Source organism: Megalobrama amblycephala, linkage group LG1 (assembly GCF_018812025.1).
Source record: "Megalobrama amblycephala isolate DHTTF-2021 linkage group LG1, ASM1881202v1, whole genome shotgun sequence".
Classification (NCBI taxonomy): Eukaryota; Metazoa; Chordata; class Actinopteri; order Cypriniformes; family Xenocyprididae; genus Megalobrama; species Megalobrama amblycephala.
Genome location: NC_063044.1, coordinates 388,714 through 532,892, shown reverse-complemented (window position 1 = coordinate 532,892; position 144,179 = coordinate 388,714). Strand labels below are relative to the sequence as shown.

Here is a 144,179-nt window from a genome sequence, read left to right as displayed (position 1 = left end):
TAAATATAGCTGCGAGCAGCGATGGCGGGCCCAAGCCCGGTGGCACCGCCACCCCGGTGGCTTCAGGGCAACTGTGCACAGCGGGCAATAGGCACTTAAAACGGTTAAACATCAAAGGACTATGTCAAATTCACTCCACATTTACTGCACTACAAGGTGCCACTATAGAGCCCCTCCTCCCTGCCCATTTTCAAAGGATTACATGTGCCAAGTTTTAACATTATTCTGATGAATTTTGAAGCAAATCAGGTAAAAATAAGAGGGTGATCTCAATGTATGCTGAAAGTGACCCTTTTTTCTGATTCCAGTTGGTGGCGCTATGACTTTGAATCACAATAGTCACATCCATGTGATCAGCCTTGTACAACGAAGACTAAGCCGAAGTTTCATCAAAATCAATTAATGTATGCAGAAGTTATAACACTTTGTTTCCCTTTTCTTGCCATAAATTCGTTGCCTCGCCACGGCCAAACCGTTTGAGATATCCAAAATCCGTTTGCAATTAAACAACTTCAATGTGTTAGCAACAAGTTAAAAAAAGCTTGGTGTAAATTGGATAAACCCTGTAGGAGTAGTAGTATAAAATTCATAGCCTGTTTTTTCAAAAAATTAACATTCAAACCAAAATAGCTGACTTCCTGTTGGTCGGAGCTAATGAATGTAAATTAGAAAATTGTCCGGCTTGATGAGAACAATATGTGTACCAAGTTTGGTGACTGTAGGAAAAACAAACCCCCCCACTTTTGTCAAAAGGTGGCGCTACTGAGCCCCTCCACCACGCCCATTTCTATGGCTTTGTCCATGTCTACTGGTTGACAATATTGATGTGTGTGTCGAGTTTCATGCAATTTGAAGCATGTTAAGAGCCTCAAAAACACTCAAGAATATTATTACAGTTTGACCTGTTGCCATGGCAACAATATTTCAAATATCAAAAATCCTGTCATAGGTCTACATCTGCTGTGTATTGACATTACACTGATGAAGTTTGAAGCAAATCAGGTAAAAATAAGAGGGTGATCTCAAAACATTTCAAAAAGTGATACACTTCCTGCTGCCAGTTGGTGGCGCTATAACTTTGACTCACAATAGTCACATACATGTGATCAGACTCCTATAACGAACACACTTGTGAAGTTTCATAAAGATCAATATATGTATGCAGACGTTATAACACATTTCCTGTTTCCTTTTTCTCGCCATAAATTCGTTGCCTCGCCACGGACAAACCGTTCGAGATATCAAAAATCCCCTGGCAATTTTTAATCATCAGTGTCTTGACTTCATGCTGACCGAGTTTGGTGGCGATCGGATTAATCGTCTAGGAGGAGTATATCAAATTCCAGAGCATGCGTTTTTCAAACAACCCTTAATAGCTGACTTCCTGTTGGCGTGACGTTTAACTTAGAGCACGAAAGTTGTTTGGCCCGATGAGGTCTATATGTGTACCGAGTTTCAGACTAATACGTGCAAGCGTGTTTAATATATGGACCAAATTTTCAGACCTTTTTCAAGGGGGCGCTGTTGAGCCCCCCTGCCACGCCCGGGTACCAGCTTCTGCCCGGCCCTGTTGGCCGCGGATTCCAATGTGTGTGCCAATTTTCAAGAGTTTTTGAGCATGTTAAGGCCCCCAAAAAGCCCCGGAAGACGGAAAAAAAAAAAAAAAAAAAAAAAATAATAAATATAGCTGCGAGCAGCGATGGCGGGCCCAAGCCCGGTGGCACCGCCACCCCGGTGGCTTCAGGGCAACTGTGCACAGCGGGCAATAGGCACTTAAAACGGTTAAACATCAAAGGACTATGTCAAATTCACTCCACATTTACTGCACTACAAGGTGCCACTATAGAGCCCCTCCTCCCTGCCCATTTTCAAAGGATTACATGTGCCAAGTTTTAACATTATTCTGATGAATTTTGAAGCAAATCAGGTAAAAATAAGAGGGTGATCTCAATGTATGCTGAAAGTGACACATTTTCTGCTTCCAGTTGGTGGCGCTATTACTTTGAATCACAATAGTCACATCCATGTGATCAGCCTTGTACAACGAAGACTAAGCCGAAGTTTCATCAAAATCAATTAATGTATGCAGAAGTTATAACACTTTGTTTCCCTTTTCTTGCCATAAATTCGTTGCCTCGCCACGGCCAAACCGTTTGAGATATCCAAAATCCGTTTGCAATTAAACAACTTCAATGTGTTAGCAACAAGTTAAAAAAAGTTTGGTGTAAATTGGATAAACCCTGTAGGAGCAGTAGTATAAAATTCATAGCCTGTTTTTTCAAAAAATTAACATTCAAACCAAAATAGCTGACTTCCTGTTGGTCGGAGCTAATGAATGTAAATTAGAAAATTGTCCGGCTTGATGAGAACAATATGTGTACCGAGTTTGGTGATTGTAGGAAAAACTAACCCCCCCACTTTTGTCAAAAGGTGGCGCTACTGAGCCCCTCCACCACGCCCATTTCTATGGCTTTGTCCATGTCTACTGGTTGACAATATTGATGTGTGTGTCGAGTTTCATGCAATTTGAAGCATGTTAAGAGCCTCAAAAACACTCAAGAATATTATTACAGTTTGACCTGTTGCCATGGCAACAATATTTCAAATATCAAAAATCCTGTCATAGGTCTACATCTGCTGTGTATTGACATTACACTGATGAAGTTTGAAGCAAATCAGGTAAAAATAAGAGGGTGATCTCAAAACATTTCAAAAAGTGATACACTTCCTGCTGCCAGTTGGTGGCGCTATAACTTTGACTCACAATAGTCACATCCATGTGATCAGACTCCTATAACGAACACACTCGTGAAGTTTCATAAAGATCAATATATGTATGCAGACGTTATAACACATTTCCTGTTTCCTTTTTCTCGCCATAAATTCGTTGCCTCGCCACGGCCAAACCGTTCGAGATATCAAAAATCCCCTGGCAATTTTTAATCATCAGTGTCTTGACTTCATGCTGACCGAGTTTGGTGGCGATCGGATTAATCGTCTAGGAGGAGTATATCAAATTCCAGAGCATGCGTTTTTCAAACAACCCTTAATAGCTGACTTCCTGTTGGCGTGGTGTTTAACTTAGAGCACGAAAGTTGTTCGGCCCGATGAGGTCTATATGTGTACTGAGTTTCATACTAATACGTGCAAGCGTGTTTAATATATGGACCAAATTTTCAGACTTTTTTCAAGGGGGCGCTGTCGAGCCCCCCTGCCACGCCCGGGTACCAGCCTCTCCGGCGTCCTAATGGCCGCGGATTCCAATGTGTGTGCCAATTTTCAAGAGTTTTTGAGCATGTTAAGGCCCCCAAAAAGCCCCGGAAGACGGAAAAAAAATAAAAAAAAAAAAAAAAAAAAAAAATAATAATAATCCTTAGAAGAACAAGAGGGCCCTGCGCGAATTTTCGCTTGGGCCCTAATAATCCTTAGAAGAACAAGAGGGCCCTGCGCGCTTAATTCGCTTGGGCCCTAATAAACGGAGCAATTCCAATAGGGTCCTCACACCATCGGTGCTCGGGCCCTAATAATAATAATAAACGGAGCAATTCCAAATAGGGTCCTCACACCATCGGTGCTCGGCCCTAATAATAATAATAATAATAATAATAAACGGAGCAATTCCAATAGGGTCCTCACACCATCGGTGCTCGGGCCCTAATAATCCTAAAGAAAACAATAGGGCCTTCAGCCCCTTGGGATTTGGCCCTAATAATAATAATAATAAACGGAGCAATTCCAATAGGGTCCTCACACCATCGGTGCTTGGGCCCTAATAATCCTAAAGAAAACAATAGGGCCTTTAGCCCCTTGGGCTTTGGCCCTAATACTAATAATAATAATAATCCTAAAGAAAACAATAGGGCCTTCAGCCCCTTGGGCTTTGGCCCTAATAATAATAATAATAATAATAATAATAATAATAAACGGAGCAATTCCAATAGGGTCCTCACACCATCGGTGCTCGGGCCCTAATAATAATAATAATAATAATAATAATAATAATAAACGGAGCAATTCCAATAGGGTCCTCACACCATCGGTGCTCGGGCCCTAATAATAATAATAATAATAAACGGAGCAATTCCAATAGGGTCCTCACACCATCGGTGCTCGGGCCCTAATAATAATAATAATAATAATAAACAGAGCAATTCCAATAGGGTCCTCACACCATCGGTGCTCGGGCCCTAATAATAATAATAAACGGAGCAATTCCAATAGGGTCCTCACACCATCGGTGCTCGGGCCCTAATTAAAGCTGCAAGCAGCGATGAAAGGGCCCTCGCAACCGGGTTCACCGCCACCTGTTGGCCTCAGGAAAACAGCGAACAGTGGGTGACATGCATGTGAGCGAGTAAATACAAGAGAATTATGGCAAAATCATGTAAAAGTGCCACACTTCCTGCTGCCAACAGGTGGCGCTATAGCTAACTGAATATTGTCATTTAGATGTCTTTAGGCCAGGACTTTTATCACTCATGTGAAGTTTGGAGCAGATCAGACATAGTATGCCTGAGTTACAACAGCTTCCTCTTTCATGGCGAAACATCAGACTTTGTCGGTCACCACGGACACACTCTTCAACGAAAACTCAAGATCTTTGATATTTAACATCTCAAAGGCCTTAAGATTAGACTGGCCATATATGATGTGCTTCTGGTTTAATCTCTATGAGGAGTAGGGCTGGGTATTGTTCAAAAATTTTCGATACCGAGACGATACCGATACCTTGACTTCGATACCGATACCTGAACGATACCTTTTTCGATACCAATTTTATAAAATCTGTTTTAACAATATTACATTACCTCAAAAAAATCTTTGGTTTTATATTTTAACTTTGTTGACTTTTTTTCAGACTCAAAGACTCATCTCCTGAGCCACTGCAGGGAATAAAAAAGCACAAATGAACAAAATTTACCCAACACAATAAATAAATAAAATCAGTGCAAATAAATCAGTGCAAATAGTTTTAATAAAGTTTAGTTTTCAATGCAAAAATTCAGTATGTGAGGCTCTTTTTAAATCACTCAGCAATTATTGTTCTTCTTCAAAAAAATAATTATTATTAACAAGATCAAAGCGGAAGAGTGACGCACGTTCGTTACGTCTTACCGTGAGATGAGAGTTCTGTGTCTTTATTAAAATCAACACATTAATGATTCATCTCTCATCCACCCGCAATTAATTGGAATGTTATTTTTTTATTACTTGGCCCGACCCGCGGATTATCCGCAGTATGGCAGTATCAGGAGGATGCTGATACCCCTTTTCCAGCAGAATTGTTCGCGTTCTGGAGCCAGAGCATGTGCTCGTGCAGGCGAACTAGAGCCTGTCACGAACCGATCGCGTGTTGTAGACTTGAGGGACGAACGCTGTAAAGCTGCTGTGTGTTGTACCTGTCCAGAACTAGTCTAAAAAACATTGCGCGTTCCGCTGTTTCTGCAGGCAGCGCGACACTTCTGTTTTCTGTTAACAGTATCTGTAGTGAACCGGCTGCTCGCATAAACAGCCATTTCTCACCCGTCCATTCGGAGATAAACTGAAAATGAAACCGTTGATTCACTCGCCCTCTCGCATAAGGTCTCTCTCGCGCGCATAGTTATATATTTAAATATAAATATAAATAACAATGTAGCGCAACGTTACTTGCTCATCAACGAGACAGCGAAAGCATTTCTCCGCCCCCTCTTCCCGGCTCCATTCTGAGGTACCGAAATTTGGTACTGAATGACAAGACACTTTTCGATACTCGGTAGTATCGAGGCAATTCGATCGGTACCTAAAAAGTATCGAGTTCGGTACCCAGCCCTAATGAGGAGTTAATCACAGTGTAAAACGTAATTTCCTGTTGCCCCCAGGTGGCGCTATGATTGTAACTGAATATTGTCATATAGATGTCTTCAGGCCAGGTCTCTAATAAAACATGTGAAGTTTGGGGCAGATCAGACATTGTATTCCCGAGTTAAAACAACTTCCTGTTTCATGGCGAAACATCGAACTTTGCCAGGCCGCCACGGACACGCCCTTCAACAAAAACTCTAGATCTTCGCAATTTAACGTCTCAAAGGCCTTTAGATTAGACTGACCAAATATGATGTTGATCTGATTAAAGCTCTAGGAGGAGTTCGTTAAAGTACAACATCTGGAAATGGCAAAAACTGCCAAAATTTTGTAGAGAAAATTCAAAATATCTCACTTCCTGTTGGGTTTACAAACTTTGCACCCAGGGGCTTTTTTGTAGGTATTGGGCTGTTACATCTGTCTACCGAATTTCATAACTGTATGTGAAACGTAGCACGAAGGGTGCTAAATTGAAATTTTGTAGGTGGCGCTATCGAGCCATTTTGCCACACCTAATTCTGAAACCCATATCAGATGTAAATTTTCACCACTTCTGACGCGTGTGCAAAGTTTCATGAGTTTTTGAGAACGTTTAGGCCCTCAAAAATGCGATTCATTTTGGAGAAGAAGAATAATTGGCTGAGCAATTCCAATAGGGTCCTCACACCATCGGTGCTCAGGCCCTAATAATCCTAAAGAAAACAATAGGGCCTTCAGACCCTTGGGCTTTGGCCCTAATAATCCTAAAGAAAACAATAGGGCCTTCAGCCCCTTGGGCTTTGGCCCTAATAATAATCCTAAAGAAAACAATAGGGCCTTCAGCCGTTGGCTTTGGCCCTAATAATCCTTAGAAGAACAAGAGGGCCCTTCGCCATTTCATTGGCTTGGGCCCTAATAAATCAAAGACACAAATGACAGAAACAGTGCTTTAAATTGTTCAAGTACAGTAGGGCCATTTAACAGTAGCATTCAAGTAAGAAACACTACAGTCATTGAATAATCAAATGTGAAATAAAATAATGCATAGTCTTCACTGAATTAATTAAATATACACTGATTCTTATTCAGTCAGTAACAGTAAGTGATTATTTATTTGTCTTTTGTTGTTTGATTCACATTAAGGACATAGACAGGAGTAAGATATCAAACTGTTTACGTTAACTGTGGAGTTGACCGACTGATGTGAATACTCGCCAAGAGGGGCATTTTGGCGGTATTATGTGTATCTGATTGTCTGGCTATCACCAGACCAAGCTCAATTTAAAATTGAACATTGGTCTGGGGAGTTTGCTATGTATTTCCTACTGCACAAGAGGCGTGATCAACGAGCATTATTCACGCAATTGTATAGTCCTTCAACCAATCAGATCAACGATCCGGGTGACGTACTTTGCAGAGCGACGCAAAAACTCCAGACAGGTTTAGTTTGTATTGGTTTGTAGCATTGATCAGCGGTTTGCAGAAGCAGCAATGGCATCCAGCGATTTTTGCAGGTTGTGCAAAAAAAACATGAAAGTGAGTGGTATTTACACCCACTCGAAGGATTTGTTTGCTAAACTAAAGAAGTCATTCAGCATCGTCGAGAGGTTAAAAGGAATTGGATTGACGGTTGTGCTTGCCGTTGCTTCTCTATCGTCATCGTGTTATACCCGCCAATAGCGAGCAAGGTGGATAAGCCTGTCTGTGATTGGTTCCCACAAAAGTGTAACAGAAGCAGTAGAAATTAATGTACGGGTTTCCAGACTGAGTTGCCGGACAAAATCAAATCGCCGACAGATCAGGCTGGGTTTACCCAGTCTATGTATCTGATTGTTCAAGCACAATAAGCCAAGAAAGGGATTGGATGTTGTCTGAGAGAGACAGCTTTCTGTATGCATGCTTCGGGTGTGTCAGTCAGGACGAGTTAGGACTTAATAATCAAGGACCAAAACTATCCATTTTATAAAGAGTTATTATTGTCTGAGCCACATTCAAAGCCATTGTAAAATACTCTTTAAATATACTCCTGTGACCTAATTACATCAGCATTACTGCTTCGGAGTATTGTTTGTTGCATGGCAACCTTGACATTGCTGCTTAACATTGCTGAACAACTACATTGCTTGGCAGAAGAATTTGTCAATAAATTATTTATCAATAAATTGCTGTATAACATTTTTGTCACTGTGCATTTATTTTATGAAATATTGCCAGGATATGTAGTAGTAACCATTTTGTATATGCAATAACCCCCATGAAGCCATGGTTTACAGTGATTTTAGAACAGCTAAAGGCCATTTTTACAATGCCCCTAATCTGTTCTAAAATCACTTTAAACCACAGCTTTTTTGGAACTTATTGCTTTATTTTAACATCAAGCAGTTTTTCTCATTTATGCATGTTTCTTTATCACTCTAATGCATCAATGCAATTAAGTAGTCCTGTGCTGTATGGATATTTAAATTATATTGTGATATACTGCACACAATATAGCAATATCTATTGCGTTACACCCTTTGTATTGTCAGCACAATATATATCATATCGCATAGCCCAACTCTTACATTTAAGGTTATAACACACTAAGCTGTAACAAAGTCCACACCGGTGTGATCAGTCTTGGCTGGCCCCAGGACCGGTGTGATTAGAACATTCAGTGCATCACGTTATCAGCTGCCAAATTCAATTGTCATTGCGTGCTTTGGCTGGCACTAAACCAGAGACGGATGCGCGCAGCACTTTTCATATATCACAAATATGCAGTGTTTTCAACCACACAATGTTTATTTTAGGTTATCATTATAAAGGTGTTTAAACAGCAAAACACATCCACTTGCTAATATTTTACAATCGGAATATCAGATATTTAATCTTATAGCTAACAAATTTGTGAATATTTTGAATAAAAAATGAACAATGAAATAAAAGCAGATTATCAGTCATACAGCGCTGTGGTGTGTGACGTGACAAGTGATGACGTGTCACCATGGAAACAATAAAGTGATACGTTCTAAATAACGGTCGCCTTGAAAAACTTACGCTGGGGGGTCAGCCAGAATATTTTAAACTTATGTGTGAAAGGTTAAGACAAGTCATTTCACTTAGCGGCCATCTTTGAAACGCCTCTCGGGCATGCAAGTACAGCTCCTATCTCTTTGAATGGGGAAACATCAAATTCTCCAAAGAGCCAAGCTTTTGATTAAATTTCATATTTGAAATTACCAATGAAATCTGACAACAACTGTCTCATAAATTTTGTTTCTAAATGCTCGAATCATGACAAAAAAAAATGTATTTTTTAGGCTGGATCAAGCTAATGCGCATGTGCAGCCCTAAGTGCGCGTCTCTATCCATGGGTTTCATGTGACGTCACTGTATTCTGTCGCCGCCATATTTGTGACCGGTCACAGCTGCGCGCTCTGTTTAAGTCTATGGTGACAGCAGCTACAACTAGCAGAGGAAGGCCAACGAAACTCTCTCAGAAGGTTCACAACAAATTTACAATATGTCTGGGATATGTGGTGCTGTTAGCCGTTTCAACAGTCGTCAGAACTACACATTTATTTGATCCCAAAGGAGTTAGATCGGCAGAATTATTGGCTTCATTCAGAAAGGACCATACCACTGGCAGCCAAACAGCAATGCACACCATTAATAACTGCTGGGACTGTCATTTACATAAGATTATAATTGTATACAATATTGTATTAAAATATTGTGAATTCTAGTTGCTGTGTTTCGGCGTGTTATTACAGGATGAACAAATTCACGACACGAGCTGACTACATTAGCCTACTTAGTTCAAGTAGCTACATGTGCATGATTTTGTGCAAATATAAGTTGTAATTTTATGTCTATCTTGTATAAATATATATGAATTACCCTATATAGGATGTGTTCCTTTGAGTTAATTAACTTAAAGCGCTTCATTTTACGGATGTTCATTCAGCGCGCGCAGCTCAAATAATACTATCAAAATGAGATGATTTGAGAAAAAAATCTGTTATTGTTAATGATCCTTATTAATCAAACCATGTGTTGCTGAATATAATACAAGAACAATATAAGAGCTAGTTATTAAAAATAATGCATTCATTTTTTAAAAAAAATATGAAAGTTTTAATATTACTGTAAACATTTTAATGACTTAATCATTGCTGTTTGGGCTGCGCACGCTGAAGCTGAAGAGAATAAAAACCCGTAAACAAAGTTAATTAACTCAACGGAACACATCCTATATAGGGTAATTCATATATATTTATACAAGATAGACATAAAATTACAACTTATATTTGCACAAAATCATGCACGCAAGTACTTGAACTAAGTAATGTAGTCAGCTTCGTTCATCCTGTAATGAGACGCCGAAACACAGCAACTAGAATTCACAATATTTTAATACAATATTGTATACAATTATAATCTTATGTAAATGACAGTCCCAGCAGTTATTAATGTTGTGCATTGATGTTTTGCTGCCAGTGGTATGGTCCTTTCTGAATGAAGCCAATAATTCTGCCGATCTACTCCTTTGGGATCAAATAAATGTGTAGTTCTGACGACTGTTGAAACGGCTAACAGCACCACATATCCCAGACATATTGTAAATTTGTTGTGAACCTTCTGAGAGAGTTTCGTTGGCCTTCCTCTGCTAGTTGTAGCTGCTGTCACCATAGACTTAAACAGAGCGCGCAGCTGTGACCGGTCACCAATATGGCGGCGGGCATAGCGGAAGTGACGTCTTTGAAACCCATGGATAGGAAGCACACGTCTGACTGTTTCTATAGGAACCGGAGCTTCTAACGGTCGCTGCAGTGACACGATGACTTTACCAATCGCGATTGGCTCTTATTTAGAAGGTGGGACTTATTCCGCCATATTGCGCGTTGCACTTTCTCCCATTCAAAACAATACGAGTGTGTTATTCTATTGGCTGTAAGTGCTGCCTTTGGCCAAATGTCAAGCTGTAGTTGAGCATCTGTCAGTCTTGTTTTTGTTCCACATCTTTGGCACTAGTAGGACCCCCATCGGCGACATGCTTGTTGAATCAGCAGTGGAGCCCGTCGGTGAGAGAGATTACTCTGATTGGCTGTTCAGCTTTGCAAAAACAGTGCATCAGAAGAAAAACAGAAGTAACAAAAAAGTCAAAATTGGCAAAATGGTAAAAAAGCACTGATTTGTTTATGGTTTTAAATCGGAAATCCTAGCTCTTCAGGTTTCCCTTTCTGAATGACAAATAGACTACTGCCACCTGCTGGTATCTAGAGTTATTTTTTCTCACCCAGGTGAGTCTCAGCCTCAGACATCATGCCCACTGACCGTTGGCTGAACGTCTGATCCATAAGACACACAAAATCGGAAGCACTTCAGGAGTTTCAAAGTTGTAATCTAACTGGTTGAATTCTACAGAATTTCCAGGAGACGTGTGCTTCACATTATTTAACAATCCACCTGGAAGCAAAGGCGATGCCAAACCCCCTCATGGAAGAAGAAAGCTCATGTTTACATGACAAAAGTATATGAAGTATTTGAAGTTCACAGCATAGACTTTTTTTAGTCTTACTTGCAGGTGTGTTATTGTAGGGACATTGACGATATATATGACGATATATTTGATGCCCCTAAACATGATGCTGACCAAAACTAACTGGTTGCTTGGTTGCTTGGTTGCTTTACATGTCAGTCAGATGTTCTCTTGGGCGATTCCTTGGCCAATGAAAGCAGCGATGGAGTCCAGACCTTCTGCTGTCAGTCTGAATGTCTGACTGCGTGAGACTAGCTGGCTGTTGGCTGTAGTTTTTGCAGTAGGGGCAGGTTCAAGGTGACGTGAGGCGACACAACAGTTGGCTTTGATGTTGGTTTGGTGACTTTTTTCTTTCTTTCTTTCTTTTTTTTACTAAATCAATATTTTTCAGTGTTATAAGTGAATTAGGGCATCACAACGTTTGGAATGCTCTCCTTTTTAAGATTCAGCTTCCTAATAGCTTATTTCAGTTGGTCTCTCTCTCTCTCTGTCGGATCTGACTCCACTTATTCAATTATCTCTATACAAACACAGCTAATTATCTGGCTGAAGACGTGCTGACTTTTTCCACACCACTGGCATTTAAATGGCACTTGCTTACACGTGAACATTCTAATTCAAACAGTCAGCAGTCATTGTCAGAGATAAGACTTTTAATAATTTTAAATCATAGAAAAATATTTTAGCATGACTGTAGACAGAAATATTGTTTGTTTCATTTGTTGACAATTGTTCAGATGAGGAAAGTGACGGGACATCTTCTACAAATTTAAAATAGACAAATATATATTGTATTTTATATGTTTCCTGAATGTGATTTACTCATCCTCTTATTTAATGTTGACTGCCTTTGTGTGGACAAAAAGATAAATAAATAAATAAACAAACAAACAAACAAACAAACAAACAAACAGAGACATGTAAAAAATATCTTCTTTTGTGTTACACAACATTTTGAGGGTGAGTAAATGAGGTCAGATTTTTCATTTTTGTGTGAACTATCCCTTCAAGAAATATTATCATTACTACAATTCAAGAATAAGCATCTCATTTTCATTACTATAATTATTGATCCGTCCTGTCAAGACAAAATGCTTTTTTTATTATTAAAATCTGCATAAAATTCAGTACAACAAATACTACAATGTACTGTATACTTATAATTGTACTTTTTACATTTATTATTATTATTTTACACACAGATAGCTTACTCAGGATAGAGTAGGAATTTCCTGTCCAAAATATGTAAATATTTGTTGCTTTTGATTTTGGGGTGAAATTTTGTCTGGGACATGTCTTAACATTTCATGAGATTCACCCATTAAGGTTTACATTACACCTCTGCCTCTTTATCACTCCTCCAGCGTACATCTTTATCAGTCTATCCCCTTTTCCTTTGCCGTACTGCACATTCCATTCTGGTTTTGATTGATGTTTGGAGCAAGGTTTGATAGAAAGCTGATGACCTGCACTTTAAACCCACAGCTTCTCCCTGAAATCAGCCCTGCTGAAGCTTGAGTGTATTTGTACATGTCACTGTAGGCCAGTGGTCCCCGGTAAAAGATATGGCGCTGCTACACAATAATGTTATCTAATGTTATTGGTGTACAGTTAGCTGCTGTTGATGGGTCTCTGCAGAGATCGAGAGCCTCGCGTCTCTGCAGCGAGGGGCCATTTGACATGCCTAAACCTTCCAATTACTTCCAGATGGCAGGAGACGTATGGCTCAGAAAAGCATTAGACAGGCAACTGAAGGCAGACGTACAGTCACAAGAATGCGTTTGTGAAAAATGTCTTTATTTCTGCATTGATTATTTATAAAATGTGGACTGATCTACTGATCTAAGTCACTTAGACACAATCTGACTTAACTAATAACACACAAACTGTAATAAAACAAAGGTTTTCTTGAAGACAATGAGTGATTATTAGCCAGGTAGACTGTATAAATTTGAGCGAAGGGATGGTCCAAAATTGGTCAAAAGTCATGTAAGCAGCTACAGTAAACATCTGGTGGACGTTTTGCGTCTAAAGGATCTACAAGTTACTACAGTTCAACATACTTTCTCCTCCCTGCACTGTGAATGATTACTTAATGTATTCAATAAAAATGTGAACAGTACAATTGTTTGTGTGTGATGGACTTGGTGGAGTTCCACTGCAAATATGTCTGAGATCCAAGTGATTTAACCTGGAATATTCCTTCAATATTAATGTCTGAATCTCTGTCGTTTTTCCCACAGTGAGGAGAGTTATACAGTTATAGACTACGCACTGAGGGATCAGATCTGGGTGGGGTTGTGTCAGGCTGAAGACCTGAATCTCTCTCCAGTACGTGGCACTGCAGGAATGCTGACGTCACGACAGAATGTGGCCAGCCACCTGTTCCATATCAGATTCCGCAGCAACCACTCTGGAGACAATGTGACCATGATCTTAGGGTTGGAGCTACTGTAAGTATTTGCATATTAATTCATATGCTTCACCCATGCACTTATTTGCTGTATTTCTGTCTACCAACTCTACAGGGATCCTACATTCAGAGAAAATCTGGAAAAAATTGTGATTTCCAGGTCTGGAAAAGGTTTTAATAACAATATTAATAAAACCTTGAAACGTTTTTGGAATTGAATATAATTTTGAAAGAAAAAAATATTTGTATACATTTTTCTAGATTTTTTTTAATCAGCTACAAAGCCAGTTACACTATGGTTTAAAAGTTTGGGGTCTGTAAGATTTTAATGTTTTTGAAAGGAGTCTCATATGCTCACCAAGGTTGCATTTATTTGATCAAAAATAAGTAAAAAAAAATAAATAAATAAATAAAAAATAAAAAGTAATGTGAAATATACTGGGTGCTTCTCAAAGGCTGTATCCTACGAAGGCTGCATATCTCGGCTGCCACATTATCAAACATCGTTGAAGGCCATCTCATTTGGAAGGATCCTTGAAAGGCACCTTCGTTCAGCTGAATTTGATAACATCAATAAACTGTCTGTATTGAGCTTGTCTGAATTTATTATCAAATGTAAGACAAAAATAATGTTTTCGGACATGAAAGCATAATGTTATCTTTTGTTTTGGTGTAAATTACTCACTTAACACTAAACTGCCAATAATGTAAGCCACTGGAAGACTGGAGATGGCTGTGATTCATTGTTTTGCATTATTAGAAAGCCAGATAATATAAAGATTTGTAATACAAAGTATTTTTCCAAAATTAAGTTTCATTAGTATTTTCGTGCCATGGCAGTGGGGGCGGGAACATGTGTGACGTAGCCATGCGCACTTACTAGATCATCTCATTCTAGCGTTTAATGCTGAGGAGGACTCGAGCCTACAAACCTCTGAAGGACTGAACTAGGAAGGACGCAGCCTTTCATTTGAGAAGCACCCTCTGTCTACTCTGCTTCTGTTTCCCTGTGTTCATTAGTTCCATTGGTTACTCATTCACTCTCCAGTTTGTTACTATAGTTATTCATTTCTTTGTTTGTTTCTTGTATTTATATCCCTGTGTTTCACTTCATAGTTGTCAGTAGTCGTTAACGTATATTTTTAAGTCTAGTTTGCGTTTTCTCCTGCGTATTCCTGTGTTCTGAGTTTTTTAATAAAACTATTTGAGTTTATCTGAGTTTATAGTTTTATAGTGAGTTTTGCACTCCTGCTGTACGATTTCTAAGTTGAGTTGATAGAGGACAATTTGTTCAGCAGAGTGTTGTAAGCTTCGTCATGATTGCATCATCCATGAATTATAGGAATAACATGATGCAATTCATATTCAATTCACCGTCAGATTGCATCATTCATTGTTTTGCCTAAAAAGCAAGTACTGTCCAAACCCAGTCATAGATTTATTTATAGATCCAGGCAAAGATGTATTTTAGTCATTTATAGTTTAAAGGTCCCGTTTTTCGTGGTTTTTTGAAGCTTTGATTGTGTTTATAGTGTGCAATATAACATGTGTTCATGTTTCGCGTGTACAAAAACACAGTATTTTTCACATAATTTACTTATCTGTATACCGCTGTTTCCACTGTCATAAAAACGGGCTGATGACTTCCTTGTTCTATGAAGTCCCTCCTTCAGAAATACGTAACGAGTTCTGATTGTGCCAGCGGTTCCTGTGTTGTGATTCGACAGCTCTGAGCGCACCGTGCCCGGAAAGGTCACGCCTCTTACCATAACGTGGAGATGCACGCGCTCAGTGTTATTGTAAACATGTCTTTAATTTTACCCTATCAATCTGAGCTGGAATCAGACCCGGTGATTGGACTGCGGGATGAAAATAACAGCGTTTCGACGACATGGCGACAAACACACTCTACAAACGCAACTCTTGTGTATTCCTGTGGGCGGAGGTTAGTCAAAAAACTGTTTTAGTGACGTCATTAAAGAAGGAAGTAGAGGGATGTAGTCCAAACTGGCCGTTCGATGTAGGCGACTTCTGTTAAATAAAATATCTCGCTTGGCATTGAACTTTGAGCTTTAAAATTTTACATATTTTATTTATACTCTAACAACAACATTACACACTAACTAAAGTTTGAAACATGGGATCACGAAGAACGGGACCTTTAAATTGAGATCCCTTTATTACTCACTTGTCCTCTGCCATTCCCAAGTGAAGGGTCATATATGATGTGACGGACAATTATGGTAACCCATTCTTGAAATTTGTCCACTGCATTTAACCCATCCAAGTTAAGCCGGATTTTGTCCACGATTTAAGCGTCTGAGACAAATTTTGGAAATCCTAAAAGATTCTTCTGATCTTGGCTAAAATCTGAAGTCATTAGTCATTAGTTTGACATGTTCACCCACAGTGTCAGAAGATTCGGCGCTCAGTCCTGCAGTGTGACTTCTATGACGACCGTCAAAGCGTCTTCATTTTTCAAGACAAGCCATGATCAAAATTAACGCTCGAGTTCCCTTTCGATACTTCACTCGTACTGCGTATGGGGGAAAAGTCTCCCTTTTTCCCCGCTACTGAAGCCTTTTCAATAACACAGTGTAACTGCATCGTCATTGGTTCACTCATAGACAAGTTGTTGAACCAATGACGGCGCGGCATAGCCGCGCGGCCTATGGCGACAAAGCCCGCGAATTTTCCCACCGAAAGGAGCGGGGTAATGGGCTATATAAGCGAGCATTTCGCCATAGGCCATCAGTCCTTTCTCCTTCAGCGACGACTCTACTTCTCTTCGCTGATCCTCGCTGAAGCCTGCTCGCCGCCGAGAAGAAGCTCTGCCGGCGTCGAAGAGGCCCCGCAGCAGACCCTGCTGACTCGCCGGATCCAGCCGCCGCCTCCCGCTTCCTGTTACCGGCTGCTTCTCAGCGCGTCTCCTGTCGCCATCCGGCGCGTCTTACAGAGCATCTCCCCGCGGTTTATACAAGCCGCCCTTGAGCACTTTTCCAGCGGTTTTCATCGCTTTTTGAGCCCGGCCCTCGCCGTTAAGAGCCTCCCAATCGCCGTTTTTTAAATGCCACACCACTTCTGTGGTACGTGCAGAAGAAGACGGGCACAACAAGTGCGTTGGATGTCTGGGCAAGCCCCATGCGGATGATGCACTTGCCGGCGGCTCATGCCCGCACTTCGAGTGCATGAGTCTGGTGTCTCTGCGCTCGTGGGCCGCCTTCTTCAAGGAGAACGACCCCGCCGTTCGCGCTCTCCCGTCTCCCTTCCCTCGCGAGCCGGTGAGGAAGAGACCGCGGGGCAGGACGGTCCAGCGCATGGAGTTGAGCGAGCCCACATCGGCCCAGCGCCCGCGTGCCTCGCCCTCTCCCAACAGAGAACAGTTCCCCGTCTTGTTCTCCCGCCCTGAGCAACGTCCCTCAGCAGATGTGAGCGATCTTGTCTCCTTTGGCAGATCCGATGTCCCCATCTGTGGGCCAAGCCGCTTCAGCGCTCCACTCCATGGCCATCTTTCAAGTGTTCCAGGCCAAACTTCTCCGCTCCCTGGATGAGTCCGGCATTGACGCACCTGCCTTCAAAGACCTCCGCAGCGCCACTGATTTAGCCCTGCGGGCCACGAAGGCCACGGCCCAGGCCATTGGCAGATCGATGGCCAGCCTGGTAGTATTTGAACGCCACCTGTGGCTCAACCTGACAAAGATCAAAGATCAGGACAAGACGGCTTTTCTGGATGCCCCCGTGTCCCCGTCAGGGCTCTTTGGACCAGCGGTAGAGGGATTCACGGAGTGATTCACGGCTGCACAGAAGTCTTCTCAAGCGATGAGACACTTTTTGCCGAAACACTCAAGTTCTGCGTCTGCTTCCAGCCGCCCCAGGCCTGCGCCGGCTCAGCAGACGAAGCCTGTCCCCTCTGCTTCTCACCCACAGAGCACCGCCAGCGCCGGTGCCCTTCCAAGCGTTCGTCCTTCCCCAGACGCCAGGGACCCCGGCCCAGGATTGCGCTGGACCCGGCGACTCCGAAGTCGTCCTGATCTGCAAAGACGGAAGAGGATTGGGGCATATCTCGCTGCGGCCGGACCACCCCAAAAAGCTCTCTCGTGCAAACTCCCCTCCGCCTCGTTTATCTCTGGCCGTGGGAGAAACACAGTCTGCTGTAACAGGGCCCACAAGTGTTGCGTAGGACCCCCTTTTAGCGGGCCGTCATCCGACATTATTCTTCCTCTTGCCACCCGGGCCTAGGCTTGGGCAGGCCATCCCCGGGGTGTCAAGCTGGATTTTAAAAACCATAAGCCAGGGCTACTCGCTCCAGTTTGCCAGAAGACCTCCGCGCTTTGGTGGGGTTATTCAGACTTCGGTACAAGCGGACGACGCTCATGTCCTCCGAGCCGAGGTTCTAACTCTGTTAAGGAAAGGGGCTATAGAAATAGTTCCCTTCCAGGAGAGCGAGTCAGGCTTCTACAGCCGCTACTTCTTGGTTCCAAAGAAAGATGGCGGTCTCAGGCCCATTCTGGACCTCAGGTTATTGAACCTTTCCCTCATGAAACGAAAGTTCAAAGTCCTGACGCTGAAGCAGATCCTCACACAAATATGTCACGAGGACTGGTTCTGCTCGCTGGATCTGAAGGATGCTTACTTTCACATCCAAATAGCCCCCCAGCACAGGCGATTCTTGAGATTCGCATTCGAGGGTGTGGCTTACCAATATACGGTCCTTCCCTTCGGGCTGTCCCTGGCTCCTCGCACCTTTACGAAGTGCATGAATGCGACACTTTCCCCTCTGAGACAGATGGGAATACGGGTTCTGAATTATAATCATCCTGGCCACCTCGCGTACATAACTGGAACACCACAGATCCGTGCTCCTCAGCCACTTAGAGTGCCTAGGTCTCAGGGTCAACCCAGCCAAGAGCTCACTGCTTCCCACTCAACGTATTTCGTTCCTGGGTGCAGTCTTCGACTCAGTCCGTATGACGGCAGTAGTCTCGCCAGAGCGTGCTCTGGCCATTCAGCAGCTCGCGGCCTCCGTCAAGAACAAAGCCTACCTCCCTCTGAAGCTGTTCCAGAGGTTGCTAGGGCTCATGGCTTCCGCCTCCCCAGTTCTCCAGCTCGGCCTGCTTCGCATGCGGCCTCTGCAGTACTGGTTGAAAGTTCGGGTCCCTCCTCACGGCTGGCGTCACGGCCGCCTGCGTCTCAAGGTCAATCAGGCCTGTTTAGCAGCCCTGAAACCCTGGATGAATCCCACTTGGTTCAGTCTTAGAGTACCCCTACAGGCGGTGTCACGAAGAATGGTGCTTTCGACAGACGCGTCCAACTCGGGTTGGGGCGCTCTGTGCGAGGGCAGTCCGGCCTTCGGCTCGTGGTCCCACGAGGAAAGCCATCTACACATCAACTGCCTCGAGATGTTGGCAGTGACACAAGCCCTCCATGCTTTCCAGGCTTACCTGACGGATCGCCACGTCTTAGTCCAATCGGACAGTATGACCGTGGTTTCCTACATAAACTGGCAAGGGGGTCTTTCGTCCAGCCGCTTGTGCGCTCTGGTGAAGTGCCTTCTGGAATGGGCATCCTCAAAGGTTCGGTCACTCAGAGCGACTCATATACCCGGGAAGAACAATCTGGGAGCAGATATGCTATCTCAGAGCAACGTCCCCTCAGACGGGTGGATGCTCCACCCCCAGACGGTTCTCACTATATGGGAGTTCTTCGGGAAAGCGGAGGTGGGCCTCTTCGCCTCAGAAGACAACTCTCATTGCCCAACCTATTATTCGAAGGAGGACGATGCATTGGCCCACACTTGGCCCAAAACCCTTCTTTACGCTTTTCCCCCGATCGCTCTGATCCCTCAGGTTAACAGGCGAATCAAGGAAGACAAACACAGAGTTCTGTTAGTGGCCCCACTCTGGAGGAGCCAGATTTGGACCTCGGAGTTGTTCAGGCTTTCCACGAAAGCCCCATGGCCGATTACCCTGAGACGAGACCTTCTCTCTCAGGCGAACAGAACAATCTGGCACCCACAGCTGGAGCTTTGGGCTCTACATCTGTGGCCCCTTGATGGGAGCCGTCTGACCTCCCAAGGAATGGGGCTAGATACCATTTCTCAGGCGAGAGCCCCGTCCACAAGACGCCTCTATGCCCAGAAGTGGTCGGTCTTTGTTAGCTGGTGTTCTACACGTAACATAGACCCAGAGGAGTGCGACGTATCTTCTATACTGTCCTTCCTCCAAGAGCGTTTGGATTCGGGGCGAGCCCCCTCCACGCTCAAGGTTTACGTAGCAGCCATTGCAGCGTTTCACTCACCCATCGCTGGTCAGTCAGTGGGATGGAATGATCTTGTTATAAAGTTTTTGAGGGGTTCCAGGCGATTGCATCCACCTCAGCCCCTCACTGTTCCCCCCTGGGACCTTTCCTTGGTCCTCAGAGCTCTTAAGGGTCCTCCTTTTGAGCCACTGCATCTAGCGGACCTCAGGCCCTTGACGCTTAAAACAGCTTTGCTACTTGCGTTGGCATCGGTTAAGCGTGTTGGCGACTTGCAAGCCCTCTCCGTGAGCCCTGCATGCCTTGAATTGGGGCCAGGCGACTCTATGGTCGTTCTGAAACCTAGACTTGGCTACGTTCCCGAGGTGCTCTCAACTCCGTTCAGGGCACAGGTCATTTCGCTCTCTGCGCTCCCCCCTTTGACAGACGAGCAAGAGCTGGAGTTATTATGCCCCGTCAGGGCATTACGCGTCTATGTCGAATGATCACAGCCTTTCCGGCAGTCTGATCAGCTCTTTGTCTGTTTTGGTGGCCGCACCAAAGGGTCTTCGGTCTCAAAGCAGCATCTCTCACGTTGGATTGTCGACGCTATAGCTCTCTGCTACTCCTCTTTGGGCATGACTTGCCCCATCGGAGTTAGAGCCCATTCCACTAGAGGCATGGCTTCGTCTTGGGCCTGGTCCAGTGGAGTCTCAATTAAAGACATCTGTGAGGCGGCCGGCTGGTCTTCACCGTCCACTTTTGTCAGGTTCTATCAGTTGGACGTTCTGACCTTACAAGCTCGGGTCCTTTCAATGTGAATTTGCGGGCTCCATGGAGTTCCGCTTTTTGCACAACCCAGGAGTTCTCTCCTCTCGTAGTGTAACAAGGGTAATGGCGGCTTCGGCCTTCTTACTTGTCCTATGGTCCCCCTTACGGCGTCCGGTCAAGTCCTGTCGTTCCCCAGCCGTGGCACGGCGCGGTTGAATTCGTTCCCCCATACGCAGTACAAGTGAAGTATCGAAAGGTGAACATTGGTTCAACAACTTGTCTATGAGTGAACCATTGACGATGCAGTTACACTGCGTTATTGAAAAGGCTTCAGTAGCGGGGGAAAAAGGGAGACTTTTTCCCCCATACGTAGTACTCGTTCCGTATCTCAGGGAACCGAGGTTACGTTAGTAACCGAGTACAATTTCTTTGCTACGGTGCACATCCACTGGAGCGGAGCAGAGCGAGTGTTTTTAAATTCATTCCTATGGACTCACTCGCGAGTGTGAATCTCAACTTTCAGAGGAATAAACTAAACCGCCCCCTTTGCTCCATGCCAGTGGAAACGCACCCACCATTTCAGTCCCGTGTGTGCATTTGATTCTGAGAGGAATAATGCAGCTCACCTTTGCTTAATGTGTCATGGATTGATAATGTAAAACTTGTGTTTATTGTCTCTTAACGTGCCTTGATTGTCGTACAGTCTGTTATTAATGACATCTGACACAAGGATCATGTTCGTATAGCCTGACAAGCAACAATCATAAAGCACTATTGTAAATCACACAGTGTGCACCCGGCTTTAGTGCACACACTTTAGGAGCAGTGAGTTGTGAACACACACACGCTGCAAACTGTGGACATTCACACCTGCTGTGGTGCCCCGGGAGTGATTGGAGGTTAGGTGCCTTGCTCAAGGGCACCTCACTGGTGTTAGGGAGCTGTTCATTCACTCCCTCACCTCCATTTTCCTGCCAGTATTGAGAATCGAACCCACAAACTTCAGGTAACAAGTCTGACTCTGTAACCATTAGGCCACAACCATATATACTGACCAGAATTAGTAAAGATTATCTACATTTATTTCATAAGCATTTTGTCTCTAGACCTGTTATCAGTGTTGAAAACAGCTGTTTAATATTTTTATGGAAAAAAACAGATTTTTCTGAATTCTTTAATCTAATAGAATAAGAAAAGCATTTATTTTAAATAGGTGATATTTTATAATATTGTAAATGTCTTTACTGTCACTTTTGATCTGTTTAATATATATATATATATATATATATATATATATATATATATATATATATATATATATATATATATATACTGACCCCAAAATGGTTGTGTAAATTCATTCATCAAAGATGTGGGAACCCTGACTATCATATAATTTCCTTTTCTCCCTTTGCTTCCTTTCATGGTGTATTTAGTTTGCTTCTGCTCACAACAACATGCTTACATATTAATGAACTTGTCATTTTATGACTTAAGTGAGTGATTCTATATCTCACTGAGGTTAGATAACATGCTGAAGTAGACATGTGTTGACAAACTTCCTGTGTGTTTTACCAACCCATCAGTCATCACACTGCAGGGCCACATGTACCAACATTTATCAGAAAATAATCTTATATCTATTATTCACCCATTGTACTAAATGAAAATAAGCTTAAATGTTGCAATATTGATTGGATTTCCGGATCTACCTCACCCTTTCTCTTGTATTAAGTGGTTGGTGAATCAGGGTTTTGTTTGAAACGGTAGCTGTAGGTGGTGTACTTAGTGCCAAGAGCTTCTCATTTAAAAAGCGAATCATGTCGAACAGATACATCAGCACATACAAACATGTTTGGTAAAGAGAAAGACTCCATCAGTGTTATTGCTCTTGTTTTGAGGACTAAGGTCAGGAAAGGGGAGGAGAAATGAACAGAGAATAGCTGCGCAGAAACAGCTGCACATTTGTATCATTCCTTTACTCTCCATCTCTCCAAAATAATCCTTCTCCTCCATTTTAAAGCCACTAAGCCAGAAAACTTGAATTGAATTTCAAGGGAACATATTCTACACTTTTGTAACATTGCATTATTTTATTTCAGCTAAATTCCACTTTAATTTTTAGTCAAATTTATTTGCATCAAAAACAGTGTTGCTATTCCATTGCTTGGTGGTCACTTACTTCCTCACATAAAAAGGACTCACCTCCCAAGTCTCTATGATATTGTGGTCACTAGAAATGACTCTAGTCTCTCTGCACACTAGGCCTTTTTGTTTGTTTGTTTGTAACAGAGCACTGAGATCTTATCAAGCAATTCCATGAAAATAACTCATATCACTCATTTAAATGGATGACAAAGGTCGTTATGTGTACAGTAAAGGTCAGTATCATTCCTCAAGCTATTAAAGGGATAGTTCACCCAAAAATGAAAATTTGATGTTTATCTGCTTACCCCCAGGGCATCCAAGATGTAGGTGACTTTGTTTCTTCAGTAGAACACAAATGATGACACGCATTATAAGGCTGATAGACTGCAACAGTTGGAGTTAAAAACCATCATTTGTGTTCTACTGAAGAAACAAAGTCACCTACATCTTGGATGCCCTGGGGGTAAGCAGATAAACATCAAAATTTCATTTTTGGGTGAACTATCCCTTTAAAGCAAATACAGATACTGTGGAACCAGTTATATTGAACTGAACAGGTTATTTACTTAGAGAAATCTTAAAGGTACAGTAGCTAAAACTAGTTTTACTTTAAGACTGTAAGAAGATCTGCTGTTTGCCCATCTCTCTCTCTCTTTCTCTCTCTCTACATTAAATACTTTTAAAGGATTTAATGTAGAGAGAGACCATTTTCAATTGAGCTTTTCAGGTAAAAGAGATAACATGTTATCAGTTATCTGAGAGTGTAATTATAGCTTAGCATGTTGCCATTCCACTTACATAACAAAGATGCTTATCACAGTTGCTCTTGGTGAAGAGTAAGCATGACTGTAGTTCTTCCGAGGAACCTTTGTCAACACAAGACAAGTTCTCCCACATTTCTTTCAGGCTCCACCCAACTGAGTGTCTAATAACACTGTTCGATACTGCTAAACCAGCTCTTCTCTCTGGTGTGAGTGGCACAATCCTTCCTCATGGTGGGTGTCCAAAAATGTCCTCATTATGGAAAGCCCCCAGTTTCCCATCTCTTAGAAAAGGATTTTGGAGTACAGACCCCTATTGTGACATCATTAGCCACATCTTTTTGTGCTGTGCTCACTTGACTGTCGAGATGGTCCTGTGGGTGCTTCTCAATACTCGTATTGATGCTTCCTTGTTTCCTCGCTCCTCCGTCCTCCAGCCTGTGACCCGGAGACTGATCAAAGTTTCCATGCGTCATAATTATTTTAACTTATGTTTTACCTTTGCAGTTTAAATAAATCATACATTTCACATATTTCAACAAGGCATCTTGCTTTATTGTTATTTATTATTAATTTATTAAATAACCACACTTCAACAACATAAGGGCAGATCCCTGAAGTGACACCTGAGTGATCAGGCGTCACTTCTAGACCGACGTTTTTAACCATTGCACTTGCGTCTCGCATCTTTTGCAGCGTCTCGCACATGACACGGCATTCTGAAAACATGGCGCTCAAGTTAAAATAAGTTTGACTTTTAAAAAAGGCGTTTCTAGACCTTTTTCGTTCCCCTGACCTGCATCTCGTGTTTTTAACAGCAAAAAACGTGTTCTGTGTGAACAAGCCCTAAGGGGGTGAGAAGCACACATTATTTCAGCTATTGCTATGTGGCTAAACACTTTCAGGAGCTTGAGTCATCTCGCTGCCTTCCCGCTTGCTGGCTCACCAAATAAATCTTTTAGTATTCAGGAGGACTAACCATCACTACTGTATTTGAAAGGTGCCCTAAAACTGCAAGTGGAAATGCTGTGCACTCTCTACCACTAAATGGATGGACAGTATAAATGATTAAGATAATGTATTGATTTTGTCTTAATATGAAAAAAAGCCAAATGTATACATATTTCTTGAAGGCGCCTCATTCATCTTCATGTTTTACTACTTTCTGTTTTCACTTCACCTCAGGGTCAAGTTCTTACTGGTGCTTGGGTGCCTTTTTAATTTTTCATCTCATGTAAAATAATCTTTAAAGGTGATAGGTCTGGAATTTTGGCCCTCAGCTGTAGGAAGCATGTTGGAGCGTGTTGAAGCAGTGCAGCAAGCAAGAGACCAGACAGTGGGAGATGTGAGGTCTTCCTGGTGCTGCTGGCCTCTCTGGTGTTTGAAAAATATAGCTTGGTAGATTAGACTTGTTGATGTCAGCATGTAATGAAAATTCACCCTTATTTTCTAAATGCATAGGTTTCTTTAAAAAAAAAAAAAATGTAACACTGTGCATGTGGTGTCTGGGTGTAAGGTAAGTCATTCATCTGGTGTAATTCGGAGGAGCGTGAAGGTGTTTTTGCTACCTGTTGTGATCATGTGTGCTCAGATTCCAGGGATGTGAATAGACAGCTGCCCTTCCCACACTAACTACACACCCTGTGTAAAAAAAAATGGCTGGGTTCAGTAAAACATATATGTCCTCATAGTTTGCATTACACATATTTAATGTTTGGACATGCTCAATGAGTGTGTAAAGGATGTCTTTGCTTGGTTGACGGTCATGTCCTCATTGCAACAATTCAGGCATTTTGACTATTATGTTTGTTTCCTTGGCATAAATAACACAACAATGTTGGGGTATTATGTCAGTAATATTGTGAAATATTTTTACAATGTAAATAATTGTTTTCTATTTTATAATATTTAAAAATGTAATTTATTCCTGTGATGGCAAAGCTAAATTTTCAGCAGCCATTATTCCAGTCGTCAGTGTCACATGTTCCAGAAATCGTTCCAATATGCTGATTTGGTGCACAAGAAATATTTTATATTATTATCAATGTTGAAAACAGTTTAATACATTTGAGGAAATAGTGAGACCTTTTTTTCTGGATTCTTTGATGAATAGAAAGTTTGAATCAGTTTGATCAATTTAATGTATCCTTGCTGAATAAATTTAGTAATTGTGCCCACATTTTTTAACTGTATTGTAATATTTAAATTATACTTCAATATTTTCCATGTTCTTTCCTCCCCTCTTTGTTAATGACTCTATTAAACACTAATTACTCTATAAACACTAATTAGTCAATAAATGAATCGCACCACAATCTCGCTCAGTAACATTCCCGGTAATGGAACTGGCGAGAGGCCTTTGTGACCCCTTCAGCTGTAAATGGGACCAGAATGAGCCAAGCATGACTCATGCAGCTGGTCAGCTCAGGCTGTCTGTGCAGTTTGTGAGATTGGATTGGTGTCTGTGTGTGCTGCAGTTGGGCTAAGCATCCCACCCTCTAGCTGACTCACTTTAAGAGCTCTAATGCAGGTCAGCTCTAAAAATGTTTCCCCTGATTTTCAGAATTTCCTCTCACAACTTAATAGCAAATCTCATCCTAACATCATCTCTCTCTCCTAACACAATAATGTCTATTGTGGGATAGTTGTGCTGAATTTGACTCGTGTTGTCACAGCTCAAATCATTCAAGCACTTAAAGGAGTAAAAAATAATGGCATCACCTTTCTTTCTTTTTCTTTCTTTCTTTCTTTCTTTCTTTCTTTCTTTCTTTCTTTCTATGAAAGTGGTGGCATGTTCTCACTGAAACTGAACAAACACAAAAGAGCTTAGAAGAATGAACAGAGGCTTCTTGTACTGACTGTAATGAAAGCTTTGGCACCAAGGTCAAGTTTCTCCTAGTAACCTTACCTGGAGGTGTGTGCCTCTGAATGGTCCAGAACAATAATGGAATGTGAAAAAGGAAGATCTTCTGTGGTTGGTTTTGACAGACAAAAAAACTGCTTCAGCGGTTATCAGTTAATCATGTACCTGTATGTGTGTGGGTTTTTGTTTTTTTTTTTTTGTTTGTTTTTTTTTTTGGGGGGGGGGGGGTTGTTTGTGTTTTATTTATTTACTTTATTTTTTTATTTTTTGGTGACAGTAATGAGAGAGCCCGATGGATCAGCGCTCTGGGACGGAACAACAGTGACAACAAGAATGACAGAAACAGTGAGTACAACAAGCCTCTGCAAAACACCACCACCCTCTGGGCATGGAGAGTATTACAGTGGCACTACTTGGCTACTGCTTAAGTCAACAATCTCTGTTACTATTAGTACACTGTATTTTTCCTGAACACACATAGACCTGAAAAATGCCTCAAATCTGCTGCTTTTTAAGGAGAAGTGTAATATCGCTCTTCTAAAAGCTTATATTTAAAGGTGCCCTAGATTCAAAATTTGAATTTAACTTGGCATACATGGAAAAGACATACATGGAGTTTCAAACTCCATTGCTTTCTCTTTCTTATGTAAATCTCATTTGTTTAAAAGACTTCTGGAAAACACGCAGATCTCAACATAACGTTACGTAACAGTCGGGGTGTACGCCCCAATATTTGCATATGCCAGCCCATGTTCCCAACATTATGAAAGGCATTAGACAAGGGCAGCCAGTAACGTCTGGATCTGCACAGGTGAATCAACAGACTAGGTAAGTAAGCAAGAACAACAGCGAAAATGGCAGATGGAGCAATAATAACTGACATGATCCATTATAGCATGTTATTTTTAGTGATATTTGTAAATTGTCTATCTAAATGTTTCGTTAGCATGTTGCTAATGTACTGTTAAATGAGGTTAAAGTTACCATCGTTTCTTACTGAATTCACGGAGACGAGCCGTCGCTATTTTCATTTTTAAACACTTGCAGTCTGTATAATTCATAAACACATCTTCATTCTTTATAAATCTCACCAACAGTGTAGCATTAGCCGTTAGCCACAGAGTATATAGCCTCAAACTCATAGAGAATCAAATATAAACATCAAAATAAATACTTTACTCACATAATTCGAAGCATGCATACAGCATGCATGACGAACATATTGTAAAGATCCATTTGAGGGTTATATTAGCTGTGTGAACTTTGTAAATGTGCTGTAATATAATCGAGAGCTCGTGTGGCAGGGAGCACGCGAATTAAAGGGGCGGCGCACTGAAAAAAACAGTGCATAGTTAATGATGCCCCAAAATATGCAGTTAAAAAAATGAATTAAAAAAAATCTATGGGGTATTTTGAGCTGAAACTTCAGACACATTCAGGGGACACCTAAGACTTATATTACATCTTGTGAAAAAGCATTCTAGGGCACCTTTAAGGGACCAGATTGTCATAGTGTAACATGTATTTTTGTAAAAAAAAAAAAAAGAAAAAGAAAGAAAGAAAAGATAAATGTCTGTATTTCTCTGTTAGATGCCATGCAGGTGGAGGTGACAAGAACGTACACAGCCAGGCAGCCGGATGAGCTCTCTCTACAGGTGGCTGACGTGGTGTTGCTGTCACAGATGGTGGACGGTGAGAACCCCCCTTATTCTTCACTTTAAAGGCCTGTTTGCACCAAAATGATAATTCATTCCAATTTGGGCATTTGATACTGTTCAGACCAGGGCGAAATAAAAAAAAAAAAGCAGCAGAAAAGTAGAAATACAGCAGTACACAAGCACACAACGTACAATGCTATTTGCTTTTCAAGATGCTGATGCATTATATGTATTGTTTTATTAATAATCTGATGTTTGATTTGCTATGACTGACATTTGTCATAATTGTCTGTGTTCATTGTTCAAAATGTTTTAATAAAAAACACACACACTTTCCAGAAGAAACAACATCAAACAGAATTTACGTTTTCAAACAACTGTTCAGTGTTCAGATTTTTTTTTTAGTTACTATGATGTTAGTATAAGTACAACAAATCCAAGAGTAAAGAGAAAGCAATCCAGGTCTGGATTCTTTCTTAAGTATTTGCTGTTACTTAGCAAAATCTTCTGCTCATGAATGCCACCAAATTATGGTTTTATGTAACAACAGCATAACTCACTTTGAAGGCATGTGGATGTTGGTGAGGATGCATGCATTAACTGCCAGTCATTCAAATTAAAATGTTTATTGCAGTGATACTAAACTAGGGGCCTCAGAAGACTTCCATAGAGGGCAATTAATCTTAAAATTAAACAGACCTCATGTTTTTTTTTTTTTTTTTTTTTTTTTTTTAAAACAAGTACTAGTAGATATCAGCTTTGATAAGAAGGCATTTAAATATAGTCTCAGACAAAGGGGGTCAAAAAGGTTGAGAACCACTGCTCTAAAGAGTCTTTCTTCAAGCTCAGCCTTATTGTTTTCTATTTTCTAAATTTGAAATTCTATATACAAATCTGATCTCTTGCTTGTTGTGTTAGTTATTCAGTTCTGACTGTGGTTATTGGATAATGATTATTGTCCCAGAACGAGTGGTCCTGTAACCACAGGGATGTCTTTTCATGTGAGGCTCAGCTGAAGGTCTCAGTTTTGATGGTGCTGGTCAGAGGGTCAAACAACAGTCTCGCTCTGGCTTGTGCTCATTGGCTGGCTTTCATGTTGAAAGGCCAGGGCTCATGGGATAGGGCTTCAAAGGCCCCTTGAATCTTTTAATGGCCATTAAATATACAAAAGACAGTTGAAAGCAGTCTGTTTTATTTTTTAAAATTTCATTCCTTTCCAAAGAGATCTTTTTAGAAGCTCTTAACAGTACTCAAAGGAGAGTAATTTGAAGTTGAAGTAGTGCTGAAATAAACACTTTTTTTTTTCTGTTATCACATTGATACCTGACTCTTCAAACTTCACAGCTGCACAGTTCTTAACCAGCTTCATGCAAAATTAATCTACACTCGTTTTTTTTTTCTTTATACAAAAACTGCCAAGAGAAAGCGAGCAATATGAAGGAAAGAACGGGGAATTTGTGTAAGAAATGGCACAAAGTCCCATTACTGACTGCTAAGCCATGGTTCCGACAGCAGATTTTGTTTATTTGTAGTCAAATATTTTTTTTCCCCTTTGTTCAGTGTCTGGTTTGTGTACATAAAATTGTCAATTGATGTCTGGCTGTGGTTTCAGGCTGGTATGAAGGAGAACGTCTGCGGGATGGAGAGAGGGGCTGGTTCTTGGCCGAGTGTGCCGAACTCATCACCTGCCAGGCGACCATCGAGAAAAACATGCAACGGATGGACCGTCTGCAAAGCCTAGAGACCAATGTTTGAGCCCATTACTGGAGCACTACCTCCTATTGAGGAACAGTACATGATAAAAACTGTGGATGAACTCTAACCACTACAGTGCAGTAACTGCTTGAGTTGCTTCAAAAGCTGATACAAAGGATAACTACACAGCATATGGAATTCTGCTTTATACAGCAGCTTTTATGTGGTTATAAACTGAGCTCAGGGCTCATTTTATTTAATTTTTTTTGTCTAGCAAAAATGTGCTTTTTCCAAAGTGACACTGGTTCACTGTTCGGTTCAGAGCACTCCTACATAAGAAGTAACATTTGTGGACTTGGAGTCCCTATTTAAAATGAAGGAAAGTTTTATAGCAGCACAGAGATGTTCACTCACTTATTCACTCTCGTAATTGACTCTCAGGGAAAATGTAAATCTGAATCATGCCATTAAAGGATTAGTCCACTTTTAAATACACTTTTCCTGATAAATTTACTCACCCCCATGTAATCCAAGATGTGCATGTCTTTCTTTTGTCAGTCGAAAAGAAATTAAGGTTTTTGAGGATAACATTCCAGGATTATTCTCCTTACAGTGGATTTCAATGGCTACCAACAGGTTGAAGGTCAAAATTACAGTTTCAGTGCAGCTTCAAGGACTTTAAACGATACCAGATGAGTAATAAGGGTCTTATCTAGCGAATCGATCGGTCATTTTCGAAAAAAATACAACCGTTTATGCTTTATAAACAAAATATTGCCTTGAACGTACTTTCCGCTTCCGCATTCTTCATAACGCTTACGCTGATTCCCTATTCAAGTTACGGAAAAAAACGAAACTGGCGCCGCGTTCGTTCCGTAAGTAGAATAGGGAAGGCGTAGAACATTCAGCGTAAGCGTTATGAAGAATGCGGAAGCGGAAAGTACGTTCAAGGTGATATTTTGTTTATAAAGCATAAACGGTTGTATTTTTTTCGAAAATGACCAATCGATTCGCTAGATAAGACCCTTATTACTCATCTGGTATCGTTTAAAGCCCTTGAAGCTGCACTGAAACTGTATTTTTGACCTTCAATCTGTTGGTAGCCATTGAAATCTACTGTAAGGAGAAAAATCCTGGAATGTTTTCCTCAAAAACCTTCATTTCTTTTCGACTGACGAAAGAAAGACATTAACATATTGGATGACATGGGGGTGAGTAAATTTATCAGGAAAAGTGTATTTAAAAGTGGACTAATCCTTTAATGTATGTATGTTTGTACGCTGTAATGTATGTATTAGATATCCACAATTTTTAAACTTATAAATACATCTCATATGAATCTATATACTGATTATTTCTGTGCATTTAAAAGAAGAAAAAAAAAGATATTTCATTCCTTAAACTTTCACTTTCATGTCCCTTGACCTATATGTATGTGTATATAGTAAAAATTAAGAATGGAAGATCTCCATAGACAAATGGATTATATTTTGGCAAATTTAATGAATTTCTTTAAAGAAAGCATACAACTCAAGCCAATGCTAAAATAAAAAAGAAGTGGAAAAAAATGTGGTTTCTTATTTCTGATGCTGTAGGTATTTACTCCAACACTTGCAAGTATTGATAAAAAAAGGATCAGAATTGGTTTACAGACATCTGTGACAGCAGATCACTGTTCTCTCTGTCACAGCTAAATGTCATTTAAATAAGTAAGCTGCTGGTGGTTGCGCTCACTGGCTACCTCTCCTGTGGTCTTGAGCAGGGGTTTCCTGTGTGGTGATGAGGTCGATTATGGCAGAGATGACAGCACAATCTTTAGACTGCCGGTCATTCCAGTCCACAGGGCGTGGACTTTTTATCTTCTCCTCCAGTAGCATGTCCAGCTCCTTCCTCAGCTCCTAAATTTAAAAAATAAATTTGAAGTATAATTGCAATCCATCACTGAGTGCCCAGTCAAGTCATATGTACGGTGGCCCAGTAGTGCACAACACAACGAAATTAAAAAAGCAAACATAAGTTCACAACACAACGAAATCGAGCCACAACACAACGGAAATGCTCCCGACCACTAGGGGGCTCTCAGAGCTCGGTAAAGTTCGTTTTCCTTGCCACTGTTCTATAGAGTCGGCAGTAATATCAATACCACGATTAGTTTAAACAGTATGTAACCACTGCATATCGACATGAAATATTAATTCAATATCACCTACGTGCAAAATAGCTTCATATTTAGGCCTATACTTGTGAATGATTTGACGCGCTACCACGGCGCATGATGAAGGGAACGTCTGCCAATCCCACTAAGTGGTTAAAACGTATAATTTGTATTCATTAAAATTACTTTTAACATTTAAAAACAGACATGTTCAAATTCCAAAGCTTGTCAGTCTTACCAACAGGAACTAACAACCTTTGGAATTTGAACATGTCTGTTTTTAAATGTTAAAAGTAATTTTAATGAATACAAATTATACGTTTTAACCACTTGGTGGAATTGGTGGATGTTCCCTTTATCATGCGCCGTGGTATCGCGTCAAATCATTCACAAGTATAAATATGAAGCTATTGTGAATGTAGTTGATTTTTAATTAATATACCATGTCGATATACAATGCTTACATACTTAAAACTAATCATGGTATTGATATCTTTGTAAAACTGTCGACTTTATAGAACAGTGGCAAGGAATAGTAATATTACCTAGCTCTAGTTTAATTCCGTTGTGTTGTGGCTTATTCCGTTGTGTTGTGGCTTGTTTCCGTTGTGTTGTGAACTTATGTTTGCTTTTTTAATTTCGTTGTGTTGTGCACTACTGGGCCACCGTACATATGTGGCATGTGAAACTAAAACATGTAAAATTATTGCTCACTTTGACAAGGTGAGCAATGCGTGCTGGGGACTGAAATACAATCCACTCATCCACAGCAATGGTCTCTTGGTCCTGGTCCCTCTGGATGGAAATGTCCCCTCCAAAGAACAGCAATGAAAATGGAGACACCTCGGTACAGTCGTAGAGGAAGATCTATAGAAAAAGAGGGGGGAGGGTCTCAAATAAAAAAAATATCCAAAAGGCTGAAACTCTGCTGACCTCCCTGTAACATAAGTTTAGGTTGTCAAAAAATAGCAAAGCTAAAAAACCAAGATGACTAAAATATTCAAGGGTTTTATTTGGGGGGGGGGTTTACACTTTATTTTTAAGGTGTCCTTGTTACAGTTTAATTATACATTTACATAATATCAATTAACACATGTACTTACTATATGGTAGAGTTAGGAATATGGTTTGGTTTAGGGTTAGTTGCTTGTAATTATACATACTTTACTGTTATTACTACAGTAAGTACATGTAACTTAACAAGGACACTAAAATAAAGTTATACCCCTTAATAATTTAGAAATGCACTCAAAATTATTCAGGGTATAAAGAAATATTACTTGGTTACACTACTTGACTTTACAAATCATAAAAACAATATTTCTAGAAAAGTATATACATTTTCAAAAATTTAAATCAAGATGAATACATTTTCACATTACATTTCTAAGAACTTAATGTGTATTAAAAGAGATCTTTGTCACTGACCCACTTGCACTTGTTGATCAGGTATCAAGCATTACTCAAAATGATTTTTGTAGTTTTGCAAAATTAGCCCGATGCACAAGTAAAAAACAAACAAACAATGATGCAAGCAAAAGCACACATGAAAAATAATGTTGAGACTTTTTTAAGGCCATCTCTGTGCTTAAATGTAATGTATTTTATTAGTAACTGGAGAGCTAGAATGTGTTTGTGAGTGAAAATGTCATCCTGTCCTGTGGCAAGGTGACATTTATAGCCACACACAGAAACAGAATGGTGTAAATGTGTGTGAAAAGAGAGAGAGGAAAAAAAAAAAGCTTTCATTGGCTTTTCCTCCCTCTTAACTTGCTGAACACAGTACCACTGATCTATATAAATTATATATTATATAGATCAGCGCTCAGTACCGAGTCCTAATCAGGGGCTTCTGGGAGCACAGGTTTAACCAAGTGGGGAGGGTGTCACAGGTCAGCACTGAGGACTTTATGTTAGTTCTGACCATAAACAGTGTCTTTAGAGAATGAGAGTGAATGAGGAAAAGACCGACGTGAGACGAGGACAAGAGTACCAAATGCAGACATTAAAATTCAGTTCACCTCAATTCACACTTGTGAATTAATCTTTCTTCACACAAACCTTTTCTGCTTTCAATCTGACGGTTGCTGAGTCTCGTTCTGCCCCCTTTCTCAGTCTCTCCATACACTGGTTTATTCAGCCCTTATTCATGCCATTTCTGTTTTCACCACTTCAATCTCACTATCTGACAATTTTCATAGGTGTGATTGGCAAAGGACAAAAAAGCAGGAAACTATACGGTGCACTTACCGTGGGGGCGGGGCTTTGTTATGGGGAGGGTCTTATTGAGGGGCGTGGCTTGCTTTTGTACTGTTTTTTTATGATAAAGTTATGTAAAATAACTGCTCAGTGCTGCAAAACAGACAACTCTGCTAATGCTAACTTAATTCTATATAAACTATTATGGGTGTGACGAGACAGGTATCTCAAAAGACGAGACTCGAGATTGAGTTCACGAGACGAGACAAGATGGTGAAATGCACGACTAGAAAAAATATTCTGCAGGTGTATTCGAAATGTTTTAACTAATCATCTTGTAATTAATGTCATTTCAGTTCTACTTTCCGAGTATGAATTATCATATGCAGTAAAAGACAACAATACTCAAGCACTGTAAAAGGTTTTGCCACTAACTCAACTGACTGACTTCTCTCCTGTATGATTTCAGTCTCTTCAGACATTACTGTACATGATTTATGAGCTTCTACAACTTTTGACCTCCTAACTGAACTCCTTTCCACAAACTGATCATAGAAATAAAAACAGTATAAATAAAAATGGTAACACTTTACAATAAGGTCTCATTTATTAACATTAATGTATTAACCAACATCAACTAACAATGAGCAATATATGTGCTACAGTATTTATTAATCTAACATGTTAATGTTAGTTAATAAAAATGGTCATTCATTGTTAGTTCATAGTTTACAGTGCATTAACTAATGTTAACAAATGAAACATTATTGTTTGTGCTTAATAAGATTAAGAGAAAACTGTTATTCATTTTTATGATAACACTTTACAATAAATGCAACCATAACCGCACTCTCTCAATATTCAAAGTGCAAATAAGACCAAATTTTTCTTTGATACAGAGCTAAGAGATGGTTACAACTACACTGCCCAGCCTAAAATAGCTTTCATATTGAGAGATATCTGTATTCATCAGGGAGCCGCTTTCAAGATGCGGGTATTTAAATCTCGTTTGAATGCGCGCTCGTGTTTACTTTCACTTTCGTGATCGCTCGTACTCTGTAAATATGGAGCGGTGGCAACCGTTATCCAACTGAATTAAATGTTTTTTTTTTATTTAAATACAAAGCAAAACGACAGGAGAGGCATAATGTAAACGTATGTGGCATATTCTTTCCTAATCATCCTAACACTCTGTCATGGCAACATCACGAGACTACTTTTCCGCCTCGACGAGAAATCTCGTCACATTTTAGTCTCGCTCGTCACACCCCTGCCCTGTAACTCACTGACCTGCCTGCGTTCACAATTCACACGGTGCAGATGGGAAGGAGAACGGCTGACTACACAGTTCATGGGAATAAATTGTGTATTTCCCTCACAATTGTCACAAAATCTCACTAGTCTGTACACTGTCTGTCTGGTCTCTCTGCGCGTTGCTTTGCGAGATCATGCGGCGCGATTTTTTTTTCCTCACTGCTGCACGAGTCTGCGTGAGAATATGGGGGTGTGGCGTCAGAGCGTGAGAATTGGGTGAGTTTAGCTGAATGCGTGAGAGTTGGCAGCCTTGCCGTTACTTTGCTAAATTAGCACAGAATCGTTTAACATTAATGTTATGGAATCATGACAAAAATGATCAATAGATTGGTTAAATTTTACTAGACCTGCATATAAAAATGAAAGACAATATGGATTTGCTTATCTGAATCATCCGTGTTCACTGAAGCTGTTCACGTGAGTACCCAGCAAACACAGTACGTTGTGACGACGTCGTCAGTTAGTCGTCATTTGGTCAGCGTGACATTACTTTATGACAACGTTGTGAGGACGTCGTGGTAATGTTCCATTTTTTAGAATCTTGGCTAACGTTCCAGAAACGTCGCGGGCACGTCCTCAAAAGACGTCGCTGGTTAATCCCACGAAGAACGTTGTAGCGACGTGGTCCATTGGTCTCATGATAACTTTCCAGATGTTGCATTAAGCCAACATGTTTGTTAATATGGCATTTGGATATTATGAGTAAATTTAATTGATTCAAACTTTTTAAATGAAACGATGTAGTTTTATTTATATCCCAGATAGCACACGTACGTCTGCAAGACGTCTGTTAAAGATCACTTCATCTGGAAAGCATCTGCTGTTTACAAACATCTAATAGACGTCTTTAAGATGTCAGTTTTACATACATTCTAAATCATAAACATCTTAAAGACGTCTTCTAAACGTCTATTTGACATCTGACAGGATACGTCCTATAGACGTATTCCAGATGAGCAAACACCCTAAATAATACGTCTTCCAGACGTAAACACGCACATCAAATAGACGTCTCCGAGATGTACGTGTGCTATCAGGGATGTGAGTTATACCTAATATATTCATAAAATATTTGCCAGCAAAACTACCCAACATTTTACTTAATAAATTGTGATTATTCATATATTTGTGAACAAAAGAGGTTTACTGAATGACAACGTTGTGAGGACGTCGTGGTAAAGTTCCATTTTTTTTTTTTTTTTTTTAAGAATCTTGGCTAACGTTCCAGAAACGTCGCGGACACGTCCTCAAAAGACGTCGCTGGTTAATCCCACGGAGAACGTTGTAGCGACGTGGTCCATTGGTCTCCTGATAACTTGATATATAACTTTTTGTGTTCAAAATTTACAAAAAATTATACAATGGGAATGTACAACAGGAATACATTTTCCAAACCGTGTTTTTGTCTTACCCTGAATCATTATGGTACACCTAATAAGTGTTTATATTCGGACTATTTTAGACCAGTCTAGTAGGAACCGCTGCGGAGTAGCACAAATACCTGCGAGACTTGTCATAGACATAAACAGAGAGAAGTAGCTCCGGCTACAATATTCTTCCGCAAGATGCATGCCATTCTGTTTAACCGTTAGAGAGCAAAAAGTTACGGACTTGTTTATATATTATATGTTGTGGCACGTGCGAGACAAATTCGAAATTTTAAACAAGCGAGTCAAACGGACTTTCGGAGAATCTGAGTACTGCGCATGCGCATCATCTTGTTTTGTAACGGTCGACTTCCAGCACACGGACACGGAGTAAAAGGTAAGCCCTACAAATCTGCTTTTATTCATCGTTTTTGCCCATGTGACACTAAATATCACTTGTGATGAGTAATGTTAGTGCAGTGTTTTTGGTTTTCTAAATTTATTTCATAAATAAATTCCGTTTGGTTAATGTGCGCACGAGCGCTGTCCCCGTGAGGCGGTCTGAGGTAACGTTAACGTTAAAATCTGAGACACAGTTTTATATTTTTATTTTAGTCATTTAAATGTAACGTTAACTGTTTAATGCTATAAGCGGCAGAATAATCACTTATATTCGTTAAACGGCAACTGTAGTAAGTTAGATTGTTTGTTAATTTTAGACCCTGCCTGGCCGCCATGGCATGAAGCTCACATGAACCATATTGAATCTGTAAACGGTTAATCAGATACGGTTAATTACTTAACGATTTGTTTACTTAAATTCTTTGTAATGACAATGAACCAGCCAAATCAATGATTTAGAGTTGTTTATAACCAAATATTCTCGTTTGTCGCCACTTACTGGTTTAACTTTAACGTCATGTGTGAGTCTATTCATTCCTATAAATCTAACATACTTTTTATTTTCAGCAGCTGGAGGAGAGACAGCCTGTGTAGCAACAACAAGACAACAATGATTATAAGCAGGGGTGGGTATTAAATTCGTTTCTGACTTGTTCAGTACCAATAGGACTAATGGTGCTGCTATCGTTATGTATGTAACGTTCAGTCATTAATTGCCCTTTGTATACAACCACATGTCATTCAGATAATCTCCAGGTGGACTCCAAGGGTCCAGGATCAAGAGATCATTCATTATTCAGACCATGTTCCAGGAGAAGCAGCGTATCCTGGGTGAACAAATATGCCTCCTTTTTCCAATATCACTTAGGTAAGACTAAATGGATTTAAATTGATTTCAATCATGGGTCATGTGTTTCAGGTCTGCTTGATCATTTTGTTGTCCTGGATGTGAGAATATGGTCAAAAGGTGTGTCAATCAGCATCCAGCCATAAAAAAAGTTAAAGTTCTCGTTAAAAGGCTCAGGAGGACAAACAGGTAATTCACATGGTTGAATTTCACAATTCAATTACTCACAGAGACAAAGAGATGTTAATAATTCTGAATTTGAGAAGTCAGCAATTTTACTATTTGATACATTAACACTTTTTATTTAATTCAGAATGAAATCATTGTGATTGATGAATCTGAATATAGTTGATGTGTACATTTATTTAGAAATCGGATTTGATATTTGAAAATGCACTGTCTGTGCAAAATTACAGACTTTCCCGCTGTTGGTGCATATTAACCATCGTCCTGTCATTGCTTCTTTTCTGTTTCAAAAAGCAGATTTTATATTTATCATTCCAGATCCTGATTAGGACACGCAGAGAACATGAAGCTATGTGCCGTGCTGCTTATATTTATCAAGCAGTAAAAATGCTTAAAACTAAACAGAAGCATTTTGAAATTGTATGACAACAGTCATTTATTACACTGCATTCATTCAACAACAGTGGTTAGTTTTGTATGTCACTGCATCATTTCTACATCATTCCACATGCTTTACACTTTCAAATTTCAGTTTTTAATCTGATCAAGTGTTTACATATCCTATTGAACAGATTAGAAAAGGTTTAACCAACCCCTTACAATCAGAATGAAATTTTAAAATCTGATTTGGCAAATTTATTCTGAATGACATGGTTGTATGTGACTTAAAGGGATAGTTCACCCAAAAATGAAAATTCTGTCATCATTTACTCACCCTCAGCTTGTTCCAAAGCTGTATAAATTTCTTCTGTTAAAAACCACCATTGACTTCCATAGTTTTTTTTTTCTACTATGGAAGTCAATGTTGGCCCAAAGCAGCCTGGTAACAAACTTTCTTTAAAATATCTTATTTTATAGCTTTGGAACAAGCTGAGGGTGAGTAAATGATGATAGAATTTTCATTTTTTGGTGAACTATCCCTTTAATTTGACTGTGCAACTAGTCCGATTACAAATTAATTAGTAGGGTCCATGTAAATGCAGCTATTGTATAGTCCCAAATTATACACAATCACATCACATAGGCTGCTTGGCAACCCTATAACTTTTTTAAATCTGAAGCTATAGCAGCAACATTAGCTGTGTTTACATGGGCTCTAATAATCAGACTTTAATCAGGCTAGTAGCACAGATGGAATAAAAAGTCACATGTAATCACATTAGTTGAAATGAATTAGCCGGGTCCAATTGACATTTCATTCGGATTGAAAGGGCATGTTTAAAGCTTTTTTTTTTTTTTTTTTTTTTTTTTTTTTTTTAAATCTGTTCGATACTATCAAATACAATCCAAAATCTCCTTCCACTCATCATCTCATCCGCAAGCATCTTGTTTTGGGCATTGAAAGGGGCATTTTTACTGCTTGATAAATATAAACAGCATGGCACAAAGCTTAATGTGCTCATCCTCTCCTAATTATGACCCATAATAGATAAATGTTAAGTCTGTTTTTAAAACAAAGAAAAGCTGTGTAGTGCAGTCATGCAATGTACCAACTGCTTTGACATGATTCAGGGGTGTGATTCTTCCGGAAAAATCCGGAAATCCGGCTTTTCCGACCTGAAAATGATGCTCTCGTAAATCATGCAAAAAAAAAAAAAAATGGGGGGTGGGGGGTCAGGGTTGCGGCGGTTGCGATGGGTCGAGTATTGGTAAACATAATGACCGCTCACCGCTGTCAACATTTTTTGTGCCTCTGATTCATGTCGTCATGTCACTCCACAAGTAGTCTAATCATTTGTCACGATTGAAGTTCAAAGTGTAACGTTACGCGCACTGTTACGAATGCGCACACACACCCAACCGCGCCCAACCATCTACTTACGTGAACAGCTTCAGTGAACACGGATGATTCAGATAAGCAAATCCATATTGTCTTTCATTTTTATATGCAGGTCTAGTAAAATTTAACCAATCTATTGATCATTTCTGTCATGATTCCATAACATTAATGTTAAACGATTCTGGGCTAATTTAGGAAAGTAATGGCAAGGCTGCCAACTCTCACGCATTCAGCGTGAGACTCACGCAATTGACCCAATTCTCACGCTCTCACGCCACACCCCAATATTCTCACGCAGACTCGTGCAGCAGTGAGGGAAAAAAAAATCGCGCCGCATGATCTCGCAAAGCAACGCGCAGAGAGACCCGACAGACAGTGTACAGACTAGTGAGTTTTTGTGACACTTGTGAGGGAAATACACAATTTATTCCCATAAACTGTGTAGTCAGCCATTCTCCCTCCCATCTGCACCGTGTGAATTGTGAATGCAGGCAGGTCAGTGAGTTACAGGGCGCTCCGTGTCTCCGTCCAGTTTAGGTTAGTAACTAATAGGCCTAATATGCTGTTATATAGTTTATAGGGGTGTGACGAGCGAGACTAAATTGTGACGAGATTTCTCGTCGAGGTGAAAAGTAGTCTCGTGATGTTGCCATGACAGAGTGTTAGGATGATCAGGAAAGAATACATTTAATTCAGTTGGATAACGGTTGCCGCCGCTCCATATTTACAGAGTACGCGCGATCACGAAAGTGAAAGTAAACGCGAGCGCGCATTCAAACGAGATTTCAATACCCCGCATTTGAAAGCGGCTCCCTGATGAATACAGATATCTCTCAATATGAAAGCTATTTTAGGCTGGGCAGTGTAGTTGTAACCATGTCTTAGCTCTGTATCAAAGAAAAATGTGGTCTTATTTGCACTTTTAATATTGAGAGAGTGTGATTATGGTTGCCCTTATTGTAAAGTGTTACCATAAAAATTAATAACAGTTTTCTCTTAATCTTATTAAGCACAAACAATAAGGTTTAATTTGTTAACATTAGTTAATGCACTGTGAACTATCATGAACTAACAATGAATGACTATTTTTATTAACTAACATTAACATGTTAGATTAATTAATACTGTAGCAAAGATATTGCTCATTGTTAGTTGATGTTGGTTAATACATTAATGTTAATAAATGAGACCTTATTGTAAAGTGTTACCATTTTTATTTATACTGTTTTTATTTCTATGATCAGTTTGTGGAAAGGAGTTCAGTTAGGAGGTCAAAAGTTGTAGAAGCTCATAAATCATGTACAGTAAGATCTGAAGAGACTGAAATCATACAGAAGTCAGTCAGTTGAGTTAGTGGCAAAACCTTTTACATTACTTGAGTATTGTTGTCTTTTACTGCATATGATAATTCATACTCAGAAAGTAGAACTGAAATGACATTCATTACAAGATGATTAGTTAAAACATTTCAAATACACCTGCAGACTATTTTTTTCTAGTCGTGTATTTCACCATCTTGTCTCCTCTCGTGAACTCAATCTCGAGTCTCGTCTTTTGAGATACCGGTCTCGTCACACCCCTAATAGTCTATATAGAATTAAGTTAGCATTAGCAGAGTTGTCTGTTTTGCAGCACTGAGCAGTTATTTTACATAACTTTATCATAAAAAAACAGTACAAAAGCAAGCCATGCCCCTCCGTAAGCCCCTCCCCATAACAAAGCCCCGCCCCCATGGTAAGTGCACCGTATAGTTTCCTGCTTTTTTGTCCTTTGCCAATCACACCTATGATGATTATCGGGGTAACTAACTTGTATGCAAGGGCCCACAAACTACTGAGTGTCCAAACTTACACAGTGTATGCCTGCCTAAAGGGTTAGTTCACACAAAAATGAAAAAAAAATGACTCACCCTTATGTCATTCTGAACATGCAAGAATGTGTTGTTCATCTTCAAACCATAAGTGAAGATATTTAAATGAAATCTGAGAGTTTTCTGTCTCTCAATTTACAGACCATGCAACTAACACTTTGATACTTCAAAAAGTTCATAAAGAGATTGTAAAAGTGATCCATATGAATGGAGCAGTTTAGTCCAAATTTTCTGAAGAGACTTGTTCACTAAATGCAATATACAGTTTGAGTTTAGACTTATTCACATATAAACATTAATTAGCAAACATAAATGAAAGCTCAACTGTACTTGTTTGTATATGCATTTGTGTATTAAATTTGTTCATTATATAAAGTGATTGAATTTATTCAGAAAATTTGGACTAAACCTCTCAATTCATTAGATTAGATTTACGATCTGTATGAACTTTTGTTTTAAACATCAAAGTGGCAATTGTGTAGACTGTCAATGGAGCAATGGAGGGACAGAAAGCTCTCAGATTTCATTAAGTTATCTTTATTTGTGTTTTGAACATGAACGAAAATCTTGACAGGTTTGGAACGACATAAATTCATGTCATGATAAAAACAAATAATGTTGTAACTTACAATATATACATGATATTTTAATAATTTCAAAATACTATCAAATATGCCCTTACTGTATTTTTTCTTAAAATATTTTTTTCGTGCTTTCGTGTACAGAAAGATATATTTTTTGAGGAGGCTGCAACAATGACTAAAGCCAGGGACACACTAAACGACTGTAAGGCCGATTATAAATGTAATTTGATACTTTCAACTGATCTTGCCCAAACAGGTCGGGTCAGAGCCAGTTGCGTTCAGTCTGTTTAGTCGAAGGAAACAGTTTTTAAGTGTGTCGATTTCAGTCTTAGAATGTTTCAGCTTGTCGTTCAGTGTGTCCCCAGCTTGAAGGAGTCAGCAGTGAGGGAAGTAATCGTTAAAATGTAAGTTCTTTGAGAATTTGAGCATTGTTTATTATCTAAATGTAATAATGTACACTGCCAGTCAAAGATATTGAGATTTGGAAGATGTTGCAAAATTTAATTTATTCCTTTGACGGAAAATTTTCGACATTATTTTTCTAGTCTTCAGTGCCACTTGATCTTTGATCATTCTAATATGCTGAATTGATGAAATGTGTTGCTTCATATTGTTGTGTTCTTGAGCATCAAATCATCATATTAGAATGATTTCTGAAGGATCATGTGACACTGAAGACTGGAGTTAATGATGCTGAAAATTCAGCTTTCATCACAGGAATAACTTACTTTAAGATTAAACTTTAGATTAAAGTAGAATACAGTTAATAGGAAAACTATTTTAGAATATTAAAGTAAATCTACTTCACAATATTATTATTTTACTTTATTTTTTCATCAAATGCAGCCTTGGTAGAAGAGACTGCTTTCAAAAGTAAAAATGCAACTTCTAACAATGTAATCCTCTTTTTCAGCTGCCAGAGGAGGATGATGATGGCAGTGGTGACCGAGGTGACTGTGCAGGAGGAACATGTAAGTTGAAGATGCTTTCCTCATACCTTTCTAACAAACAATAAACCTGACTACAATAACTACTACAATAAATATTTTTTTATCTTCCAGTTTGCAAAAATCCAAAGTGATTATATAGAGACCATCCTCCTATCCTTGCCTCAGAAGAACCTGAGAAAGACACTCTTCCTCTTCTCTCACAGCTCTCCATCATCTACCTCTGCAACACTGTTGGAAAGAGTGTTCTGCACAGCTGAGGACACGGTAATGAGAGATCTCAAATTCTTCCTGAGAAAGTCCACATGTTCATTTTCTTGAACAAAAACTGTACATGTATTTTTAGGTGGGCCAAACTATTATTTGAAGAAATGCTAAAAAAAATCTTTATATTGTTCTTTATATATATCTTTTATTCTTTTTGAATGTCATCTTCTGGATTTTTTTTAGCTTTTGAGAAGCTCAAGGACTGTATATCTTTGGTAATTGTGATATTGTCTGGCAGTAAAGCAGTATTAAAGCACATTACCTCAGTATATTTGTAGCAGCTGCCTCATATAGAACACTTAGGAAATGGTTTAAAATATTTTTTTTTTTTACAAATAAAGTGATAAATATCTGCTGAATCTTTTTCATATTTTTGTCATTTTTGTGCCAAATTATGGATAGTAGTAATCATAAGAGTATCTATAAATATAATTGATAAAATCATTATTTAACTATACCCATCTAATGATAAAACACTTTGTCAATTAAAAGAATAAAACATATTAATCACTGGTTACATTTATTTATTGATTGTATTGTTTGATCTATGAATGTTCAATTTATGAATTCATGTGTTCAATTTTCTGTACTCATAACTTGATAACAATTTACATGGTTAAAACATGGTTACATGGTAATGTTCAAATGTACTGGCTTAGTAATTGTGCAAAGTAACAATGCTGATGATTTCATGGATGCAGTGTGTTTCTAGCCATTTTCTATCAGAATTTAACGAGGGTTTCTATTGGTTTCCACTACATATTTTGATCTGCAAATGTATTAACCAAAGCAATACAATTCCCTATAACAATTAGAATTTATAAGGTTTTATAGCAGAAAATGAAGTGTTTATCAGTTCTGCATGGATTTCAAGGTCATGGACGGAGCACATTTCCATTTCCCGGAGTAAAGGTATTTTGGTCTTTAGGACGTACCTGTTACGTTCCAGCAACGTACCACTAAAACGTCGCCACAACGAATATGGGAATCACAAAGTTACGTCGCTGGAACGTTATTCGGGACGTCGTTGCAACTAATATGAGCCGATCCAGTTACGTTTTTACAACGTGCCAGTTTGGTAGTTGAGACGTTACTGTCACGTTCCAGCGACGTACCACTATAACGTCGCCACAACGAATATGGGAATCAAAGTTACGTCCCTAGAACGTTATTTGGAACGTCGCTGCGACTAACATGAGCCGATCCGGTTACGTTTTTACAACGTGCCAGTTTGGTCGTTGAGACGTACTCCTCACGTTACAGAGACGTACCACTATAACATCGCCACGACGAATATGGGAATCACAAAGTTACGTCCCTAGAACGTTATTTGGTACGTCGCTGCGACTAATATGAGCCGATCTGGTTACGTTTTTACAACGTGCCAGTTTGGTCGTTGAGACGTACTCCTCACGTTACAGAGACGTACCACTATAACGTCGCCACGACGAATATGGGAATCACAAAGTTACGTCCCTAGAACGTTATTTGGTACGTCGCTACAACGAATATGGTCCGGTCCAGTTACGTCGTCACAACGTAACTGTGTTAGCTGGGTAGATGGTTGGGCGCGGTTGGGTGTGTGCGCATTCATAACAGTGCGCGTACACTTTGAACTTCAGTCGTGACAAATGATTGGACTACTTGCGGAGTGACATGACGACATGAATCAGAGGCACAAAAAACGTTGACAGCGGTGAGCGGTCATTATGTTTACCAATACTCGACCCATCGCAACCGCCGCAACCCTGACTCCCCACCCCCCCAATTTTTTTTTTTTTTTTTGCATGATTTACGAGAGCATCATTTTCAGGTCGGAAAAGCCGGATTTCCGGATTTTTCCGGAAGAATCACACCCCTGAATTTTCCCCAGGGGTCTCCTTTGTCACACTCTTAAAAATCTTTTTTTCTCCCTGTACTTTTGATTTTCTTAACTCTGTCCTGATGTTTCCCGCATCGCTATGAAGGAATGCCATAACTACTAAAGAAAGAAAGACTAGGCGAAAAAGAAATAAAGCCATCAACAATTATCTGTCAGCTGGTCATTAAATTGCAAAATAAAAAAACCTGGTCAGGGTTCATCAGGACCCTAATGTGAACCAAGCAAATAGACAGGCATTAATTATTGATTTCACATCAAACAAAGAAGAGCATGCCAGGTCTCACCCTGAGGACACTGTCACACAGGACAGGACAGATCAATCTGTATCACTGTGACAGAACAGCACCAAAAAGTTAAAATTGTTAGTTTTCTGGCAGCCGCAGGTGCAACTGTGCATGTGAGATTCACGAGCAAGGAGAGATATGCCAGAAATTGTACTCATTGACCTGTTTTGAGAGGATGTTGGATAGCTTTGAAAGTATTAGATCCCACCCTCCCTTCAGAGCACTCTCCAAAGCTACCCCTCCTTCAAAACAGATGACAAGGTCGCACACAGCCAGAGTAGATTCTGCCAAGCGTCACAAGAGACGGTGTTAAATTACCTCATGTTTCAAAGCACATAACATTACAACAATAATGAACGTAAACAATTTAGAGAGCTCTGACTTGTACCAAATGACTGCTGAAGATTCATTTAATGTTGCCAGAGAAACGCATAAAGCTGAGCCTGAGGACGTGAACAGCTCAGAGTAGAAGGTCACGGGTTGCCATCCCGTAATTATGGTTAAGACATGGCATGAATGCAGCATAAACTTGTTGTTTTGGTTCAGGAGGAAATGTAAAAGGTGGCTGCTGTTCATTTGAGGTGCTCTGTGGCAATCAGCACTGTGATTGACATGTATAATGAAGTCTTAAGAATCTGCTGCAGGGTGGAGTTTGCAATGAACTGGTTTGGGGTGTTATGAACCCAGTATGGGTCATATTTGTTGGTTTGTTTTTTTTCCTTGTTTTGTAGGATGGTGCTGGGGTGAGTGACGTAATCATTACTGAGGACTTACACCTGTGTGGAGCTGATGCCGGCAAATTTAAGCAGTTCCCTTCAGAGTGATGGCGCTGGCTCTCCCCTCCTCGTGTCGTGCTCGTTTTCTCTTCAGTTGTTTGTTTTGTTTTCATTTAGTCTTCCTCTTAATTTTATTCTTACTTTAATAAATGTTACTACTTTTTCCGACCCTCATCCAACGTGTTGTCTCCTTCTTTGTCGCGGCTTGCGAGCCGGCCGTGACAAATGGGGGCTCGTCCTTTAATTTTTGAAAAATTCCTGTTGTTTTTGACGTGATTCGAAAGCGCTTTGTTTTGTTTGCGTTCGGTTATTTTGTAAGGAAATTCGGCGTGTTGATTAACCGACTGTAAAACCGGAAGAATGATTGTTTGTATAACGCTATTGTTTGGGATGTTTAATGCATCGTTTTGAAGGAAATACGCGTTGGATTTGGCTGTTTTAAGGACGGAGTGCGATGGATTGCTGTATCCGTAATTTAGCTGTCTTTTGATGCGAAGTTTTAGAAGGTAAGTGATTTTGCAAATCCTATCGTGGGGGAATTTTGAATGGTGTTCCCTTGTTAGGTGTAGCTGCTCGTTCCCTTTTGGAACGAGTGGGGTAATGTAATGTTTTTTTATTTTTGTGTTTGTGACCGTGAGTAGAGCAGTTGTCTCGGGAGCATATCCGTGGTATGAGTGAGTCGCCAGCGTGCTGGTTGCTTTTCTTGTACCAGCGGGAATTCGTGCTTAAATACCCCTCACCAGTAACCACACGAAGATTAGGGGTGAGTTAGTTAGTTTTCTTTTGTAGATAGGGAAAGGGAACTTGTTGTTATTCCTCCTGCTGGGGTTTGTAGTCGAAGATTTTATTAGTTCTCCGTCTGAAGCTTTGCTCGATTCGTGTGCAAAAGATCAATTATTTAAAATTGCTGATCACTATGGAATTGAAATTGGAGATAAGAGGGTAAAGGATACTTCAATTAGAGAAACGCTTAAAACAAAACTGATAGAGCAGTCCATACTATTTGAAATGCCAGCTACTGCCGGTCAAGTTAAACCTCATGTTGGCTCTTTAACATTTGAGCAACAAGAACGCTTGTTGTTACAGCTTGAACAGGAAGTTGGAGGTAGAGCGTGAAAAAACTATAAATTTCCAGCAATTTCCACTGCTGGAAATTTACGTTTAGTTCCAAAATTTAATGAGCGAGACCCAGATACCTTCTTTATATTGTTTGAGCAGATAGCGGAGGCAAGAGGTTGGCCTAGTAAAGAACGTACACTGCTTTTACAATGCGTGCTCACTGGCAGGGTTCAAGAAGTCTATTCGGCTCTTTCACTCACTGACTGCCAAGATTACGATACCGTTAAAGCTGCAGGTTTAAAAGCGTACGAATTAGTACCAGAAGCGTACCGACAAAAGTTTAGAACATTGTCTAAGGGAGTTGAGGCTCATGTTGAGTTTGCTAGAGAGCTTACTACTGCATTTAATCGTTGGTGTATGGCGTCGGAGGTAACCACGTTTGAGGAGTTAAGTAACTTAATTGTGCTTGAACAGTTTAAGAACTCTGTTCCTGCTCGCATTGCGACATATATAAATGAGCAGAAAGCTGATACACCTGCTAAAGCTGCTGAGTTAGCTGACGATTATATTTTGACGCATAAGAGTAGGTTTGAGTTTCGGAAAAGGGATGAAATGTTTGAAGAGAAAGTACATTAAGCACAATAAAGCTAGTGCTTATCACGCCCAAAGCCAGGGGGCTTTGGAGCGTTTCCATCAGACGCTTAAGTCCTTATTGCGGGCATATTGTACGGAGATGGAAGGTGATTGGGAGGAGGGATTGCCGTGGTTGATGTTGTCAGCACGTGAGGTATGTCAGGAAAGTAATGGATTCAGTCCCAATGACTTGGTGTTTGGGCACACCGTTCGGGGACCACTGGCTGTGCTTCGTGATAACTGGACTGAGAGTACGCCACCTAAAAACTTGATAAGTTATGTGAATGACTTTAAGCGTAGGTTGTATGAAGCAGGTAAGATGGCAAAAGAACAATTGGATTCGTCACAGAAACGTATGAAGTCACTTTATGATAGGCGAACTGAGAAACGACAATTTATGTCAGGCGATCAGGTGTTGGCTCTATTACCTGTGGAAGGCTCACCGTTTCAAGCTCAGTATACTGGTCCTTTTGTAGTAGTAAAACAAGTAACTGATTTAAACTATCTGATTGCCACTCCAGATAGTAGGAAGTCAACACAGTTATGTCACATAAATCTGCTGAAGCCCTATTACTGCCGTTTTCACAAAGCGTTAGATGCCAAGACTGAGGGAAAACCTGTATTGGTCGTTGAGAGTACTGCATCTGCCCCTTTGGAAGAGGGAGTTGACGAAGGAGTTTCTTTTCCAGAGGATGCGGTACTGTTGGGTCGTCTTAAAAATTCAGAGACTTTTAAAAATTTGCATAAAATGTTGGCCCATTTACCAGAGAGTAAACGTGCTGACTTGATTGCTCTTATTAACCGCTATGTCTCTTTGTTTGGAGATGTACCTTCACGTACGCACTGGTTAGAGCACGATAGTGACGTTGGGGATGCTGAGTCCATTCACCAACATTTTTATTGGGTGTCTCCAAATAAACTCCTGCATCTTAGGGGTGAGGTTCAGTATATGCTTGATCACGACATTGCTCGGCCTTCATTTTCTAGTTGGGCATCTCCCTGCCTGCTTGTTAATAAGTCTGATGGAACTTATCGGTTTTGCACTGATTATAGGAAAATAAATAAAGTGACTAAACCAGACTCGTTTCCACTCCCTCATATTGAGGATTGTGTTGATCGAGTTGGGTCAGCGAAATTTGTTCGTAAATTCAATCTGCTTAAGGGATATTGGCAGGTTCCGCTGACCCAACGAGCTCAGGAAATCTCTGCCTTCATTACATCTGAAGGGTTATTCTCTTATAACATTATGAGTTTTGGCCTCAGAAATGCGCCTGCAACCTTTCAGCGACTTATGAATAGGGTTGTTTCTGGGTTGGAGGGAGTTGCGGTTTATCTAGACGATGTGGTAGTTTTTAGTGATTCATGGGAGCAGCACTTGAGTCCTATTGTGGACCTCCTTTCTCGTTTTAAAGAGGCTGGTCTTACAGTCAATCTGGCTAAATGCGAGTTCGCCCAAGCCACCGTGACTTGCTTGGGTAAGGTTGCGGGACAGGGCAGTGTGCGGCCAGTTCGGGCCAAGGTTGAGGCCATTGACCAGTCTCCGCCTCCTACCACCAAGAAGGAGTTGATGCGATTCTTGGGGTTAGTGGGTTATTACAGGGGTTTTTGTAGGAATTTTTCTACTGTGGTAGCCCCACTCACGGATTTGCTTAAGGCAAAAGTGGCTTTTGTCTGGTCTTCTGTTTGTCAGGAAGCCTTTGAGGCAGCTAAATTGTTACTCACTTCCGCTCCTGTGTTGGCAGCTCCCCGTTTCGATCGCCCTTTTAGGTTGTGTGTGGATGCTAGCAACGTGGGTGCGGGAGCTGTTTTGTTACAGGCCGATGATGCAGGTATTCACCGCCCAGTTAGTTATTTTTCAAAAAAGTTCTCCTCTTATCAATTAAACTATTCTGTAGTTGAGAAAGAGGCTTTAGCTCTGATATGGGCCCTGCAAAATTTTGAGGTGTATGTGGGTTCTGTGTCGGACCCATTGGTCGTGTACAACGACCACAACCCGCTCATTTATTTACATTCTCTGCGGTGTCCAAACCAACGATTGACCCGTTGGTGCTTGTTTCTACAATCCTATGCCCTTGATATTAGACACATTAAAGGCACTGACAATGTGGTGGCAGACGCATTGTCTAGAGCTCCTTATTCCTCTTAAGGCCAATTCACACCGCACCGACAAACGCCAACAAACGCTGACGAACAAGTTGGCCGTTGGATTTAGAATTCTATGAGAAAAAACTGTCATGTTCACACCGCCCCAACAAACACCAACAAACGAGTGACGTCTGACTGGGAAAATTCCACAACTACATACGTGTAACCATGACAATGTTGTCAGGCAAGTTTATTACATTAATAATATAGCATCATATATATTTTCATTGTATTAAAGTATTGAGGCAAAACAAAAATACTAACCTGAAATCCGAAGCGCTCTAGCCATCGATCTGATCGTAACCTATTGCGGTGCGGTTGGTATACACCGGTTTTTAAACTTTTTTTTTTAGCGCGACCCTTTTTATTAACGAGACCCATAAGCATATAAAACCATGTAGCTAAACAAGCCAAAACGAATTATTAAAAAACGAAACTGAAGGTAAACCTGCGTTGCTCTCATGGTGGTTATAACGTCGTTACCTCTATCTTTCGGTGAAGTGGAGCAGCTGCTCTTGCTGAATGGCACGGATTGCACTATGGACTATTGTACCTTTTGTATATTTTTATTTTTAACTGTATTTTATTTTTTATAACGAACAAGCTGCGATGTCACGTTTCCACTACTTTGTTGCGTGTGCGTGCACTGTTGCCAACTATTTTCAAAGGAAAGTAGCTAAAGCCTGCCCAAAAAGTCGCTAAATGTCGCTAGATGACGTCATGCATAAATTAGCATATTCGTGACATCATCAACTCGGTTGCATTCTGCCTGCCTAATGTGTTTCCTCTCCTAATCCGTGCTCACATACTGTATTTTAATACAATATAATATAGCCGAATGTCAAATAAAGCTGTTCTTATATATATATATATATATATATATATATATATATATATATATATATATATATATATATATATATATATATATTTTTTTTTTTTTTAAATTTAAATAAATTTTTTTTTTTTTTTTTTTTGTCCAGCAACAAAACGCGTGTGATATAATGAACGACATTTTTATACATTTGTAAATTAAATGAATTCAGAGAGTTCGGAAACTGGATGAACTAAAGCTCTGTGATAGTGAGTAATAAAAGTGATAATAAGCACACGAGAAAAATGGAAATCAAAACCACCAAACTAAATTCTTTAAATATAAAACAAAGGAGAATCAGAAATAGTGTTTGGTCCGTGGCAACACTGTGTGCTCGTGTGTACTCGCTCATTCATGTCTGTCAGATGCCGTGCACTCAACGGTGCTGCTGCTTCTCTCAGCCACTCAATGAACAGAGTAGACGCTAAGAGAGGTGTGACGGCAGCGGGAAAGCAAGACCTCGCGCTCACAGGACAGTGCTGGTGACATTTGAAAAGGTACTGAGGTTTGTCCAAAAAGTCGCTAGATTTGTCGCTAGGCGCTTTTTTGAAAAATTGTCGCCAAAGGGGTCTGAAAAGTCGCTAAATCTAGCGACAAAGTCGCTAAGTTGGCAACACTGTGTGCGTGAGGCGCGGGCGCGATCAAAAAGCTGTCTTTGCAGGGGACTTGCCTCATCGTCATGGCAACCGTTCGTAGCCAGGTCAGATTAAGTCAGAGTTTGTTGGAAAACTGTTCACACCGCGCAGACATTCCACGACCCGACAAACGCCGATTAAACATGTTCAGTCGGGTGAAAACCGACTTCGACCAACGCCAACAAACGCCAACAGACGCCAACAGGGTTATCACACCGATCCAACAAACTCCAACAGACGAGTTTGTTGGCGTTTGTTGGCTGTTGTCGGTGCGGTGTGAATTGGCCTTTAGCTGTTGACATGTTCCGTTTTGCTCTCTTTGTCTCTCTTAAAATTGCTCCTACAGGGCCCGTAGCTGCTGAGGACATTGGGAGTATGACTGCGGCGTGAGCTATCTGGTAAAGGGTTGGGTGCCATTTTAACATCATTAATTGGACACCCTTTTCTATGGGGGAGGGTGTTATGAACCCAGTATGGGTCATATTTGTTGGTTTGTTTTTTTCCTTGTTTTGTAGGATGGTGCTGGGGTGAGTGACGTACTCATTACTGAGGACTTACACCTGTGTGGAGCTGATGCCGGCAAATTTAAGCAGCTCCCTTCAGAGTGATGGCGCTGGCTCTCCCCTCCTCGTGTCGTGCTCGTTTTCTCTTCAGTTGTTTGTTTTGTTTTCATTTAGTCTTCCTCTTAATTTTATTCTTACTTTAATAAATGTTACTACTTTTTCCGACCCTCATCCAACGTGTTGTCTCCTTTGTCGCGGCTTGCGAGCCGGCCGTGACAGGGGGAAAAATGCACACATTTTCATAAAGGCTGGAATACACTACTTGGCTTTTGCTCTGATTTTTGCTCCAGTTTGCATCTTAGATCAATACTTGCATAATAGTCTGCACCAGTCTACAGATTTTGGCCAGTCAGAGTTGACAAATGTCACAGATAATTGTGTAGTGTATGATGGGCACAGAATTTTTTTGCTTTAGAATATGATTTCAATCCAGTCAGAGGATATCAAAACAAGTTTGATATGTTGAGCCAATTTTAGAACACATATCGTAACGTATGACGCATCGCTACTGAAACCAAAGCTGTCCTCTATCTACCAATGTAGCAATAAAATACAATACAATAACAATACAAAAGTAAATTAACAACACAAATTAACAAATTTGCTTCAATATTTGACTTATAAGAACAGATAAAGCAACATGCTTCAAAAAGGTACATACACTGGTGGTCTTCATCTTCAGGTGATAGATGAGCCATGTGTAGTGGAACTGAGTTTCCTCTGCATTGACAGATTTAGGATGGATACAAACTTTCCCATCAGCCTTAGTGTACACTTTCACTGGCCTGCAAAAAAAAAAAAAAAAAAAACACAATTTCAAGAATTTTTCAAATACTGAACTGCCACATATTATGTAAAGCAACAAACCATAATTCATTTGGGTCATGCATGCCTTTTGGGGGAAGGTTTATCAAAATAACAATCACTAATAAACCACCCAGGAGAAAAAAAAAATAAATAAATAAATAAAATCAAATGTCACAGCAGTTTTTTTCCTCCCCCCAAGTTGTAAGTGGAAATGCTGTTGACTTAATTAAATAATCTGGACTTATTTTAAGCAGGAAAAACAGTTTATTTATTAAACTGTTTATTATAGAAAACAGTTTATATTAAATTGTAATAATATTTCACAATACTACTGTATTTTTGATCAAATAAATAGCCTTGGTATTAAGCATATGAGACTTCTTTCAAAAACAAACTTTTAAATGGTATAAGGATATACTACAATATAAATAGTTGGCATATAGTCAGTAGTGCAGTGAGAGCAGTAACAAATTGAGCTAGGCTTAAAAAAAAGTTTAAATCACAGGCACAATAACATCTGAATAACAGAATAAGGCTGAATGGAAGCCGTGTGAATAGTGGACAGAATGAAGTGGTGTATATAGTGGCCTGTACGAGGTGTGCAGCAGTGGAGCTCTGAAAAAAGCGCTGATGCACTTTGTGCGTGTAAAAGCTGAATTCAAACGACACAACAGGACACCTCCGCAGAGTTATAAAAAAATTATACCTTCAAACCACCACTGTGACATGGTTAGTAAAAGAGTTAAAACGAGAGAGAAAAATGTAACAAATCAAGGTTTCTTTATGTTTATATTCTCCTGACGACATTACATACTGATCTTTCATGCTGTTTTTGTCATCTTAAGATTTGATTATGCTTTTCATCTTTTCTGCCCTTTATCTTTCACAACAGAACAAAGGTCTGTGAAGATGTCTCAAATTAGGATAATGCCATCAGTGACAGTCCATCAATCAGTGAGCTGAAGAGTAGAGGCTACATAATCCAAAATAAATACACAAAAACAAGTAACAAGGAGTAATCCATGCCACTTACATTGGTCTCTTCTTACTATGGCTAGGGCGAATCTTGGCCACTTTTGGGTACAGTCCCGCTACTATCACTGCCTTAATCAGCTTCTCATTCTCTGAGTAACAAATAACAAAGAATATTGGTTGTTACATAGGAAAAATGTGAATAGGAAAACAGACACAGATCAGAGAGAAAAACAGAGCTACAAACTAATTTTTACATCAAAAATTATATAATAGTATAAAATAGAACATTTTATAAAACAAAATTGTATAAAATAGAAATAAAAGTCAAATTTTTACCCTCATTTTAGGCCTCTGATATAAACATTCCATTTAAAGGGGCGTATCTCCTTTAAGACTTCAATGTAAAAACCCACTGCTAAAATTGGGTAACACTATTGCATAATAAATATTACATTGAAACTCTTTATAAAAAGAAATCTTAAAGGGAGCATTTTTCCCTCTCTTTCTGTATATAATCTTACCACAATTTAAATGACAGTAACACTAGTGTCCAATTCTCACTACTGACTAGTTGCTTATTAGCATGCATATTAGTGGCTGTTTATTAGTACTTATAAAGCACATATTCTACCATATTCTACATCCCTTAATCCTACCCAACATCTAAACTTAACAACTGCCTTACTAACTATTAATAAGCAGTAATTAGTTTTTTTGTTTTTTTTGTTTTTTGAGGCAAAAATCATAGTTAATCTAAAATGTGACCCAAATAACATGATTTCCATGAGAGTTAAAGGGTTAGTTTCGAATCAGTGATTCGGAGCGCCAAAGTCACGTGATTGATTTCAGAAGTGTGACATGCGATCTGAACCGTTGATTCAAAACAAAAGATTCGAAGCAGTGTTTTGAAATCGGCCATCACTAGCTATTGTTGAAAAGTCGTTATTTTGTTTTTTGGTGCACAAAAAAGTATTCTCATCATTTTATAATATTAAGGTTGAACCACTGAACTCACATGAACTGTTTTAAATATGTTTTTTAGTAACTTTCTGGGCACTGAAAGTGTAATGGCTATAGAGGCTTCACTGAGCCATCGGATATTTGATTTCATCAAATATCTTAATTTGTGTTCCGAAGATGAACGAAGGTCTTACGGGTGTAGAATGACATGAGGGAGTAATAATGACAAGAGTAATAAATTACATTATTTTAATTTTTGGGTGAACTAACCCTTTAACAGTGTAAATTTGACTATTTAGTCAATGGCTTGAGAAATGTACAGAGCAGATAATGCTCTATTGATACATTCTCATAGTTGAAAATTAACAACCACTTTCTATCATTAAGACCCTTTGGAGGATAATGTTTTTTACTGATCATGTTGTGTTATTTCTCCTGCCTGTCCATATTCACTAACGTACCAGTGGGCAGGTCAAAGAGGTAATGATGGTGTTGTAATCAATCAGCATTGATCTATGTCTGTGCAGGCAGTCTTTTGCCACTGTATTCAGCACTATTGAGATTTGAGTTAAAACATACTGTATGTTTTACAATGACCTCTTATGTCAAAAGTTTAATTTTACAGAATAAATCAGATTAGACCTTTACAGCATTTATTACTCTAGGTCAGGGGGGTCCTGGAGGGCCACTGTCCTGCAGAGTTTAGCTCCAACTTGCCTCAACACACCTGCCTGTAAATTTCGAGTATACCCAGTAAGACCTTGCTTGGCTGTTTCAGGTGTGTTTAATTGTTGGAGCCAATTAGTTGGAGCTAAACTCTGCTTTTGGTTAGAAAAATAATAGCTCATCTCTCCTCAAAGCTAGGCGGTCAAAAATCAGCACTCTTCAAGACTGCTCCAACCTCTAAAGGTACAAGTGCTAATGGCAGACAAAGAGACAAACAGTCTAGATAGAGTACCTGAGTTGATGTTAGAGCTGGGATCTTTAGGGTCTTTACTATTCACAAAGCCAGCTGCCAAAAGATGCTCTGCAAACTGACCCTTCATATTCTGAAGCATCTGGTGGGAAGGAGCAAAATGGGTTTCCTTTCATCAATTTTTGTTATGTTTAACTAATCTTTGATTGGTAGAAAGTGCAGACACACCTGCAGCGTGTTGGCAGACAGGAAGTTTTCCCAGCAGTATTCCCTCTCAAATCTGCCGCCCTGTCTCTTAGCATCCTCCCAGCCCTAAAAAACAAAACAAAAAAACAAAAAAACACCAAACAAATACCCCATTAATGCTAATTTGCTAAACATAATTCAGTAAATTGTTATCCACATCGGCACAAATTAGGTCAGACTGCATCAGTCAGACGTCACTGAAAATAACATTAAAGAGGTGTGTGATCTTGCAAGAACAATGTCAGACACTGGCCCCCTCCCGCTAACCATGGTGACAAGATACATACAATAGCAGACTGTTGTCACTCAGTGGCTGGATGTCTAAGTGGTGTCTACAAAATAATATAGGTTTTATAGATAACTGGACATGTTTTTAGGGCAGACCTGAACTGCTAAATAGAGATGGTCTTCATCCCTCCTGAAGTGGTGCTCTTCTTTCTAGTAATATGGCACGTAGTCTTAAAGTTGAACCTTGACTAACTGGGGCCAAGGTCAGGAAGCAGACAGACTGGCAAAACTGATGGTCTGCTAGCCGCCTCACATCACAGAAGTCAAATAAATCTCTTCATGTCATGTAGGGACTCTTTCACCCAGATATCATAATATAGAGACTGTGCCTGTTCCCTGAACTAGTAAATTAGAACTAGCAAACCCATTTAGGGGTATTAATTTAACTGGTTCAACAAATCAGCTTCATACGGTCTGTAGTCAGCCGGATCCAGTCCGTATCCAGACCAGATAGTGAACCAGGAATGACCACAACAGCCCTTTACAGGCAGCAAAGACCTTGACAAAACAAGCCCTCGAGACAGATCCTCAGTGACTAGATGAGCCCTCAGCACAGATCTCTATGGCCAGCTTTGAACATGTCATGCCAGGACCAGCTGGGACCTAACAATTAAAAGTGACTTCTTAATGAAAATAAACTCCATAGGACTTACCCAAAATGCATTGACAATAGTGAGATGATCACTTCTAGAGTTTTGGGAAAGTATTTTTCTCCTGTGGTCTGCGATCTTCTCCTTTCCCTGTGATAAATGCAGCCATCAAACAATCCCTTATTAGAGAACACCCTCTGGGGCTGCACATGTGTTCATGTGAAAGTGTGTTTGTATGTACCAGTGGTATGAAGAAAGGATCTTTAAAGCTAAGGCTGGCCGTGATGGTAAGTACAGGGTCCAAACAGCCCAGAAGAGCCCCAAAAAGAATCATTTTTCCAATGTGAGGCTCTACAGGCATACGGGCTAGATGAAATCCTAATGGAGTCAGCTCTTCATTCCGGTCCAGGGCGTTCTACAAGACACAGCAGAGAAATGGTTGGCTTTTCAAACAAATACATTTAAAATACTGTGCTACTGCTAAGTTCTTTGATTTTAGTCATTACACATTATACAACTTTCTGGAACACTTTCTCGATTCTCATTGATCAATCCCAGCTTTCCACTGCCAATTAATTTTGTATAATAATGGTATAATAGACTGTCACAGGCAACTTATTTTCCTATGCCACTGTGTTAGTTTCATACCACTTTCAACTCAAATTAATATTTCATGTCGATTTAATTAGAGAACTGGTAATAAGATGGTCCCTGGGCTTCATGTCGGGGTTTACTTGACAATAATGACTGTATGACTTTAGATTATGCCTTACTTAGTCAACATAATTTTTCATGTCCATTTACTGTATCTGGCAAGTAGCCATGTAGATGCTTTGCATTGGGTTCCTGATAACCCAGTTTATTGTGTGATAATAACAGACTGTAATTTATCCCCTACTTATTTACTAATCCAAACCTCCTTTTCATCTCTATCAATTATTCATCACTTTCATCTTTTTATCCTCTCACCAGATCCACCAGGTGTGTGATGGCCAGCTCTATTGCTTTGTCTGATGGGGGGTCCATAGTTTTCCGCAGGAAACATGCAATGGGGCCCAACTTCAGTATCTGAGAGAAAAAATAAAGAGTAAGTGAAATCACTTATTCTTTTTTTTCTTTTTTTTTTTATAAATTTTACAAAGTTTTCAATCCAAGCACATAAATTGATAATAGAAGATGAAGGCTTTTTGTATAAATGAGTGTGAATGTTCATCAGGGACTGCTGTACCACTGAGGAGCAGAAAGAACTGGGACTGGGCAGCCATGTGGAGATAAAAATGAGCAGTAATTGACACAGCTAAAAGGCCTCGTTACACAATTACACTGCCTCTCAGATACAATGACAGTGATTAATGTCCCTTTTAATCCATTAGTTTGTTTGTGTGCTCACTTATTATAGTCACAGGAGACTATTTGTGAAACCTCTGCCTTCAGGCCCCATTATAGCCACACAGATACAAGGGAAAGAGGTTGAGTAGGTGCGTGCGTGTGTGTGTGTGTGTGTGTGTGTGTGTGTGTGTGTGTGTGTGTGTGTGTGTGTGTGTGTGTGTGTGTGTGTGTGTGTGTGTATGTAATGAAGAGAGGGTGTGTGTTGGAGAGCATGAATGAGTCACCGGTGGAAATGTTCAGTCCAATTTCCTAAAACCACAGCAGTGAGAAGCTCTCTCTCTCTCTCTCTCTCTCTGTGGATTGCCAACAACCAAGATTCTTAGCATTTTTAAGAGCATACACACCTACTGCTGACAGCTGTGTAGTGTGACTCACAGATTAGCTAGACCGATGGATACTTTATTGATCTCTAAGGGGAAACTCAACCATGCATTTTAGAGAAATGTAGTATGCAGAGAAACACACAGACCGAGCGTTTGATTGGATACCTTTATTTGCAAACAAAGCTCTTCCAGTGGAGTGCGTTGGATCTCAGGTAACTGGTAGTTATCCAGGAGGCTGGCCCTCAGTCCATTATACAGGTGATAACATTTCCCTGGAGACACTCTGCCCAGACACAAACGTACACAAAATAAAAGAGACACAGAAAATACAATGTCACACTGCATCCATTAGGAAAGTCTCTTTGATGAATGCAAATTGCTACTGGCTAAATGTAATTGAGAGTTCAATCATGCGTACAGGTACTGTACAAAAACATTTAGGCCTATTTTTTTTATTAATTTAGCAGACACTTTCATCCAAACAAAGATATATTATACAATAAAATTATATTGCATTAGTTTAAAACCTGGGTATTTTGTTATATTTATTTAACATTTTGTTTGATCTAAATGGAATAAACTGAATTCTGAAATTTGTATTTCTCAGATAGGGGGAGGGAGAGAAAGATAAGTAACAAAGGTAGACAGATGATTTTATTTACATTTTCTGCATCTTGGCCAGTCTAAGCTACAATGTGGCTCAGACTTTATGCCGATAGTCAAAGGTTTGTCTACGCAAGACTAGTCGATGCTTGCTGATGTGAAAGTCAATTTGCTTTCCCATGAATAATGCAGTGCTATGGAGTTACTGTGGCAACGGGGTGGTGCGCGTGTGAATGTGTGGAAATACACAGGTACAATGAGAGGGGGTATACAATTGGGCGTTTGTGAACAAGTATGAAATTGAAATGGTGTGTCAGAGCCTGTGCTGAGCAGTAGGGAAGATTCATGCAGATGCAAAGATAGTGACTGACTTATTATCTCTCTTTCATACAAGCACACACACTCTCACTCACTGTCGAAAAAGCATGAGTCACTGTGCCAATTTAAACCCCAACACGTAGACACCAGACAAAACTGCACATTGTTCTTGCTCACACACATACTAAGTCAGTTTAGTTTGTCATTTCAATACAACATAATCAAAAACATACTTAACATATTCCCAATTACAGTAGATTTACAGTCCATAGACACAAAGGGACAGAACCTATCAGGATTTATATTTTTACAGCCTTCAACTTCAAGAAAAGCCAACAGAAAGATTTTTTTTTTCTTTTCACTTTCCTATCATATGACTGAGATAACAATGAAGCTATTCAAGGCAACATCTTTCCTCTCTGTGTGGACTTTCAAAAAAAAAAAAAAAAAGAGACAGTGAAACCTTGAGAGAAGCACAGTCTCGACTCAGAGAGGGAGGTCAGACAGACCTTTCATGAACACAAATACTAGTCATTAATGAAAAGACCTGAGGATGTGAAAAGATGAAAGGATAAATAAAAAAAAAAACATTTCTGTCATTATTTAATCAGCCTCACGTTAAAAACCTATTTGACATTCTTGCTGCAGTGGGAAAAAAAAAAATAGATATTTTGAAAAATCTTAAAGCAGGTCTTTTTTTACAGTGTTTTCAGAGTATCTTCCTTTATGGTCCACAAAATAAAAGAACGTTATACAGGTTTGAATGACATTGACATTTTTGGGTGAACTATCCCTTTAATATAAATCAAATAACAAAAGAAAAAGAGAAAAATCCCTCACTGCTCTTGACTAAATAACTTTTGTAGCTTTTAATACAATCAATGAACATTTAATTCATAGACTGAAAACTGTCTATTTATCTATCTTGATTTTTTTTTTACTTTTTTATTACATTTTATTTTACATTTTTACAAATTTATTTTACATTATTTTACAAGTTTTTTCAATTTAATCTAAAGTTTGACCAAATTTTGTTATTGTAACTACTTTATTTCAAGCAAAAATAACTATTGTGATATATTGTTATTGTGAAATTAAATTCTGAATTGTTTTATAAAATTCACTGTGAAATAAAAGCTAAAATCCAAAAATAGTGTGATCTGGAAAAAAAAAAAAAAAAAAAATATGAAAGAAACAATCAATTTTATCCAACAGCATTCCGGTGATACACAAGCATACACTGCATATCCTCCTGAGAGGTTTGACATTCTTCCAGGGGGTGCAATTCCTCCAACTGAAATTGGTTTTGATACTTGTGAATGGATTGAGGAAGAGCAGCTGTAAGGGAATAATACATAAAGAAGGATAAATGAGGAGAGGGAGGCAGAGGGAGAAAGATCTGTACCTGCCAGCACGGCCCTTCCTCTGTTTGGAGTTGGCTAAGCTCACCCACTCTGCTGTCATGGTCCTGATATTGTTCTGGGTGTCAAAATGAGTTTCTTTAATCTTCCCTCCATCAATCACATAAACAACATCATCTATCGTAATACTGAAAAAAACAGAGATTGAAAGAGAAATATCACAAGGAATTCATGACGACATGGAAGTAGAGGAAAAAAATGTCCTCTGCAGTCAAAATTGGCTATAGTGTTAATAAATGTCCATGTTCATGATTCATTAAGCCCAAAGTATAATTCCCATTTTATGCATACACGAGGGTCAGCATACAGTGTGCAACGCGAATTTCGTCATCAGAAGAGTATGCACGTACTGTACACGCACCGCCAGATTTTTGTAACCGTGCGTACTTGTACTTATTTAAATTTTTTTGCAATAATTAGTTTATCCACGAGGTGGCAACCGTGCCCTGTGGGCGTCGATTCACAAGGTAGTCAAAGAAAAACTGCATAAACAAAACAGACCAGAATGCATGTAAGCTACAGCGACAATGGAGGCCTACATAGACGAGCGATTGTACGAACTCTATCATTGAAGAACAAAAAGATTTTTACATGGGTTGCAACTCGTGGCGAGAGATTGCTCAAAACTGTGGATGCGTCGAATGCCTGTGTATGCGTATGAGACAAATTAAGTATACTTTCCAAGGCTGTGCATACAACTGACTGCATTCGCGTAAAAAAACAAAATATACCCAGGGCTTTTTATTCATGTGCCCTCGTAATCTTTAAATCATTAAACATTAACGTCACCTTACCCTCAGAACGACATTTCTTCTCTGATGACGATCAATTCTTGATGGACAAATTGATGGACAAATTAAAATCCCGCCCTAAACTTTTTCTCATTCAAAAAATTGGATATATGTTACAACAGGAAAGAAAAGACTAACACAACTTCTGTCTAAAGTTGACTTGCATGGAAGTTAAATTTTCATGTTAAAACATAACATCTCATGGTTTTACTTTTGAAACAGCGTTAACATTTATTCTGGTGCAGTTCCTTGCCCCAATCGGCTAAATTTCACAGGCAAAATCCAGTCATTTTAATAGGAATGCACGTGTTTGATAATTCTGTGTGACAAAAATTTTGGTCATGCATATTCGTTGTTGACCAATACAAAGCTGCTTGGTTTGAAAGTGACCTTGGTGTGAACAGAGTTTTGCACTACATTGTTGACAATGGTCGTGCCCTGAATGTGTATTTTTTTTAGGAACTAGTCTAAATTAATCGAGTATGCCACTGCTGAGTTGAACATGTATTGAATCATAAATATTCATCTAAATGCAATTTGACTTATTTATTTTGTCTTTAAGCAATAAATGGGTAACTTTTAAAACAAGGTCCCATTAACTAACATTAGCTAAAAATTAGCATTACATTTGTTACAGTATTTACTAATCTTTGATAATGTTAATTAATAAAAATACAATTGTTCATTATTAGTTCATGCTCAGGTCCATTAAATATTAACAGATACAACTTTTGATTTTAATGTATTAGTAAATGCTGAAATTAACATGAACAAAGATTAATAATTGCTTTTAAAGTACTTCTGACTGTTACTTTATGTTAACTAATGTTGTTAATTAAAATTACAACAAAGAGAACAAATAGAAACTTATTTTAAAATGTTACCAATATATGATATGATGAAATATGAGAAAGCTGAAATAACTAATGAATCGCTAATAACTGATAAAAGTTCAGCACTATCATAGACTCCGGATGTTTGTTACCAGAGACCAAACATTTCAGGGGGAGAACAGCCTGATAATACTGAACGCAATTAAAAAGAGATCCACTCATGAATTTATTTATGGAACCTCATCAAATTCTGGCTGCTTTCAACTTTGTTGAGTTTGTTTGTACAGACGACGCTAAAAATCTGTTTTAAAGCTGTATGTTAGTCTGTTGAGTTTTAATTAGCTGGCTCCATTGCCACTTGGCCACTGCATGGTTTCAAATTTTGCATACTGATGGCGCCAGAGAGAAAAACAGCAACAAGCGTGTTAATTATTCATTATCAAACAAAAATGACAAATGGCCATTTGAATCTTGACAGAGATTCATTTCATCATACACCACAACAGACAGAAAAGCACAAAACACACACACAGAAAAACATTCATATAATCATGAGCATATCCACACACACAAGCACACCTGGTTTCTGCGATGTTGGTTGCGATCACAATCTTTCGCACTTCAGGGGGCGGCTTTTTGAACACCTGAGGGGAGCGAAGTGTCATTCATGAACATAATAGCACTATTGAAAGTTTGAGGCACTGGACTTCACATACAGTAGAGTTTAGCGAATTCAATTCAGCAGTCAGATTGGAGGGAAAGATCACATTTGAGAGCTGTTGTGGGAGGCAGAGAGCTTGCCGCAGCTGTCTACACTCACCTGAGTCTGAGAGACCGTGGGCATCAAAGAGTGGAGGGGGATGATGATAAACCGTTCTGAAACAGAGCTGAGATTTTAGAAACTGTGTATTTGTCATTTCTTCTGTGTAAAGTCAAATGTAGATGTGCCTGAAAATGCACTTTTTAAAACTTCTGTCAATGAGTGTGTCAACTGAAATATTGCTGACCAAAAATTGTTTCATACTATCATGGAAACTGATTTATTTTGTTGCTCCTATAAAAACCAACCCTCTACACTGTGATGAAATCACACACTAGTCGACATCTAAATAATGTCATTAGCAATTGGCTAATAAATTGTGAGATTTCACTCACCAGTGAATGAATTTGAGGGTAAGAATAAGTTTAGCACAGCACAGATACAGTTTCACTGTGATATGTCCTATAACCGCTTTACACTTGAACAGTCTGACAGAATGTGTTTTAGAGCTGTTCTAAATTTGAATAAAGAAGGGATACAGTGAATTGGACCGCAGAAAATTGCACTTCCATCTTCATCTTTACAGCACACTATTCCCATTAATATAAATAGATACAAAGCATTCTCTGATGCACTGTAACTCTAGCTCTTACTCACCGTTGCTCAAAGCAATGTCTCTCTTTCTTTTACACATGCAAAGAGAGAGCGAGAAAGCGAGAGATCCTTTCATACCATGTAGAGCTGATACACTTACATGTAAATAGTATTCCTTATTGTCTTTTTCTGTCAAAATTAAGGAGTTTGATAGGAATTACTATCATGATTATCAATATATATATTTTAGCCTTTTCACTAGTGTTCATCTATCACCATTTATGATTTGATTTCAGTAAATCAGTTTGAGCAAACACAGACAGTGGGCCTCATTTATCAATCTAATGTAGATCCGAGCACAGAAATTATCTTACGACAGGAATCACATGCGATTCATGAAACATTCATATGCCACCAATCCCACTGTGGGAATGATTGTACGTTGACAAATGTGGCAGCTAAAAACAATTGTCATTTGACTATCATAATCCTAAAAATTCACGGTTTAGAAGCCTTGCCCCTAGAGTTTACAACATGAAGAAACTTAACCCAACCAATAAGAGGAAGTAATCTCATGAAAGAAAAATTTATCTTATGTAATTGCAAACAATTACATTAATTTATATGTATATTAAAAACCGGTAAATAAAACAAATAATTTACAAACATTATTAACACTATAGCCTAGGCTATTTTCCACTCAAATTATCTCATCCTTAAATTTAACGGTATTCAGAACAGAACAAGAATGAAGTTGCTAAAAATTATATATTTAAACCATAAAATAAAACACAAAATAAGCTATAGCAGCATTCATTATAAACATCATACAAACATCAATCCAAAAAAATGATTTAAATCTAAACTAAACAGCATTGGGCTCTGGTCTACTCTTATTTGGCAAGAATCGAAATGTTTCCATATTTGCCATGTAACTTTTGGTAGCTAAACTATTATTCATTTTGCAAACAAGGCTTTGTACTTCACTCGTGTTGCAATATCCAACTAAACAGCCTCCTTTACTTGTGCGAAAATGTGTTTGGTTGGGCAAATACAATACGTTACTGTCACAAAAATTAGCGTAGCTTATACTACTTGTCGCATTTTTTATTTTTATTTTATCTTGTTAATCTGTTCATTATGATTATATATTTGTTTATGCTGCTATTTTTGCATGTAAAGCTAAACCTGGGGGGTGGGGCATTTGTGGTATTTTTAATGGGTCACAGACACCCATCTATTCTAATTTAATTTTAATTTGACATTGTAAACTTGTCATTTAATGAGCTTCGGTTTTCGGACCCGGTCAGGAAAATAATATAAATGAACAAAATGCTTTCATTACAATTCTCCACCAGATTTACTATGCTGCACGCAAGTTCATGCTAACTTAAAAAAAATGGCCGTCCACCCAGTTTTCTGTCGTACGTTTGTTTCATAAATGAGACCCAATATGATTAATATTTATGAGCCCTGCAGTCTGTCAGACCTTATCATTTTGTATTATTAGTAGTAGTTTTAGCATTACAATTATTTCATCAGTACTATACTTTTTTACTGAAACAATGAATGACCAATAATGTCTCAATCTCATCACCAGCCCATAAGTAGGCATTCATCCATTTAAACATTTTATTTCTAATTACCTCAGTTCTATCATTAAAAAAAAAAAAAAAAAAAAAATGATTGATGTTTCTAATTTTATGAAGATACATTCATATATCTGATATGCTTTAAAAGCATAATAACTGGGTCATTTTGTGAAGGGAAACTTTAGAAAATATATGTTTATATATAATCTACCTGACTTAAACATCTGGTCAGCCACGAGCAAATCATTTAGGGTGCTGATGTTGTCCCATCCAGGCAGAAACACTAGAATTGCTCCATCCTGAAAGACAAAGCAGCCAGTGTATCAACAATTTCACAAACATATTTTTTTTAAATCAGTAATACTTTTATTCAGTATGTATGCTTTAAATAGATCAAAAGTGACAGTAAAATTATCTAAAATGTAACAAAAAAATTTCCAGAAAATCTTCCACAAAAACAGGAAGCATAACTAACATTGATTAGAAATGTTTCTTGATTATCTAATCAGCATATTAGAATGATTTCTGAAGGATCATGTAACACTGAAAAAGGAAGCAATTCAGCTGTAATCACAGCAATAAAATTACATATACATATATATATATATATATATATATATATATATATATATATATATATATATATATATATATATATATATATATATATATATATATATATATATATATATATATACACACACACATACATACATATATATATATATATACACACATACATATATATATATATATATATATATATATAGTATGAAATATGGTATAAAAAGTTTGGTGTGGACTCTTTTTCACTTGGGCATGTAAACCACATAACAACTCAGAATACCCTGGCAACCACACAGCATGGCACTACAAACCATGAACACCCCTAACAACTTGGCAGCCACCCACAACAGCCTAGCATCATGTGTCATATCAAATGTGACTGTTAACAGCTCAGTCACTTCAAACACACAAACTTACAAACTTACTTGCAAAAAAGACACTATCAATGAATTTAGATTGTCAAAATTCAGTGCTTTCAGGATTTTTGTCATTAGACAAGTTTAGAAAATATTTCAGACAGTTCCTAAATCACCACAAACACAAATTGCATTCCCACACTGCGATGTGAGGGGTAATTTTCATCCTAAAAATGGAGCCGCCTACCAAAGTCAGAGAGAATGAATCAAATCTATTATGTTAGCAAAAGCAATCTGATGGTTTACCCTCATAAAAATTCAGAGTGTGTCGACGGAGGGGAGGAGGGAGATAAAACATGAAGTGTTCCCAGGCGGCCCTGGTTCTATATTTAACACCCCAGCAACGTCATATCAAGGATACATGGCAAATTAAACAGAATCGACTTGCTCTTGCAGTGCATGCTTGCACATGAGCGTCACCGGTTGTGCATTCGAACAGGAATCGGTGCGTGCATGTTTGTGAATACATGTCAGAGCATTCTATGACCTATATTCCTCTGTATGGAGCAAAACAAACCTGACAATAAAAAGACCAGTGTTCCCAAATGTTATGGTTAATTACCAAGACTTAATCTTCCTGTTCTGCCGTGACATCCAGGACTGTGACAATGATGACGCACATGCTCCCAACTACAAAAACCTTGCTCTTCATCTTCCACCCAGATAAAGGCAACAAATACTTTGCGGCAGATGTGATGAGACTATTTCATTCTTCACAGTACAGAGCAGGTTATTTGCCTGCTATTTTAGAGGTTATGTTTTCAAGCCAGAGCTTATTTCATCTTAGACATGCACAATCTTGAATTTAAGGTAAGCGGAGAGCCAGTTAGAAGATAGTGAAGTCAACAAGGATGCTTAATCTACAGAGAACGTTAATTAAAACCGCTTTTGATCTGTAATTTTATGGTTTGGCTTCTTAATTAGCCAGTCGCAACACTTGCCTCCTGAAAGACAATCCACACTGCAGTATCTGACATTCTGGACACGCTGCACTTTTCTAGTAAGGGTCAGTGGACTTTCAACTGAACACGTATCTGAAAACTGTATCCAATGTAAAGGTCACATGTCACAGATCCTGCAATATCAAAACGAGTCGTTTTTGGAGCTTGATTAAATAAATGCTTTGTTTATAATGATGAAGACATTTTAAGCTTTGAAACTTGCAGGATGTTTTAATGGTACAAAGACCTTATATGTTGTAAGATCAAGACAAATTTTAATTCTCATGTCATGACCCCTTTAAAACATGAATTAAAATGTTTAAAATGTCAGTTTATTATTCAATTAAAAAAATATATATAAAGGGGACCTATTATGCCCCTTTTTACATAATGTAAGTATCAGGTGTCCCCAGAATGTGTCTGTGAGGTTTTAGCTCAAACTGGAAAAATGAGCTGCTGCTCCCCACCCCATTTTCCAGAAGAGGGCGGAGCCTGTACAACTTGTACATCAAATACTCTGCCAATAACTAACAAAACATCTGTTTGGTTTTGATATCATCTCTATTGTGGCCACGCTCATGTGACATTGCAGTTCATCATCATCATGAAAGTTAAACTGTCAAAAACACACAAAGTTCACAAACACTGTCGGTTATGTCTGTGAATGTAAACAGCAGGGAAAGAAATCGCATGTATATATTAGATCTGTGTATTAAAGTGATAGCAGCGTAATATACGGTACCTACTGCTGTATATGCTGTTAATATGAACCGAACAACAAAAGAAAAACAGAAAAACACTCACTGCTCTTGATTAAATAACTTTAGTAGCTTTAATAAGAATGAATTTCTTACTTGAATGCTGCTGTTAAATGCTCTGGTGAGGAGATAAACATGGCGGACTGTGTACAGCTCACTGAGGGTAGGAGCTAAGCTAATAGGGCAGATTCAGTCACCAGTCATGGGTGGGGCTTCCCACTACTCCGTAAGAGTAGGGGAAAATCTGCAACTGCTCATTTGGAGAGACCGTTTATGATATATGGGGAATATAATAAAAGGCGTGGGCAGATTTTTATCAATATAGGCTGGTTGTTTACACACACTGTGTAATTACACACACATTCCTATTCCTCCATAGATATGACATTACTCCTATTCACTGTTTAACCAAATATATTTGCTGAAGGAAGTTTTGTATAGGGATGCACGGATACCATTTTTTCAGATCCGATCCAATACCAAACATTCTGAGTAATGGCCGATACCAATAAAGCACAGGGTTTTTTTTTTTTAAATCAATGTAGAATTTCTATACCTTTGTGTGTTGAACTGATATTCACTCTTTTTTAATTTCTTTAAAAAAAAAAAACAACAACAAATGAAAAAAATATATAATCATCATAATCTATAATCAACAAAAATACTATTACAAACTAGGTTAGTGGATAATTCAGTAGCAAAAGTTACTCTAGAATATCATGAGTGCACAATAATTGTATAAAATCTAAACATGTAGGGAAAAAACATTATTTAGAGGGGAACAAATAAAAGTAAGTGTAGCACTAAATCTGGTGAAATGTTAGACATTGTTCTTTGTATTGTTGTAAACAAGTAAATATATTTATATATAAATATATACTCTAAAATTAAATGACATTTCTTTTAAATGTATAGCGCAGCTTTTTAATGAGGCAGCTACATATGATAGATAGTGCTCTCTACTGGGAGAAAGTAGCATGATTTAGAAACAGCAATAAACTCCAGCAAAATAGTAATTTTACACAAAACCTTAGACCTTTATCTACAGGTCTAACACTAGGAACATTGAATCATCGTGTTGACTATTGTAACCAAACGTGACATGCAGTTTGAATGCTGAATGACTGTACTGACAGCCTCAGAGGAAAGAAGAGTTTACGTGAAATTGAATTTAAAAAAAAATTAAATATTCATCTGTACCTCACATTAAACTATGGAATGGCTTCAGTACACTGCTTTATCACTTTATAATTTTTTTGTGCCTTTTTTGGAGCTTAACAATAACACATAATAGTATACACATAATATAGGATTTGAATAGGTCTTGTCTGACTGATACCCGATCCGGCAAAGAATGGCAGTATCGAAGCCAATATCGATACCGAGTATCGGATCGGCACATCCCTAGTTTTGCATTTATAAAAGTGTATTAAAACTTAACCTTATTTATCTTTCAATTAACAAAAAATAAAAAAATAAATTGAAAAGGCAAGAATATGCGCAATTTATCATTTATATATCCACATTCAGTTTTAAATGCAATGTACTATATGACTTAAGAAGCATTTCATTTTAATAAATGCAATCTCCAGGAGTGTACTTCAGATATTCAAGTGTACATTTAAAACACACACCATGACTCTTGACTATAATACTTATGCTGATCTATTCAAAAGAATTAGTCTATCCCAAATGTACATTTTCATAACCCATTCACCCTCAAGGACATGCTGACAAGACCAATGGGTCTGCACAGGCTTACGTCACCAAAGCGTGACTCAGAGGATAACCACAAGGGCTTAGGGTGTCATTTGAGAAGAAACCTTAAAGGCACAGCAGCTCATTTAAGTCTAAGGGTCAGAGATAGGAAAAAATGGAAAATGGAATATGAGCCCTTTAAGGAGTATACAAGTAGGTTAATAACATGAGCATCATATTTCTCATATTTGAGAATTCAGACTAATTGTATCCCTGTAGAGTAGGAACATGTAGTGATATGAACAGGATGTAAATGTGGTATTGGGAGAGGAGAGGAGAGGAGAGGAGAGGAGAGGAGAGGAGAGGAGAGGAGAGGAGAGGAGAGGAGAGGAGAGGAGAGGAGAGGAGAGGAGAGGAGAGGAGAGGAGAGGAGAGGAGAGGAGCATCTGCTAAGCAGTCCCATTAGCACACATTTAATGCAAACATGTTTCTGCTTTACTCGAGGCTCACCATCTGTCCCTGATTCAGCCAAGTCACATGGACACACACTTGAATACACACACACACACACACACACACACACACACACAAAAAACATCCAGGCATACAGGGAAGACACTCACATCCTCTTTCATCACAATGTGTCGGATCAATCCTACGATAAGCTCCAGATTGATCTTCTCATCATCATCCATCATCTCCAGCGTGTCAATGGTGCTGTCTGAGTACCTGCCAATCACAGAGCAGAGAGGTCATGCTACATTACATCTCAGTGACTCAACACAAGCACTGCTAAATATTTATGCTTCAAGAATTCACTTTAACAGCCACAAGACAAACGTCAAAGCTGCCTAACTCCAGCTCGCCAATAGCCGTATTATTAAACTGCATTAAATTACTTTGCCATTGTAATGCCTCACCATAAGACAATTCGTCAATTAGATCAATTACTTTAATCTGTTTGTGCATTTCAAAGCATGAAGTGGTGGTTGCTGTTGTTCAATATGGAAACAGATTAATTATAGCCTGCACAGAACTGTTTATCAAAAAAGACTGACCGATCTCTGAGCGTACGGGTGTAACAGGGCCAGCTCTCACGGTATTCAGCCTCTTTCTGCTCTTTCTCTGGCCGTGTGTTCTGGCCGTGCATAAACCCTCTTCTATAGCGAGGTCTTCGGTCCTGTTGCTGTGGCTGGAAACTACAAACCAAAGTTAGAAGACATTCCCAGCATTCAGTCAGTCAGCTTCTATCCTGCATATACTGTAAGCCATTGTGCTATTTCATGTGGGAAAATCTAAAATGGAGTTAAAACCATAACAAAATAAAAAGGAATAGTTCACCCAAAAATTTGCAATTGTGTCATCATTTAATCATTCTCATGGCAATTCAAAGCTGTGGTTAGTAATGTACGAACTGATGAAGTGTATGGAAAAGAGCGGCTTAAATGCTGATTTTTAATATTGGGGTGAATTAATCATTTAACTCATTCAACCAGGTTCCTGCCACGTTCCTTACCCAAGGTGGTCTAGCAGCTCTGAATGAATTGACCTCTACTAGGTCAACCTCACAGCTAATGACACCTACTATCTTAAGTAGCTGGATCCAGCAGTGCAATAAGTATTAAAATGCACACTATTATTCAGAAGTGTGTGGTCTGTAAGATTTTTAAATGTTTTTGAAAGAAGTCTCTTATGCTCACCAAGGCTACATTTATTTGATCAAACAAAAAATAAGACTTTAATAAAACAGTAATATTGTGAAACATTATTCATTTTTATAATAACAGTTTTATTTCAATGTTTAAAATGTAAATTATTTCAGCATCATTACTCCAGTCTTCAGTGTCACATGATCCTTCAGAAATCATTCCAAAATGATTTGCTGCTTACGAAACATTTCTAATTATTAATGTTAAAAACAATTGTGCTGCTTAATATTATTGTTTTGAATTCTTTGATGAATAGAAAGGTTTTTTAAATGCATTTATTGAAATATAAACTTTTTAATATTATACTTTTCTTTACTGTCACTTTTGATCACTTTAAGGCACCCTTTAAGGCACCCAACTTTTTTTTACTGACCCCAAACTTTAGAAATGGTACTGTATTTTGTAAATATTCATTTGTAAATGAGCTCACCTAAGCAATTCCACCACATCCTCTAGTAAAAACTCTTTTACTGGGTATGTGTATCCAGGAATATGGATCATGGGACAATTATCTGTAATAGAAAGAATATGCAATCTTCAGTGATTACCATAGCAAAGTCCCTTTCAAGGAAAGTCTGTTCACTCGACGGCCATATTTGCAATGCCTCCGGGCAGCTATTTCGGGCATCCAAGACCAAGTCCTATCTATTTGAATGGGGGAATCCTGAAATCTCAAAAACTGTTTGGCGAACTCCAAATTAAATAACATACAGTATTTCAAATTAGCAACAAAATCTGACATGAACTGTCCCATAAATGTTGTTTAATGCTAAAATAGCATTAAAAAGGCTTATTTTTCAAGCTAGACGAACCCATGTGCATGTGCAGTCCTAAGCGAGAGTCTCAGGTTTCTATGGGGATCAAAGCCTCTAACGGCAGCTGCAGTGACGCAATGAATTTATCAATCAGTGATTGGCTCTTTTACTTAGAAGGCGGGACATATTCCGCCATACTGCGCATTGCAGTTTCTCCCATTCATAACTAAGAGGAGTGAACCGTCTTTCTATATCTATAGTCTTTGGCCATAGTTACGTGCTTGATCCTTATTGCATGGTTAGATTCCCACTGTTCATGATCTGACTTTTTCCCCTTAAATGCTAAACCAATTATCCCAGTCTTTAGCGCTATGCTAGGTCTTGGCACACTGTGTTCCTTTGAGGAGTATAGAGAGCTGTATTAGGCTATTATATATCACTAGACAGATAGTTAAACAGTCCTAAATGCTGTTAAATGCATAGCTCCAACTACAAAAATTAAGAAAAAAAAAATGATTCATCCATCAGAATTATTTGAAGTTATATTAATTCTCTTACTGAAATACTTGCTGAATTTTTCAGCGTTAAGTGTTGCACTCATGAGGACCACTTTTAGGTCCTCTCGAGCAATTAACAGGTCCTTCACGATGGTGAGAAGAACATCAGACTGAAGACTCCTCTCATGAATTTCATCCAGGATCAGATGACTTACACTAGAGAGATATCTGAAGAAACAGAAACAGAAAAAAAAAAAAAAAAAAAACACACACATACACACTTAAGCAAGGGACAGACTTTTCATATTTGTGAATGGATGAGAAGAAATAACTAGAGCAGAAAAGAGGAAAGATTCCTGAAGCCTTGATGCTCTGAAGCTATCCACTAATAACTAACAAGACAACTACATTAACTTCTTGAAGGCCACATATGCTTAAAGACTTCACATCTTTGACAAGAGTCAAAAAAAAAAAAAAAATCATAAAAGTTATTCGGTGAAATTATTCAAGCCACTCCTGTAAGCTTCAACATGAACAGGGCAATTCAAGAATCACAGCTGTAAGCAAACACTGTTGTCAATCCCAAACACTGAATGTGTGAAAGTAGCCTGAATGACAGCATTCAGATCCCTAACAGGCTTTTATCAGGGACTTCTGTGTGTACGAATATGTCAGCAGAAAAACAGAAGAGAGGGAAAAGAAAAAAAAAAGTACATAATGTGTTTTCTATGTGGGTTGCGGTGAAAGCTGTCTGAGTGGATGAGTCAAGCTAAGAGGCATGGTGAACGGTAGGAATCTCCCCTCTGCAGCTGCTGAAGTAGAGTTGATGTGAGTCAGTGAGTGATATTGAATGTATGTGCAATTATATGTTTGACTGCTTTGAGTATGTATAAGTGCATGTGTGCGCCCTGTACAGCGGCTGTGTAGTGATTAAACACCGGCGCCTTTTACAGGGTAAAGAAAAGCCAAAGCAGACAGACAGAGGTTGAGGGGAGGGGAGTAATGAAACAGCAGAAGGGAGTAGAGAAAAAGAGGTTTAGAACACTTACGGATCTGAGCGGAGCCACTGAAGAATAATGCCCGTTGTACAATACAACACCGAGCCTTGTTTCCGTGGTAACCGACTGGAAAGCAGTGCCAGAGAGTGGGGGGTGGGGAGAAAAGGAGAAATAAAATAGGAAAAGTCTGTGTAAAAATACATTTAATTTCAATTAAAATATTAAAAGAAATTAAAATACTAAAATCAAAATGCTACACATATTAAAATCGACAAAGTACTAAAATATAACTGCAACAGTGCTGTTTCAGGATGCAAGAACATATCCTATATAAAGATAAATTAATGAATACACAAATGAAAGAATACACAAATAAACTACTGAATTAATAAATGAATAAACAACTGAATAAATGAATAAATAAATGAAAATATATGGTAACAAAAAGCTTCACAAGTGGTCTTAAAAGTGGTCTATACAACACAAGCTTCAATACTTTGAGATATATACTAGATATATACGAGAAGAAAGTCAAATGTTTGTAATTATGAAATGACATGAGGGTGAACAAAAGATTATTACATTTTTAATATGGTGAACTATCCTCTTGAAGAGAACACTTCTCAGGCACATTATTATTATTAGAACATAAGAGTGAACAAGACGATTAGTGGAAAAAAACAAGCCTAACAATGAGGTGTGTATCAGTAATTCAAATGAACTTTCTATTTTACATATTAACACTCTGCAATTCATAAGACTTCATAAGACTATGCTAAACCTCCTTACCTGCTCCCACACACTGTCAGACACGAACAGACTAGGGCAATAGGGAAAGGTATCTGGGAGCACCAGAGGCTTTAAATTGATGTAGAAGTGAGGAAAAGAGGAGAAAACAAGAAAAAGCAAGAGGCCCTGCACATATTAACCTCTTATGGCCTGAAGAGGCCACCTGCATCTGTACTTCTCTTCACCTCTCTCCTTCTCCATTTCTTTTCCTGCCCTCAGCCCTTCCACCTAATTCTCTCAGGTCCAGTCCTCCGCACTTCCTCAAGATTAACAACCCATTTTTCTTCTCCCCAGCAATCCCATTCACACTTTTTCACATTATCACTCCATCTCTCTCGGCACAGCTGAAACCAATTCCACATTGACACACCTCTCAGTACCCACCCTTCTCCACGCTTTTTCTCTCATTTCTTGAAGGATGTCAAATGTGTGACTTGTGTGAAGGGGGTATTAGACACTTGATGAGTTGAAGTCTTCGCTCACTTCACTAACTCCTGTTTTAGCACTAGCAGGGTCTGACTGCTTCCTTAATAGGTTTATAGTTTAAGTTGCATAATAAATGATTTTAAGGGCATGTGGATTTTGAAGTTGGTAACCAATCATTCAGTTAGAAGGAAATCAAAATCAACATTAACTTAACATAAAACTTCATGTACTTGCATATTATCATTCTTTGGCATCAAGCAAGCACAGTTGAGCTTCCATGTTTAGAATATTTGATATGCTATAAATAAATTTATCCTACAGGGCTGAATGCTTGAATCTGATTGCTTGATGAACGTTCTAAGGTGTGCAAAAGGTCCTTACAGCCTACAACAGCAAAAGAACCAAAACCCACAATGACACTGACCAAGCAAATAAATATAGTAAACAACAGGATAAAAATAACAAATTATTCCCATGTTTTTTGCGACAAAATTACGTTTTATTATGTACTGAAAGCACATGCTCTCTTTCTCCCGCTCTCTCGTTCACACGTACAGTACGGAAACACTCTCGCACAGTTGTCAGCGCTGCTCTGATGATTTTATCAGTAAAAAAGTTCAGCAACTTAAAAGCTACACAACATTTCTCATTAGCGAGGTACTGTTCATGAAGCAGATAAACTTACAATTTTGGTATTATTAGAGACACTGCTGCTGAACACTGTTGAGAGATGCACAATCTCTCTCTCTCTCTCTCTCATATAACTGCATTAGTCTGCACAAGCCACCACACTAGCGCTAAAATGACGTTTTGAAATTATCAACGGAGGCGTGGGATGAGCTGCATAAGAAATTAGTCCTACACACAACAGTGTTTTAAAAGATTAGTTCACTTTCAAATAAAAATTTACTCACCCCCATGTCATCCACGCTGTATGTCCTACACCTTCCCTATTCTACTTATGGAATGAACACAGCGCCAGTTCCATTTTTTTAGTAGAATAGGGAAGGCGTAGGACATACAGCATAAGCTTTTTGAAGAATACGAAAGTGAGGTTTTGGTGGAACCACTTGGAAGGCAATCATTTGTTTATAAAAAACATATACATTTAATTTTTTTTTCGAAAATGACCGATCGTTTTGCTAGATAAGACCCTTATTCCTTGTCTGGTATCGTTTAAAGCCCTTTGAAGCTGCACTGAAACTGTAATTTTGACCTTCAACCGTTTGGAGGCCATTGAAGTGAACTATAAGAAGAATAATCCTGGAGTGTCATCAAAAACCCTCATTTCTTTTCGACTGAAGAAAGAAGGACATGGACATCTTGGATGACATGGGGGTGAGTAAATTATCAGGGAAATTTTATTTGAAACTGAACTAATCCTTTAAGAACAAAAGCATTTAAGGTTGTGGCATTACCACCTCGGCCCGTCGCCAATTATTCTGTGACTGTGTGCATTAAGCAGTGCTTATATGTGAATAAAAGTCTATATTTAAAAAAATTAAAAAATGGCAAAAAGTAGAGGAATTTGGCACAAGTTTTGGTGGAATTTAATGAAGGGATAGAAAACTAAGCTCAAATTCAATATAAGCTAATTTCATTAAAAATATCTTCATTTGTGTTTCGAAGATAAAATTTTATGGGTTAGGAACAACATGAGGATGAGTAAGTGATGATTATAGCGATAGTAATGCTTGCCTTGGCACCACTAAAAATGAGACAAGAAGGAAGAAATGGGGATGGGGAAAAAAGGAACTGAGAGAAGAAGAGTTGTGAGATATTTGGTAGCAAGCTCTAATCAGTCCTCTATCTTCCCCCTCAGAAGAGAGGCAATTACCTACTCTTGGACACAACATGTTCCAGTGACCTCGCTGCCTAATCCACTTTTTTTCTCTCGCTTGAATGAAAACACACACATTCTCCTGCATCTCTCCTCAAAGAAAAAAAACAGCTTGTTAAAAAAAGAAAAGGTATTAATATCATGAAAAATCAACCTTGATATTTTGAAATAAAGATGATATTTTATGAAAACAAAGTATCTTTCAGATCAACTGAATCAACTCAAAACTTTCTTCCCAGTCCAAAATGACTATTGAAACTAACCTGCATGAACATAACACCACAAGGATGAATACACACACCACCTTACACATTTCCACATCAACAACTTCACCCAGTATTGGTGAACTACGAGAAAAGCACTTTCAAAGAGAAAAATAGGACAGATATTATTCCTAAACATCAAAATGCTTGGCCTGTACCATCTGTGTGAAATCTCTGAATAACCTTCTCAAAGAAAAAATGGTTTATTTTTAACAAGGTCCCTGAATATCATGTTAGTCTGATCTGGACAGTTCAAGCAATACATTATGGCACAGAACATTTTGCAGCCCTGTTGTTGGAAAAACTGCAGCCTGTGAGTAAATACTGTGACTCAGAGGGTCAGAGAAAGGAAGAAAAAATATAAATATTGACTAATATTATAACAGGGCTCAAGGAAATAGAATAAGACTGTTAAAAGTTATGCTTTGACCTCTTTGAGGAAGCACAAAGAAAAAAAGAAAAAAGGAAATCTCAATTCCATCAACTGATAAATTAAATATCTTCACCTCTACTAAAATAATCTGCTTTTTCTCTCATTATAAAACATACAGTGTCTTCAATAGGACTATTTTTAGAAGAAAATTTTAAGGCTTGTTCAGTTCATCATAATGCCTCAGTCTAGGCCAGAATGTTCAATCTCTGAGAGACTTAGACAGACAGAGTGTAAAATATTCAGTGCGGTTTGCAACTGTGAGTTTCTACTACTGTATTGTCATACAAATCACAATCCACAGCCCAAGTTTCATATCCAACAGTTAAACAACTGCTACTGTTTAATTCAATTAAACAGTCTAAATTTAATTAAATTAAATTGCTACAGTAAATTGGTCTCAATATTGTTAAACAAACCTGAAAACAGATTTATTGCTTTATAGAGCCCAAGGCAAACCTAGATAAGAATTTCTGCAAGTGTACAAAGCATAAATTAGTTAGGGTTTCTGGCTAGTTGAGAAAGAGAACTTCAATCTTTCTGACAGACAAAATTAAATGTAGAGAAAAAAAGAATATTTCCAACCATCTGCCAGAACTCTGCTATAGAAGAATAACCACCATAGAACCGGAATGGGTATTACAGGATTAAGAATGACAGATCTGATTCACTCACCTCTGCAGACGGATCTGATACCCACAGGACTTCCCTTCTCCCACCGGCTCTGCCCTTTCTGCAGCCACTCTCTCTGCAACCTAAGCACAAGCACTTACTCATACCTTTGTAAAAAATAGAAAAATACTTTAGTGGGACCAATACAGATGATGTAGGAAGAGTGGGATGAGCTATGCCACTTTTTAATTAAGTTGTCCTCAAATCAAGAAAAAGAACGAACAAAAACAAAGAGGCCTAACTATATTTAATTTCTGCTATGTATACTGAACTTGAAAGTATCTATATGGATTTTCACTGGTCCAGTGACACAACTTGCCCCATGTTAGAGATCATAGTGTTATTAAAAAAGAATTTTTATAAATTCATACCTTTTATTCAGCAACAATGCTTATTAAATTGATCAAATGTGACAGCAAAAAGACATATAATGTTACAAAAGAGTTTTATTTCAAATAAATGCTGCTCTTCTGGACTTTCTGTTAATCAATGAATCTAGAAAAAAAAATATCATGGTTTTCACAAAAAATATATAGCAGTAAAAATGTTTTCAACATTGATAGGAAATTTTGGTAAGACTTCAGTTTATGGTCCTATTCTCATTCTTAACCATTTAAGCCCTGTAGACATTTTCAGAGTTTAATTTCTGAGTGACATACAAAAAAGTAAAGACTCGTAACTCCAAAACTATAGCAAGGAGAGTCAAAATGTTGGTATTGTTTGAAAGATTAAAGATTACATTTGGATATTCTCATGCTGAGAAACTGATAATAAAAGGCTAAATAGGCATCTGATTCAAATTTTCTGGTGATAGCATAAAGTAATCAAAAGTTACAGCATTGGAACCAAGGTAGCCTTTTTGTTTAGCCCTTGGCACCCCCTAATGGGCATTTTTTTTAAATCGTTGCTTCTTGTGATCGACTTATTGGATTATATGACATTAGATGTTGCTGTAAATAATGATGTGCAAATTTCCACAATCGGAGCATGTTTCATGAAGTTACGAGCAAAAACGTGACATAAATAAAGCATCTGTATATTATTTACATATGGGTCTTTCGGGGTTTTACGTATAAAAACTTGCTCAAGTTCAGTCAAAGCCCAAAACAATTATGCTCATTGAATTCTACTACGTGAGACCTTTTTAAATGACATATGGCACATGATTATCTGAGCTGTATGATATTTTTGACATATTGCAGTACATAGTACAAAAAATATTTCATAAATTATGAAAATTTTTTTTTGCATTTTTCAGCAGTGCTTAGGAGTTAATCAAGACTCTAAGCTTTCAAATGACACCTATTTTGTGATGATCAAGGCAGGAGTTTTGAAAAATATGATTATTAATTTTTTTTGTACCTAGGTGGCGGCCTGAGTTTCTAAGCTTTAAAATGATACCTATTTTGTTATTCCTGTTAGTGGTTTCTCAGTAATTTATTTATTTATTTATTTATTTATTTTTATTTTTGGGGGGGGGGGGGGGGTCTTAAAGCACATAAAATTTTTTTTTGTCTTAAAGCACATAACATTACAATAATAATGAACGTAAACAACTTAGAGTGCTTGTACCTGACTGCTGCAGATTCATTTCGGTGTTGATACTGTTGACATGGAAATGCTTATGGTTACTCTTATTTTATATTTAAGAATATGCTTGTTATGTTCAATTGTTCTTCACGTGTTCCAGTGCGACAGGTCACGCTGACACGTTTGTGGTTAGACATTGGACGCCTGCCAAGTACTGCAGAAGTGATGTTTTTCAGAATTAGTGTCTGCTGACATTTAATAGTGCAAGATTTGCAAAATTCCCTAAGGGTTAAAACAACTATTTTTGACACTGGACCAGTGGACAACGTAATGGGTGAAATTAACCTTTTTCATTTTAACAAAACACCAGTTTGCATTACAGGGTTAAAACAACTATTTTTGACACTGGACCAGTGGACAACGTAATGGGTGAAATTAACCTTTTTCATTTTAACAAAACACCAGTTTGAGTGGGTTGGGAATTTCCCTGTATGCTTATGGTATAATATGGACTGAGTTATTGATAATTTAGCTTTTTCTCTCCTTTGCTCTCCTGGGCTTCTGCTTCTTCTCTCTTATCTGCAAATGTCTTAATGTTTTAATTCTTTTTGATTTTCATCTATTAGATACAATACTCTGGATTTTACAATACTCTAAAGTTATTATTAACTATTGACTATTAACTATCCTTTATGATGGTTTTTTTACCTTTTGGTTTTATTAAGTATTTTCATTATCGATTAAAGTTTGCGTGTGAGGCTAAATTTAATTGTAATGAATAAATAATTTTTCATCAACTTTATCTACTGCCTGGATCTCATTTTCTCAAGAATTTGCACCACATTACAATATATCATCACACTCTTAATTATGCAAATTATTTTAAACCATTTAAGCATGCCAAAAGAGAAAAAGAGAACGCAAACGTCAGTGAATGTCCTGTCACACACGATGCACAGAAAGACGCACGCCAGCATCGAGCACATGGGCGGCCTGAATCGAGTTCTCTGTCACGCTTGAATGAAGAACAACACACAATAATGCCAAAAATGTCCGTTTTGTCGAGTATCCTCATAAGAGCAGCCTTAAATGAGTTAGTCTTAAATGAAAGTAAAGAGTTGTGAGAAAATGGGACGTGTGTGAGATCCGCGTCATGTGCAGCAGCAGCAGCTCTTAAAGTGACAGTAAAGAACTAAAGAACTTTTGTAGCTTTAATAATGATTAATCCATATTTAATTTAGGCTATAAATTATGCAGTGCAGACTGTTTGATAACTTTATTCAATTTCTGTATTTTTCCTATCTGTTAGTCAGGTAGGAAGGGCACAGGTAAATATAACATTTATTATGGGTTTATGTGAGGATTGTTCTAAATTCACCTAAATTTAAAGTTGTTATATTTTTGAAGCCTAATAAATGTAAAAAAAAAAATAAATAAAAAAAAAAAAAAATTAGTTAGCTTTCAATTACACTGTAATGTTGAATGGCTATAATTCATGTTTAAAATTGGGGGAAAAAAATCAATTTCATCGAAACATCAGTAGCAGTATTAGTAAAAGTGATACTGGCCTTCATTCATAAAAAGATGCCATTAAACGAGTATTTAAATTATACATATCTTATATATAACATATCGTCATGTTGTTTCTTTATGTTGTTTTAATTTGGAGATTAACTGTGAAATTATTACATTATAAAATATATTAAAAACATATAAAAACTTAAGTGTTTTAATTGCGATTAATCACAGAAAAAATGTCTGATTAATCAAGTTAATTTTTTTTTTTTATCAATTCACAGCACTAGTATAAAGCTCATGAAAGTGCATCTATTCAAAGCAAAACATACTCCACACGGCTCCGGGGAGTTAATAAAGGCCTTCTGAAGCAATGCGTTTGTGTAAGAAAAATATCCATATTTAACAAGTTATGAAGTAAAATATCTAGCTTCCGCCAGACTGCCTTCCGTATTCAACTTACGAAGAAAGTGTAATGGCTCTCGCAGTTCGAAACACTTACGCTACGTCCTATGCCTTCTGTAATCAACTTAGGAAAAAAACTTAACTGATGTGGCGGGATATTTATTAATATAACTCTGATTCTGGTTATCAGAAAGAAGAAGGTCAAATACACCTACGATGGCTTGAGGGTGAGCAAAATCTTGGGGTAATTTTAATTTCAAAGTGAACTAATCCTTTAATATAACTCTGATTGTGTTCATCTGAAAGAAGAAAATCATATACACCTAGGATGGTTTGAGGGTGAGTAAAGCTTAATTTTCATTTTAAAGTGAACTAATCCTTTAAAGGTATCATTGCATTTTTCCCCAGCATTACTTATTTGTATATTCAAAAATGTATTTAAAACATTAATCTCATAACATTATTTACTGCAGTTGTAAAATGTAAATTATTTAATTTGATTGGTAACAGCCCTATAGTGTCTTATTATCATGAAATTTATTAATCAAATTGTAAGAATATGACATGAAAGATGACACATTTGATGATGTTAAAAAAAACTGGCCTTTATAAAAGTAAATAACACAATGGGTTAAATATCAAAAATATGCAGATTATTACTTCAGAATAAATTATGTTTACACCACCAAAAATTGGACAAATAACTTTTTTTATTCGGACAAGTGAATGACTGGTTTACTTGTAAGGACACGCACATGACAAGGTTTAATATCGAGCCCTGGGCATTATCATTGTTAAACGCATTTGAAACACTTAACCCTACAACCACAAGTTTGAGGCAAATGCTGATGACAGTTTCTTGTACTTACAGATATGGCACTGATACGCCGTGGCTGTGTGCAAACCACCCTGCAGAGAGAGCCCATGCCCCTCTGGATGAAGTCATCAAGGATGAATTGAGTGACCTGGGTGGTCTTACCACAGCCTGTCTCTCCACTGATTACCAGTACCTGATTAGCACTGATCAGTTTAACCAGCTCCTACAGTAAGACAAAGACAGAAAGGGGCATGAGAGAACTAAAAATATTAACATTCACTGGGTGATCAGCTAACTAAAATGCTTCTTTATATTAAAAATAAAAACTAAAAGAGATGTAAACACATCATTCATACACTTTAAAAAAATAATTTAAAAAAAAGTCAAATTTTTACAGAAAAATACTGTAAAAATGTTACAGTAAAAACATGTAAGTTACCTTACCATATATGGTGAAAAACTGTAAATCACTTTAACATTACATGTAATTTTACTGTAAAATACTGTAAAATTTATGGTTTTAGCAAGTAAAAACCATGAATTACCATATAATAAAAAAAAACAGTAAAAGGACATTCCCAGAAGTCCCTGATTCACACATCACATATGATTACATTATAATAAATCCTTATGTCCTTTCTTATTTTTGTTATACATTATGTACATTAGTGTGTTTTGTGCTACATTTTATGTAATTAAGTTCATGCTTATTGCATTATTCTAGTGTCATGTGTGCTGCCCTGATGGTTTTTTGTCTTTGCGTGTGTGACCCTGTGCACCGTCTTGACCATGTTTTATGAACGGACCGCTTACAATGAACATTGATTCATCATATGGCTTTCTATTGTGCCACCTGTATTATTGTGGTAGTTATCGGTACATTTAAGGTAAAAAGGCAGATTTTGTTAAAGTGTTAACATTATATCTCTTAATGATATATATAGTTATAAGTTCTAAAAATATACAGATATCCTGTAAAACTGGAAACATTGAAAACAACTGAACACAGCTGCCAGTTTTTATTTTTGTTTGTTTGTTTTTACCGTATATATAACAGGATTTTTTTTTTTTTTTTACAGTGATATAACTGTATATGAATCGCAAAAGGTTACATTTACCTCTCTCATACCATAGGAAGGGAGCTTCTGTCTGAATTTCTGAAAAAGGAAATGCCACATTAAAACAAAGTTGTGGGCAAAAGAGCATTTCTTTTTTTGACACATGAAGTTTTAGTGAATATTTTTCTGTCTGTCTCACCAGCATATCAATGTATCTAGCGTTATCTTTTTTCTTCTCCTGATCTTTCTTGAGCTCCTCATCCAGGGAGGGCGTCCGCACAACATCCTGGAATAAGTATTCCAGGTCAGTATCATTAACGTCCTCTTTCACATTTGCTACCAGCTCATCTTCCCGTTTCTCCTCTTTAGGCTCAATTTTTGGCACTTTCACAATGTTCTGAGGTTCTGGAGGATCATCTCCGTCAAAGTAACTGGAATGTAGACACAATTTCGTTAAGCATAAATCTGGAAAACTAAGTGGACCCTTATGATTGTACAATATTGCATTTGCACCTGTGGCCGCTGGGCTCCTCCTTCACTCTCCAGCTCTGAGATGTGGAGGGATGTGAGGCTCTGCCCGGATCTCTCTGGACAGAATTCAGCAACTGAGTAATGTGCTGTTCTCGTGACTCATCCATCTGAACAACAGCCCTCTAAAATGAAACAACCATTCTCAGTCTTAAAATATGCATTATTATATAGATATTGATTTGTCAAATAAACATTTTCCAAGACTGTTTTGAATTTTATGCACAAAATGGTACCACTCATAAACTTTATATTGATACTCAACAAATGTTTTGGTACATTTGATTTTCTCAAGACTTCAAGGTGCCCTAGAATTAAATATTGAATTTATATTGGCATAGCTGAATAACAACAGTTCAGTACATGGAAAAGACATACACTGAGTTTCAAACTCCATTGTTTCCTCATATAAATCTAATTTGTTTAAAAGACCTCCGAAGAACAGGCGAATCTCAACATAACACCGACTGTTAACAGTCGGGGTGTACGCCCCCAATATTTGCACATGCCAGCCCATGATCAAGCCATTAGACAAGGGCAGAACGTCTGGATGTGCACAGCTGAATCATCAGACTAGGTAAGCAAGACTTCGGTAAAGTTGGTTTTATATTCGCACATTCGGCCATCCGTATTCAATAGCTTTGTTAATCACACTACATTGGACATTCAGTGGACATTAAATATGCCATTAAAACAATACTTGCCTATTTTGATCGACTGTGAAAAATGTTGTAAGTTGACAATCATTGGTTGTCAATATCATGTCGCTGCTTAAAATTCGCAAACATTAATTTATTGCAGATTTATTGGAAAGTCTAAATTTATCAGAAGTCCGAATGTGCGAATATAAAACCAACTTTACCGAAGTGTAAGCAAGCTAGGACAACAGTGAAAAATGGCAGATGGAGCAATAATAACTGACATGATCCATGATAACATGATATTTTTAGTGATATTTGTGAATTGTCTTTCTAAATGTTTCGTTAGCATGTTGCTAATGTACTGTTAAATGTGGTTAAAGTTACCATCGTTTCTTACTGTATTCACAGAGACAAGAGAGCCGTCGCTATTTTCATTATTAAACACTTGCAGTCTGTATAATGCATAAACACAACTTCATTCTTTATAAATCTCTCCAACAGTGTAGCATTAGCCGTTAGCCACGCAGCATAGCCTCAAACTCATTCAGAATCAAATGTAATACATCCAAATAAATACTATACTTACATGATCCGATGTATGCAAGCAGCATGCATGACGAACATCTTGTAAAGATCCATTTTGAGGGTTATATTAGCTGTGTAAACTGTGTTTATGCTGTTCAAGGCAAGCGCGAGCTCCGGGGGAGGGGGAGCACGAGAATTAAAGGGGCCGCAACCTATATATCGGTGCATAGTTAATGATGCCCCAAAATAGGCAGTTAAAAAATGAATTAAAAAAAAAATCTATGGGGTATTTTGAGCTGAAACTTCACAGACACATTCAGGGGACACCTTAGACGTATATTACATCTTTTAAAAAGAAGTTCTAGGGCACCTTTCAGCTTAAATGCTTGAAATTTGTTATGTAGACAAAGATAATTTTTTGCTCAAGGATGAATTTCCTATTACTTCATTACAACTTCTTTTACTTTTTAGAATGACTTTGACCAAGTGATGGTGGAAATCAGCCATAATCGCATAAGGTTAATAATAAAAAGGTGTTTATTTCAATTCTGAAATTTTGTGTACATTTTACTCTCCATTAATAAAACGTCCTAAATAAAACATCAATATTATGCCACAGATTTATACAGCTCAGAGAACACATTACTAAGTACTATAATTCAACTATATTTCATAAACAAACAATCTGACATCTTTGTAACCGTCCACTACTCACAGATTTCCTCTCTGCCTCAGATCTTTTAATGCCGCCCCATTTGGCATACCACAGTCCTATTTCTCGACCCTTCAAATGGGGTGGATGTTTGCCTCTTCCTCCTCCTCCTCCTCCTCCTCCTCCACCTCCACCTCCTTTTCGTCCCCTTCCATGTCCTTGCTCTTCCCTTGAGTCCCAGTCAGAGCTCCTCGGGTATCCTACACCCCCACTGGATCCAGCTCCTCCATCCCACCTGGACCCTCCATCTCCGAACCGCCGACCCCCTCCTCTTCGACCGCGTCTATTTCCATACCCATGACTCATGCCGCCGGACTAAAAGCACCGGTCAGTGATCATGTGAACCGGAGCAGCTGCTGCAAATCAGATGCCGGTTTAAAGATGATAAGTGTTAAAGATGCCTCTGATTGTCATTTATCACAACGTACTACAGTCCAACATAACGTTATTTTCTCAAATATCTCAAATGTCGTACACATATGACGAACCAGGCGACTAATATTGACGCTATGGTATGCGATTGGTGCTGGCTGCGCATGCGCTGTAAATCAAAGATCCAAGTTGTTTTCTTTTGTTTTGTTTTTCACTTTCCCAAATCGAAGCGAGACGCTTCTCCAAATCCTAACCAAATCGTGGATAGACTTAATATGAAATGACAGAAACATTTAATTAAGCAAAAAATTATGCGTGATCTTGTTTTATTTAGAATATCTATTCTTATTAAAATTATATTCTTAATTTTAATATTATTCACCTGGAACATAAAACAGCTTAATCCAGCCTAACATTGCTGGTTTTAGCTAGTTTGAATGAGTCTCCCAGTCTGACAAGCAGAAAAGCAACCCAAAACCAGCCCAAAAGCAACCCAAAACCAAATAAAATACATTTTATTTATATAGCGCCTTTCAAGAACTCAAGGTCACTTTACATAATATTGACAAATAACAACAACAACAAAGTGAACAAGCAGTCAAACAGTGATCATATAACATAGAAGACAATAACTGAAACAAGTATGGATCTGACAACGTTGTGTAGGCTATGTATGTATGACAAAATATTTATTTATTTATGTGAGTGAGTGAAGAGTGAGTGAGTTACATGCTCAACAAAGGGAATAAATTATTCCTTTTAAATTAAGTCCAGTGGCTGCACTCACTCATGTAAATGTCTTAGTGGCTGAATCCAGGAGGACCGCCCCTTACAGAAACATACTTGAAAAATCCTGTTTTATTCCGCTATCAACTGGAATAGAATCAAAACATAATGTAACCAAATAAAGGAAAAACGTATACCTCTAGAAACAAAACTTTTTCTGGAGGAAAAAAAAATGCTAATGAGTTTTCTCACACAGAAAAGGGCAGAGTGTCATGAATCATTTTAATGATCATCTCAAGACCCAGGAACACTAATTATGTTCACTTAGCATCTCCTTTGGTGGTGTAATAGATACATTTCCAAGTCTAAGATATTGTCTCTTGCTTTCCTGCAGTATTGCACAGAAAAAATGGTATCAACAAAAGGAGCTGTGTTTACTGCCTTCGAGCATCAAGACTTCAGGCAATTGTCGTAATGCTTATACTCTAATTGGCCTATGCTCATATTGTCTTTAGTGTCTTGTTTAAAGGCAGCAGAGCAGAGGCAGGGATTAACAGGGAGCTGAAACAGTGACTGTTTTAACAGAATGCAGGGAGATAATTAGAACCCCGTGGCGTTGTGATGGGAGAACTGCGTGGGGAAGGTGCGGAGGACTCCCAGACCCTGTTATGAAATATGTATTAGATCTTTACAATCACAGCAAGTCCTCATTTTTAAATGAACCTACACCCACCATTCTTTCTCTCCTTCTTTCTCTCTTATTCTGTCCGCACATTCTACCACAAACATACACTCACACCTTAAATTGTGTTTTCAAAAAAATGTGTAAACTTTAAAAATAGCATTATCTTTTTGAAACATAGTTCTAGAACTCCAAGGCCCCCCACATTGTCCACAACAATATAATAAACAATAAAAAATGTATACTCTTTATTTTAAAATGTTTTAATCACATAAAAAAATTAATTAGTGAATATAAACAGAAGCTCAGCTGTATTTGTCTTGACATATGAGAACAAACCTCACTGGTTCTTGCAGAAACTCGTGCTCCATGACACATGAGAATGTACCTCATTGGTTCTTGCACGCCAAGCAAGCATGATTGAGCTTCGCTGCATTCACACGGAGCGTCGGCATCATCGCTTGACGGAGGGCGTGTCTGAAGCTTGTGCTGACGTGGCCGTCATAGTGACAACAGCCAATCACATTACTTTCCAATGTTGCATGAACAATTGGCTATAGCCTCTGTGATCTGATCGGCTGACGCCTGTGTTGGCGCTTGAAAAGTGAGAAATCTCTCGAGTGAATCGACACAACAGAACCCACAATTCAGTTCGGCAACGCATGACGTCACCCATTCAAAGTAACGCTGCATTCACACAGGGTGTCGGCGTTAAAGGGATAGTTCACCCAAAAATGAAAATTTGATGTTTATCTGCTTACCCCCAGCGCATCCAAAATGTAGGTTACTTTGTTTCTTCAGTAGAACACAAATGATGATTTTTAACTCCAACTGTTGCCGTCTGTTAGCCGTATTATGTGTGTCAATGGGAACTTGGTCTATATAGTAAATAAAACTTGCATAGACAAATCCAAATTAAACCTTGCAGCTCATGACAACACATTGATGTCCTAAGACACGAAACGATCGGATTGTGCGAGAAAGCGAACAGTTTATATATCATTTCTTAGCTCTAAAACACCACTATGTCCAACTGCGTTCAGCATTCGGTTAGTGAGGTCTGATCACGCTCTGACAATGGAAGTGATGTCTCATGCTTATACTTCAGTGAGTGCAAGTTTTATTTACTCTTTTAAACGAAGTTCCCATTGACACACATTATACGGCTGACAGACGGCAACGGTTGGAGTTAAAAACCATTATTTGCGTTCTACTAAAGAAACAAAGTCACCTACATCTTGGATGCACTGGGGGTAAGCAGATAAACATCAAATTTTCATTTTTGGGTGAACTATCCCTTTAACGCTTCTCATTTACTTTGAATGGGTGACGTCATGCATTGCCGAACTGAATTGTGGGTTCCGTCGCAAAATGTGTGTGCTAGCTGACCAAATTTCACTGTAAAGCTGTAAATCTGCATTATAAAAAGCGTTATTTAAATAAAGGTGGCTTGACTTGACTTGACCATCAGTTGCTACCAAATTAACATACAGCATGTAAATTCATGGCCTAAACTAGTCTTTTTAAAAGATCTAAAAGATAGCATGTAGAATTTCTAAGACATTAGCATGTGTTTGGTGTGACAAAAGCCACACTTTAAAGGAACCCTCTGGGGTCTGAACATGGTGGGCAGAACTGATGGTGGTGGTGAGATTCCTGTCCTTACATTTTCAGATGTGTGTTGAAGTCTGTGAACGTTTCATTCAGTCCAATTCAGTCCAGTCCAACTTCATGGAAAAGCTTTACACACAGGCCAACTAGCTTTACACTCCACCCACAGACCTATGGTGGTACTCTGAAGCTTAAGTCTTTACATTATTAAGCAGATAAGGGAGTTGGGGGTCTCTGATATTGATATCTTTGACAGGCTGGGAAGAGTGTGTGCGTGTGCGTCACTTACATTCACATGTCTGTCTGTGAGAGATTAAAAGGTGTTATTTTAAGATAGATTTGGTAAAGAAGCAGGAAGTAATAGGGGTTTGCGACTTGCCATCACATATGAAATGACACAAATAACTTTAACAAATAAAAAAAGTATTGTTGTTTTTAATCTGTCCATATCTTATTCCTTCCATTTTTGCTTTGTGTCCTTTTTAATAAACACATCTTGTCCCTCAATCAGTATGACAGGTTGTTCCACAAAATCTTTTTTTATTCATGTCGAGGAGCATCTTATTCTCACTTTTACTTTTTAATCACCACCTCTGTCACTTTCTGCTGATTTAACACCCCCATTTTCAGTAGCCTGTCAATCTTTCACTCACTACACAACATCTACTGATAGCTTTAGATGTAACTCACAGTTAATTGCATTAAAACGCAATCTGAATGTCAGGCTCTTGTAAAGAACTTGCCTTGTTTGTGAAAGGGAGGGAGGAGGGACTGGGGGGAGTGTCAGTCTTCAAAACAGCAGTAGCTGAGATGAAACGCAAATGGAGGATAGAGAGCTTTCATTTTCTTAAGAGCAGCTCTGCTGTGAACATGTGATAGGTCACTCCAATCAGCCCTCAGTCCCTCCAGTGCTCTGCGGCTGCAGCAACTGAAGTATGCAGTGCTCTGGAGGAACAAAAGAGGTGGAAAAAAATGTGCCTCTAAGAAGTCATAATATTTAATGTATTTCTTAATGTTTTAGAGAGTCCTTTGTATAATAAAGTTGCTTGTAAAAGAGTTGAGTCTTTCAGGGAAATCCATCCAATTAATGTCAAGGATTCTGAATGTGGAAATAAGTAGATTAAATGTGTGCAGGGCTAGATGTCACACATTTTATAAATATTACTCAAAGTTGTTTTATTTTTTTAATGTATTTTTTTTCTTCACGTGCTTACCCAGATTATTCAAAATATAAGTTTTTTTGATAACAGAATTCACAAAAATATTCTAATTAAGACAGTTCTAAAAATAAATTGCAGTTGAACTTACAGTACCCTTGTGAAAAAGAAGTACACTTTAGCATGCTTAAAAAAAAAGTGTACTTGTTAGGGAAATAATATACTTAGGGAAAGAATATACTTAATGGAATTTAATGTTTTCAGGCACTTTGTATGGCACAATGTAACTTTATTATAGCTTCAATTTATATTTGTTTGTTTGTTTTTTAATTAATTACAATTTCTCAGACTATCCTCAACTATTCCATTTCTCTAAACTTTAGAACTAAACTTTTCTACACACAAAACCACAAATACATGCACAACATGCAAAACATCACACTTGCAAAAGCAAACACATCATTCAAAACTATTTTAACTCCTCTAAAAATTGTGTGTTTGCTTAGCAGCTCTACACAAACATCATTAGCCACATACATGCCAAACTACACACGGATATGTAAAATGTAAAACACTACTATCTTGTGTCTTTTCTTCTCCAGTGTGCAGAGGAGTGCAGGAGTTTGTCAGGTAATTCGTAAATGAGTGTGGCATTGTCACGTTGTGTAGCAGTCCAATACACGGGACACAGAGATAACAAACAAAGTCTTTAATGAACATGGAGAATAACACAGGAGAACACCTAGGAGGATATAGCAAACTACACACGTAAATTAAGCACGATAACCGACAAAGGACTTAACCAAAGGGAGTACAAATGCCAAGTGAACATAATGACAGACAGGTGCAAATCATATGTATGTAACCATATGAACAAACAAAGATATAATCAGTATCCACGGAAACCGAAACTAAATAGAGCAGGGAAACAAAACAGAATATCAAAATAAGAGTCCATAACCATGTCATACATTTGAATGGCAGTGTTTTCCAAATGAAACACAAGAGCTGTTAGTTTTGAATGGTGTGTCACTGTAGACAACTGTGTTTAGCATTTTGCTAAAAGTTTGTTTTACAATTGCAAACTGAGAGTAAAGCAGATAATGTGCTTGCAGTTTTGCAGACTTGGTCTAAAGATTAGGTATGATTGAATGGTTTTACAGAGGGGGCCTCAAGTACCATTTTGTGTAAGAAATAACTAAATGCAATTAGTTTAACTTTAGAAACTTTTTAACCCACTTAAGTACATCTTTATGTAATTTCATAATTATTTTTTATTGTCTTTTAAATATGCTTAGTGTACTGCCGAATGAGAAGCAATTATGCTAAACTAAAATATACAGTTAATGCCAAATCATCATGTATTTAAATTTGTAATTACACATTTGTAACAATGAAGTTGCAATTTAGTATATTTAAAATATATTAACTAATATTAAACACAATGCAGTTAAAATTATGATAAATTATAATTAGTATGTTGGTCAACACATCAAAATAGCTGTACTTCTTCAAAACATGACAAAAGATGATTAAAATATTATTTTATTTTAAATGTACTTAAAACTGTTAATTTGACATTATTACAAAGTGCAACTTTTAAAAGTAGTTTCACTTACATGTGTACTAGGGATGCACCGATATGATTTTTTGGGTATGATTTTTTTTTTTTTTTTTTTTTGGATACCGATACCGATATTAACAAACAATTATTGGCCGATACCGATATTTGTCACTTCCTCTCTTATGTGAAATTTTGTCATCAAAATAGATTATTTTGATCATGTTTTAAATAAGCAAACACGCCTTCATTAAAATATACTAGCAGGTTTATTACTGCATCATCAAATAATTTTTAATTAACATGGATTGGATCCATTTCACATTCAGCAGGCCTACATAAAGACAACAGAACAAAGATACATATGAAATAAACAGTGCTTTTTAGGGTAGGTTTAATAGTTTTGAGGTAAAGAAATAAAGTAAACAAATGTAAAATAACTGTATATTCTTCACTGTATAAATTATCTACATATTAATACTTCTTTATTGTAACAGACTTTATTGTGATTAATCTTCTTATTTGTTTTTGTATACATTTTAATATTTTTTGTAAGTTTAAATATGTATGAGATCTGCACTATCTCCTTTACTAAGGCGGGACTTATTTCGACGGGTATTCTCATCTACGGAGCTATAAGGGTAATGGAGAGCACGCAGTTCTTCAGAGATATTTTGCAGATTTGGAGTTTGTCAGTTTATTAAGCACCCCCGAAAAGGTATAAGATCTGTATGTATTTGTTTACTGTTAGTTGTAATAAGTGGTTTGAGTAATTCACTGTATGTGGATGATAATGCAATGGAGAGAGAGTTTAATGCGCACTTCTTGTGCTCTGTATTGTTTGTGGTGATTTTTTTGGAGTGAAAACGGACGCAAATAAACTTAATAAAACATCAGTAAAGTTTTAGTCATCATTCGGATAGGGTCCGCTACACTTATGAAAGTTACAGAAGTTATTCAAGAATAGTGTGTGATATTTTGTTATTTGATTAACATTTAAGCGCAGACAGCAGCGCTTAGGAATACACAACAGTCATTATAAAGCTCAGTTTTTTCCTCCTACAGCCGATATGACGATGGTTGTAAATTGAGCAAAAATCATGTATCGGCGGCCGATACATTGGTGCATCCCTAATGTGTACACTTAAGTGGCCTTTTTATTTCATTAGTATATTATCTGCAAGTGCTGTTAAGATTTGAAGTACAAGTGCACATTTAATACAAATAAGTTCTACTCTTTTTTCAAAAGGGAAAACCTTTTTTGGGGGGGATATTGACTGTGTGACAATTAGCCCCAGTCTTTCCTACATAGAGCAAATAGTAAATAATTTTACTATAATGTGGAGACATTAATTGAACACTTTTACATGACAATTGTTTTTCTATGCTTTAATTATTATTTCCCATTAATTAACACTTTCTCCCAGACATGTACTTGTTTTCCATAATGCTGAGCAATGTATTTGGTAAATAACATCTCAAATGAAAAACATTAATTAAAGGCATTAGTGGATATTGAGCTGTTTCTGCCCTTACATAAGATGTAAGTTATAATTTGCAAGAGATGCTTGCTATCTCAAAAACATCATTAAGTATCCAGACATGGGGTTTTCTGTTTCATTTGCAGATGTGGATAATTTATAAAGAGACCATGGGAGTCAGTTCAATGAAGAGCTGTGGCATACAAATGGGAATAAACCTATCTACACTCTTAAATGAGGCAATTTTCAGTGAATAAATCTTTAATGAGAACACTGGATTGATGAAAATAGTTTATAGCATTATGCCTCAGCTATTTTGTTGCTTGATAACACAAGGCTAAGACAAATAATCTAGCTATTCTGAATATACAATAAATATATTTAAAAACATTGAAATAACAAGAAATAATGTCTACAGTAAATTATAAATAATTATTAGAGCTATGCGAGTCTCTACGAATGGCCTTTGCATTTCATTTTCACATTTTTAAATAGTTGTTTCACATACTGATACAGCAGAGCTCAAATGAAAAGCAGCGTAATCATGCCTACATTTTACTGGATCTACTGAATCAACCATGAATGTTCCATTTTAGAGCTGAATTTATGCCAGTATTAAATGCAAGCGAGTGGCCAGGGTCACATTTCTGACTGCAAATGCAGTGCACTGAAAATGGGAGGAAAGGATTCGTAAGTGGCTCAAAAATGAGCACATTTGCACACACATTAACACCTAAAATAGGCCCATGCATCACACTCACGTCTACATTTGTGGAATGTTCCATTGACAGAATCTCTCTCTTGTTTTTTTCAGCAGTCAAGTTGGGAATGTATATAAAGCATAATGTAAGTTAAGGGCTTTAGTACTACAAAAAATATTAACAAATACCCACATACAGAAGCAAGCATACATACAGCTATCAGCATTTACATATTCACTCATACTAAGATTGCAATTAAAGGTATATTCCGGGCTTAATGTAAATGAAACTTTTTTGACAGCATTTCTGGCATAATGTTAATTAATTAATTTCCACTTTTTCCTAGTTTTCTTTACATAAGGTTACTGTGAGGCACTTGCAGTGGAAATTAATAGAGCCCAATTTGGGGGGATTTAGACGCAGAAATGTCTTCTGTGTTGTTCTTGTAATTTTTGCGGTCATTTCAGGACTTTAGGAGTTATGTTGTCATGGCAACAAAGTTGTAAATTTGGATATAAATTTACACAGAAGAGGTTAATGTTTTTTTTCCACACTGCTTAACTTGCTCTGCTTTAAAATAATGCTAACGCACATTTTGTTTACATCTTGTGGCTGAGTATTTTAAAATTTACGTTACATTTTAGCATTCACTTTTATTGCAAGTCTCTCTGTAATCCAGATTTCTGCTTTTTAAAAGAAAAGGAAGAACAAGTCGAAATTATTATTTTTGTGTGTATGTGTGGTAATCAACATTACACAAGTGCTGTCAATTTCACTTAACTTGTATTAAACCAGAATATTCCTTTAATCAGTCACACACACTAGATAACTGAGGAAATACACATTGACGGTTATGCAGAACAACATTTAAAAAAAAAAAATTATATATATATATATATATATATATATATATATATATGATTAGCGATGTACACATTTGGCATGTTTTATTTCAGTATATCATATGGTCTCTGCCTGAGCTAGAATACTAAAATATATTTACTTTAGCTTTTTTTCTTGCACACACTCCCTTACACACCTATTCTTTGTCCGTCTTAACAGATGCACATACACATAATTTATTTATCTTTTTCTATTCGATCCTCTCATCAAGCGTCTCTGTCTATGCACTTATATTTGTATTCAATAAATGACAGAACATCAGAGAAGCAAGTGAAGTCCTTTCCTTCTCCTTCGTACCCAATAACCTTTATTTCACATCATTTTCAACCACTCAAGGACTACAGCCTTATTCTCCAGTGCTTCATTCATACCATGGTAGCTCCACTTCTACCCATCCAAGAGTCACCATTACTGCCGTAACTCCCTAATCTATCCTCAGTGAGGCTTGAAATTGTGGGCAAATCTGAACAAACCAAAAAACTCTGTCTCATCTTGAGATTTATTGCACCTCTGACCACATTATAGCTGCACTTTGGCAAATAAATCACTCCCCTCTCCAAACCTCCAGCTCTTCACGCGGCATGCTAACCTTGAATTTTAATTGTAAAAGCATTTACCATATCTCATCATGCTTACAGCCTATTTTTTATCCAACAATTGCTTACTAAAGACATCTTGGCAGATAAATGCCTCTCTTGTGATTCCTTGAACCAGATTTTCACATTGCAACCTCTGATTTTGCTACTAGTACTTAGATGGTGATCAGATTTTTAGGTCTGGGTGCTTTAATCTACCCTGATCTTGCAACTCTATGAGCTTTTGTCACAATCTTTCATCCAAAAATTCTATACTTCTTCCTTGAGACTTTAAAGCCCATTGGCATAGCCTGGTATATCTGGTTATGTCAGTTCCCTTGATCACCTTCCTGCCTCCTATAGGCTTCATTGAGCAGCTGTATCTCTTCCTGGTAACCTCCAGCCTCCTGGTGCTGTCTCCGGCTGTTCTGTCTGTGTGCTTCTACTGTATCCGGAATATGGATGTTGATGTTGTCCGTGTCCGGGTTACTCGTGGGAATCAACAGGGAGTATGAGGCCGTTTCGGCAAGGTCACATGACACAAAGCGGTTCTCACGGCGAGAGTAGCGTAGTGAAGGCGAACGAGCATGTGTGGATGACTGGCTGATATTGGAGACAATAGAGACACTGTCCATGGCCTCCTCATTGTCGCAGATCTCAAGAACTTCCAGGTGGATTTTTACGTTTGTGTCTGCGACTCCAACTCCCCCACCCCCAGTGCTGGAGTTGGGCTCTTCTGCACTAGGTTCATGACCCACCGATTTGGAACGATACACCTCAACTTTCTTTGCATTGTTGGGGGAGATCTTTAGGCCATCGCTGCTGACTTCATAGGTGGAGAGGGACAGTGTTTTGCCCGTGGGGGCATGGAGGGAAACAGTGCCCTGGAAGGCACATAATGGAATGGCCAACCCAGCTGTGGATCTCTGTTTAAAAAGACAAATAGACATGCTGTCAACTAAAAAGTCAAACAATGTGATGCACATAACAAATGCACTGTGATGCACATACACAAATGCATTGCTTCTCTTCTTCTGAAGAGAAGCAATGCATTTGTGTAAGAAAAATATCCATATTTAACACGTTATAAAGTAGAATATCTAGCTTCTGCCAGACCGCCTTCTGTATTCAACTTACGAAGAAAATGTAATGCCTCTCTATATGCCTTCCATATTCAACTTACAAAAAAAGTATTTTTTACTAAGTTGAAAATGGAAGGCGGTCTGGCGGAAGCTAGATATTTTACTTTATAACTTGTTAAATATGGATATTTTTTCTTACACAAACGCATCGCTTTGATTCAGAAGGCCTTTATTAACTCCCTGGAGTTGTTGTGGAGTACATTTATGATGGATGGATGGATGGACTTGCTTCAACTTTAGACTCGTTGGTCCCGTTCACTGCCATTATAAAGCTTGGATGCGTCAGGATATTTATTAATATAACTTCGAGGTGGTACAGTAGATATAGAGAATGTGAAGCTGCCGTCACGTCGTGTTCAGTTCTAATCTGGTTTGTTTATATCGTGCTGCCTTTCTGCTAGTGATTTTAGGGCAGTATGTTGATTTTCTGTCGTGATTGTGAAACGTAGGTTGTTCATGATGAATCAAGAATTGCAATAAGAACTCACATCATCGTTCAGGGGAAAAAAAATGGAAGGTGTAATACAATTTTTGCCTTTTCTACATGTAAAAACTTTAAGGGAAGCAGGTTGAGGATGGGACGGGAAGACACCGTATAGGAAATCTAATAATGTCACTTATTAAACCCACTGCCTATCAGTCATTAAAATAAATCACATAGCTGAGTGTTTTTGAAAATTTAAAATTTTGTTTGGTTTAATAATTAACATTACATTTGCGAGTATGACTCTCACTCGGCTTGTGAATAAGCATAACTTCAAACACTTCAAAACTGTTCATGAGCTTCTATGGGTTTGATTTTGGTTGTCATTTGTTGAAATAAATACAAAAAAAAAAAAAAATACAGTGTGTCGGTGTCTGTCCACTGAAAGTGACCTTGCAATTCTCCTCCTCCATATGGGAAAGTTGAACACATTTTTTATTTGGACATTTTCTACCATATGATGGCTGAAGTAGCAGCGCATGCCCAGCACATGACACTGTTTTCACGGTAACCAGATTTTACGGTAACCAGATTATCATTGTGAACGGAATTCTACAAAACTTAAGTGTAAACACTAAATGATCAAGCAAAGGGATAAAATAGCTTCATAATGTGACAACAAAGATCTGTGCAGTGCTGGATATGCAACTACCCATTAAAAGTAACATCACATTCTTCCATTATTAAATCAGCTCTTAGATTGTGAATGCATATAGCAACATATTTTATTAATGTGGTCTAGTCCAATGATGTTTAAGGAGTATAAAAATCTGCCTCTGATACTATGCTGAACATTGGAGACATATAAAATTATTAAAATAATTTCAAAGGTCAAAAAGCACACAAAGTCAATGACATTTAAAAAGCAGGCTGATGAATGTGATTCCATTTTGCCAGACATTTGCCATGAGTTAATGAGCCCTGTGTATATATCAGGCCCGTTGAGCACAAAAACTCTGGTCAAATTACGTCAAGGACCATAAACACCCATAGCTCCATTGTGCCATCTTTCTCCATTCAGCAACTTCAGTCATATAACGTCACACTAAAGAGAAACTGAGTTTAGTGGAGTTGTCATTATCATTTCACGATAAAGAGAGGCAATCGGCATGGAGCCTGTGCATAATAGATTGAAATGCCACGCTTGACTGAGAACTGTGAATAATTCAAGCATTTTGATCCGATTTCATCTGACCATTCAGCACAGCAGCCGTAGATAAGGATCTCTTTCTACCTCCTTTCATTTCTTCTCTCTCATTATATTAGAAAGGAATGAGGAATGAGATGTCAACAATATGATGTGTGCCTCCAGCAGGCTTTGCCCAAAACACAGCATATCATTCAAATGAAATAATGCTTATCAGAGGTCATAGACACCATGTGACTGGGAAAAGGGTATGACTTGCATGTGAGTTTACCCACCAGATGAGTTAGAGGCGCTGGTGCGATGAAGGATAATAACCACAGTTGTGGCAGGAAAGCAGACAGAGAAAATGGCAAATGCACACAAGGCCCAGGCTTTTTATAATGTTTATGATTATGTGTGCATATGACCTAGTTTCCCATAATTCCGCAGCGAGTTGGTCTATATGCAATGAGGAGTGTTGATGTAGACGCTCGACCACATTAATCTTGCATCACACCTACATACATTTATTGCTTCACTCATGAAGACGACTGATCTCCATTTACAGAGCAACTTATATCCTCAGAATTAGTAATCTGCCCCAAGTTAATCAGTGCCAGATCTGACCTCTCCTCCTACTCTGGGTCATCACCCCCAGAGGATCTGAAGGTCTAAGTCATGATCTAGCTTCCGGCTTTCAGTGGCGGAAACACAGTGACAGTCGTAGGCTTCTGTACTGTGCCCAGTGGGTTGTCAGGACACACCAGACTAGGAGACAGAGATTAAGTTAAACCCAAACATTTATTTATTGACAGTGATAAATTAAAGAGAAAACAAATGAGTACTGGCACAGTCAGAATAATGAGCAGATGAATATGAACTGAGTCTCTTTTCCTTTTACCAGGGTGACAGCGGAGCAATGATCACTAGAGCGTGATAGTAGAGAGAGCACACAGCTCTTCACAGGATTATGGTGAGTAGACAGGTAGGGTTTGACATTAACATCCGCCAACCTGCCAAATGCGGGTGGATTTCAGCAGTGGCGTGTAACGCAGTCACTCCTACTTGACAGGTTGAATTATATATAATATATACATTTTTCAATTGTAATCTTTTAAAAGACATCTGAAATAATAAACTAACTGTAATGTAGTGTTGACAAAAATATAGATTTTTCTATACATATCGACACTGAAATATCTGAAATGCTTTTAATACTCATTTACCAGAGATACACAATACCAGCTGAGCTTTCTCTCTCTCATCTCTCCGACAGCGAATTGACACACAAACCCCCCTCCCCTCACTCTCGTTTCATTTGCTCAAGATGAATATTGTTGGTGTTACGGGGGTTGAATTTCGGCGTGCTCACACCCAAAGTGCACACACATAAAGCCAACTCTCAGTACTAAATTGTGTTTTTTTTTCTCTGCTTATTGAGCTTAAACAGTCAGATACACACAAAATAATGTTGAAAATGCAGTCTTGGTGAGTATTTTTGTAAACACAGTCAGTTATGTTTTAAGAGAGTGTAAACAGTTAAGAAAGAATACGCATGTGTAACAGTACAATGAATTCATGAGTTAGGTCTTAAAGTGACAGCAGTTTTATGATTAAATTATGAGATAATATTAAAACTATCTATATGGCAGTTTTTTCCCATGGTATCAATGACAAAATTGTGGCCAATGAAAATGCTGAGTGGCTATTATATTTGGAAAACCACTAGCCACTGTGACTGGTGAGCACAAAGTTAATGTCAAGCCCTGCAGGTACGTATAATATTCCAAAGAGTAGCTTACAGGAGACTGCTGGAGTATCACATGGAGCTTGCTGGAAAATCAATAGGAGATCCAATAGGTAAGTAGAGCAGGTAAGTAGTCTGTTATCCGTAGTTGAGACCAGACCAAGAGTGACTGTGAGGTGTGTGCTCTTATCCTGGTGCAGATTGGAGTGCTGATGGAAAACCAGTGCCGAGCAAGTGCAGGTGAGGTATAGGAGGGATGCTGGGAAATGTAGTTTCTGAGCAGATGACTGGGCAAATGGAGAGCATACGTGACATTACCCCCTCCACCACTGGCACACTTGATGCCCCAAAAAATGTAATGCTCCTTGACGATATAGTTTGGTGTAGCTCTTGAGGGCCCGGGAGAGAGGGTCTAAGGCATTAAGGGGGATCCGTGAGTGACAGGGCAGTGGAGGAGTTTGAAGGCAAACACCACAGAGCGAGCCAGGCTAAAGCAAAGACGAGGACACACAGTGTAACTGATGGAGGGCGGAACCAGGATGGAGGCAGAGATCTGATCGACAGAGGTGGAGTCATGGGTGGTGGAGACCCCGACGAAGCTGAAGAGTTGATGAGGCCAGATGACACCGTAGGTCCTGGAAGCCAAGGCGGAGGTGTGGTGACAAGAAGCTGAGTTGGAGCCAGGGTGCCAGAGGACTGAGGCGAAGCCGGTGTAACTGAGGACCAAGGCAGAGCCGGGGAAGGCAGAGCTTGACAGAGACAAAGGGGTGGAGGGACAAAGTGCACCTGAAGTTTCGGCGAAGCCAGGGGATCCTCAGATCTGGAGACTGGAAGAATACTGGATACTGGCTTTCGCACCTGGTCAGACATGACGACTGGCTCAGACTTCTGGACGCGTAGGGTTGCAGGCTCTGGCTCCAGGGTAGGGCTGAACGATTAATTGCATTTGTGATAATATCGCGATATGATAAAACGAGATTTTTATAAACGCAAAGGCTACGATTACACTCTGGTCATGTGACACACAAGAGTAAAACAGTGCAGAAGAAGCATCAACTTGTCTCTCCCACTTCACTTCCTGTCTACTCAGTGTTCTATCATAATAAAAAGGCAAAAACACCAAAAATAAATCTTTGAAAATACTGTAAATAAATAAGTAAATAATGTCCGATTACCTGCGGCAGTTCTTTTCATGAGTTCACACTTACAAATTATCAAATAGAGTAAACAAGTAAAATAAGCCTATTTGGCATGCTGTCTGAGGGGAGGACTTTAGCCCAAATTTAGCACAAAACCAGAGTACTCCCCCGTATCCCCAGCCGGTAATAGGAAACAGAGTGAGGATTCGGGATGGCAGGTGAGTCGGCTGTGTATATACTCTATATGCCTCCTCTCAACCTGATTAGATAGAGCAGTGGTTCCCACCCACATTCCTGGAGGCCCACCAACACTGCACATTTTGCATGTGTTGGTGGGCACACACTAAGACTTTAAAGCAACCCAACTGTATTTTTTATTTTTTTATTTTTTTATTTTTTTGCAACTCCCAATTACCCACTGTTTCAAAGTGATAGCTTGCAGTAGAGCCCACTGTAGCAGAGCAGGAGGAGGAACTGCCTTTGTTGTCATAAACACTATATTTCTCATAGCAAAAAGGCTTTTACAAGAAAAAAAGAAAATCATTTGTTTTCATCATACTTCTTGCAAGACCAAATGGTACCAAAAGAAGGGAAGAAAACATGGACTGCTGAAGGAAAATCAGCTTTATGTGTTTAAAGGGGTCATATAATGAAATAATCTTTTTCCTCTGATCTTTTAAAATGAATGAGTTCTATGTACTATAAAAACTTATTGTATGTTCCCTAATACAAAAAGACCATCCATAGAATGGCCAACTAAGCAGCAATAATGGCTATTTTATGAGCAACCACATTTGCCCATCAACAATAATTGTTTACTGTTTACTCAAAGATGGAACAGTGCAACTTATATAATATTCAAACCTGCTGTTGTATGTTACAGTACTGAAGCATGTTTCAAATTGAATCTATTTCAATTAAATATTTAAGCATTCAGTCATACAGTATTACTGTAAAAAGAGTGCATCATTGCATTGATGCAAAGAAGTTGATGCAATTCAAATTCAGCTGAATAATGACACTATTGTTACAATAGGACCAGCCAGGAGACAGGAGATAGGTTAACAGGTAGTTTATTGAACACAAGCAGAGGATATTGGTGACAACGGGTGAGTAAGCAGATGCAAGTTCGTGACAGATGAATAGTATGGAGAATGATACTGTCCTTTTGCGGTTGCAGGGTGACAATGGAGAATGATACTTGCTGAATGGAGTCGATGACTGCAGACAACACTTCACACCAGACTGGAGACGAAGAGGGAGACTTGGAGACAAGGAAGGCAGGTAAGTAGCGAATGGAGTCCTTAAGGTAAGCATTCAGGTAAGTCCTTAGATGCAAACGAGACCGGACAATGTGACTGTGTGTGTGAGTGTCTTAAATAGTGCTGGTGATGAGAGTGCTGATGAGGTGCAGGTGGCGGTGATTAGTATTCCGAAGATGGTGCGCGCTGTGAGTGGACGGTGCTGGAGCCTGGCGTGTCTGTGACAGTACCCCCCCTCCACGGCCCGCTCCTGAGGGCCGCGGACCCCGACGTTGTGGCGGTCTACCTCTTCCACGAGGTGCAGGTCTGTTGGGATGTGTCGAGTGGAAGGTATCCAGCAGGTTGGGATCTAGGATGTCATTGCGTGGTACCTAGGAACGTTCTTCAGGGCCATAGCCTTCCCAGTCCACGAGGTATTCGAGTTGTCCGCCACGATGCCGGGAGTCCAAGATCTCTCACACCTCGTATGCAGCTCCATCGGTCACACCAGGCTCTGTGGGGAGAGGAACAGAAGGGTGGTGAGGCTTTAATAGTGACACATGGAAAGTTGGGTGAATACGATACTCGGGTGGTAACTGTAACTTATAGGTGACTGGGTTGACATGCTCCGTGATGGTGAATGGGCCAATGAATCTGGGACTCAGCTTACGGCAGGGTAGGCACATGCGGATATCTCTGGTGGACAACCAGACCTTCTGTCCGGGCTGGTAAGTAGGGGCTTCGGAACGTTGTAGATCCGCAGTCATCCTGCGCCTACGAAGAGCCCGTTGTAGCTGGTGATGTAGTCTACTGATGGCACGTCGGATGGTTCCCCGGACCAGGGGAACAGTGGGGGTTGGTAGCCGAGTATGCACTGGAAAGGTGTCAGGCCGGAGGTCGATTGGCGGAGGGAGTTTTGTGCGTACTCGGCCCAACCCAGATACTGGTTCCAGGAGTTCTGGTGGCCGTGGCAGAAGGTACGGAGGAATCGCCCGATTTCCTGGATCTTCCACTCTGTCTGCCCGTTCGACTGCGAATGGTATCCCGAGGAGAGGCTCACGGTCACACCCAGGAGTGAGAAGAAGGCTTTCCAAAACCGTGAGATGAATTGGGGTCCTCTGTCGGACACGATGTCTTCGGGGATTCCGTAGTATCTGAAGATGGTATTGAACATGATTTCCGCGGTTTCCATGGCTGTGGGCAAGCCTCTTAGAGGGATGAGTCGGCAGGATTTGGAGAACCTGTCCACGACTACGAAGATGCACGTGAAACCATCAGAGGCTGGGAGATCTGTGACAAAGTCCACTCCTAGGTGTGACCAGGGTCGGTTGGGAACGGGCAGAGGAAGAAGCTTGCCGGATGGTAGATGGCGTGGACTTTTGGAAATGGCGCATTCCTTGCATCCCTGCACGTACCTTCTGACGTCGGCAGCCATATTGGGCCACCAGAAGCGCTCCTTCAGCAGCGAGAGGGTTTCATTGACCCCCGGGTGGCCAGTGCCTAGTGAGGAGTGTGCAGAGTGGATCAGTGGAGTGCGCCGTGTCCTAGTGATGTATTGCAAGCCCTGGGGGCAACCCGGCGGAGTGTTGGTGGAGGCATTGGAAGAGGGGAGAGTCTCTTGAGACCAGGAGATGGGACTGACGATTATTTGTTCAGGTAGGATGGGCTCGGGTTCTTCTGTACTTTTATCTGGAGCATGGATACGTGACAGGGCATCAGCTTTAACGTTTCTGGAGCCTGGACGGTAGGAAATGGTGAAGTTAAAAAGGTGTGAAGAAAAGAGCCCAACGGGCCTGTCTGGGATTGAGTCTCTTGGCGGCTCGGAGGTACTCCAGGTTTTTGTGATCGGTTAAGACCAGGAAAGGGTGACGGGCTCCCTCTAACCAATGCCTCCACTCCTCGAGGGCCAGATTGACTGCTAGGAGTTCTCGGTTGCCGATGTCATAATTCACCTCCGCTGGGTTGAGCTTGCGGGAGAAGAAGGCACATGGATGGAGTCGGCTCGGGTTCCCCTGCTGCTGTGACAATACCGCTCCAACTCCGGTGGTTGAGGCGTCAACTTCCACGATGAAGGCCTTGTCAGGATCAGGGTGCACTAGGAGTGGAGCGGTCGTGAAGGCTTGTTTCAAGGTGTTGAATGCTTCTGTGGCTGCTGGTGTCCAGTACAGAGACTTGGGCTTGTTGCGAAGGAGGCTTGTGAGTGGACTGGTTATGGAACTGTAATTCTGGATGAATCTTCTGTAAAAGTTGGTGAAGCCGAGGAAACGCTGGAGCTCTTTTACTGTAGTGGGAGTTGGCCAGTTTGTGATGGCTGCCATCTTCCCCTCGTCCATCCGGATGCCACTGTGGTCGATGTTATAACCAAGTAACTGCACTGATGACTGGTGGAAGGAGCATTTCTCGGCTTTAAGGAAGAGTTGAAAGTCTCTCAGGCATTGCAGGACCTCCGCAACATGGCGTTGATGGTCGGCCATACTCCGGGAGTAGATCAAGATGTCATCTATATACACCAGCACGAACTTGTGGAGGAACTCCCGGAGCACCTCATGGATGAAGTCTTGGAAGACGGAGGGGGCGTTGACCAGGCCATACGGCATCACCAGGTATTCGTAATGGCCGGTGGGCGTGACGAAGGCGGTCTTCCACTCGTCCCCCTCACGTATCTGGACGAGACTGTAGGCGCTGCGGAGGTCGAACTTGGTGAACACAGTGGCACCGTGGAGGTGTTCCAGGGCAGCTGGGACGAGAGGAAGGGGGTATCTGAACTTGACAGTAATGGAGTTGAGAGCCCGGTAGTCGATGCAAGGCCGCAAGCCTCCGTCCTTTTTAGCCACAAAGAAGAAGCTAGAAGCAGCAGGGGAAGTTGATGGTCGGATGTATCCCTGAGCCAGCGCCTCCTCGATGTAATCCACCATGGCCTTCTCCTCCGGGATGGATAAGAGGTAAATCTTACCCCTTGGCACTGACGCACCCGGAAGCAGGTCGATGGCGCAGTCCCATGGCCGGTGTGGAGGCAGCTTGGAGGCTCTCTTGGGGCAGAATACGTCGCTGAAGTGGGTGTAGCAGGACGGGATGTCCACGGATCGTTTCTCGAGGGGACTCTCAATGGATGTGGCACAGACAGGTAGGGAGTCGGAGCACGGAGACTTGGGAACAGGTAGGCTGGAGAAACATTTCGGAAAGCAGGTGTCGCCCCACTTCAGGACTTCCCCGGTCTTCCAAGAGAGGATGGGGTTATGCTGCTGCAACCACGGGCGCCCTATAATCACGCTGACGGATTCTGGTCGGCAGGGGTCGGTGTTGTGCAGAGTTTGACACGACTGCATACGAGTGGCGAAGCCTATTGACAGTTGGATGAAGCGTTCAAGCCCGATGGTGTCCTCGTATGCAGCGAGATGCAACAGCACTCGAGGATCCAATCCTTGACGGTATGACGTCAGCAGAGCTTGTTCCTTCCATCCACTTTTGGCAGCGAGGGTCCTGAACTGCAGAGCATATTCATTAACTGACATTTTTCCTTGTTTCAAATTATACAGTTTCTCACCGATAGACGAGTCCCAGGACGGTTTTCCAAACACTTCCCGGAAGTGTTCAATGAAGCCAGAGTATGTCTGCGTCACGGGATTATTCTGGGACCAGATGGAATCAGCCCACTGCAAAGCTCTACCAGAAAGTTGTGAGATGAGAAATGCTACCTTAGAGTAGTCAGTGGGGAACAAGTGCAGTTGCATCTCCAGGGACAGGGAAACTTGCAGGAGGAATCCATTGCAGTCCTCCACCGAACCAGAGTAGGGCACCGGTTTGGCCATGGGACTGGTGTAGACGGGCAGTGAATGAGAGGTGATGGTGGATGCGGAAGTGATGGCGGGAGCTGGAGCTGGCGGTGGTGTTGGAGGTGGTGGTTGCATGTTGAAAGTGCGGCGAAAAGCATCCACCAAATCCTGGAAGGGGTCTGAGTGGCTCATGCTTGTGTTCCGCTGTTATGGTCCGGTCTTCTGTTACAATAGGACCAGCCAGGAGACAGGAGATAGGTTAACAGGTAGTTTATTGAACACAAGCAGAGGATATTGGTGACAACAGGTGAGCAAGCAGATGCAAGTTCGTGACAGATGAATAGTATGGAGAATGATACTGTCCTTTTGCGGTTGCAGGGTGACAATGGAGAATGATACTTGCTGAATGGAGTCGATGACTGCAGACAACACTTCACACCAGACTGGAAACGAAGAGGGAGACTTGGAGACAAGGAAGGCAGGTAAGTAGCGAATGGAGTCCTTAAGGTAAGCATTCAAGTAAGTCCTTAGATGCAAACGAGACCGGACAATGTGACTGTGTGTGTGAGTGTCTTAAAAAGTGCTGGTGATGAGAGTGCTGATGAGGTGCAGGTGGCGGTGATTAGTATTCTGGAGATGGTGCGCGCTGTGATTGGATGGTGCTGGAGCCTGGCGTGTCTATGACAACTATTGTGTCCAGCAGCCATATCACCCTGTAGCCCAATAATTTACATATATGACATACATACACTTTTTTTCCTTTTGTAGGGGCCAGTTTTTATAATTACCTTATTAAAATATACTTGAATCTGCATATCTGTTGTTTAAGTACCTTTTTAAAGCTGCAGTCTGCGATTTTTCCTCTTTGTCGCCATCTCTGTTTGAAACATGCGATTGCAGTCATATGCGGAACAGTTATCTGTACGTGCGTTGTGCCTCGGCACAGCTCGTCAACGCGGATGAATCATGGATGAATAATGCTTGCTGTCAGTCACCGCACCGGTATGGATACTGCACTTCAGAATCACAGATTCTACGTCTTGAAAGTATGACCAATATAAGAATTTTCATTGGAAAATATCATCTGAACAAGTAAGTAACATGTCTGCCACTTTTGTTCTGACCAACTGAGGAAAAAAGCATTAGGCCTACAATAAATCACGCTGCCAATGATGATTAAATCTAACGATCGCTTAGCTTGGATCACGCCACACCGTGCAAATTATTATTACTGTTATATTGTTGTCAAATTGTTATTGTTAACAACATCAGCATTGCGTGACTGTGTATTTAGTGTGTATTAGCGTTACCTGTAGATTTCAATTTCTGTAGCCACTCCACAGTCCAAAGTCTTTTGCTTTTTGGCTACGGGTGAATCTCCAATTGTCACTGATGATTGTCATTTGGATCTTTCTGGATTACGATCCGCCATCAAAATAATAAGTTTAATTATTTCAGCTGCTGTGAGAAAAGGCTATAAATGTGTGATGTAATGACGCACAGAGGAAATGCTGCATGCTCAAATTTCCCGCGGAAATCCGCCATGTCGCTCTTATTATAAAACATTATTACAAGCTTACTGTTGTGAATCAAGACAAGATAATTAAATAGTTTTGAACACTGACTGGTTATGTACTTGCTCAAAAATTTATTTTGGATAATTTTTAACCAAAAAAAGCTTTAAGTAATCAAAAAAGACATAAACAAATGCGTCCGAGGTGCAGGTCACGAGAGATAAATATAATAGATAGACCTTGACAAAGGCGTTGTGCCGAAATGTTGGTTAATAAAAACTTTTTGCAAGTAAGTGTGTGGTCAAATCTCATGTATATTAAGTACCTTTTCAACCAGTTCAACCAAGTTGTTTTGGTGGGGAAAAAGCATCACATTCTGGCTACAGACAAAACGAGCCAAGAACCATAATGAGTTTGTTTATTGCTTTTTTACAGATTAGTAAAAGAAGACTTAATATTGATTATTTCGGTAGCATAAAAAAAAAAAAAGGTTTTTCAAACTAGGAATATAGCCATTACATTAAAAAAGCGATCAAAGAACACCGAAGCGGTCCATGACTTCAGTCTAATGTGAGTTTCCCAAGAACTCCCAATATAACCTCTGAAACTCTCTATACTGCAAAATAAATCTCTTACTTGCATCTTTTCTGCATTTTGTTTGTAAAAAAGAAATTGCATGAGATCAGATTCAGAATTCAGTCAGTGAGTGCGTGCAACCCTCATTAGTCACCGTCATTTGCGTGGTGACTAATCACAACGCCTCTGATTACATTCCTAAACTCACCAAAATTTGTGTGATAGGTTATAATGTTCAACACTGCAAACTACATGCATAAAAGAAAATGACTAAAAATATGATGTAACATGAACAAATCTACTGTAAATGTAATATATATGATTCATTCATTCATTCATATTGTCTTTTTAGAGCTGCTTTGAATTGAATTCAGTTTGCATTGAATCATTATTTCGATTGCCTGTGATTGTCACTGTAAAGCTGTTTTGAAACAATTTGTATTGTATAAAGCACTATATAAACAAAGCTGATCTGATTTGACTTCAAGTTATATGTATTATTAACCTAAAATTGTGAATGAAATTGGCTGTCCATGTAGCCATTAACAATTCCAGTGAAAAACAAGACAAAACCAATTAGTTAAGTAATCACCTTCAGCCTCTAGGGCAGCACTCTTAATCAAATAAAGGTTCTCCAAATAGAGGTAAGAGCTATAAGCAGGTTTGATTAGGAAAATTACATTAATCAGAGTTGAATACAATCAATAGAAGGTGATGGACTCAGGCAAGCCAGCCAATTTCTAGCCCAACTCTTTGCCTGGAATGGAGGAGAGAAAAGAGGAGAGGAGACTAAGGTAGCGTTCTCTTTGCTCCATTGGCATGAAGAGTATGCATGTATCCCTTGTGAAAGAGACATATATTTTAGCTTCTTATAAAAAGAGTACCTATTACAGTAATAATATACTTTAAAAGAATATACTTCAGTGCTCACAGAATGTAATGTTGTGTTTGTAATGTTAGACACACAACTGCATGTTAATTAAAAAATGTATTTTAGTATACAATAATATGTGAAATATTGTCTGTTTGTCCCTGCACATTTGTTATGCTTCCTTTTTTCAGGGGGGTATTCCAGAAAGTAAGTTATGTGACATACCCAGGTATGTTTAAGGGTAAGTAAGCAGATAATCTCAACTTTCGGTTCCAAAGAGGTTCGGAGACTACTTTCAAAACCATTCAAAAACCTTAATGTGGCTAAACCATTAAAAAACCTATATGGCTACCTTACAATAAACCTAATATAGGTTAGAAATTAATTAATGCATTTATTAAACATATTAATAAATGTTAAATTCCAACATTAAATTCCATAAGCAATACAGTCATTTTTAAACAAATAATTGAGTTAAATAAAACTATCCAGCAGGTTGGGCAAACATTTAATTCGCTGGGTTAAAACAACCCAGTCACTGGGTTTGTCCATTTTCAACCCAACTTGGGTTGTTTTTAACACAGCATTTTTTAGAGAGTAGATACTGTATTCTCATCTCGCACATTTTTTTTTTTTCCAGACATGGAGGCAAAATCACTAAACATAAAAATAAACTTTTACATCCATGTTATCTTTGCAAGCAGAAACTGTTTAGTTTTAATCATTCTTTCTTTTTATTATATAATTAGCATCAAACAGACAATATAGTTCAAGCGATGTTTAAATACTTCATTCATTCATTCATTCATGCTGCAAAAATGCTTTTCTTACTGAGTATTTTTGTCTTATTTCAAGTACAAATATCTAAAGAAATCTTAAATCAAAATGATAAGAAGAAATTATATAAGATATAATGTACTATATATAAGAAAATGATATTGTTAAATAACTTATCTGCTGCGCAGACTGATCAGCGTATGACATCAAAGTATAGCGAGAGCAATTGGAGAGCATAGGACTCCTTATGCTTTTGAACATGCTTTTTTTGCTCTCGCATTACTTTGATGTCATACACCGATCAGTCAGCGCAGCGCCGATGCATCTCGAACAAGCCTAACATTACTACTGGCGTGACGTAACTGAAGAGAAGAATTAGCATGTTCTTATTAATATTAGTATGGAGTTCTAATGCATGACAAAACAAATCACATTTTATATAATTATTGAAGATTTGTTCAACATTAGAAAATTGTATTATTTAAAAAAAAAAAAAAAGAAGTATTTTCTTGGATCTGACAGGGTGTGCAAGCTGCTTAGGCCCCCCGTAGATCAGTTCCTGCTTTGATTAAAGTAAAAACAACGTCCTTATTTACAACCTTGTTTCAGTCCCTTTCAATATAAAAGTCTTTGATAAAGTCACTCATAAAGACAGTCTTTGCTGCCATCTAATGGCTCAATAATTTAACTTTCACTGAAGTTGAAATCACAATCACTAACGGAACCTTTCTAAATACCAAATACGACATTATTTATATAAAATATTATTTATTGAAAAATAATATTTAAACATTATTAGCCATTATAAAAGTATTAGCAGTTTGTACAATAGGAAATAAACAAACAGTTAAACGGTTAGTTCACCCAAAAATGAAAAATCTGTCATTAATTACTCACCCTCATGTCGTTCCACACCTGTAAAACCTTTGTTCATCTTCGGAACACAAATTAAGATATTTTTGATGAAATCCGAGAGGTATCTGACTCATCCATAGACCGCAATTCAACCACCACTTACAAGGTCCAGAAAGGCACTAAAGACCTCATTAAAATAGTCCATATGACTGCAGTGGTTCAACCTTAATTTTATTAAGGATGAGAATACTATTTGTGTACAAAAACAAAACAAAAAATAATGAATTTATTAAACAAAATCCTCACTTCTGTGTCACGCTGTTTATGTTCAGCACTTCCAGGTTCTACGTCAGAACGCCGGCTCAGTATTGGCCGACGCATGTGTGTGATGCTGACGCAGGATCCAGCTAATAATGAGTCAGCTTTCGGACGTAAACACGGAAAAAACTGCGTTCACTGCATCAACTGCACACGAGACTGACAGGGTAGAAAAGAAATTGTTGAAAAAAGTCATTATTTTGGTTTTGTTTTTGCACACAAAAAGTATTCTCGTTGCTTCATAACATTAAAGGTGCTAAAGAGGATGTTTTGTTTTATACTGTTACAACCCCTTGACTCAAGGAGAAGCAACATGAATGGAGAGGCCATTCAAGTAATCAAATTTGCAAAATAATAAATGTTTAATCACAAAGACAGACATAACTACATTTAAGAATTAAATTAACAAGGTTTACAACAACATCAAGCCCTGGACTGGAGAGGACGAGAGCCAACGGGATCACCAACTTCCAGGAGCAACAATCACGCTCCCAGCCTTTTGTTCCAACACAGCATATCCCAACCCTTGTCAACTCTCAGGGTGCTTTCACATTAGCACTTTTGGTGCGCACCCGGGTTCGATTGACGTCAGAGTTCGGTACGTTTGGATGATGTGAACACTGTCTTCTGAACTCGGGTGCGCACCCGCGAACCGTACCCGAGTCCGCTTAAAAAGGGTGGTCTGGGGTGCGGTTCAAGTGAACTCCGGTACGGTTCGCTTCTGATATGAATGCAAACGTACCAAATTGCGGAAGTGAACCGCTATTAATGCCGTATTACTTGATAAAAATGTGTGTTTGTGTGTGTGTTTCACTCACTTTCCCAACGAGCGTGACTGACGTGTTGCAAGCAGAGAGCTTTAGTGTAGCCTTTCTTATTTCTGCTCACCTTCCGTAGCGGCAGATAGAGGCAAGTGTCGTTATGAACAAAACCAACGGTTCAAAAACAAAAATATGAAAGTGAGGAGAGCAACGTTATGCATTTTGCCGCCTTCTCCTGCGCCGTCGTTACTAAGCAACGGAGTAAACAGCTGCTGGTTTGATGACGCAAACGAACCGCTGGTCGGACCCAAATAATATAATGTGAACACAGTCCTGTGGGGGCAGGGGGAGGGGGGAGCAATCGAACTCGGGTTCGGTCCAGGCAATCGAACCAAGTGTGAAAGCACCCTCAGACTTCTTATAAGCAGCATGGTCAATCACCGTCAATTCTCCACACCTGTGTCACAGCGCTCAACCTGAAAACACACACAAAATTTACCCAGAGACCCCTACTGGACAAATTAACATACTACACCCCGTGCGTCGTCACACCTCCCTCCTAAAAACAGAGGCCCTAGAAAGAGGTACTCTGTTAACATAGTACACCAACAAACACATGATGTAATCAGACTTAGAAATCAAATTATTGGTTACACTTACCCTCTCTCCTTCACCACCTACCCTTCATTCATCTCCACCTCTCCATGCCCTCAGGCGCCTTGAGAACACACAGAGGCGGGGCGAAAGAACGGGAGACAAGGACCAATAATAGATTACTCGTGCAATAGAGCTCGTGACAAGGTATCCGCCACCACATTATCTACCCCTCTAATGTGACGAATGTCCAAGCTATAGGACTGCAAAAATAAAGCCCAACGAATAAGTCGTTGATTTGGACTATGCAAAGACTGTAAGAAGGTAAGAGGATTGTGGTCTGTAAATACTACTACCGGTCCAGAACCTCCACCCACATACACGTCGAAATGTTGTGAGGCCCAAATTAATGCCAACAACTCCTTTTCTATGGTTGAATAATTCCTTTGACACAAATTAAACTTCTTAGAAAAGAAGCTAATGGGTCGATCAATACCGTTGTCATCCTTCTGGAATAACGCAGCTCCTGCACCCAACCCACTCGCATCCACCTTTAAATGAAAAGGGCGGTCCCACCGAGGTGCAGTTAAGACGGGAGCAGAACTCAGCACCAATTTGGCATTTTCAAAAGCACTTTGACAACGTAAGGACCAGTCATATTTCTGCTTGCCCTTTAACAAATCTGTTAAAGGAGCAACCACTGTTGAGAAATTTTCACAGAACTTACGATAATACCCTATCATTCCTAGAAACCTCATTAACTCTTTCTTGGTAGATGGAACTGGGAAATTATCGATAGCCTGGACTTTTGCCCGAACAGGACACACTTTACCCTGTCCTACCACATTTCCCAAGTATACCACAGTGGCACATGCAAATTCACATTTGGCTAAATTTACCGTCAATTTGGCTTCCAAGACGAGTAAATAATGCACGTAACTGACGAAGATGTTCTTCCCATGTCTGACTATACACTACAACATCGTCAAGATAAACAGCACATCCATCCAGCCCAGAGATTACCGAATTCATCAACCGCTGAAATGTAGTGGGAGCGTTTCGAAGGCCGAAACTCATGCGTTTATAAGTATATAATCCCGATGACGTAGTGAAAGCACATACCTCTTGAGCACGAGTAGTTAGGGGCACTTGATAATATCCCTTAAGTAGGTCAATCTTCGTAACGAACTTCGCTGACCCCACCGATTCGGGGAAGCGGGAAAGAATCGGATTTCTATCGGGAAAGATATCAGAATTTCCGAGTCTAGGTTGAATTAAATTCTCATCAAAAATATCCTTCTCAACCCCATCTATCAAAGAACCACTTTCACCCCCTACAGCAGTCGCAACGGATTTAATTTCAGCACCTCCGTCAGCGACATTTGGTCCGGTTGCACGAACCAAATAAGGCTTCAACAGATTTACATGGCACAGCTGAGCCTTCTTCCTTCTATCAGGAGTGGAAATCATATAATTTTGCTCTGACAGTTTCTCGAGCACAGTATAAGGTCCTGAAAATCTTGCTGAAAAAGAAGAACCAGTCATTGGAAGTAACACCAAGACCTGATCTCCCGGATGGAATTCCCTTCTTTCGGCCTTGTGATCAAACCAGGTTTTCATTTTCGATTGTGCCCTCCCTAGATTGTCACGAGCCAAAACACCGGCACAATACATCCTATATCGGAACCCATTTACATAATCCAAAAGATTTACAGGTGGTTCAGCTTCTAACAAATCATCACGCAAAAGCGCAAGCGGTCCCCTGATCTTATGCCCAAAGACTAAATCATTAGGACTGAACCCCAGACTTTCCTGAATTACCTCACGAGCAGCGAGCAGCAACCACGGAAGTCCCTCCTCCCAGTCTTTCATCAATTCAGTACAATATGTTCTCAGCAATTGCTTCAGCGTTTGATGAAAGCGCTCGAGGGCCCCCTGACTCTCCGGATGATGAGCACTACTTTTCTGATGATCTACACGCAACTGTTTCAGAATCTGTGCAAACATGCGAGACGTAAAGTTTGTTCCCCTGTCAGACTGAATAACACGAGGAATTCCAAATATGGAAATGAATTGTGTCAAAGCCTTCACAACAGACTTCGTAGTAATATTTCACAATGGATACGCAGCAGGATATCGAGTAGTTTGGCACATCACAGTCAATATGTAGATTGAACCAGTCTTAGAAGGAGGTAATCCTACACAATCAATTGTGAGATTCTCAAAAGGATTTTTCACCACCGGAATAGGATACAACGGAGCAGGAGCTATCACTTCATTTGGCTTTCCCACCAATTGACAGACATGGCAAGTTTTTATAAAAGCAGCCACATCTCGCTTTAATCGAGGCCAAAAGAAATAACGCATCACACTGTGATAGGTTTTCTTCACTCCAAAGTGACCAGCTATGTCACCGTGTGCAGCTTTCAAAACTACCTCCCGCAATCCCTCCGGTATCACTATTTGGAACAGTGGATCGCCCAGAATTTTCTCACACGGCGTCCATTTACGAAGTAATAATCTGTTCTGTATGAAATATCCGCTAGCTAAACTTTGAATCTCAGATTCCGTTTTAACAGATTCAAACAAGGGTTTTAATTGCAGATCATTTTTTTGCTTTATAATCAAATCCTGCAGAGAAATCGATGGAGAAAGCAATGACAAATTCTTGGAAAGATCAACATGAACTTCCTCTTGGTCTTCATCCTCCTCCCTACCTTTTCCCTTCCTCATCGCTCGGGTTACAGCGCAAGAACTAAAAACGTCAGGCAGTTCTTGAACACATTTATCTGATTCGATCTCACAGACCGGCGTGACATTAACCACGAGAAACACCTCCGTACCCCATACTTTACTCCCGGCCAAATTGTTTCCCAAAATCAAATCCACACCGTCGATAGGTAACCTTGACCTCAATGCAATTTCGACCTCTCATTTCACCACTTCAGAATCTAACTGAAAATGTCTCCAATCCAATTCCTTGAATTAGAACACTTTTACCCGTATTCAATTTGAAGAAAACGGCAGTTTCGAATCCAATAAGAACGATTCCGATGACCCCGTGTCCCTTAATATAGGTACTTTCGTCAACTCGCCCAAAGACACAGTCCCTAGAGTTATGAACGGTTTGTAACCGGCTTGCAAAGAATCACGATCATCACTTCCATACGCAATTCCTCCTCCTACATCTGATTTAAAACTCAATGCAGTAGTCGACACTAGACCAACCGGTCATCACTTTATGTTCATTTACAAACATTGCGACACGCTTGGGGATAATGTTTTTAAACTGTTCTAGTACTATCAGATTCGAAAGACCTTCAAAGGTACTAACACACAGTGATGTACACCACCTGTTAAAATGACTTGTTAATTCCCTAGCCACTTCAACGTGCGTTTTACGATCATCTTTCCTCCATCCCCTAAATCGTCGCCGATACGCTTCAGGGACAAGCTCGTATGCCTTTAACACCGCCTCTTTTACTATCTTATAGTTCTTTCAATTTTCTGAAGAAAGTGAGATGAAGGCTTCCTGAGCTTTACCTTCTAAAACGCTTTGTAGTAGGAGGGTACGCTCTGCATTGTTCCAACCTCTATCCTCAGCCAAGCTTTCGAACAGAGAAAAGAACACATCTGGATCTCGATCATTGAATCTTGGTAATAACTTAATCATCTGTAGTAAACCTGACATTCGATTTCCACTCGCCCCCGAAATTTCCTGATCGTCTAAAGGTTCAGCATTATCACTACTCAACTTTCCTTGTCCGATTAATTTTAAACGTTCCGCATGCTGTGCCAATTTCACTTCTTCCATTTTAGTTTGCATTCGAAGCGTTTCAAATTGTCGTTCTTGTTCTCGCTCTTGGATTTTTAATTTATGTAATTCGAGTTGTCTATCTAATTCACGTTCTTTATTTTGTATACTAAGGAGTTCTAACTGTTGCTCGAATGTTAATCCAACAGGTGCTAAGAACGCATGAGGTGTCGAAGTACCTTCAGGTATCACCTCTTCAGACTGGGTCTCTGCAGTTAAAATCAATCTCTCTTTTAATTTTTCCTCTACCACGTCCCGAATAAGTTTTTTCTTACAACTCTTTGTTACAGCCAATTCAAAATCTAAATGTTCAGCTACTTTAAATAATTGTTCCTTTGACAGACCTCCTAATTTCTCATTTGTAGGAGCTGTCAAAAAATTCTGTAACAAATCCATTTCGGTCTGTTTCGCTATAACCCACAGAACATTTAAACAAATAAAGTTATACTCACCCGAACCAACTGGTCACACTTTCACTGCCAGAACTCTTGTAAAGCCACCCCGCACCTAACTAATAATTAAACAACTAATTATTCTCAACCCTAGTCTTCAGTACGCCCACATGCAGCTCAACTGCTAACCAGTCTACCCGCGTACGACGCACCAAAAACAATAAACTAACATAACAAACAAAAGTAACAAAAAAGCGTTAAGCGCTTCTTCAGCCTAACACGGGGTTTCGCATGGCTTATGCAGTCTAAACCGCACCATCTGCGCAATTTCAGTGCAACTGTCGGCCGGGTTTCTCTCGCTCTCCAGTCCAAGACCACTAATCCAAACCAAACAAAAATCCTTTTTTGTATGACACTCCCCAAACTTAGTTTCCTAATAACAATACAATTTTGAAACCAATACTCGAATTTTCCAAATGTAAAATTATAATTAAATAATTATCCAAATAATAATTCTAATTAAAGAATTATCCAAATCATAATTCCAACTAAAGAATTCTCCTGAGTCAATCTCAGGTCAATCACGGCCAAGCCCCCATATGTTACAACCCCTTGACTCGAGGAGAAGCAACATGAATGGAGAGGCCATACAAGTAATCAAATTTGCAAAATAATAAATGTTTAATCACAAAGACAGACATAACTACATTTAAGAATTAAATTAACAAGGTTTACAACAACATCAAGCCCTGGACTGGAGAGGACGAGAGCCAACGGGATCACCAACTTCCAGGAGCAACAATCACGCTCCCAGCCTTTTGTTCCAACACAGCATATCCCAACCCTTGTCAACTCTCAGACTTCTTATAAGCAGCATGGTCAATCACAGTCAATTCTCCACACCTGTGTCACAGCGCTCAACCTGAAAACACACACAACATTTACCCAGAGACCCCTACTGGACAAATTAACATACTACACCCCGTGCGTCGTCACAATACATTTTTGCAATATTACTTGAAACTGTCTTTACTAACTGATAAAAGACTATTTATTAGGTGCACTGAAAGTAATAATATTAATATACATCATCTGTGCACAAGGTAGGGCCTTAAAAACATCAGCCAATCGTTTACGCGATCATCGCGTAAACGATTGGCCCTCTGGCTTGTCAATCACTGCCGTGACGTTCCTTGTGAGAGACGAGCGTGGCTGCGCTCTCCAGTAACTTTCCACACTCCACAGGCGCCGCATGCAATGTTTTTGTCAGGAGACAGGAATAACAACTGCAGATTATGAGTTACCTGCGGTGAGTCCGACATAATGAATCCAAAAAACACGACACAGCGAATGCCGGTGGTAAACACTCGTGTTCCAATACTCGTGCACGAGTTTTGGGAGGCGTTCCTTTGAAGTGAGCTGTAAAGGAGGGGAGTTGTTCTTACGCTTGCGCTCATTTCAAAAACTCAGTAACAGTCTTTGGATTCTCAGTCGACGAAAAGATCCTCTCTATCACCTTTAAGGTTGAACCACTGTAGTTACGTTGGCTGTCTATGGATGAATCAGATAACTCTCGGATTTCATCAAAAATATCTTAATTTGTGTTCCAAAGATGGTCAACGAAGGTCTTATGGGTATGGAACGCACATGAGGGCGAGTAATTAATGACATAATTTTCATTTTTGGATGAACTAACCCTTTAAAAAAATATAGTTAGGAAAAAAAGTTATGGCCATTAAAGATTGGCCATTTGATATACCCAAAATGAATTATACCTCATATCTGCTACTCATATAACTATCTACATAAGAGCCTATGGCAAATTTCTGAAAGACACGTCAAGATAAAGCTGTTCTTAAAAAAGTACAAGCGCTGAACGGCTGCTGAAGGCCTGGAGCTCGCATCTCCGAAAACATCTAAAAACAAAATGTCAAATAGGAACTATGTTTATATATAAGTCGCATATATGAAGTCTAACTAACTATATTCTCTCCCAAAAATTAAAATCTCTCTTAAAACCACATTCTGTGACACAACAACAGTTGTACTTGTAAAATTATGACTCGCTGTGAGAAATGCTGCAAGCAGGGTAATACAAATGGTGAAACTATTCCCGTGGTGATACTGGTAGAATATCACATGGCTGGAAAAGACTCTCAGCCAATCAGATTCGAGAACCAGAATGAACTGTTGTATGAAACAGCAATATCACAATATGCACAATAAGAAATGCATTTGGGCAGAAAAATAAATGTATGTAAGAGAGTGCCTGCAAGGTGCCCACAAGGCCAATACAGTGATCAAAATAATGTTAGTGGATGTTAGTGGATCTATAAACTTCTAATACATAGGCCTGTGTCAAAGTAGCATCAGTTATTAAATGAACTGTCCCTATCTATATGCATTTAAAATGGAATTGACCCATAAGCAATACTGAAACAATGAACTGGTGAGACCACGCCTAAACAAGCCAGCAAAGCAATTCTCAGCAAAACAGCAGTCAATCATGTCAATGTTTCTGACTAACAGCCTCTGTCTGTCTCTACTGTGTGCATTGTGTTTCTAAAACAATACAGTTAATGTGAATATACACAGAAATGGGTTGTTTGTTTGTTGTAAGGAAAATAACCTATATAATAATTTAACCAGTTGAGGGATTTATAGTCATTAACACTATTGTAATGTTAATTGAATGCCTTATTTTTGCATGCCTCAACTATGATTGGATAAATCTCTGCTTTGGAAGGCATTGGGCCATTTATTTTCTGTTATTAATTCATCAGCTCCATTAACACTCAATATTAATAATCCTTTCTGTTCAGCTCATGCAGAGCAGTGTGTATCTGAGTTTTATGATTTGCCCTTGCAAACATTAAATAAATAAGAGATTTAGCCAAAACAGCTGTCTAAAAGTCGTGTGGGCATTATTCATTAAATTATTTTTAACATTGTAGAATTGGATAAGTGATCACCAGACTCTCTCTCTCTCTCTCTCTCTCTCTCTCACACACACACACACACACACACACACACACACACACACACACACACACACACACACACACACACACACACACACACACACACACACACACACACACACAATCCATCCCTTTATATAGCAAAATGGTGCCTTTGGATGGCACTGAAGTGTTTAACATATTTTTAATAAAAATAACTCTATAAATGAGTTCTAAATGACACTTATTTTTGAGTCCCACACTTTTCAGCGCTCCAGAGCTCTAACATTGGATAGTTTGGACAAAAACAATAGAGTTATTTGTGAATTAAATGCAACTCTTGAGTTCTTGAGTTCTTATATCGAACAATTCGTGGTACAGTCTTTGTTATCTGTCTTGAATGGATGGTCCACGCAGTTTTAAACAGCGGAGTATGAACAGAGCCCATAGTTTTTTAGTAAATAAAATAAATAAACACGTACATGCAGCTAACATAGCCTGTATGCATGTGTAAATTATCACCTCGGTGATGACATTCACTGTCAATAATTCACCTTGACAACGATCCCTTAAGGCATCAATGCATTTTAGCTATGTTCGTTATTCGTTCTAATGTGTCGGGGAATGATCTTAAAGCACTAATCAAAGTAATATTATACCTTATGTTCTCTTCTTTTTAAAGAATGTCAAAAGATGCGCTTGAACTGTTCTCCTGATCCTTTTGAACAAGCGCAAAAAAATGACTCAGAATGAAATGAAAAAAAAAAATCAAAATTAATCAGAGCTCTGGCGTGAATGTGTGCAGCGTGTTACAATACTGAGTTCTGATTGGTCAGTCGCTGTTATTTATAGTGTGTTAATTACACAGAGAATTTTAAAATTTTAAAATAATAATTAAAAAAATGGCTGACACTGGAAGCCTTGCACATTCATATGAAAAATGTCTGCATCCGCTCTTACATTAAAAAATGTGGATAAAATGCATTTACAAAATAGATTTTCATGCAGACTTTAAACCTTTTTAAACACATGACATTTAACTGTAAAAAAAAAATAATAATAAAGTAAGGGCAACAATTAATTAACTTGCTAATAATTAATAGTAATTACATCAATGTTGAGAAAATTGGGATGTCAGAGATGAAGAAAAAATTTAATAATCTATCTTAAAATGTTTAAGCAATATTACTTTTAAAAGTATTAATCGTTTTGAAAAACATTCCATTCTCAATTAAGGTTTTGATTTAATGAGTTTAAAAAGGTGGTGTTACTATCAAAGAAAATAAATAAATAAAACCTGAAATATTTTGCCATCCCAGGTGAAAAAAAAAGTACATTTCTATAATATACTTAAAGTGCTCTATTTCCATGCACTAATTTTGTATTTAATATACTAAAAATTCTTCTTTAGTACTTCTTAAGATAATCTTAAGAGCATCTAAGTGTACTCAATTGTGCCATTTTGAGACAGCATGAAATATGAACTAAAATGTGCTTTTAATATACTATCTTTGTATTTAGAATTTAGAATATTTAGAATTTAGAAAAGATGTATTTAGATACCACTTATAGTACATTTGAATCCATAGTGTACTACAAGTGGTATCTAAATATATATTTTTAAATACAGAGATAGTATATTAAAAGCACATTTTAGTTCATATTTCATGCTGTCTCAAAATAGCACAGTTGAGTACACTTACATGTTCTTAAGATGATCTTAAGAAGTAATAAAGAAAATTTTTTCGTATATTAAGTACAAAATTAGTGCGGAAAAATAGAGCACTTTAAGTACATTATAGAAGTGTACTTTTTTTTCAACTGGGATGTCATTGGTAAAAATTATCTGATATTTTCAGAGGGGTTTTCAGAGGTCCACTATGTGATATCATTTCCTGTTCCTATAGTTTTCTTGTTACCTGACAACAAAATGAAGTAACTGCACCCCTTACTGTATTAAATTAAGTGTCATCTTACTTGTCTGGGAGTCCTTTCTGATTTACTCCTGCACCACTCCCAGTCAGTCAACTCGATTTTACGACACTCCTCATGGGACAGCCTTCTCTCAGGACCATCGAATACAGAGTTGTCGAGGTGAAGATCCTCACGATCGCAGGTTGAAATCTGAGGTGAGACATTGCATGGCCTATCCCTTTCTATGGCGTTCGGAGGCTGGCTGTCCGCTCTCTCCTCAAGCAGCAGCTCGCCGTGGAGGGAGCTGTCCTCTGCTGCTGTGGTGCTGAATTTACCAATCTGACCGCTGTCCAGCACTGCCACTCTGCTTTCAGAGAAATCACAGCTGTATAAACTGTTAAAAGAGGGTTTCTCGATGGATGGTGACTTGGCATGGGGGATCTTGTAAATGCCATAGCTTTGCTGGAAGGAGAGGTTGAATTCAAATCTCCTTTCCTTTGCTGTAATAAACACATACATGATAAACAGCGTGGAAAGGTAATTTGGCTCTCACATGCACATAAATAAGATATTAATTTGTACAATCTAAGGCATTTTTAAATGGTTTGTTTAAAATAAACCATCACATTCTTTGTATGAACCAATAAATATAATCCATAAAAATAAAATGGCCTACATCAGGCTGATAGGGTATTTTATCAGTTTACCAACCGGTGGAAATCTCAGATCTTAAGCCTTGGCGACAGTTGATGAAGCAGCCACACGGCAGATGGATCCAGCGTTCAGAAAGCACAAACACAGGGGTGACCACCGAGGAGAGCAAGGTCAGGAAAAAACAGAGAGTCTCCAAGGACGAGCTGTGCATGTGAACAGCATGACTCACCAGGATCTGGGTCTGCAAGAGCAATGTATGCCAGTGAAAGATAAAGGTGAATAATCATTCATTCCAGGATGTTTGAACAAACCGAATGATAATGAAGAGAGAAAAATAAATGAAAATTAACATTTACACTGACAGGTTAAAACTGTAGAATATATCCATGAATACAGTTCAACAAGACATTTTAAGCTGGGGCAAGGTTACACGCTGTAAATATGAAATAAGGCACTTAATGGGTTTTCTCAGATTCCCCAACTGGCAAAACCCTTATGAGAATCTCAAGGCACTCTTGAAAAGGTCAGTTCTCTAAGAACTCTAAAGACAGTTGTCAATGGTTCTTCCACTAACTCCATTGTAAAGGGCATGTAAAAGCTCTGAGGCACTTAAAATATTTATTGAAGTTCCTTGAGTATACATTAGGTTGAGGTTCTCCAGAGGGTTCCATCAATGTCGCAGTCTGAAGTAGAAATCCAATGAGGGTGATGGTTTTTTGTCTAATACCTGATACGAAGAACCAATTTTTAAACATTGTTTCATTTCTGCTTTTCGTCAATCAACAGTCATTAGACTACAACAATAAACGATAACATGCATTGATACTGATAAAAATTATATTATTATTTATTATCCCATTATATTTATTTAAAGGTGTTGTGCAAACTAAATTGTGGCATTTTTTTTTTTTTTTTTTTGTCTTTTTGTCTAAGTGTGACAATTAAATGGCTGCTATGTAAAAGTCTCAGTTGTTTATGTAGACATTAAATAAGTGAATAAGTACATTAAATAAGTACCCTGACTATGTGTGAATATCATTAAAAATATTGGTAAAAAATATTCGGTCTAGTCTGGAGGAACCCAAAATGGGGCCTCAAGTAGGCTACCTTTTCGTTTTTACAGTGTAACAATAATTCACTATATACTGCAATTTTGGTCTATATTTGTCTGATTGAGGCACTATTGAAGTCAATTAAATGATTTTTCAGTGAAAAGTCTGAACATTGCTTCTATAGCTCTCACCATCATTGGCATCCAAAGAACCATTCGAGCCATGGCAAGAATCATCGAGAAGCGCTTTTGAGAGAAAAACACAGGAGAATGTCGTGCACTCTGAGCTCCATCTTTCTGGAAATGACCAGTTGCTGGAGAATATGACAGTGAATACATCTCCGTTTTGTTCTTAAAACTGCCAGCGTTCGAGTTTAATTCATTGTAGGCTCCCAAACTTTTCTCCAAGCTATCCCGTGAAAGAGAGGGTATCTCACACAGCGGCGCCGACCCGGCAATTTCAAAATAGCCCGGGTAAAATGTTCTCAGGGCTTCCGTGGAGCACATGAGATGATAGACGAGAGGAACCGAACAAACTACCAGCCCGCAGAAACACAGTGAGTAAACAGAGAACAGAAGCAGCGCGTACAGGCTGTCGTTCTCCGGCAGACAGCCGAGAGAAGCGGGGGCGAAGCGACCCCAGCCGCACACGGGCAGGACGCTGACCGCGAGACTCAACGTCCACACCGCCACCACCGCCACAAACACTCCGAGAGGTCGGTTAGGGGTTTGATACACTCCAAAGCGCTTTGTCACGTAAAAAGTGTAGGCAACTATGAGACAGGCTTTCATATTGCTTGACAATCCTTGGAAAACATACAGGAGTCCGGACAGGGTGCACATAGCGCCCGACCGGTTCGCGTCACCGCTCCTCCATTGCAAGATCATGAAGAGTGTGAGCGGCACGACGCTGATCAGGTCGTCTATGGATAAAGAAGCCACTATCAGACAGAGGGAAGACTTACTCCTCATCCTGAGCAACGACATAAGCGAGTACAAACCTCCCAGGCAAGTGACAGTGGCGATGGCGAATGATAACCCAAAGAGAAGGTGCCAGTTGCCCTCGACCACGTCCTCATATTGGCTGGTTTTGTTCGGCAAAGGTGAGGCATGTATCGCCGACATTTTCCTTCAGTCTAACTTTCCCGACTTCACTCGTCTCATTCCCTCCGAGAGAATCCGGTTATCAGACCGAGCGCGTGGAAGTTTCCTCCAGCGACAGCGCACCACGAAGTGCATATAGTTTCCCATTCGTTGGTCTTTTTGCACTTGTGCTCAACAAATGTAGTGCATAAAGGAACCATTTTCCCGTTTAAACAGCTACTTGCACGATTGTGACATTGTGGGTTCTTCTCAGATCATGTGTGGAAAGATGTGTCGCGCGCGTAGGTTGATTGTGGCTCGTGCAGCACATCTCATCAGTATGAATGAGCTCTCAGAAGGGAGATGTTAGTACAGGGGTGGAGCCACTACCTTCCCTCATCTGTCACTGCTGGACGAGGAACGTGCGCTTTGTATAAAAACTAACATTGTATAGCTATTGTAGCGCTACAAATGATTACACATCACAGGGAGGCTACGTGTAGGTCATTAGTATTACAGAATACTTATTGTAGGCTTACATTGTGTAGCCTATCGTGTGAACACATAATGGATTCTATTAAATAATCCTGTTAAATTAAATATGACAGCTGTGGTTACCAGAAATATTCAGAATTAGGGTAGGCCATGGGGAGATGTCTGTATATTTTTTCAGTTCAATTAATGATAATATATGTAATAACTGATGCCCCAAATCTACGTTTTACTTTAAAATATACTAGTAACCACTATAAGGATACATATGATCAAATTATCATCAAATTAGGCCTTTCCATAAACAGCAGCTATAACTATGTATACAATGCACAGTGTTGCTACAAAAATATAGCTAATCAGAATAACACACAACCATGCTATACAAAAAAATAAAAAAAATAAAAAAATAAATAAATATATATATATATATATATATATATATATATATATATATATATATATATATATATATATATATATATATATATATATATATGCTAAAAACAATAACAGCATAACATGTAATCTAAAAAAAGAAAGAAAGCATATATGCAGAAATGGTAACAAAATAATAAGAAAATTAGATGTGTCATGAAGGGACTTGAGGGCAATACCTTTTTTATAAATGATAAGGAGACTATGTAAAGTTTTTTTTTTTTTTTTTTTTACTAAATATTACAAATATTACATTTTCTTTTTTTTTCTTTTTCTTTTTTTTTACAATATGTTGTGAAAATACATGCCAATAATTTACAGTAGTTGCATATGTTTTCACCACAAATATAAGGTAATTTAGGGTTCAGTAGATGTAGCTACATACTTTACTACTATACAGTAGGCCTATATGCAGCTACATTACCAGCAGTATTATAGCCAATCTAAAAAAGTATATATTGGATCATAAAATCAGTGTGAAGTATATATTGGATCATAAAATCAGTGTGATGCTTACAGAATTCAAGACAAACAAATCATACAAACAATATTAGTAAATTAATGAGGCTGTATAATATAATATTGGAATTGAGGTTAATGCTAATTTGGATGTGCAACAGTATGCAACATGGTTAAAGTCTCATGACCTCTAGAGGCAGACCACAGTCACAGCTGGAATAAGGGGCAGCATTGATCAGGGGCTCTGCTTAGAAAATGTCTAAATGTTGACTGGATTGATTTTTAATTATTCTGCATAAGCTAATACCACAGTATGATCGTAATCTAACCTTGGCCAACACAATGGGGAAAAGAAAGATTCTCTAATTGGCCAATGTTTTTTTTGTTTTGTTTTTGGTTTTTTTTTGTACAAAGAGAGGATGTGAGCAAGGAAGAGGTAGATTTAATTAATTAGATGTTGTTGTTAAGTAGCTAAAGTAGTTCATCATTAGTGAATTTGCTGTTGCTTTGCCATTCATTTCAGTCAAAGCAGATTGACATTCAATGAGTTTGGTGAGTTTATGTATTCAAGGATAAACAGCAATATCTGTGTGTGTGTGTGTGTGTGTGTGTGTGTGTGTGTGTGTGTGTGGCCTTGTCCTCTGTTACTGACATGCTCAAGGCTTAAGTGTGAGCAATGAGGGGTTTTTTTAGCATTCAAAGAAGAAACAACTTTAAAAAGTCTCCTGATTTTTTGAACAATCTGTTCATTGAGATATAACAAAATATGACAGTATAATACAACTATTTCTACAAAATTATACTGATTTAATATTGTTTGAGAAATCTATAATCCCTCATGTTCCAGACCCGTAAAACCTCCATTCATCTTCGGAACACAAATTAAGATAGTTTTGATGAAATCCGAGAGGTATATTTTCATCCATCGACAGCAATTTAACTGACACTTTCAAGGTCCAGAAAGGTACTAAAGGCATTGTTAAAAAAGTCGAAGTGAATGCAGTGGTGCAACCTTAATTTTATGAAGCGATGAGAATACAAAAACAAAACAAAAAACAAAACAAAAATAATGACTTTATTCAACAACATCTTCTCTTCTGTGTCATTCTTATACATTGTTGTGTCCAGTGCTTCCAGGTTCTACGTTAGAATGCCGACTCATTATTGGTTGGCTCCTGTGTCAGCATCACACGCATGTGTCGTTGGCTTTGGCCAATACTGAGCCAGCATTCGGACGTAAACACTTCACTGTGCTTACTCTAGCAACTACGTAAGGATAATGACAGGGAAGAGAAGAGATTGTTGAATAAAGTCATTATTTTTGTTTTGTAGAAACTGGACAGCAGCAGTCTTTTCCTTTGTGGGTCAGTGTGAAGAGTAGACCCTCTGAATTTTGTATTTTCAACAGTAGTAGTAGGTGATTGTGTGGTTTGCAATTATGGATGAGGAACTATGTGAGTTTAGAGAATTGGTAGCCCAATAAAGGGCAGATAATGAAAGATTGCGACAGGAGCAAGTGCCAATTGCACAGCCTGGCTCATCTAGTGCTCCAATTTCTGCAGTTGTAGACCCCCACTCACTGGTGTTAGTGCATCAGCGACGGATTGATTTTGTTTTTGTTCCTCTCGATCGAAAGTACCTGATATTTAATGGTAGGTTTGGCGTTATGATCGATGAGTGGGTAGAAGAGGCTTAGGCCTGCATGCGGCTTCGACATCTCTCTACTATTAACCCTCAGGGGTCTGAGGATTTTTGGGGCCCTAGAGAAGTTTTGACATGCCCTGACATTTGTGCTTTTTTCAGCTGTTCATAAACACATTAATGACACAAGTGTCATTACACTGTATTCAGCACAAACTAGTCTACAATAATATGTGAGGAACATATATGTACATGTTTGTATTTTTGAAGGAATAACGTTTATGCGTGGTTATTGAAAAAACAAAAAACTTAAGTCACTGAAATAAAGCCAAAATATATATATTAAATCTGTGTTCACAAGACTTCGGGGTATTGGAAGTTGTAGACTAGAGTTTTTGCTTCAAAATTATGTAAAAATTATCATTCCTACTCCTTCATATAAAACAATAGAGAGATTTAAATTTTCTAAAACATCTTTGGTCAAGAAACACAGTATGCGAGGAGGTGTGAATCATCATGAATAATGGGTGATTCTCACCTGAGAAGACAAAAGAATCGCATAAAGAGCTCTAATGACCTGCAAAATAATGAGGTCTTTCAGACAGGTAGGCTGTGAAAAGACCCTCTGTTGATCATGTCTCAAGCTCATCATAATGTAAATCAAACAGATTTATTTTTTAAATACAGAAAAAACAGCAATACTGTGAAATATTATTACAATTTAAAATAATGGTATTCTATTATATTCTTTAAAATATAATGTATTTCTATGATACAAAGTTTCTGAACAGTTATGTTACCTCTATGGCATTTCATATAGGCTTTTAGCTTAAAAGCATGCACATTTGGAGAAATATTGATGGATTCTCATGTTTATGTCAATTTTCTATACAGAGGAGTAATATTTATTCAGGATTTATTGTTATTACTATGAGTGCTGGATACTGTGTTTTCAATTCATACTTGCAGCCGGAGGGCGCTCTGTACACCTTTAGGCCACAAATGCCAATGCTAAAGAAGAATAGGCAATCCAGGAAATAACTGAACTAACAGAGGCCAGAGATCACTAACTATGGCTATTCAAAACACTTTTCAAGACGATAAATACACGATTGAGATGATGTATACATGTATTGACTGAATTTGCGTCTGAATAGCGCTGGCTCTGTGGGCGTGGCCGCATTAGCGGATAATGAGCTGAATCAAGGACTTCTGACATGGCGCTCTTTTCATACAGATTACATAAACACAGAATTTTTGTTTTCGATTTGACTTACACTATTTAAAACCTGACATTTCAACGTTTCTTTAGACACAAGTCTAATTTTTTTGTGATTAGTATTCACTAAGTTACAGTTCATTTTCTGAGAACTATCAGATTGGACTTTGTTCAGAGGGAGACGAGAGATCACGCATCATGTTAGTTTTCTTTATTTTACAAAAAGCACAACATTTTATTTTTACTCTGAGTGTACACAAATAAAAGAAGATATTCCACAGATTAAAATGGTGTATAGCTCTTAATTGTATGTGCAACATTGACGGAATATTTTGAGTCTCTTTCACACTGGTTAGAAAAAAAACGCAGTGATCTCGCCGGCGTGACCCGAGGGAGTTAAACTATTTTTCTTGTTTGATCATTTGGAGGGAGAGGCGAGGGAGGAAATTCGATATTGGCCAAGGTACAAGAGGGAGGATCCAAACAAAATTATTCAGGCATTGCGTGAACTGTATGGTTGCACGAGTTCATATGTAGCTCTTCAAGAGTAACACTGTTGGACGTTCACAGCGAAGCTATGCGAGGGAATGCCTGGGGCAGAGGGGGTGCATGCGGTCGAAGCCAATCCGTGCCTACCACTTATGGTTTTCAGTATGGGGTACAGTGACATCAGAACACAGGGTGTAGTAGCATCTCAGTGACCTCTGAATTGAGTTGCGAGATGCTTAAAATGCAGCAACAACAATTGAATCAATTGACTCAAAGTGTGGCTCAAATTAAAAATCCCCAGCCACGTTTGCAATCATCCCGGCCTAATCAGATTATTTGCAGAAGGTGTCAGCAGCCTGGTAATTTTAGCAGGGATTGTGATGGGGAGCGGAGAACTTATCATTTCCCACAAGCGTGTGCAGATTCAGCTTTAACAAGGGGTGTGCAGTCACAGTCCAGGCAACCGTCGGAAAACTAGTTCCTGCAGAGCCACATCCACAGGCCACAGCTTGGTCAGAGAAAAGACTTGCTTGGGTGTACTATGATGCAGATTTTATGTCTCGTTTTATCTCAACGTGTCCACAACTCGTCGTGTGTATAGGTGGGGTCAATGTACCTTGCCTGGTGGACACTGGTTCTATGGTGCCCACCATTACAGAGAGTTGTTTCTTGGCGAATTTTGGGTCTTAGCGTCAGGAACAGCTTAGGTCATGCCATTGGTTACAGCTCCGGGCCGCGAATGGCCTCTCAAATCCTTATATCGGCATCCTTATAATCCTTATATACAGCAGGGGTGCCCAACCCTGTTCCTGGAGATCTATCTTCCTGCAGAGTTCAGCTCCAGCCCTACTCAACACTCCTGTCTGTAATTATCAAGTGCTCCTGAAGATCTTAATTAGCTGATTCAGGTGTGTTTTATCAGGGTTGGAGCTAAAATTTGCAGGTAGGTACTGTAGATCTCCAGGAACAGGGTTGGGCACCAGATCTCCAGGAACAGGGTTGGGCACCCTTGATGTACAGCTTAGTGAGCGAGTGGTCTTAGGTTGCTGAGTGCTAGTGGTCAGAGATCCTCGAGGTGGTTTGTGTGCTCAGGTTCCTGGGGTTCTGGGAATGAACATCCTGAGCCGTTGCTACCGGGAGCTCTTTGGCCAGCATGGCTTGAGTCTTTTTGATTTACCTGTTGTTTCAAGGCCCCTATTTCTATTTTCCAGGCCTTACAACATTGCCATCAAATGGAAGTTCAGCCAGTCTTGGATCAGGGGGGTCGAGTCAAAGTGCGTGGATGCCGGGTGTGTCGCATCCCAGGGGGCACCATGAAATTGGTTGCTGTAACTTGCTCTGCACAGTATTCGAGTGGTACAGTACTGTTTAAGCCACCAGATTCTGGTCTTCCAGCAGGTTTGTTGGCATCTCCTGCTCTAGTACAGGTGGAAAATGGTACAGCCTATGTGCCTGTGGTTAATGTTGGCACGATAGATGTAGTGATGTATGCTAGCACGGTCGTAGGCACTGTCAACCATGTTTATGTGGTTAGCTTACCCCCAGAAATCACTGAAGTTCAGGTGGTTTTGACTAGGGTGGGTACCCAAGTTGTGCAGGCTTCCCCATATGTACAAGAACAGATAAGGTTTGAAGGCCAAGTTGTACCTTCTTCAAATGTGAAGTGCAGTACTTGGGTCATGTGATCTCATCAGAAGTGGTCTCCACAGACCCAAGTAAGATTGAGGCAGTTTTGCAGTGTTGCGGGGTTGTGGAGGGGTTTGCAAGGCTAGTTGCCCCACTCCACAGGTTGGTGGCCCTGGGAGTTTGTTGAAGCCTGGTCTACTGAGTGTCAGAGTAGTTTTAAGGAGTTAAAGCAGGGGTGTCCAGTCCTGCTCCTGGAGGGCCACCAGGAGAGTTTAGCTCCAACCCCAATTAAACACACCTGAACCAGCTAATCAAGGTCTACTAGGCATACTAGAAACTTCGAGTCAGGTGTGTTGAGGCAAGTTGGAGCTAAACTTTGCAGGACAGTGGCCCTCCAGGACTGAGTTTGGACACCCCTGAGTTAAAGGGTAGACTTACCACAGCCCCCGTGATTGCCTATGCTGATTTTTCACTTCCTTTTATTCTGGAGGTGGACGCCAGCCATGGGGGACTAGTGGCTGTCCTCTCACAGGAGCAGCAAGGTAAGGTGCGACCCATAGCTTATGGTAGCCGAGGTCTTAGGCCCACTGAGCGCAATACATCTAACTACAGTTCTATGAAACTGGAGTTTCTTGCACTCAAGTGGGCCATGGCTGAGATGTTCCAGGAGTACCTACTGGGGCATAAGTGTGTAGTTTGTACCGATAATAACCCTCTTAGCTACCTGACCTTGGCCAAGTTAGGTGCCATGGAACAGCGTTGGGCTGCTCAGTTGGCAGCCTTTGACTTTGAGCTCAAATATAGATCAGGAAAGAGCAACCACAATGCTGACGCCTTGTCATAACAAAATCTCCCTTTGGTGGAAGAAGTTCATTGAGTCAAGCCGCCCAAGGTGGATTGGTGACTCAGATAAATCAAATTGTATCACTTCCTTCCACCGGTGATATGTGTGCTCAGCAGGAGGCAGATCCAGTTATCAGGGAACTGTTGGTGTTTTGGAGACAGAAGTCCCTGCCCAGCACTGAGGAGCGTAAGAAACTCTTCAGGTCTGCAGTGATTTTGTTTCGGCAGTGGTATCGCCTAGTGGAGAACGAGGGAGTGCTTTATCGTTGGGTGTTTTGCCTGGATGGTGGAAAGGAGGTTCTCCAAGTGCTATTGCGGCAGCCATGAAGTCTGAGGTAATGACGCAACAGCACCAACAGTATGGGCACAAGGGGGTGGAGCGCACCACCCAGCTGGTGTGGCAGCGATGTTACAAACTTTAGCAAAGTCTGTACTATTTTCTGTTTATTTTGTTAAATAAAAGAATTCATATTTGTTCAATAAATATACTGTCATAAATATGTTAATATAAAAATATTTTTAAAAAATATAGAAACAAGTATTATTTTAAAAAGTAAAGATTCTGAAAGCCTTGAAAGAGATCCCATAATTATTTAATATAGATTTATAGTAGTAACATAAATTAAATTTTATTATATGATCTGATTAATATTACATATATATATTTTAAATATGATGGTTTCATAATAAATATGGCGATTATCTTCAAGATAGACACCCAACTTAATATAAGATATTTGCTGAATCTAACCACATCATGTCAACAAATAGAAAAGTAAGCCAGCGGTCTTTAGCCCCAACAGCAGGTTTTTACCCCAAATACCATACTTTTACATATTCTTCTGTTTTTGAAAAAATGTTGCTTTAATTACCTTGAACAGAACTGAATATTATTAACAAGACCTTTGTCTCAAAATATATTCAATAATTTTAGTGATTCACATTTGCTACTTAAACCTACAACATTTTTAAAAACATCAAATATCAGATCAAATTAGCACAGAATCAACTTTGTGCTGCTGCGATCATGCCAAGCATCAGCCAAATTTCCACGTGCATATTGAAAAGTGGATGTTTTATAAACTGCTGCGGCAAGTTTTTGTGCCATCTAGTGGTTTAGAGGAGAATAAAATCAAATGTGCCTTTTACTCTGGTGTGCCTTTGACCCCGTTGTATCCTACATTAATAATATTCTTAACAAGTATATTCTTATTGGATATTATTTCAAAAAATGTTTTAAAGTATGCTAAAGTGTACTTTTTTATAAAAAAAGAAGATTGTTTCACTGCAGTGTCAGCCTCCGCTTTACTTTGTACTTTCTTAAAATCCTATTGGCTTGACTTTGTAAGAAGACTTGTTCTTATCCTTGTCCATTTGGAAAATTAATTTGCCTTAGAGTATTTGATTCATGTACATGTAAGTGAATTTGGATTTTCTTAATTTACTTCAGAGTGATTTACTGGCTAGGATAAGTCTGTGGGGGGAGGTAAAAGGGCCCGGCGCTGTCCCTGCCATAGAGACACCATCTCACACACAAACATGATTCACACCCAGTGTACCTGTTGCTGGAAAACATTCTGAAGGTTACAGACAGTGTGTGTGAATCAGGAGGCACATCAGATAGTGAATATTGAGTAAGAGATATAAGAATTCACATTAAACAACTTTCAGCACACTGAAGCAGGAGCAGAGAAGGACTGTTTGGTTTTAGGTTTGATAGCCTTTTTTTCCACTGGAAAATTAATGTTTCTAGGAGCTTTCTCTGCCATGTTAACCATAACCAATCTGCTAATGATTATGTTGGATAAAAACTAGGTCAAGTTTTACTCCGTTCAGGTTGCAGTAAAATAATTATCTTTTCTTTTGAGAAGCAATTTGAACAAAGTGGTCTGAAATTAAACTTCAGGTGCATCAACGTCTCTCCATGGAGAGTGTGTGAGGATGCCAGTGTGCAGAACATCTCTACTTAGATCTCTACACCTCTAAAGCAAAAATGACAGTATAATAAAGGTACTGAAATTTTATGCTCATGGATGAGCATATATTTTTGAAGAAAGCATCTCCTATGGAGAAATCATACCTCTGATTCTCCCTAGCTATCACTCTCTCTTGGTTTCATGTTTCTTTTATGTATTTAGCAGCAGTACTTACAGCTGTCACTGCTCCACTGAATATGTGAAGATGTCTGAAACACGCAATAATCGTATTTCATCACTTCATCTCTCTCTCTCTATCTCATTCAAAGTGTTGGTGTGGACAAGACTTGGCAACTGAGAGTTTGGAGATATGTAGCATCAGAAAAATCACACCTTTTTACACTCCTCATATATATGCCATTTCTCCACTCTCTCTGCCTGCACCTGACACACACACACATGCACATACTCACACAGAGAATCAACATCACTCAAGAAACAGATTCACATGTGCTGCCTGGCTGCATTTGGAGTCACTTAATCAAATTCTGGATCACAGTTGGTGGGTCAGCTAAAGGAGCATGAGTGAGGGGAAACCGGTTGATGAGCACAGTGCCCTGGATCTTTTAAATCCCTCTGGTTCTCAAATTCAATTTGAGACACTGGGGCAAAAAACATTTTGTGGTCTGCTGTTTCTCTGGCCCTGTAACCTGAAATGGGGCCACAATTCTCATCTAAAAATCATTCACCTGTGCAGACCCCAATTCCCCCCCATGTGGTCGTGCACAGTGGTGCATATGAGCGAAGGCCTGATTCCTGAAGGTAAATTCAGGAATCAGGAAAAGTTATTTTAAAAGTGGACTAATCCTTTAACTATCCCTGTTAAAGGATTAGTCCACTTTTAAAATAATTTTTCCTGATTCCTGAATTTACTCACCCCCATGTCATCCAAGATGTCTTTCTTTCATCAGTCGAAAATAAATTAAGGTTTTTGATGAAAACATTCCAGGATTATTCTCCTTATAGTGGACTTCAATGGCCTCCAGATGGTTGAAAGTCAAAATTACAGTTTTAGTGCAGCTTCAAAGGGCTTTAAACAATACCAGACGAGGAATAAGGGTCTTATCTAGCAAAACGATTGGTCATTTAAAAAAAAATTACAATTGTATATGCTTTATAAACACAAAATATTGCCTTGAACGTACTTCCGGTTTCTGCATTCTTCAAATGTCCTACACCTTCCCTATTCTACAAAATAACAACAAAACTGGCGCTGCGTTCATCTTGGATGACATGGGGGTGAGTAAATTATCAGGAAAAGTTTATTTAAAAGTGGACTAATCCTTTAAGTTCAACTAACAATCCACTGGGTGGCTTGGCATGCTAGCAGTAACATATGACACTGCACACGATGCAGAGAGCAGGAGAGGTAGTCCATTTGGCTCATATGTGCTTGCAGAGAGGGCAGTCCTCCACATGAAATATTCACCATCCCAGCAGTCTTTCACATGCCGAAGTCTTGCAGACCGCATACACACATATCTTGCCAAACAGATGGTTTTGTAGCACATAGAGCCTCTGCCATGTGCAACTTTAACACCATAGATGAAGAGAAATATGTGACGCTCACTGGAGAACATCCAGCAACACCAACATGCAGGTCAATTATTGAAGTATGAAGTATTGAAGCAAAGGAAAAATAAACAGATATAAATTTTTTAGTGGGCAATGTCAAGTTGGCACTGAAAGTAGTGACTGTGGAAAATGTGAATTGAAAGAAGAAGAAAATTAAAAGAGGCACCAGGAGAGTGCACTAAATATCATTGACCGTAGATGCCAAAACACTCTAAAGATGCGAGTGACTACAAGTTCACTGACACAGACTGGCATCTGCCATTATATAGTTTGAGGTCGGCCAGTGCGTAAACGCTGCGTCACTGCCAGCACAGCATGATGAACTAGGACTATAACGTCAGCCCATGTGTGAGTTTGTGTGAATGTGTGTGGTGGGTTCTATAAAAAGACCACTCAGCTAAAAATAAGATGGGCCTGGTCTAATATACTGTATGCATGTATTAAGTACATTTCTGATGTGTGCAGTATATGAGATTATGAGACAATGTTGGAAGATTTTTGTTTTATTTTCATGTTAATTTTTTTTTTTTCCAGTTTTATGTCTTTGTACAATACAATACAAAACAGTATTTATGATGCGAAACATCCATTCACCTAGCTGTAGATCGCATTATAGCACCCACAGAGAACACATCATGTAATTGTAAAAGACTATACCTTCCAGTGACAGGATGAATATTAATGAAAAATGATCTAAAATTAACAATGTTTAATATTATTTCTGTCATGACAACTCTTGGAGTGTTGGGCATGGTATGGGTAATGACAATGTTGACATATTTGTTCTTGGCGGAATAGACCTTCTATGTGTTATGATACAGAGGGGTCGGACACAGATGTAAACAGGTAAGCAGTCTTTATTAAGAACCAGTGAGCAGATATGGCAAAGCAGGAGTGAACAGGTGAATAGCAGAGATGACTGGTGATAGTTACGGTCCTTTTGTGATTGCAGATGGAAGAGTCTTTGAACTTGCTGGAGCTGGAGAACGTAGGAGACGTGGGAGCACTCACACGAAGACGAGGAACACACTGGGAGATCGGGATGCACAGGAGACAAGTAAGTAGAGAGCGGGGAGTCCTTGAGGTAAGCATACACGTAAGTATCGCTCAACGCGACCAGACAGTGAGTGCAGGGTGTGAGTGCTCTTTATACTAGTGGTTATGAGGGTGATAATGATGTGCAGGTGACGGTGATTAGTATTCCGGTGATTGGGAGCGTTGGGATTGGTGCATGGTGGAGCCTGACGTGTCTGTGACACTATGCTGCTGCTGCTGTTGGTTATTACTGCTGCTGCTGTTGGTTATTACTGCTGCTGCAGAGCAAAAACAAAAAACCTTGCAAAGATAAAACATCTAGTATGATATAATATGATTTATATGTTGCCTACAAAAAAGAGACAAGTTTAAACAAAAATGCACTAAATTGATCAAATAAAATAGTAAAGACATTTATAACATTACAAAAGATTTTCATTTTAAATTGTTTATTTTAACTTTCTGTTCATCAAAAAATCCTAAAAAAAAAAAAAGTTTAATGATGATTGATTGCCACAAATTAATAGTCAGCACAACTGTATTCTGCATTGATAATAAATGTTACTTGAGCACCAAATCAGCATATTCGTGTCATGTCTAGTTTTGGTTTTGTTTCATGTTCATGTTTCAAGTCTTATTTTGTGAGCATTAGTGAAATTGAAGGTGTGAGAATAAACATGAAACACACGTGATCATTGTCATGCAGTAAATCCGGCCAATCGTGAAACAGCTGTGTCAAGGCAACCATCCCATTGAAGAATATGTCGAGAAGTTCAGTGGACTTTCAAACCAGGTGGGCTTCAATTACATTGCCCTCAAAGACATTTTTCATGCTGGTCTAAATGAACCAGTCTTCTCTAGGATGCCTAGAGGTTTTATTAGCTGGACTGATGGAATATATTGACCATGCTCTTTTGCTGGCCGGTTCGCCTTTTACAGAGACTGTTCACGTCATGTCTGCCAAGCCTGAGCTTCTTCACGTCAGGCCTGCAAAGCCTGAGCTTCTTCACGTCATGGCCACCAAGCCTGAGTTTCTTCACGTCATTGCCACCACGCCAGAGCTTCTAGCTTAGATGGCTGCCACGCCAGAGCCTGATCACGCCATAGCCACCACGCCAGATTCCCCAACCTCAAAGTCTTCAGAGTGTGCAGTGCTGACAATTGTGGCCATGGCTATCTTGTGTGTGTGGGCCACAAATGCATCCACTCCAGCCCCTGACCAGAGTCCAGAGAGGGCTCCAGCCCCTGACCAGAGTCTTGTGATGGTTCCAGCCCTTGACCAGAGTTCAGTGACTGCCCCAGCCCGTGAACCCACTCCAGTTCACAACCCCATAACCTCTGGGGCATAACCTCTGGTCCACTGAGCTACCTGCACCACCATGGTCCCTTGAACTGTCTGCACCATCTTGGCTTCCTGAACTACCTGCCCTGCAGGTGTCCTGGCCTGCCAGCATCGCCCATGCTCCATGGTCCAGGTCCGCCCATGCTCCACAGCCCAGGTCCGCCCATGCTCCATGGCCCAGGTCTGCCCATGCTCCACGACCCATATCACTTATGACTACGGATGTCCCGATCAGGTTTTTTTGCCCTTGAGTCCGAGTCCGAGTCATTTGATTTTGAATATCTACCGATACCGAGTCCCGATCCGATACTACTATTATACATAAAAAAAGAATAAAGAAAAGTGAAAAAACAGATCCAGGATGTTCCTTATTTTTTATTTAATTCACCTTATTTTAACATTCAACAACTCTGTTAACAAACAGAGCACTTCTGTGAGGTAGCTTGAACAATCAAGTAATAAATAACAAAAATTCTTCACTTTTGGACTAGTGCAACAGTAAATATAAAAAAGTCTAAATACTTGCGCTGTCATGGGGCATTTTTTTCTCTCCTCTTTAAACTCTTCGGCTGGTTTGCCTGGGTAAACTCGCTGTATTGTGTCGGGTGTTTGTTTTTGAAATGCCGTATCAGGTTTGTTGTGTTAAATGTAGCCTTTTCCTTTCCACCTCTTGCAATCCCAAGTTTACATATCTCACAGTTTGCTATGGCAATGTTGTTGTCATCAACTTTATAATACCTCCAGACCACAGACATACTCGCGCTTTCTGCTTCAAGCTGCTTCCGTGTTCTACTTTGCCGGGATTTAACCAATAGCGTCTCTGCAACAAAGTGATGCCATGCCGCTCACGTTGCTGTTTCTGTGTGGAGTCAAAAGGGTCTAACTTTGTGCCACCGCATAACTATAGATGTGTTAAAAAATAATGAGAATATATATACATATATATCCGAGTCCTGATCGGGAGGTAACGTCTGATTCCGATCGAGTCTGAAACCACGTGATCGGGCCCGATTTCCGATCACGTGATCGGATCTGGACATCCCTACTTATGACATAACAAAGCTTCGTTTACTGAAATCACATGACTTTGGCATTTTGATACACAAGTTTGATACAAAACAAAAGATTCGTAAAGCTTCATGAAGCAGTGTTTTGAAATCGGCCATCACTAGATATTGTTGAATAAAGTCGTTATTTATTTATTATTTTGGTACACAAAAAGTATTCTCTTTGCTTCATAACATTAAGGTTGAACCACTGTAGTGTCTTTAGTAGCTTTCTGGGCATCTGAAAGCGTTAATTATCTTTCTGGCAATAGAGGCCTCACTGAGCCATCGGATTTTATCAAAAATATCTTAATTTGTGTTCCGAAGATGAATGAAGGTCTTACGGGTGTGTGACAACATGAATGTGAGTAATTAATGACAGAATTTCCATTTTTGGGTGAACTAACCCTTTAATCCCCCCCTTTAGCCCCCATAATGCCAAATGCTCTTCCTTTTATTACACTATTTATAAAAATAAGTTTTTATTTGTCTCAACATGTAGCTGGAATATGTATGCAGTTCATCATAACGGTACTTTCTGTATAGTAGAGTATGTTCAAATAAATCTTTTAGTATCTTTCAGACCTTGTCTTTCTGAAGCACTGCATTTGAGTTCAACAGACTCACACAGATAAGATTAAGAGGCACATTCTAACTGGCCTTTAGGGGCAAATGATATGAAGGTTAAAAACGTTATTTGAAATCAGTAGTGAAAATTCATTTTTCATGGAATTAATGTCTTCACCACATGCCCACCTTGTCTTGTCTGTAGTTTGTGTGTGTGTGTGTGTGCGTGAGTGTATATTCTAGAAGTGTGAAAATCTAAATGACATGTGATATAAGAGGGCCTTCTAACACCCTGCCTTACACCAATGACTTGTTTCTATGGATACGGTGAAGTCACTGAACGCAAACATGGGAGTGTTTCATTGTGGGGAATGGGTGACACGTCATTCATTTAATAAGAAAAATGAATGAATATGCCATCTGGCACAGCCCTATCCATCTTATTCATGTAAAGCATTTGAGGTCAAAGCACATTGATAAAACCATAATCAAGCTTGGATGTCAGCTACTACAGCATAACCTTTCCACATTTATAAACGAGAGTGGTCCACTTGCAACCTATCTTACTCTTGGTTTTGGAACACCATCAGTTACCATGGAAACTATCATTTTTATCATACACTTCAAGGCCGGTGTAAGCAACTGCTAATGAATTTGACCAATTTGTCAGCAGTCAGGGCTCGAAAATCCATGTCTTGTGAAATGTTGTCCTAAGGCGCTAAACTTTCATGTGTCTTCTCTTCACCCTAATGGTTAGATCAGGAAGACTTCATGTTATCCTATCCTAACTGGTTAAAAATGAGGTTAAAAACAAGACATAAATCTGATCTGATCTGGAACACCTTGCTAGCTTTGCTCTGATAATATTAAAGTGAGGACATGTGCTATGAACAGCTATGATGTTCAGGAATATATATTTATATAACACTGATAATAAGAAATGTTTTTTACACCAAATCAGCATATTATGAATTGTAATAATAATTCACAATATTAATAAAATATTTAAAATCAGGTAATATATAAAATATATAATATAGAATCTTAAAAACAACACTGTGCACAGAATGTGGAATTAGAAGAATTTGTGGAGAATTAAAAAATAAATAAATAAATAAAAACAAACGTGAAGAATTAAAACATTCTAACATTTTCTTTAAACATTTTTTCCCCCACTGAATAGAGGTAGATCTGTTGCTTTGGCTATGCCTCTGTTCAATAGGGGAGAGTGGGGCACAGCCTAACACTTTTTTACTTTCTCAGTTTGTGTAAATCCACTTGGGGTTCAGAGTAGGTGGGGCATGTTGTAACATGACCATATGACAGCTTAAAATGTTATCTGATCTAATAAAAAGAAATATACAAGACAAACTAAAATAATTTTTGTCAATAAAATACAATTATTAACTTTTTCATATAAAATAATTGTATTTTTTAATCATTAAAAGTAAGACACACCCCAAAACACAGCTATACAGCATAGTTCAAAACATAATAATGAATCATTTCTGAACATTCACATTTTTCTCAATAGAAAATAAAAAAGTTGTTAATGTGAATTATTTTGCTAGCATAAAATTGCATAGTTCTAAAGTGACACATTGTAACTCAGTGTTACAACATGCCCCATCTGCACAACTGGGATTTAAACCCCGGCTAGTGCCTTCTGCTGGTTAGATCAGCATTAAAGAACTGCTAAACTGCTAAATGAGTGGAAAATAATGACAGAGTAAAATAACTGCAGATTTGTCTCATTTTATATTAACAAAAACTGAGATGAAAAAATGAGTAATTTCAGTAAGAAATGTACTTTTGCTATGGTTAAATAAATGTTCAGTGATATCTTCCAAAGATTTTTGAATTTTGCTGAAATATTTTTCTCTATATAGTGTTGATATGGCAACTAGTAAATACACCACGTTTTGTCATTTGTCATGCTGGCATGTGTGGAAAGTTTTAAACCATGTGATGTGTGTTACAACTAGCCCCACGTTGTGCCCCGCTCACCCCTACTCTTTGATTTGTCATTTACTTGACAGTCAGTTTCATTCACACGGACAGCCTTGTAGTTGCTCTGTTATCAGACTCAGTACAAACACACATCTTCCGGTTCAGATTGCTTACTGACACTTCTTTCAAGCATTTACAGAAGTCAAAAGACACCAGTAGAATCAGACCACACATCTCTCATGTGTGGAGACTCGATCTTAAGGTTATGCCACTAGATGGACCCGTTGGACTAAATGTCAGCTTCATCCTTCCTTCTGTAAAAAAAAAAAAAAAAAAAAAAAACTTTCACACATTTTTAAATATTTTTAGTGGAATGTAGAAAGTTAATAGTAAACAGCTAATGCCAGAACAGAGGCACTAATTAAAGTAAAGTGCTAATTAAAGAGCAAATCAAAACACCCACAACTGTGAGTAAACATCTATGATACATGAAATTGATGGGGACATCTGCATAATGAAACGGCTCCCAGTACAGCAGTCACATACCCACATAAGAATTATATCTCAAATGACTATCCACTCAAAGTGCAAATCAGAGTAATGTATTCATGCAGCCTGCGGTACTTAGTGGAATCAATTAGCATGAAAAAAAAATTATTTGAATAATTACCAAGAAAGGACCTAGAACAATAAACATCACAGAACGATCCAGAATATAAGATACCTCTAATAGAACCACCTGTACTTCAAGTACCAAAGGAACGGACCAAGTATAAGTACAAGTTGTGCGTGGCCTGGATCATGTGTGCACATGCTTACTCCCACGCCTTTCACACCCTTCCATCTGGACACTTCAAAGCTCAAATCACTGTAAAAACAAACCAGATCCGAGAGATTACATCAGAGAAGGTAAAAAGGTGGAGAAGAGAGTCATAGATGAGTGATTTGATGCAGGTAAAGTGATCTCATTCAGAGGTTAATGAAAAGACCATCTGGTGGTGAGGTCCGGTGAAGTGTCTCTCTCTCTCTCTCTCTCTCTCTCTCTCTCTCTGTATGTGTCTTTGAGAGAGCTAGTCTCTAATAAGCAGTCTGGGAAGTGGAAACAATTAATTAGTTGACAACTGCACACTGGGGAGTTGTGCTTTGATCTCTTGACAACCACAATCATCAGAGCATATGAGGAAGTGTATATGAGTGTATCACCTCCCTAAGTGTAAACATACGTATCCTGAGAGTATGGTGTAATATAAACACTTCACACCTAAGGCCATTACTGTAGGTCTATACTGTAAGTGTAATAGTACTAGCAGTAATATCATAATTTTGAAGACATTAACATTATAAACAACTTACAGTGCATTAAAGGTGTTTTTATTAATACACATTTTCTAGAAATCAAACTCGCATCCTTGGCATCACTAGCGTATCGTGCTACTAAAATATAATTATTTAAATGTATTTATCGAGAGAGCAAAACTAAGAGAATTGGTTGCATTGGTAATTTGGAACTTGTTTCTGTAAATTTAATTGTATATAATTTTTTCATTTTCATTTTTCATTTTCTATGTTGATCTGTAGACATGTCACATTTTGTACACTAGAGGGCAGTAGTTTTGCATGGTTTCTGTATAAACGATCAAGTATGCCTCTTGTATTTTGATAAATATGGATTTGTGGATTTGTTTGTGCTTTTTACAGCAAACAAAATACAAAAATAAACAATACAAAAATACAGCAAAAACAAAAATATAATCGATTAAAATGATGAAATTGTCAAAAGAGAACTTTGCAAGATATTGTTCTCTTATACACAAACAAATGAACAAATATAAGCAAATACATAAATGCACACACTAGTTATTTCCTGGCAGTAAATCAGTGGAATGGTCAACTCCATGTGGGCCTGTGGTGTTCTTGCTTCTTGGAAATACTGCCTGCCTAGAAAACACTAAGTGACAGTGCCAGAAATGTGCAGTTTCTTATATGATAAATCAGAAATAAAATCAGTTTAAATGGATTAAATCTGGCCTGTAGTACTGGAAAAAAGCCCATGAGTACATCTTTTTTTCTTTTTTTCCCCTTTTTTTTCAGAGGTCTGATGTGGCTTTGCAATACAAGTATTACATGGGAGAATAACAGAACATGGACAAACCTTGATGGGACAACTCAAGCAAAGCAAACATCAGTGTGGACTATTGGGAGTATGAGAGTTACTCCCCTGAAAAATGTTTCTAAGCAGCATATCATTCCTGTGTGTTATCCATAGATAACTTAAGGGAAAATAAAATGAAAAGCGAAATATTATTTTGTGAGATATAGCTTCACATTTATAAGTTTATGATGCCTTTGCATTTATTGTCAATGAACAACT

General features: G+C 38.9%; 2 protein-coding genes and 1 long non-coding RNA gene across 5 annotated transcripts; all 3 read right to left on the bottom strand.

Annotated features, from left to right (window-relative positions):
- Window positions 1–31,373: 31,373 nt before the first annotated feature.
- On the bottom strand, window positions 31,374–87,078 carry dhx36 (DEAH (Asp-Glu-Ala-His) box polypeptide 36). Of its 2 annotated transcripts, none has more exons than XM_048210722.1 (25): window positions 86,559–87,078; window positions 84,663–84,802; window positions 84,349–84,580; window positions 84,210–84,248; window positions 83,144–83,314; window positions 78,828–78,907; window positions 74,456–74,530; window positions 73,468–73,634; window positions 72,585–72,666; window positions 71,504–71,644; window positions 71,069–71,174; window positions 66,277–66,364; window positions 63,940–63,995; window positions 63,699–63,763; window positions 61,480–61,623; window positions 59,319–59,436; window positions 58,411–58,509; window positions 57,683–57,856; window positions 57,505–57,591; window positions 56,546–56,629; window positions 56,360–56,459; window positions 54,500–54,590; window positions 53,321–53,444; window positions 32,760–32,912; window positions 31,374–31,788 (listed from the first exon to the last, which is right to left on the bottom strand). In XM_048210722.1, the coding sequence occupies exons 1-25, from the start codon at window positions 86,859–86,861 to the stop codon at window positions 31,621–31,623; spliced, it is 3,087 nt and encodes a 1,028-aa protein (XP_048066679.1). In that variant the 5' UTR covers window positions 86,862–87,078; the 3' UTR covers window positions 31,374–31,620. The 2 variants fall into 2 exon arrangements, with proteins under 2 accessions (XP_048066679.1, XP_048066763.1); XM_048210806.1 differs by lacking the exon at window positions 86,559–87,078 and adding an exon at window positions 85,905–85,943.
- A 4,719-nt stretch (window positions 87,079–91,797) lies between these two features.
- On the bottom strand, window positions 91,798–125,967 carry LOC125280649 (probable G-protein coupled receptor 149). The gene is made up of 4 exons (XM_048211382.1): window positions 124,220–125,967; window positions 123,034–123,217; window positions 122,386–122,822; window positions 91,798–97,250 (listed from the first exon to the last, which is right to left on the bottom strand). The coding sequence occupies exons 1-4, from the start codon at window positions 125,150–125,152 to the stop codon at window positions 96,654–96,656; spliced, it is 2,151 nt and encodes a 716-aa protein (XP_048067339.1). The 5' UTR covers window positions 125,153–125,967; the 3' UTR covers window positions 91,798–96,653.
- On the bottom strand, window positions 113,057–118,439 carry LOC125243836. Of its 2 annotated transcripts, none has more exons than XR_007179167.1 (3): window positions 117,509–118,439; window positions 113,309–113,366; window positions 113,057–113,124 (listed from the first exon to the last, which is right to left on the bottom strand). It is a non-coding gene; the product is annotated as an uncharacterized LOC125243836 (long non-coding RNA). The 2 variants fall into 2 exon arrangements; XR_007179160.1 differs by having other exon boundaries at window positions 113,063–113,222.
- Window positions 125,968–144,179: the final 18,212 nt, after the last annotated feature.

Coding starts and splice junctions, on each gene's coding strand:
- LOC125280649 (XM_048211382.1), bottom strand. CDS start 125,152: ATGTCGGCGATACATGCCTCACCTTTGCCGAACAAAACCAGCCAATAT. Junction 123,218..124,219: donor TTCTTTGGATGCCAATGATG/GTGAGAGCTATA, acceptor TTGCTCTTGCAG/ACCCAGATCCTGGTGAGTCA. Junction 122,823..123,033: donor AAGATCTGAGATTTCCACCG/GTTGGTAAACTG, acceptor TGTTTATTACAG/CAAAGGAAAGGAGATTTGAA.
- dhx36 (XM_048210722.1), bottom strand. CDS start 86,861: ATGAGTCATGGGTATGGAAATAGACGCGGTCGAAGAGGAGGGGGTCGG. Junction 84,581..84,662: donor GAGGAGCCCAGCGGCCACAG/GTGCAAATGCAA, acceptor TCTACATTCCAG/TTACTTTGACGGAGATGATC. Junction 61,624..63,698: donor ACCAACATCGCAGAAACCAG/GTGTGCTTGTGT, acceptor TGTTTTTTTCAG/TATTACGATAGATGATGTTG.